This window comes from Tiliqua scincoides, chromosome 4 (assembly GCF_035046505.1).
Source record: "Tiliqua scincoides isolate rTilSci1 chromosome 4, rTilSci1.hap2, whole genome shotgun sequence".
In the NCBI taxonomy this organism is placed as follows: Eukaryota; Metazoa; Chordata; class Lepidosauria; order Squamata; family Scincidae; genus Tiliqua; species Tiliqua scincoides.
Window position 1 is genome coordinate 32,006,143 of NC_089824.1, and position 143,484 is coordinate 32,149,626.

At 43.8% G+C, this 143,484-nt stretch overlaps 5 protein-coding genes across 8 annotated transcripts in view; 1 reads left to right on the top strand and 4 right to left on the bottom strand.

Moving 5' to 3' along the window:
* Positions 1-45,724: 45,724 nt before the first annotated feature.
* Positions 45,725-61,393, bottom strand: LOC136647530 (carbonic anhydrase 13-like). The gene is made up of 7 exons (XM_066623127.1): positions 61,328-61,393; positions 54,275-54,472; positions 53,116-53,234; positions 50,353-50,448; positions 48,916-48,978; positions 47,865-48,020; positions 45,725-46,353 (listed from the first exon to the last, which is right to left on the bottom strand). Exons 1-7 carry the CDS (start codon positions 61,356-61,358, stop codon positions 46,240-46,242), a joined length of 777 nt encoding a protein of 258 aa, XP_066479224.1. The 5' UTR covers positions 61,359-61,393; the 3' UTR covers positions 45,725-46,239.
* Positions 61,394-66,138: 4,745 nt separating this feature from the next.
* Positions 66,139-99,435, bottom strand: LOC136648830 (DGAT1/2-independent enzyme synthesizing storage lipids-like). Of its 3 annotated transcripts, XM_066625085.1 has the most exons (8): positions 99,332-99,435; positions 96,159-96,275; positions 84,638-84,990; positions 82,066-82,230; positions 79,139-79,332; positions 78,160-78,220; positions 69,040-69,179; positions 66,139-67,423 (listed from the first exon to the last, which is right to left on the bottom strand). In XM_066625085.1, the coding sequence occupies exons 3-8, from the start codon at positions 84,927-84,929 to the stop codon at positions 67,319-67,321; spliced, it is 957 nt and encodes a 318-aa protein (XP_066481182.1). In that variant the 5' UTR covers positions 84,930-84,990; positions 96,159-96,275; positions 99,332-99,435; the 3' UTR covers positions 66,139-67,318. The 3 variants fall into 3 exon arrangements, with proteins under 3 accessions (XP_066481182.1, XP_066481183.1, XP_066481184.1); XM_066625086.1 differs by lacking the exon at positions 96,159-96,275; XM_066625087.1 differs by lacking the exon at positions 96,159-96,275 and having other exon boundaries at positions 99,354-99,423.
* A 51-nt stretch (positions 99,436-99,486) lies between these two features.
* RBIS (ribosomal biogenesis factor) lies at positions 99,487-107,163 on the top strand. Its single transcript, XM_066622787.1, has 5 exons — positions 99,487-99,594; positions 101,927-102,043; positions 103,149-103,262; positions 104,196-104,301; positions 106,776-107,163. Exons 2-4 carry the CDS (start codon positions 101,930-101,932, stop codon positions 104,262-104,264), a joined length of 297 nt encoding a protein of 98 aa, XP_066478884.1. The 5' UTR covers positions 99,487-99,594; positions 101,927-101,929; the 3' UTR covers positions 104,265-104,301; positions 106,776-107,163.
* Positions 104,878-116,519, bottom strand: E2F5 (E2F transcription factor 5). Of its 2 annotated transcripts, XM_066622786.1 has the most exons (10): positions 116,367-116,449; positions 114,857-115,088; positions 113,187-113,296; positions 111,736-111,897; positions 111,092-111,135; positions 110,393-110,457; positions 108,283-108,541; positions 107,687-107,875; positions 107,388-107,432; positions 104,878-105,375 (listed from the first exon to the last, which is right to left on the bottom strand). In XM_066622786.1, the coding sequence occupies exons 2-10, from the start codon at positions 114,857-114,859 to the stop codon at positions 105,266-105,268; spliced, it is 987 nt and encodes a 328-aa protein (XP_066478883.1). In that variant the 5' UTR covers positions 114,860-115,088; positions 116,367-116,449; the 3' UTR covers positions 104,878-105,265. The 2 variants fall into 2 exon arrangements, with proteins under 2 accessions (XP_066478883.1, XP_066478882.1); XM_066622785.1 differs by lacking the exon at positions 114,857-115,088 and having other exon boundaries at positions 116,367-116,519.
* Positions 116,520-122,953: 6,434 nt separating this feature from the next.
* The window catches only part of LRRCC1 (leucine rich repeat and coiled-coil centrosomal protein 1), a 26,497-nt gene continuing 5,966 nt past the window's right edge, over positions 122,954-143,484 (bottom strand). The window contains exons 3-19 of the mRNA XM_066624871.1: positions 143,172-143,237; positions 141,732-141,899; positions 140,094-140,263; positions 139,797-139,997; positions 138,577-138,776; positions 136,818-137,010; positions 135,792-135,940; positions 134,257-134,461; positions 132,595-132,734; positions 131,870-132,071; positions 130,719-130,904; positions 129,295-129,469; positions 128,387-128,550; positions 127,336-127,544; positions 126,544-126,681; positions 124,315-124,450; positions 122,954-123,155 (exon numbers count right to left, since the gene is read on the bottom strand). Of these exons, the coding sequence (XP_066480968.1) occupies positions 123,033-123,155; positions 124,315-124,450; positions 126,544-126,681; positions 127,336-127,544; positions 128,387-128,550; positions 129,295-129,469; positions 130,719-130,904; positions 131,870-132,071; positions 132,595-132,734; positions 134,257-134,461; positions 135,792-135,940; positions 136,818-137,010; positions 138,577-138,776; positions 139,797-139,997; positions 140,094-140,263; positions 141,732-141,899; positions 143,172-143,237 (2,825 nt within the window). The 3' untranslated portion in view covers positions 122,954-123,032. The remainder of the gene's footprint in view (positions 123,156-124,314; positions 124,451-126,543; positions 126,682-127,335; positions 127,545-128,386; positions 128,551-129,294; positions 129,470-130,718; positions 130,905-131,869; positions 132,072-132,594; positions 132,735-134,256; positions 134,462-135,791; positions 135,941-136,817; positions 137,011-138,576; positions 138,777-139,796; positions 139,998-140,093; positions 140,264-141,731; positions 141,900-143,171; positions 143,238-143,484) is intronic.

The following is a 143,484-nucleotide window of genomic DNA, read 5'->3' on the forward strand; positions in this document are numbered from 1 at the left end:
ACACACAGTGGCATCGCTAACGATTGTGTAGCCTGGTGCAGAGCTCAAAATGATGCCCCCAGAAATGATGTTATGACTGGGCTTTTAAAAAAATGAAAATGGGGAAAATCTGCCTCCTGCCCCCAGCAGCTCGCTCCCTACTTGCTCTGTCACCTCCCCCCCATGCACACATTTCCATTGTCTTGTAACTTGGTCCTGCAAACTTCCCATTTTCTGGTATGTGCAGATAAGTCCCAATCCCAAACCAGGAATGAAAGTCTGAGCTGAACTATCTCCTTTTATGAATTCTGGCACAGACAGGTCCAGAATAATCCAGGAATGAGCATCTGACCTAAGCTGTTTGCTTTTATAAACTCGAGGCGTGTCTGCTCTGAAATTCCAGAAGATTGGCAACTCATTCCTGCCATCATACAACCTTCTGCCTCTTCTGACCTTGAACTGTATAGTATAAGGTGAACATCAGAGAACAGAGAGCAGATAAGGCCACAGGAGAAACAAATGGCACGTTCTGTAGCAAAGGCAAGTCATACAAAAATCAGAGATAGCCATAATGATCCATTAGAAAAAAATCCGAACTAGGGTAATTAGGATCAACTAAAATATTACAAAGGAGACCACTTAAGAAAAGGAAGGCATTTCCTTATCAATGCTGCCTTGTGTAGCATATGAGGAAATGATATCAGCCCAATCCTAAATAAGCTTTACAACAGCAGAACAGTGTCTGCTGTCATAAATGGCTATACAGTGACATATGCAGTGTGCTGCTGGCAGTCATTTCAGAACTGCCACAGCAAATAGCGGCAGTGCCAGTAGCCCGCTCTCACAGCTGGCTACCTGTAGGAGCACAAGTAAGCTGGCACAGGGGGGTGTTGGTGGGAGGAATGGGGTGGGAGAGGAGTAGGGGAGCGTCTGGACGGAGGCGGGGAGGGACCAAAGGCAGAACAGGGAAGGGAGGGGTATATCCCAGCTGTACCAGGTTCCTATTCCGATTCCCTTTCCTCTACTCTCTTCAGTTCTGCTCCCAAAAATGGAGACCCATTGGGCAGCAGTCTTGCCCTAGGATAAAAATTATTTTACTATGAGGAGACTTCCATTACTGTGTGCAGAGCATATCCATTACTGTGCACAGAGCATATCCATTACTGTGTGCAGAGCATACCCATAGGATGCGGAGCATATTCCATTGGTGTAGCTGGATCAGCAGCATTGGTTGCCTCAGTGGGTGAGCAGCAGGCAGCCCAGACAGATTTGCAGCTCTCCAATAGCCATGGAGCAGAGGTGCTGAGTTTGAGACTTTTGCAGGAGGCAGTTTGGTTTGTGGGAATGAAGGGCTTCAAGGTGTCGGACAGATTGAAGGTGATGGATCAGGGCTGCTAGTTAATTCTTTTATGAGCATGGCAGAAAAAGATCTCCTTGTGCTCCAAAGTCAGGGTGGCCCAGGATGATTTGATGCCTGAGGTAATGCCAAATTCTACCACCCCATATTAGTGTGTGTATGTTAGCACTCCCTCACTAGCAGCAGCACAGCAGCAGCACCCTACACCTACAGCCTGAGTTCCAGCCAGCACCCATTCACCTAGCCATCCCATCAGCCTGTACCCCCGTTTCTTGTGGGTTGGTGCTGCATACAAGTAATAGCTCAGATGAGGAGGTCCATACATCCGTCAAGTTCACTGGGAACCAGGCGTACATCAACTGCTCGTGTCAATCACCTGTGTTGGATCAGGGCATTTATTTTTGGAAGATTGCATTTCACCTCTTCCACTACGCTTTGCATTAGCAGTTTTGTGTGAGGTTATCCACAGAAATTTACCAAAATCTCCCGTGTTTATGTGATCTAGGCTAGAAAAATGCAATCAATGCAGTAAATACTTTTCAGAAACATTTTAAATGTATTCTTTTCACAGAGGTAAAATAAGACAGTAATTAAGCAATGACCTATTACAATTAGTATTGACAAATGTTCTCTTCTTGGTCACTGAAAGCACTCATGTCGGACATAGAATTTTTTATTATCCTGTTACCAGTGTTACAACTCCCTAGCTATTTAGGGCATACATTAATTTCAGACTACACTGACACCTGAGAGGCATTTAGGAAGAGATTGTACTTCAGTGCAAGACTATCTGCTTTGCATGCAGAAGGTCACAGTTTCAAGCCCTTCTTCTCCCGAATGGGCAGAGAAAAATTCCTGGCAGAAATCCTGGAGAGCCACTACCAGTTGCCATTGACAATATTGAGCTTGATGGGCCAATGGTCTGATTGGGTATAAGGCAGCTTCCTGTATACGTGTTGCAATTAACTCAATTCAACTGAACTTAGCAATCATGTTAAATCTTTCAGAAATGATTTCTTCTTCATGTATGAAATGCAACAACGGCTGAGATCATCTGATTCCATGACAATTAGCTCATACGTAGTTTTTGTGGCATGGATGCAAAGTTTGTACTGACTGTTTGTTCAATAGTGCTCTTCTTCCAGCCGCAGAAGAGCAGTTTTACACATTGAAATAATAATAATAATAATAATAATAATAATAATAATAATAATAATAATAATAATAATAATAAACAAGTTTATTTGTATCCCGCCCTTCTCCCTGAAAGGGACTCAGGGCAGCTTACAACATGTAAAAACAATTTTAAAAAGCATGGTTTAACACAGATAAAAACATATTAAAAGGCATTTGCACAAGAAACATGAAATTAAATTCAGCACTGTTCTTTTGCATGTGCAAGAGTTTGTGAAAGCTCTTGCACAAGCATGGGAAGTGCTATAAGTCAGCCTACTTGTAGCAATGTGTGAACTCTTGTTCAATCGTACAACCATTTCCCTTCTGCACATGATTAATCAGGCCCAGGTGATAGTCTTAACAATACTGTTTCAGCATTTTTTTTGTTTTAAATAAACCAAAACATTGTAGGGCAAATAGTTATTTTGCTCATGACTGTGTGAATGGATGTCTCATTGTTAATGTTGGAGATTTTAAAATCACTGTTTCTAGTTTGGATTTTTTTAAAAAGAAAGGAGGGGTAGCAGCCTTGTAGGCCTCGGTGTGACCGGAATTTGCTTGCAGGAGCTTCTGGAAACTGGCCATTGTTGCACAGCGCTGCAGCAGGCCAGTCACTGGTACACAACACTCTTTTTCATATATTTTTTATGGGGACTTCGGCATCCATGGGCGTTGGGATCCACAAGAGGGGGGTATCTCAAAGGCCAGCAGCTGCTGAGGGAGACAAGGAAAGCCTGCTACTGGAAATTCACTTGGTGGAACAGGACAGTCTCATAGCCTGCCTAATGAATAGATTCATTTAGAGTAGGGTCTCCAAACTTTTTGGCCAGAGGGCCGCACCAAATATCTGGCACAGTGTCAAGGACCAGAAAATTTCTTTTTTCAATATAAAAATGTATTTAAATTTTATACGTTTAAATACAATTTAACTACATCAGGATTTCTCCAAGCACCATCACACACCACAGAAATAAAGCACACACTCAAATGGACCCCATTTCCCCCACCTCCCTGGCCCTCAGAACACACTCTGGACACAACTGGAGCACAACTCCAGTCGTGTTTGGTTGAGTGGGCCAGAGGCTCTCCGTGGACCAGAAGCTGGCTAAGGGCCGAATAGAGGCTTGCTGTGGGCCGCATCTGGCCTCCAGGCTGGAGACTCCTGATTTAGTGGAACTGGCTTTCCCCATCTCCCTGTCCTCTCCGTAGCCTGCCTGCTGAATAAATTCACTTGAAGCTCACGCCTATACATGTCTACTCAGAAGTAAGTTCCATTATAGTGAATAGGGTTTATTCCTAGGTAAGTATGGATAGGTTGTTATAATTTTCATGTAGTGCCATAGTTTGTTTGTTTTTTAAATTATGCATTAAATTATTAACATAATTTGTTAATTAAAAGTTTAATGAGCTTAACTTGTATTTTGAGTTAATATTATGGTAATGTTATCTAAAAGATGGGTGTCAGATGTTTTGACAGGGGCACAATTTCAGTGCTTGCCATGAACATCATGTCCCTAAATATGCCACCTCAAAGAGATATTTCATTACGCTTGAAAAGCATAGTCTAGCAACAGACAAAATTTCATGTTAAATTGCTACAATTGTGTTCAAATTCCTGCATTCAAGAAACACTTTCCACATGGACTTGTATGTTGAGCAAACCTTGACTGCTATAATATATTTTGGAGCATATTCTAGACTGCACAATGACTTCCTGTGGCAGCTGGTCAGGTTTCATCATTCTTTTGTGATAACAGGGCAAGCACTCTAGAACACAAGCCACGCTTACCCCGTGACCACACATTGCTTGGGAACATCAGTGGTGGAAAAGCTGCTTTTCAAAGAAGCCCACTCACTAAGCTTCTCATTGAGGAAATCTGATGGGCTTCCAAGGAACTCCAGACTTCTCTGGAACACAGTTTGAAAGCCACAGAATGAGTGTATTAGAAACAAATTACGAAAGCACCGTGTGACATCTCAATGCCGCCTTCACAGCCCATCCAGCAGGGGATTTTGTACAGCTGTCATTTCAGTGAAAGATGCAAGCAGAAGAGCCAGCAGTAATTATCATTGCATAGAAGCAAAATACTTTGGTGTGAGTTCTAAATCCAGGTGACAGTCTTTCATGGGTGAACTCGAGCAAGGAAAAAGAGAGAATGGCCCGATTTAACTTCACATAACTTTTCACACAGCCATATTTAAGCTTCTGGTGTATTCAGAAAAGTAGAGCAAAAGAACATTCATCACAACCCCTTCTCACTGCTCCTCTCAATTATAACATGGTAATGTACTGGGTCGGTTCCCTAGGGTACGTTAGAGTAGCATGTTTTAATCCAGGAGGAAATAAACACCCATTGTAAAAGGAGTTCCAGAGAGATATGGTAGCAGCTGATACTAAGCAGGATAAAATGTATTGTGCAGCTGGACAGAAAGTGAGGATAGAAGGGCATTCAAGCTAGTGAGTCAACTAATACCCAACTAGCCCAATACTGTCTGTTTAGACCTGCACCAGGTCACAAGCCAAGGTGTTCCCCAGCCTTATGACCCAAAACCTTGTTTTACTGGAAATGCCATGGTCCTTATGCATATAAAGCATCTGCACTTCCCCTGAACTGTAGGCCTGACACTATTGTCTTTCAAGGAGCACGGTTGGCAGGAGCATTTCACAAAGGGAGGCAGGAACCTTTTCATTGGCTTAAGTTGTACACCAATAAAAAATCACCAACTGCAAAGTAAGATTCCCATGGAAAATTTTTTTTCATTTCCATTGAAAAGTATGTTATTTTGGGGCTCTCATCTGACTGAAGATTCATCGAATTCAGGGGTGCCCAAACCGCGGCCCGGGGGCCACTTGCGGCCCTTGGGGATGCCTAATCCAGCCTGTGGGAAGCCCCAAGTCTCCAATGAGCCTCTGGCCCTCCAGAGACTTACTGGAGCCCATGCTGGCCTGACGCAACTACTCTCAGCGTGAATGACCTTCATTCATTCATTCATATAAGTGTCATCTCTAATATGTCCATTTATGTAAATTTATGCAAATTTATGCAAATTTGCATGTGCGGGGTGGGGAGGGGGCGTTCCAGGGAGGGGGGAGGCCAGGGGGGGTGGAGAGAGGGTGGGGAGGAGACACGACGGAGGTGGGGGCAGGGAGGGGGTGGGCAGGAGTCGTGCCAGGGGAGGGAGGAAGGTGGGTCCATGGAGCTCCACTCCACCAGATCCAAGGCATTCCTGCAGGGCTCAGCACCCTACGCAAATGCCTTTACCGCCAACCTTTTGGTCAGCGTTAAAGTGAGTAACCCCATTGCGGGGCTGCTTCCCTTACCCGGGAGAAGGGGACAAAAGTCCCCTTCTCCCAAGGCGCTGCCTGCAGTAGCCTGAGGCGCACAGGATCTGGCGGCAGCCGTTCTTGGTGCCACTGAGGCTAGGCGCCCCGGGCAGCTCAGGAATGGGCTGCCCATCATATGAGTTTTAGTAATTCAATGAATGGATTAAATTTGTATGAATTGCCTAGGAATAAAACATACAATTGAAGAAAACATATTGTTCATGATACACACACATCAGAAACAGCCACCCACAATTAAGTCCTCCTATTAACTAACCACTAAAAATACTTTCCCTGATTAATCAGAGGCACCTTCTTAGTTCATTGAAACATTTTGATCAATTAATCATATACAGGGCCCAATCCTAATCAACTTTCCAGCACTGATAAAGCTGCATTGCAGCTCCTTGGTAAGGGAACAAATATTCCCTTACCTTGAGGAGGCCTCTGTGTTTGCCCCTATCACCACAGGATGCAGCGCATGCCCCATTGGCATGGCTGCATCAGTGCAGGAAAGTTAGATAGGACTCGGCCCTAATTGAGTGAAATGTTGCAGCCCTGGGTATTTTTTGGTCATGGTGCGCAATATTGCTGATCATGACCCCATAGATCATGCATACTATTTACATAACTATACCAGAATTTTGATTTTCATTTGCCTGCAAAATATGAGGTTCATAGCTGAGGAAGCTTATTCTACAAAATCTGAGAGGGAGTCCAGAAGTGTAACATGCCTGTCAGTACCTACTAAGGCATATCACACTGTGTTTTTGATTGAGGGATGCCAAGGTCTTGGTGGTCACAGCCAACAAGCCAGACTGGCATATGCTTTTCACTTCACTGTGATGCATGCCATGACATGGAAAGCATGTTAGGTACGGTTGGAAACCCCACAAGAGCCAGATCACTGTAGAAGAGCTGCCAAAGCTAAAATAGCAAAACGTGGAGGCAAATACTGTTGCCTTTTAATGACTGGTTTGTCTATGTACCTGGACACTTTCTTGTCTTTAGTGTAGCAGAAATCTGTGCCAAAACTTCAGAACTGGGCAGCCTGCAGAAGAGCAACAGATGGGGCCATATATGATGGTGTACTTACATAATCCATTTCCAGTTAGGTTATACCAGTTCATTCCTTTAGTCGTGCATATTGAACAACTTGGTATGAGATATGCTTCTGATGTTCTAATGAAAACTGTATAGAGTTTGTTGAGTGCAGAATGCTAGGAGGCAAAACAAAGGAATTGTTTGCATTGAGATCTTGTAGAAAATGATCATGTAGAACAGAATATCCATCGGTAGTAGGCAGGCGGTTAATACATGTGGAGTTTATACAACACAAATCTTTCATCTATTTAAGGCACAGCTTCCAGATTTGATACACTGAAACTAACTAATCTCTGTAAGTAGGTGACTTGTCATAGGTATTCGTGTGCATGACATGTGAACTGAAATCCAAATCTCAATTCAAGAATGAACATCTGAGATGAGCTATCTGCTTTTATACACTCTGGCAAGGGCGACTTGGAATAATCCAAGAATGAAAATCTGACTTAAGCTGTTTGCTCTTATAAACCCCTCGACGTGCCTGCTTTGAAATTCCAGAAGACTGGCATCTTTTCTCTCCCAAGGTACAGCTTTTTTGTCCCATGTTGACCTTGAAAGATACATTCTGATAGGAATATTTGATCATCTGGGAACATTTGCCACTTTGCAAACAAAACAATCAGGTGAGATCAGCTCAAAAAGAAATGAGTTTCATTTATAAGGGTTTGCTACAATCATCTGATGGTGGTAGCCATACAAAAAATGTTTTATTATTAATTATTAAGAGTATTTATATACCACTTTTAAAGAAAAGAGTCTTTCACAAAGCACTGTACATATCATGCTAGGTCAATAGGTTCCCTGTCCCCTCATAGTAGGATCAACAGTCTAAAAAAAGGTACAGAAAAGACACCAGCAACAACCACTGGAAAAAAATGCAATGCTAGGGTGAAGAGGGATCGTTGCTCTCCCCCTGCTAAATCACCTGCTATGGTGAGGGAAGCAGGAAAAAGCAATCTTTCTCCAAACAGCTCATTTTATTCTGACTGAATCAACCCTGTGGTTGACATGGGCATGAAAACTAATTTGAGTTTTCATTGTGTCCTGCCCACCACCATAGTTGGAGTGGAGATTCCAAGAGGTATTAAGGAGCACCACCATTATGCTGAGATGCTTGGTTATCCCTAAATCTCAGCTTCTGCTCCATTACCATTCTTCAGGTGTTCGTCTTGCTGTGGCCAGGCCTGATGACACTAAAGTAAATCCAACTAGCTGTAAGGTGAACAAGTCAGATCAAATCAAGATTATTGAGGGATTGGTGATCCGTTTTTATAATATAAAGTGAATAGCATGGAAATGTAGCATGTATATGAATTCTAAGAATCCTGCAGCTCTATCCATAAATCAGTTAAATGTAGTACTGATACTTGCATTTAAGGACAATTTAATCAATGTGATGAATAACCAACACTAGGAGTGTTGCATCAGCAAACATTAGCATCAAATGTATAATCTGCAGACTTGTTTTAGAAAAGCAGACAGCTCTCCCATCTGTAGTCCACAAACTCCTTCCCAATAGGGTATTTTTTTTAATTCCAGCATGGCAGAAACAGTAGCAATAGCTGCTTTTTTGTAAATTGATTACTGCAGAGCTTGTGATAAAGTGCAAACAATTATTCTTCTTTTTACAAATCATGTTAGATTTGTAAAAAGAAAAATAGTTGTAGAATTGTTTGTAGAATTTGTTGCACTTAATGAGAACATCAGTAATGGGGGATAAGCCTTCCAGAAAGACAGCTCATATGGCACTACCAATCTTTCCATATCATGCTTAGCCACAGAGAAGGATCAGATACATTCTAGCTTTCATTCTCTGCTCACAACAAACACTGAGGTCCAGCATGACCAACCAACAGCTTCTCCACCCCTGCAAGAAAGGAGGATGCAACTTCAGTAGCGTCACTAGGAAAGTCTGGGAGCATGTGGGCCGCATCACGTGACACGCACAGGAGGACACGCACATGACACTAAACAAAAATTTTTAGATCTTGGTATTTTCAAATGATATCATATTATATAACAATTGATGCATGATTTAATGCAGAATGCAGTGAAACACAACACATTGTAACTAGGTTGGTGCGCCCTTTTTTTTGCCATGTTGCACTGGTGGATGGTTTCAGCAGCAATGCCAAGCCAAGGAGAATTGGCCTAGTTGCACTGGCAACAGAGATGTATTCCTTGTCCCACCAGCAGCTTAATGGTAATCTGAGAACCTTATCTGACCTAATTCTGAATTATCAGAGTTAGTGTATCCCCATTGCTGAGATAACCGGGTCAACGTTCAATGTTCTGCCACAGTACACAAGCAGACTGTGATACAACTGTGAGAAAACAACTGTTTTGGACCTTTCTAGCACCTGAGAGATTTCTGTGAAGCCTCAACATCCTGAAAAGGCTACAGATTCATTCATTCAGTCGCCATGTCTGTTCACTCTTTGAGTATCCTCTTCTTCCTCAACTGTTCAGCAAACAAAGGACCTGGCTTTGAACTGGCTCTTTGGATCATAAAGCCCTCCTGATTTCCAGAAGCAGGAAATTCAGGGACTCAGATGACCCCCTCCCCTAGTACCTGTCTCCATAGGTAAAACGTATTTACCATCCGCAGAATATAGAAAGAGGAGTCATGCAGCTCCCTTTGAGCATTTACCCAGGTCTGGCATCAGTAGCACCTGATATTTCACACGGACTCCCCACCACTAACCACTCCCCAACCCTCTCCTGATACATCCCCATCACCAACCTACCACCAACAACAGAGGTTCTGCAGGCTAATGTTGACTGTGTGCAGCATCCAGGGTTTGGGCAGGCAGCAGCGGCCCATAGAACAGTGGAACACTTGCCACTCCAGGGTCCTGAGCCTTATGGTACTAGATCAAGACATTCACCAGTATACGACTGGAAGAGGACTGGTCCCTAATTCTAGTAATAATTTATTGTTCATCCATATCATAACAAAAAACAGCAGAAAAATAAAAATAGTTAAAACCAACAGGCTTCCCTAAAGCATTTAACCTCAATTTCTGTATAGATGTGTCAGCCTGACTAATATTAAATGTGCTGTGATTTTATTATTTAAGTTAATTTTAATTTAAGGCTGGTTGGAAATAAGTCGATATTGTAATAATTCCTTCATGTTGGTATCACCTCTGATTTTTTGTAGTCCTAGTTTTTACATAGTCTGTGTTTTAATATTCTCTCACTGTACATCAACACGAGCATTTTAATAGAAAGGTGACTGACGGGCAGCCCAATCCTGAGCTGCCCGATGTACGGGACTGCCGTGGCACCAAAATGGCTGCTGTGGTATCCTGAGCATGCCGGGCAGCCACCAGCAGCTCCTCAGAAAAAGGAGGCATTCATCCCCTTCCCCCAGGTAAGGAATATAGCCCTGCAATGGGGCTACTTGACTCTGCAGCAACTATTTAGCTGGCGCAGAATAAGGGAGTCCTGTGTCAGGCCTGGAGGTCCGATGTGGGGCTTTGGATCTGGCTGAACCAAGCTCTTCTGGTCCCGCTCCCTTCCACCCCCCTCTTTCCCTCACCATGCCTTCTCTCCACCCTTCTCTCCTTACCCTGAAACACCTCCTCCTGCCCCGAATTACCTCTCCGCCACCCAGCAGTCGCACAGAGGTCCAGGTGGTGGTTGCCCATCTTCTGCCTAGCATTGGCTCAACATGGGCTCGGGCTAAGCTAGCGCCCATGCTGGCCAGGTGGTATGTGTTGCAGGTATGCCTTGTGGCATGTTTGCATCACTATGTGCCAGTGGTGAGTCAGAGCACCGAGTTCATGATCGGGCCCTTAATTTTATTACCACATAGTACTTTCATTGATGCTCTCTTTTATATCTAACTCCAAGGGCAAGTAGCCCTTTGAGGCCAATTGCAAAACATAGATAGCAATCTCTCTCTCTCTCTCTCTCTCTCTCTCTCTCTCTCTCTCTCTCTCTGCACTCCCTGACTGCCCACCTTACAGCAAACCCAGCACCAATTAACATGCACAGAGTTTAGCCTTTTCTCCAATGCTCAGTAAGAGACAGTGGATGTAAGAGCCCAGCCACAGTCAGCTGTCAAGTGGGAGTCAGCAATGACTATCAATGTCTTAGCTTCAACAGGAAACCGGTATAGTCCTTCCTGTTCTTGGGAGCAGCCAGGCTGGGTGGGCAGAGTCAGTACAATACCGGGAATCTTTTGCAGCTGAAGGAGGTGCTCCTGGAACCATAGTGACTCTCCACAAATCAATGTGTGTTCCAGGGTCTAATGCTGACAGCTCTTGACAGTCTGCACATATTGAACAGCTCTGTGCACGAAACAACCCTAGCATGCATTAAACAACTGGAAAAGAATATTAATTTTACTGGTGGTCACGTTAAAACCATCTTGATGTCCTTTTATTGATCAGTCCCCTTGCTGCCCTTCTTCTCTCCTGTTTTATAAATCAAATATTCTCTGGACATTCTCCTCACCCTCCATTTCTCAAACAGTGCACTAGAGCTCCGTGGATTTTGAATAGCTCTTCAGCAGAAACTGTAGCAGGAATCTAAGACCTCAAGCATGGAAGGCATTCTTTCTGAACGTACACCAGTGTGCCTTTCCCTACAGCTGGGTGAACTCATTGTTTCAATTATAGAACTTATGCACATTGCTGGGCAACATGACAGCAACTTGCATGCCTTCATCCTTGGGCTAATAGCATTTGTTTAGCCATAAATTTCAGAGGTGCTATAGCTGCTGATAGCCACTCACACTGCTCTGCTGTGTAACCAACCAAGATATGCTTTGATGGTGCCCTTTTCTCCAAGACAATCTTTTCCAACAGAATAATTCACTTTCACAGAAGGAAAACTTGCTAAAGTTAATTTGAGTACCCAAAATACTTGGGTTCCAAGATGATAGAAACATGAAGTGTTTAAAAAATACAGCACTTGGACTTCCTCTTTCTCAAAAATGCTTTAACTTTAGTGTGTCCAGTGGAGAATCTCATTTCACTGTTCTCATAGTATGGACCTGGAATGGAAGTCCTGCTAGAGACAGAGTCTCCATAAATGTTTCAAAAAGTATATTAGGATTTACATTCATTCACCTCACAAGCCACAAGGCACATTTTTGAGATGCACGAGCTTGAAACTCAGGAGACTGAAAAAAAATGGAGATGTGGTATCTGAGTTGAAAATAGGAAGCAAAGAAAGAACTTGGAGTTACCCTTTGTCACATTTCCATGATTTGCACCAATTCTCCTGATTGACTGCTCACAGCAGCATCCAACCCCAACTGAACTTCTAGAGCAAGGAAAAGTAGAGGGTAGATCAAAAACTACTGGTAGGTCTCTGGGTGATTTGCAGTAGATAAGCAAGGGCTTCTGAGTCCCACAGTTTGACTATCCCTAATCTACACTAACTCGTAGGTCTATAGGTTTAAAGCAGAGTGGGCCCAAATCCTCCTGCTACCTGAGGCAGCATGGCAAATACTGCCCATTACCCAATGATGTACCGACCTCTGCTCCTTCCACTCTCTAGTGTTCTAGCTCAGCACTCTCCTCCAGTTCGCATTTATTCCTCCACCGCATTCTTTTCCTACAAATAGAGTGGAAGGAGAATGAGGAGCAGTGGGAGGAGATGCCCTCTCCATTAACATCAGGTCACACTTGAACTCACTACAGCATCAGTTACAGCATCTAATATGGTACCTGCTACCTGTAGTTTTGGAAGTACTTGTTTTACAAATTGTGTGTGTGTATTTTAAGTCTGCTGCCCAATTAATTGGGGCACCATTCCAGTTAATCAAGTTATTTTACAGTGCAATCCTATTCATGTTTACTCAGAAGTAAGTCTCACTGTGTTCTATGGGGCTTACTCTCAAGGAACCATGTACACTCACCTTGAGCTCCCTTGGAGGAAAATATGATAAAAAAAATATCATATTTTTATGATATTTTATCATAAAAATATGATAAAAAACAAATAAATTAACGAATTCATGTGCCATTGCAGTATTAATCAATGAAGCTAATCATTTAATCAGTTATTAAATGTTGAAGCTCTATGGGCCCAATCTTATCTTTCCCCATGGCTTTGCTGCATCCTGTGGAGGGGCACTTGCAGAGGTCTCCTCTTTGTAAGGAAACATTTGTTCCCTTACCCAAAGGTAAGCCTCAGAAGCCCACCCAGGCCTACAGTGTTCTGCACCAGCAAAATCACTGGCAGATGTCCACGTGGGCCTGGGTTGGGAAATCAGGTTTGGGAAGGGGGCTTGGATTCAGTGAACATCACCAATTTGGTGGATTCGGATGCTGGTTCCACCAGTGGGGCAGCTTGGGCTGTATATATTTATATCATTTATATCCCACTTTTCCTTTTTATCTAGTTCCACCTCCATTCCTCATCCTCTCCAATCCTCACTCACTCAAGCCATTCAAAATGTCATGAACCCGAGCAAGACGCAAGGAGGCAGAAAGAAGTAGGTCTGGAAACAGCAGATCTTTGAACAAAGTCCATTATACTGGGACAATTAGAGCGCCTTAAAAAAAATGGAAGTTACAAAAGGTAAGAAGGTGGATGTGAAATATAGTCTAGGGTACTTTCTGATGAGGTGGTTAGTCTGCAATGGTCACAGCATTTTATTCACTGAGATGTAGTCATGATGCTTCACTCATGCTGTGGTTATCTGAGCATTCAGGTGGTGTGTTCAATCACTTGCAATTGTCATAATTTGTGGTTTGCATGATGAGGCTGGCATGTTCCACCACAGGTATCCACTTTGATTCATCCATGATTAAAATTCATGAGTTTCATGTGCATGACATTTGTAACATTTAGTATCAGCTCAAGTGGGATGAGGCCATGTTTTTGCCAGAGCAGTGTGTGTGAACACCACGGTTGCCAAGGCTATCTAGGCTTAAAGATCTCAGTGGTTCCTTCCATGAAATATTGGTATTGGTTAAACTAAAAGCAAGTTAGGCCACCATTTTTTCCTCAGTTTTTTATTAAAACTTTGGGCATGTGTATTGAGTCTTCTTTCAACGCATCAGACACAAATGCTTTGCTTGTGACTAATTGAGTATGTTTATTTGGCTGTCCTCAGAATAGCTGAATACAAAATTCCAGCCATTTTATCAGGAGTGCACGAGAAATGTTAATTAGATAGCTTGGGTTACTTACACATTCTAACACTGAAGCTCACAATTGTAGCCACTGGTGTAAATCTCACATGTGTAACAATTCTACATATGTGGGTACTATGGAATTGCTGGGATATGGTGCATTTGGCCAATACTTCCCACTAAATGCAAACTACTTGTGCACGTAACAACGGACACGAAACATTACTACTGCAAATTTTGACATGAAAGTGGCTTCTGTGTAGGAGGGTTGACTTGTGTAAAGGAGAGCTTGTAGATTAAGTTCTTGTTATCTGACAGATAAAAGAACTGCTGATCACAAATACTGCAAAGAATGACTTACCATGCATTTTAATTTATTCACAGACTGTACTGTATCCAGTGCCAGTAAAAGGATGTTTCACTAATAACATGTGAATCCTAATGTTTCTAAGCCCCATTAAATCACGCTATGAAAAACCTAAGAACATGCAGATTGATGTTAATCTTTAACTTTAAAAATATTACTATTGTAACAACATGGCTGGAAATATACAGTGCTATAACTGCAACTGATGGGTTATTTCAAATATATATGTACTCAACCAAATACATACAGTTTGGCACATTTTCAAGTAGTCTTGAGTGGGAATTGAAATTACTCTAATATTTTCTACCTTTTGTTGATTAATTCCATAAATATATAAAGCAGCGGCGAGTGTCTAGTCACTAGTTAGGCTCCTTTTTAAAAAGTCTCATTTAAAAAATTTCTAATATGTTTAATGCTTATAGATAATTTTTTATGAAGGTTTCAAGTTTCCAAGTGGGAAAGCCAGTAAATATTCTCAGATTCCAAACTGGATTATCACTTTAAACACAAGAAGCCAAGGAATATATCTGTGAACTGAAACAATTCATCCTCTAACTATGAGGGAAAACACCTCTGCATTGAGACATAAATCTGCTATAAGGAGCAACATGAAGATCTCACACATTAAAAAAATTCCAGCATGTGTTTTTCTAATCTTGTCATTCCATTTAATTACTGTCTGTAGAGTAACTTGATCTATCATTTTTCCTTATTGTCCTATTAGGCATATAGTACTGGCATCAGGTGGCTGTGGGACTTGGGACAAAGCCTGTCCTGGGTCCACTGCCCCTATGGCCATTGTTGTCACCAGATGTTGGGGTCCACTTTGTAAGTTAGACCAGAAAGTTTGGTCTTACAGTGAAATAACATGGGCAGCCCAATGCTAACCGGTACTGGCACAGCCAGGCTGCATGGCCTGTGCTGTATCCAATGCAAGTTGAGAGCCTGCTGGAAGTCACCTCGGGGTAAGGGGATATTTCCGCCTTACCCCATGTAACACCCCAACCTGCCCTATGGGGCTGCTTGAATCTGTGCCAGCCATTTAGTTGGTGCAAATCTGAGCAGTCCTTGTAAGGCTGTCAGGGTCAGGGCTGGGGGTAGGATATGGCGTGCGCTGCCACTGCCTGTCGATTTCCTCTCCCTTTAAAAGCTCAGAGGGTGGAAGAGGAGAACAAAGGGCAGCAAAATGTGGGGGTAGCTTGGTGGATGTAAAAGGTTTAAATGCAGGGAATTTTTGCATGTAGCTCCTCCAAAAGCTGAGAACTTACATGTGGGAAAATGTATAACAGGGAGATTTATAGCGGGGACATGACTCTGTACATGACTTGGTGGGAAAGTCGTGGCCAATGTACCTGTATAGAGCAGCTTTGTGTAGGGCAGTCTTTTCATTCCAACTTGATTTCATGAACACATTACATTTTTATATGCACATGCGAAGTTAGGATTGTTCGGGATTTAGGATTGGCACTTGAATGTTTCCCTTCCATGTAATTAACTTTTTTTTTTTAAATGAACATAATGGCTGTTCAGCAAACGTGGAATTCTGTGACTACATACAGTCCTATCGGTTTGACAGGAGTCAACTTAGTGCTTGCCAGATGTCTGTAGAGGAAGGACTGAAGGAGATACAAGTGAGGAAAGGATTATTCCTCTTGATCCATCTGATCTTGGCCAAGACAGTAAGGATGGAAAGAATTAAAAAGGCATGCAAACAAGGACAGGCTCATTCTCAATTACAAGTTTACTTTCCTTCCCCTGCACACAGAAGCACAAACAAAAGTTGGATGGTGATGATTATCTTGATCTAGAAGTTATCACTTATTGATAACAGTCAATGGGACAGCTCAAACAAAAACAAGGAAAGATAGTGAGAATTTGATGGGTCCTTGACGAAACTACACTGGAGACCAAGGTTGCTTTTCTGTGAAGCTTGAGATGTTGTGTGGCAGAGGTTGCAGTGGCATGGGGCTGGCCAGAAGAATCTCCTTGAACAGAGTATGCAAATTCTTAGCACCAGTAGCATAGCTAGAGGGGGGACAAAATGGTAAGTACTGCAGGTAACAACGCGCCACGTAAGCATCCTCTCCCACTCGCTGTTGGAGCCATTCCAGGCAATGATGGCTCACCAAATGAAAGGCAATGATGGTTCACCAAACCAAATGGCATCTCCTGTGCTTTCCTGTCAATGCCTGGAATGGCTTCCCTCCCCCGTAAATTGCAAAGTGATGACTTGGTTAGAAGCAAGGGAGTCTCATCCTGAAAGCACAGCTCACAAGACAAGATTTCTTATGGCCTGTGGAGTTGCTGGAGATGTCCAATGCAATGACTCAGGTCAGCAAATATACTGTAAAAGTGGGGGAAGGAGTTTATTATATCCAGGAGATGATAGGTAGGACCTCCTAGACCTTTCCTCGATCTCACCTCCCAGGGAGTGAGAACATACTGTTTGATTTTACCATCCGAAATCCAATCTCCTTGCTAATCTCTGGATTGCCAAGAATGCAATGAAGAAAGCAGATGAAGGATCGTGCTAGGTTTGAGCAACATTCAATGGGCCCTTCAAACATCTATCTGCCTCAGTTTGCTGTTCAGGTTGGGTGCCTGGCATCGGTCATAGAAATTTGTTTCCAGTAAGATAGAATCACTGCCTAAGGGTGCAATCCAAAGTGCTTGTTTGGCCTTGCACCAGTTGAAGAGTGTTGTAAAAGTGCGGTAAAGTACTTTCGTGCCACTCTTTGGAGAGATAGGTCGGCACACACTCCTTTGGGGATATAGACGTGCACTGGCCACCCCACGCCAACACAGACCCTGGGGATGGGTAAGTTTGCGTCAGTTGAGTTCGACCGGTGCAGGGGTTTGGGGAGGGGGCGTGGGGAATGCGGATTAGAGGCTGGAAGGAGGCATTTTGGGGTGGGAGGAGGGCGGGCGGTAGGCATTCCTGGGGGCAGGCAGATGGGGAGTGGGAGACTGGGCCAGGATCTGGCACTTATGCCAGATTCTAGCCCTGTACCCAGGCGGCCCAGGTCCATCCCAGGCTGCTCGGATTTGCACCACCGATTTCAGTGGCACAGATTCAAGTAGACCCATTGGAACTGCTGCGGCTCTCCTCGTGTTAAGGGGAAAAATTTCGCCTTCCCTTGGACCGAGCCTCAGACAACCTGAAACTTGTGCTGAACACAGCACAGGCCAGGATTGCACTCTAAGTCTTATTGAACACAATGGGCTTATTTCTGAGTAAAAAAAATACAGTTTTTAAACACATCTAGGTGGAATATCCCATAATTTATCCTAAAGAGTATTTTAAAATAATATTTTTTAAAAGACATTCACAAAATGATGGGGCATGATAGGGGAGATGTTCAATTGTCACTAATAATATCATATACCAGGGGTGTCCAAACTTCTTGGCAGGAGGGCCACATAATCTCTGTGACACTGTGTCGGGGGCCGGAGGAAAAAAGAATTAATTTACATTTAAAATTCGAATAAATTTACATAAGTTTACATAAATGAATATATTAAAGATGAACTTATATGAATGAATGAAGGTCTTGCAATAGCTCAAGGCCTATAAAAGGCCTTGCACAAAGCAAGGCTGGCCTTTCCTTTGCTGCCACTGCTGCATCACAGATGTGAAACAGCAAGTAATGGAGGGAGCCCTCATCCTACAGCTCATGTGAAAGGTCAAACAGTTGGCCATCATGCTGAGAGCAGTTGCATCGGGCCAGTGTGGGCTCCAACAAATCTCAGGAGGGCCAGAGGCTCATTGGAGACTGGGGGCTCCCTGAGGGCCGCATTGAGAGGCCTCGAGGGCCGCAAGTGGCCCCAGGGCCGGGGTTTGGGCACCCCTGTCATATACAAAATAAGTCAATTTCTGTATTGGAAAAAGTAATCCAAAAGTGCATATACAGGTGGAGCTTGTCTATCCACAGATTTTATATTTGTGGATCTGGGTCAATGCAGGTCCTTTGGACCTGCCTTGAGCCAGCCTTGGCCCAACTTGAACCACCCAAAGGTGAGCAGAACTGTGCTCTGGTCACCTCTGCAGGGCTTTCTGAAGCCTGAAGAGGCCGCACGCATCTGCCCATGGCCTCTGTGGGCTTCAGAATGGTCATTACGGCCCCAAAAAAGTAACTTCTGTTTTCCTGAGGGAAATTGGGAATAGTGGGGTTTCTTTTGTGTTTTGTGTGTGTGTGTGTTTTGATCCTAACAGCCATTCTGAAGCCTGCAGAGGACACGGGCAAACATGCACAGCCTCTGTGGGTTTCAGAAAACCCTCCAGAGGTATCGGAACCCTCCAGAGGTACAGCTCCAGTTGCCTTCAGAGAGTTTAAAGGGGTCAAAGCCACTGGTTTCCTTATCCGCAGTTTTCATATCCACATGGGGGGGGGTCCGAGGATGGATCCCTCATGGATACCAAGATCCCACCTGTATGGTGAAGTCCCTGATTTCTCTCTATTCTTTGCATATTGTTCATCTTTTACAGACCCTTCCAGCACTTCAGAGGTTTCTATGATGCCTGAAGGGAATGTGGAGTTTTGAGAATGGAATCACGTTGGCTCTACTGTGCTGTTGGTTCTTCTTCTTCTTCCTCCTATATTCCTATATTCTAGGTTATTCTATATCTTCTTCTTCCACAACTGAGCAGTAAGCAAAGGACCTGACCCTTCTCCTTGGGCAATTCTCCCCTTCCCCACCCCACCCCCACCCAGTTCTGCCCTTGTCAGGGCAGCAGGGGTAGATAACCCTTGCTTTCCCGATAGCAGAGTGGCACGGGAGCGTAGGGAGACAGCACAAGAAGCAGGCAATCCCGAACAGAGCCAAAGAAGCAGACACAGGCTTGTTTGTTGCAGAAGCAGGTATTGGTAAAAGGAGCAGGCAGAAGAGTAGTCAGTCAAACAGTCCAGAAGTCAGGGATACAGAGAGGCACAGTCACAGTAAGCAACCCAAGTCACAGAACAAATGAGCAGCACAATACACAGAAACTCCACCACAGCAACCCACACATGGAGTCTGTTCTTGCCCCTATATATACCGGGGTCAGCCAATCAGAATAGGGTGACCTCATTGTCACAAGACTGTCTTGTGACCCTTTCTGTCCAGTGGTGGATTACACCACTCCACCACAGCCTACGTGACTCTGCACACATCTCTCTCAGGTCACATGGCTCCCACCTAACACAGGTGCATCTGATTGCTAATCACACACATATACAGTGCTGCTGTTCTTTTAATTTACATTTCATACCCGGCCTGGACATCAAGGTCCCTCCTGCCACATCCTGGCTTACAACAATTCAGGGCCTGGGATGCCAAAGGCCTGACAGCCCTCCCCCACCTACCCTGAAAAGCTGCACTGGCGACCGGTGGTTCAACTTACCACTGGCAACTCCCCGTGTCGTCCTCGTGGCCCAGTGCTGATGCTCTCTCCTCGCCGGATGCTGTGAACCCACTTTACGGCACATTCACAACACTCAGAGCCAGTGGTATGAGAGTACCGCCAGTGCTAAAGAAGATAGGATTGGGCCCTTAGCGTCTATTGCAGTAGTTACAAACTAGTCTTGCAGAAGGGTAGCTGTATTAGTTTGTTGTAGCAAAAATAAAGCCTTTTAGCACCTTAAAGGCTAAGGGTGCAATCCTAACTCACTTTCCAGCACTGGCATAGCAGTGCCAGTGGAGCATGTGCTGCATCCTGCAGTTGGGGGGCAGTCATGGAAGCCTCCTCAAGGTAAGGTAATGTTTATTCCCTTACCTTGGAGCTGCATTGCCCTTACCCTGGTGCTGGAAATTTGGTTAGGATTGCAGCCTAACTGATTTATTTCAGCCATCCATGAAGACTTATGCTGAAAGAAATTAAGGTGTTACAAGACTTTTGTTTTAGGACCCAATCCTGATCTTCGCATGCCAGCTCACTGCCAGTGCACACTGTTGCAAATGTGCCATAAGGCATGTTTGCAAGCCTTACCATGGGCCAAGTGCTGGAGCTAACCCACCACGAGCCCACAGTCTGCTGCCCAGCGCTCTCTATGAAGCACCAGATGGCGGAGAAGTAAGATGGGGCAGGGGAGGCAGGGAGGAGTAGCTCCGGGGCGGGCAGAGGGCAGGGGAAGGCATGGTGGGGGAAGTGGGGCAGGAGACAGGTGGGACCAGCGGAGCTCAATTCCACCAGATCCAGAGCCCTGTGTCAGGCCTCGCAGCCCAACACGAGACATGTTGATTCTGTGCTGGCTAATAGCTGCTGCAGAATCGAGTAGCCCCATTGTGGGGCTACTTTCCTTACCCAGTGGAAGGGGTTAAATGTCCCCTTCCTCTGAGGAGGCAGCAGGAGCCACTGGTTGCTGCCTGGTGCAGTCAGGATAATGTGGTAGCCATTTTTAGTGCCACAGCAGCCCCACACACTGGGCGGATCAGGATGGACTCTTCATAGTTACAGCAATTTATTTTAGTTATCCCACCCATCCTCTAAGGAACTGAGAGTGGTATACCATACATGGTCTCCTTTTTATTTGTGCAACAACAACCCTGTGTGGAAGGTTAGACAGAAATAATGTCTGGCTCAAAATTACCCAGCAAGCTTCATGGCTGATTGGGAATTTGAACTCAGATTTGCCTTGTCCTTGTAAAACTTTCAACTAACTTCTTCAGATTAGCATGGTTCAGCCTTGCCACCCCAACTTACACTAGTGTTCACTAGAGCCTGCACGTCCCTGACTATGTGTGCATGTACAGTTTGTATGCACATGGCAATTGTACAGACAGTTTAGTGAACACACATCAATTGGACATGACCTTGCTATCTCACTCTCTCCCCTCCCTCCACCACATGCACATGTTCCTTGCACATGTTGCTGTATGGACAGTGCTACTGTTCTAACGGGCACCTGCAAAATCTGTTGCATATTTCAGTAATTAACTCTGAGTTGCCAATCTGCCCAAACAACTTTAAAGTTCTCAATACTGCTGTTGTAGTAATGATTTTTACAAATAGCACCAACCATCTGAATACTGAATTCTTAGCTCCACCTTGTGGCAGAACAATGGCAGACAGAAAAGAAAGAGAAAATGAACTAAAAGACTTCTAGAGGAGTAATTATGTTACTCTGTTGCAGCAAAAACAACCAAGAGTCCTGTGCCGCCTTAATGACTAACCTGTTTATTTCAGTTGAACCTTTCATTGACTAGAATCCTCGACATCAGATGACCTTCATCAGAGATCAGACATCAGACATCAGAGACCTTAGTCTCTAAGTAAACTGAGAATCTTTGGTGATGAAAAAGATGATGCGACCCTCACACAACAGCATTCAAGACAGCAACAACAGCCGTGACTGCATATATCTAAGGAGAAGATGATGTCATCCAATCTATCATGCATGGATACATGCATGGATATTCCATGCAGAAACAAAAGTGAGTCACTATACAACTGAACTGTAGGATGCTGCTTGCAGTAGCTCATGCGGGAAGGCATCCCATACTTAACTTATCAGGCAATGTTCCAACATTTGGAAAGGGGCTGTCACATATATTACTCGGGTTTTGAGACAAGTTCCCGGATGACAAATGTAAACTTGTCATCCCAATCTTCTCCTCTCTTCATTTTACCTTTGCTTCTACCCTTGTTGTCTCTATTTTTCTTTCTGTCTTAAATAGCCTGTAACAAGAACCTTTCCTGGAAAGAACTCAGCAAATTTACAGCTAACAGCTGATGAAAGGAGAGGGTGAGGGACAGCTATGAGGGAAATGGTCAGGAAGCAGGAGGAAAATTGGGTCTCCCCAGGGGGAGAAAGGCAGGATAGAAATGTGGTAAATAAATACTGTAAATATATAAAATACTGTATGTTAGTTTTTGTTTTTTCTATTACCTGATGGGGGGATTCACTGGGGGGGTTACTAAGTGTTGAAAAAAAACACCCAGGAAATCACTAATATAACAATTAAAAAACCTTTAAGTCATATGACTGGAAAGTGGGAGGAGGCTCCATGAGGCTCAAAACCAGGTCTGGGCTGGAAATCCTGCTCTCCAGACACATGTCAGTCCTTTGCGTGCGAGTTATTCCTGGTCACGGTGCATGGAGGGACCAAGGGGCCCACTTTGGCATGGTTCCACTACCTGCTGGAAGAAATCCCACAGCTGTCCTCAGTTATTTTGCAGCTCATCATTGAGGGGCTTGTATTTTCTAGGCCTCAAGCAATGGATGGGAGTGTGCATGCAACCCATGCTGGGAGCGAGTCCTTCTCAGTACTGGGACCATGCAGTAGTCACAGGGATCTAAGGATATTCCAGACTCACTTCCTAAATATTTACCTTCCTTTTCTTTATTAAAAAAGCGTATATTTAATTGTTTTGGTTTTATTAGGAAAAGCATGCTGGCTGTATTCTACCCACTTGCACATTTGGAAGTATTATCACTGAGTAACTTTAAAGGTCCAGTCCTATGGGCCGGCCCAGCAATTGCACAACATCATTCCACTGCTGGGCCAGTCAGAGCCTGCTGCCATGCAGCCCAGGTCAGTGGTGTGGGCATGTCATGGGCTGGAAGGGAGAGGTATAGGAGGGGGAGGGCAGGGGGCTGTTTGGGGGAGGGAGGGGGTGGATCCCTGCAGCAGCAACTTGTGCCAAGATCCTATCCTAGCCCCTCTTTCCCAGACCATCCCAGCCTCTTTCTGTCCTTGGACTTAACACTGGCTACACAGAGGTGAGTAAACAGTATTACCTCTGGTTGGCCTTCTGGTTGCCCTCCCCGACATTGGGTGCAGCCCTGGATAGGATTGGGCTGTAAATGTCTTAAGCTACCAGTGCAGATGTTCTGAAACGATTCTCCGCTACCTTATTCTTCAGCCATTGCCGGAACATGTCTCATTTTTGACCTGGCTAAATGCAGGGCTTCCTGAACTCCATCGGCATCTTCTCAGCAACACTGGACTGCAGCCTGGTACAGAGGAGAAAAAGAAGAATCAAGGCAATTAATGCAATTTCTGCCTTGCTGACTGAGAGAAGTCTGGCAGGAGCACGTTAGGTTCACATCAAAGCTCTGGGTTAAAGAAGTTGGAAAGAATGTGTAAAAAAAGTGCTTTTAAAGAACTTTTAAAACCATAATTCACAAACATTCTGCCTAAACAGCAGAAAGGTTGAAACAGGTCAAAACAACTCTAGTTGTTTTTGTATTCCATTAATTCCATCATCATGGTACAATCAGTATTATTCAGGATGTCACTGCCCCCCTTGCAAAAACAGTGATGAGATCACACATCCATTTCAGTTAGATGCAAAGCAGAAGAGGTTTGGGTGTCTGCTGCAAATGGCAGAGGTGATCTAATACTGACATGTTTTCCATGGACTACAAAACAATGCAAGCAGCTATTTCTGCTTCTTGGCCAGTGGGGATTCCTGGATTACTGTTGCCAAGCTGCAAATTATTAGATTTTAAGTGAATCCCAGTGACAAAGAAAAAACACTGACACCAGGCTTGAAATGTTAACCTTGCTCCACTGCTACTAGACTGGAGAAATGTGGTTCTTCTGTTAAATTATTCTGAGTTAGAAATATCAATATTCTGAGTTAGAAATATCAATATTTGAGACAGAGGCAGAAAGTAGCATAGTCAATGATGAACTGAAAAGTACATATGTCATCAGAATTTCCCTCATTTGGAAACACACACATGAGTACACTGGCCACATTCAAGGCAAACCTAAACAGGGAGAATTCCTGCTTTAAATACCCTTTTCTTGCAAATGCCCCCCTAAGTCACAATACGGTGTCCAATTAAAATGTGGCAAAAAGTGCTATGAAATTTGGGCAGGGCATACTAATTGTCACATTGATTTATGTCTTACTTATCTTAAATTCTTCACGTACACATGCTTGACAACCTTCACAAACGTTTCAGGAACTGGAGATTTAAAAAAGAGTATTTCAATTTCAGCTTTCTTTCTTCAACTTCCTTTCTTAGCACCAGGGGGCAGTACTTACTACTGAAATTGTGCCAAGAACCTGATTTGTTCATCTTATGCATAAAACTGGAGCTGCTTTATACTGACCATCTGTCTATACAGATGGACAGCAGTGGGTCTCCTGGATTTCCAAACAGGGACCTTTCCCTTCTCTACCTGGAGATGCCAGAACTGAACCTAGGAATGTTTTGCACGCAAAGCATATGTTCTACCACTGAGCTTCAACCTTCTTCCTCAAAGGTGAAAGCTTATCACCCTGCCTGATCCTGAGTTTTTTGGGAAATTGCTTGCAGATGATTCACTGCCTATGTCATCGTACCCAATATATATTAAGTATTCCTGGATATAAAACTAACAGTCCAATCCTATACAGGGTTTATGACCACAGAGCACTTGATCCAGTGCTGAATGTAATGGGCTGGTAGAACAAAAGCCTCTTCAATGGCTTGTGGGTCAGGGCCAACAGTGCAAATAGCTGGAGGTCATGCACGTGTGCCTCCAGCTCCCAGATACCCTGCTGGAACAGGTAAGGTGGCAGCAGGGGAGGTTCTGGGAAGGATTTGGGCAGTGAGTTGGCCAAACTGGGATGTGGTTTGTGGATGGGGGGAGGATCTGTGCAGCAGTGGTACATGGCAAGATCCTATTCCCCTGTTCCTGACACATACCTAAGACACCTCAGACTTTCTCCCAACTAAATCGCTGGTGTAAGTCCAAGAAGACCCATTGGAGGCCAGGTGACATATGGAGAGATAAGTAAAAAAATATTTTTATTTACCTCTCCTGGGCCATCTGGTCACCCCTCTCACCATGGCAAGAAGGGTGTGCTCTCTTGGCACTGCTGCATCATTCCAGCAGGCAGATAATGGGATTGTGCTACTACCCCCACATATCTTGCATTTGTTGGAATCTAAGTGCAGAAAAACTTGGCTAATGTAATGGATGTAATTTTGACTTGGACAAAGGAGATGGGTTTAAGCCTCTGCTGAACCATGAAGTTCAAGTTTGGGAGTTTGGGCTAGTCATCATCTCTCAGGTTAATCTACCTCACAGGATTGTTGTTTGGTTAAAATGGGATAACCCCAGGTGTGTTGTCCAGAGTCCAAGCAGGATGCAAATGTGGTAAATAATTTAAAAAAATGTTTCTGGAATGTCTGTAAAGAAGCCATTCTTGGTTTTGAAACTGACGATGTATATACTGCCAACTCTCTGACTGAGTGGTTTATTACCATGAACATACTTTGAGGTTGTATCCACCAAGCTGCAGCTTGAGCAAATGTTAGGTGCCTTCCTATTGTCATATGTATAGTCTTTCGAGACTGAAGGTTGCCTACAGAGATGTACTCATGCAAGAGGTTGGCAGACCCTCAGGAGCAGATTTTATTATTTACATGTTTATACCCTGCTTTATCTCCCTAATGGGCATTCAAAGCAGTTGATTTTGTAGGAGTTGGGGGGCGCTGAAGAGGTTATCAGCAAAAATTGTGCCCCCCATATGAGCACTAGATTATACAAGAAGAAAGTGGCTAGTCCTTGTGCAAACTGCCATTTGGATACAATCCATTTCCCTTGTTCAGATGATCTTTTACCCTTGGCATGTTAATGAGAGGGGCATAGTTCTGATACACAATTCCCAACACCCCCACTCCCACTTCCCCCGCCATGGAGAGATGCAACTGAGTACATGAGAAGATCTCAGTGTTAAATTGTATTTATTGACTGGTTACTCAGTTGTAATCAAATGCCCCAAACAGTCTGTGTCGACACATGCTGGCTTAACACATATTCAATTGGAGCAGCAGCTGGAATTCCCTTCCTGTAAGCACTTAATATTTGTTTGTTTATACAGCGCCATCTGTGTGGCTGTTGCTTTACACAGAGTGAGGTGGCGGTTCCCTGTCCCAAAGGGCTCGCCTTGTAAAAAGAGACACAAGGAAGGCAACAGAGGAAGGGCTGGAGGGGACACACACACTATAAGCTGTGGAAAACAAGGAAAGAACATGTGATTTTTTTTATGTACATAGACTGGGATGTAGTGTCATACCTTGCCAGGCCAATGGGAGGAGTCCTTGTGTCTCATCTTTTCAACTGCTGAAGCCTGGTTGCTGAAATGGCTGCAGGGGGACACGATTCTTTGGAGCAAGAGCCAAATGGAACAAGGCAACCTTGGTGCCTTACCTTTCCCTTTGCAGCTCTGATGATGGCCTCCATCATGCTGCATCTTGTACACTGCAGTAATGCTCTGAAGGAGCAGGTCCGCAGCTTGGGGGTCCACCTGGACTCACAGCTGCTCCTGGATTCCCAGGTGGCGGCTGTGGCTAGGGGGGCCTTTGCTCAGCTTCGGCTGGTGCGCCAGCTGCGTCCGTACTTGGATCGTGCAGACCTGGCCACGGTGATCCATGCTACGGTGACATCGAGGTTAGATTATTGTAACGCGCTTTATGTGGGGCTGCCCCTGAAGACGGTTCGGAAACTGCAATTAGTGCAGAATGCGGCGGCCCGTGTGGTCACTGGAGCTAGGCGGTTTGACTCTGTCAGCCCGCTTCTCCGGGGGCTACATTGGCTGCCCATTCGTTTCTGGGCCCAATTCAAGGTGCTGGTTTTGACCTTTAAAGCCCTATACTGCTCTGGGCCAGGTTATCTTAGAGATCACCTACTCCCGTACAATCCGGCTCGTCCTCTCAGGTCATCAGAGAAGGCCTTTTTACAAGTGCCGCCGCCTAAGGAGGTACGTGGGGCGGCGGCAAGAAATAGGGCCTTCTCAGTAGTGGCACCAACGCTGTGGAACTCCCTTCCCCTTGACTTGAGAATGGCTCCCTCCCTCGAGACCTTTCGGCGAGGCCTGAAGACCTTGTTGTTTAACCAAGCCTTCTGACGTTATGGCCTTTTTAACATCTTTTGTATATATTTTAGTTGCTTTTTTACAGGCCCGATTCCTCTAAGAACTGCTGTTTTATGCTCTTTTATTCTGACTCTTCTGACTACTGTTTTTATGGGTTCTGCTAATGTGTTTTTTAATATGTTTTTATCTGTTTGTGAAATTATGTTTTAATCTGTTTTATATGTTAGCCGCCCTGGGTCCCTTTTTGGGAGAAGGGCGGGATAAAAATAAAGTTTTATTATTATTATTATTATTATTATTATTATTATTATTATTATTATTATTATTATTATTATTATTATTATTAATGCCCTAAAGAGGACAAATATGGATTTGTGAGATGTTGGACACACTCCGGAAGTTAGTGGTAGATGGGAGGGGCTGGCGTGCTGTGGTCTATGGAATCACAAAGAGTCAGACACTAACAACTGAACAACAAGTGAGATGCAAGAGCGTTTCCCAGAGCAAGTGATGTCGTGGCTAGGAGACTGCACTGCGAATCAAGACTTTCCTGGTTCAAATCTCACCTCTGCCACCAACTCAGAAGATGGCCTTAAGCAAACCGGTCTTTTTTGCAACTTGCTCCTTAGCTGCAATGCAGGCATAATAATACTCACTTTAATAATTGAGACTGCAATCCTATAATACTTACTTGAGAGATCCATTACATACAGTGGGACTTGCTTCTGAGAAAACATGTATAAGATTGGACTGTGAGTGGCTTTAAGAACAACAAGATACTGTACATGCAGTGCTTTGGACACTCAAAAAATGTCACACCGGTGCTGCTAAGTGTTATTTTTATTGGGTGGGCAAACTGTGTGCTGGTTCACACATGCACACTGGATTGTTACAGAGATTGCAGGTATATAGCAACAAGAACAATGAAACCGACAGCGTTTGTTTGGAGACTACAAAAACCGTTTTGGATATTATGAAATCATGAACACTGGCCATGGTTACGAAACATCCAGGAACACAAAAGCAAGCCCCACCTGTGCTTTGTAGCTCCACACCAACCAACCCCCATCCCAGCAGCATTTATTTCAAGAAGCAAACGCTCTATCTGGAGCAAGCCTATTCCTTTAATTGAGAACACAAGCAGCCCAATCCTGAGCTTCCTGGCATCCACTGTAGCAGTGGCGCCAAAGTGGCTACCTCTGTATCCAGCTGGAGGTCTCCTGGGGGGGAAGAGGACTTTCATGCCCCTCCCCAGGGGAAAGCCCCAAGCCCCATATTGGGGCTTCTCAAGTCTGCACTGACTGTTTTGCCAGTGCAGACCTGAGAGACCCTGTGTCTGGCCTTCTGGCCCGACATGGAGTTCAGGATCTGGCGAAGCAATGCTCTGCTGGTCCCACCTCCCTCCTGCTCTCGTTTCCACCTCCACCCTGCCCCACAATATTGCACAAACTGAATTTGATTGCCTAGACAAAGGCCTTGATCTAGTACATGATGATTTATACAAGGAAGCTGGTTTCCATGCACAGATGGCACCCAATGCAAATGCACAGGCTGTTTCTGGTGCAAAAAAATTCACCACATTTGGAAATTGGAAGTCTTGGTCCCAATCCGCAGTTGTGAGTGTAGAGATTCAATACAGGCAGCCTTTCCTCTGGATGCTGATCCTCTGTCTGTAGGGAAGGATCTGGAAGAGATCCAGAGATGCTACTGTTTTCTCAGATTTCTGGAACAGAATGCAAACCAAAATATCTCGAGTACAAAGCATGTCAGGGAATGTCTCGGCGGAGAACACAAGCAGTTGTTTTGCATCCGAGCAGATGGACCAGTTGTCTTGTCATTCAGCATTAGTTCATGGCATTAAGGGGGTTCTAGGATTACTGAAAAGATTGGCAGGCAAAACTGTGAAAGGTCATTTCTCTTAAAGCCAGTTACCGCACCAAGGAGATCCTTTTACTGAGCTGGTGCCACCCGCGCACCCGATCACACCAAGAGAATATTTTTCATAGCCAAAAAATTGTCATCAATTATATGACCTAATAAAAGATACTGTAACATACTTTTCCAGATTACATCCTCCTCCTTGCACCTGTCAATTAGGATAAGATTTACAGTATGTTTCTCTTGCTTTATATTCCTAAATATTTGGTTTGCTAATCAAAGCATTGCAAATTGAAATCTTTTGCTCTTAATGATGCAATTAGAGCTATGTTGGCCTGAAAAGAAGTCTTTTTGCAAATAAGTCTTTCTTTGTTGATGGGGCTGTCAAAATTGGTCTAATCATTCCAAATTTCCAAAATGAAAGGGCCCTACTTAAATGGTTCTTAAACTGTGGGTCGGGACCAACTAGGTGGGTCACGAGCCAAATTCAGGTGGGTCCCCATTCATGTCAATATTTTCTTTTTGATATATTAGACTTGATGCTACCACAGTATGTGACTGCATTTGGGGAAATATTATAGATCTGTACTTTTAATAGGCTACTCTGTATATGCTTTTAACAATGATAGTCAATGGGGCTTACTCCTGGTTATGTTGCAGCCTAGGATTGTTAAAATTTTCTTGCTTGATGATGTCATTTCCTGTCATTATATCATTTTTGGTGGGTCCTGACAGATTCTGATTCTAAAAAGTGAGTCCCGGTGCTCAATGTTTGAGAACCACTGCCCTACATTAAGAACATAAGAACAGCCCCACTGGATCAGGCCATAGGCCCATCTAGTCCAGCTTCCTGTATCTCACAGCGGCCCACCAAATGCCCCAGGGAGCACACCAGATAACAAGAGACCTCATCCTGGTGCCCTCCCTTGCATCTGGCATTCTGACATAACCCATTTCCAAAATCAGGAGGTTGCGCATACACATCATGGCTTGTACCCCATCATGGATTTTTCCTCCAGAAACTTGTCCAATCCCCTTTTAAAGGCGTCCAGGCTAGACGCCATCACCACATCCTGTGGCAAGGAGTTCCACAGACCGACCACACGCTGAGTAAAGAAATATTTTCTTTTGTCTGTCCTAACCCGCCCAACACTCAATTTTAGTGGATGTCCCCTGGTTCTGGTATTATGTGAGAGTGTAAAGAGCATCTCCGTATCCACTCTGTCCATCCCCTGCATAATTTTGTATGTCTCAATCATGTCCCCCCTCAGGCGTCTCTTTTCTAGGCTGAAGAGGCCCAAACGCCGTAGCCTTTCCTCATAAGGAAGGTGCCCCAGCCCCGTAATCATCTTAGTCGCTCTCTTTTGCACCTTTTCCATTTCCACTATGTCTTTTTTGAGATGCGGCGACCAGAACTGGACACAATACTCCAGGTGTGGCCTTACCATAGATTTGTACAACAGCATTATAATACTAGCCGTTTTGTTCTCAATACCCTTCCTAATGATCCCAAGCATAGAATTGGCCTTCTTCACTGCCGCCGCACATTGGGTCGACACTTTCATCGACCTGTCCACCACCACCCCAAGATCTCTCTCCTGATCTGTCACAGACAGCTCAGAACCCATCAGCTTATATCTAAAGTTTTGATTTTTTGCCCCAATGTGCATGACTTTACACTTACTGACATTGAAGCGCATCTGCCATTTTGCTGCCCATTCTGCCAGTCTGGAGAGATCCTTCTGGAGCTCCTCACAATCACTTCTGGTCTTCACCACTCGGAAAAGTTTGGTGTCGTCTGCAAACTTAGCCACTTCACTGCTCAACCCTGTCTCCAGGTCATTTATGAAGAGGTTGAAAAGCACCAGTCCCAGGACAGATCCTTGGGGCACACCGCTTTTCACCTCTCTCCATTGTGAAAATTGCCCATTGACACCCACTCTCTGCTTCCTGGCCTCCAACCAGTTCTCAATCCATGAGAGGACCTGTCCTCTAATTCCCTGACTGTGGAGTTTTTTCAGTAGTCTTTGGTGAGGGACCGTGTCAAACGCCTTCTGAAAGTCCAGATATATAATGTCCACGGGTTCTCCCGCATCCACATGCCTGTTGACCTTTTCAAAGAATTCTATAAGGTTTGTGAGGCAAGACTTACCCTTACAGAAGCCATGCTGACTCTCCCTCAGCAAGGCCTGTTCGTCTATGTGTTTTGAGATCCTATCTTTGATGAGGCATTCCACCATCTTACCCGGTATGGATGTTAGGCTGACCGGCCTATAGTTTCCCGGGTCCCCCCTCTTTCCCTTTTTAAAAATAGGCGTGACATTTGCTATCCTCCAATCTTCTGGCACCGTGGCCGTTTTGAGGGACAAGTTGCATACCTTAGTCAAGAGGTCTGCAACTTCATTCTTCAATTCCTTAATAACTCTTGGGTGGATGTCATCAGGGCCCGGTGACTTATTGATCTTTAATTTATCAGTGAGGTCTGAAACATCTTCTCTTTTAACCTCTATCTGACTTAACTCCTCGGTCAGGAGGGGCCGTTCGGGCAGCGGTATCTGCCCGAGGTCTTCTGCCGTGAAGACAGATGCAAAGAACTCATTTAATTTCTCTGCCATCTCTAAGTTTCCTTTTATCTCCCCTTTCCCTCCCTCACCATCCAGAGGGCCAACCGCTTCTCTGGCGGGTTTCCTGCTTCTAACATATTTGAAGAAGCTTTTATTATTCCCCTTAATGTTGCTGGCCATGCGTTGCTCATAGTTTCGCTTGGCCTCCCGTATCACTTTCTTACATTTCTTTTGTCACAGTTTATGTTCCTTTTTATTCTCTTCATTAGGGCAAGACTTCCATTTACGGAAGGAAGCTTCCTTGCCCTTCACAGCCTCTCTAACTTGGCTGGTTAGCCATGCGGGCACCCTCCTGGATTTAGTGGAACCCTTCTTTCTTTGCAGTATACACCTCTGCTGGGCCTCTATTACTGTTGTTTTAAGCAGCCTCCATGCACTCTGGAGAGATTGGACTCTTTTTACCCTCCCTTTCAACCTCCTTCTAACCAGCCTCCTCATCTGAGGGAAGTCCACCCGTCGGAAGTCAAGGGTTTTTGTTAGAGATTTGCCTGGTATTCTTCCCCCAACGTGCACGTCAAAACGGATCGCAGCATGATCACTGTTCCCCAATGGCTCAGTAACGTTTACATCTGTAACCAGGTCCTGCGTACCGCACAATATTAAATCCAGAGTCACCTGTCCTCTGGTGGGCTCCGTGACTAGCTGATCTAAGCCACAGTCATTTAGCACGTCAAGAAATCCGGTTTCCTTATCGTGACCAGAACACAAATTGACCCAGTCAATATGAGGATAATTGAAGTCCCCCATGATTACAACCCTGTCCCTCCTTGTCACCTCCCTGATCTGTTTCCTCATTTCAAGGTCCCCATCCGATTTCTGGTCTGGAGGACGATAGCATGCCCCCAGTATTACATCGCTGCACAAGCCTGGTAATTTAACCCACAGAGATTCTATGGTGGAGTCGGACCCACCTTCAATCTCTACTTTGCTGGATTCTATCCCTTCCTTAACATAAACAGCCACCCCACCTCCAACACGCCCCTGCCTGTCCCTCCTGTAGAGTTTATAGCCCGGGATTGCGGTATCCCACTGATTCTCCGCATTCCACCAGGTTTCCGTTATGCCCACTATGTCAATATTTTCCCTTGTCACCAGACATTCCAGTTCTCCCACCTTTGCTCGTAGACTTTGGGCAATCGCATAAAAGCATTTGTACAAGGAATGCCCCAGGATGCGCTGCTTATTTGCTCCTTTGTCCCCGCATCCTCTCATTGTGCCAAATCGTCTATCACATCCCATCATGCTACCTTTCCCAATTTCTTCTCCTACTCTGCCTTTGTCTTGTTGTTCTCTAACCTCCCCATCCTCATCCCATAGGGATGAGGAGGCCCAAACCGGATGCCCCTCGGCTCCTGTCGGCCTTCCCCCAGGGATCAGTTTAAAAGCTGCTCTGCCACCTTTTTAATGTTATGCGCCAGCAGTCTGGTTCCATTCTGGTTCAAGTGGAGCCCGTCCCTCTTGTACAGGCCCCGCTTGTCCCAAAAAGTTCCCCAGTGCCTAACGAATCTAAACCCCTCCTCCCTACACCACCGTCTCATCCACGCATTGAGACCCCTGATCTCCGCCTGCCTAGCTGGCCCTGCGCGTGGAACAGGTAGCACTTCAGAGAACGCTACCTTTGAGGTCCTGGCTTTCAGCTTCCTGCCTAAAAGCCTAAATTTGGCCTCCAGGACCTCCCAGCTACACTTGCCCACGTCGTTGGTGCCAACATGCACCACAGCCGCTACCTCTCCCCCCAGCACTGTCTACTAGCCTGTCTAGACAAGAAGTGATGTCCGCAACCTTCGCACCAGGCAGGCAAGTCACCATGCGGTCCTCACATCCGTCGCAAACCCCCCTCTCTATGTTTCTAATAATTGAATCCCCCACTACAAGAAGCCCCCGACCCCCCTCCCGCCGAGGAGTATCCCAAGTGCGTTCGGATACGGGCCGAGTGTGTTCGGATAGACATTGTCTATCACCAGCTTCTCCATGGACGGGCAAGGTCATCAGGAAGGGGTGGGACCGGCCTCTGGCACTTAGGTCATATCCTACCTCCCTCCTGAGCAGTTTGGTATAACACCGGGTTGCTCGGATTGGCACCAGCTATTTCACAGGTGCAGATTCAAATCACCCCATTGAGATGGTTGTGACACAGGGTAAGGGGAAATAAATCCCTTTATTCCAAGTTGTGTGAGATCCACCTCCTATCAGATCCAGCCAGCCAGCCTGTTCCAGAGCAGGGGAGGATTGGGCTGCCCAGATGTTTTTGTGCCTGAAGTAGAAAATCCAAATGGCTCTCCCCCCACCCCGCAAATGTGCCCGATGTGGTGCGTACAGTACCTTGCCTTATTTGTAGTTAGCAATTATACCTGCCTCATGTTCACACCATATTTATCTTAACTCCTGATTGTACTATGAAGCCAAGATTTCATAAGCCACTCTTCTGTGGTGGAACGTGACTGATGAAAACTGTGTATGTGATGAGAAGACACATGCTTTGACTCTGCTGATGCAACATTAGTGTGAGGATAAGCCTGGCTCTAGCAATGGGTGAGGCAAATGAAATGTCCATGGCTGTATCTCTAGTTGCTGTCGTCATCCAGGGACATCTGTATTAACTGATACCAGCTGTTTACCCCTAGGAACAGCATGTAGTAATAACAAGATAGCATGGCCTGGTTTGTGTTTTTGCCAGTCAAGAGGTCTTAAAAATTGAGGTCACTATTTTGCAATGGTGAGCAGGCCACTTTAGTGGCCTTTTAATTTTACTTTAAGCCCATTGAACAACAAGCCTCTTGGAATCAGGTAACCGCTCAGTGTCTACCACAGTTTAGGATCCTGGCATCTCTAGTTGGAAAAGGATCAGGTACCTCAGCCGGAAACCCAAGACTGCCACTAGACAATACTAGGCTGAGTTGTATATTATTATGAATTATTTTATACAGCACCATCCATATGAATGGTTCTTTGCAGTAGAACAAAAACCGGGCCCTGCCGTAGGGTGCTCACAATCGAAAATTGACACAAGGGAGAAAAGAGAGGAAGGAGAGAGGGAGGATGGTGAACATTATGTGACTCAATTCTGAAACATATACTCTAATAATGAAATATGAAGCTGCCTCAGTTCCTTGCAAGAATGAGTGCAACTTCGTGATAAGCCATGTGCCTCATCTCAAGTCAGGTATCAGGACATAAAAGCTGACCTTATAGATATACATAAAAAGGATGTTTCTTACGCCTTCTGCAAACTATTTTTCTTTTTTTTCCTTTTTAAAGACAAGTATGCATAAATACGGTATAAAATATTATTTAAAAGTGGACTTCTGCAAATTTAGCCTTCTGAGATCTATTTTGACTGTTTTTCAGGAAGTAAAAAAATCACTTTATATACAAATATGCTGTCAAACCCCTGAGTGCCATGCACAGAAACACAGGTTGTCAATGGGTAACGCTTCCAGGCTCATTTTAGAACGCCAACAGCTCCCTCTGAGAACTGCTTGCGGATTACATGAATGTCTTCGGGAATCTGGGTCAGCAGAGAAGCTCCCAAGAGGAGGGCCAGAGTTGGGAAGCCAGAGGGCAATGTTCCTCACATTGCAGGACCAGAGTCAAGTCTGCCTCCTAAAATGTCATTTTTGCAAAGAACATGGTCAGTGAGGCAGCTAATCAGCAGGGGCTCTGGCAAATGAAAGATGTTTTTAAGGATCAATGGCATTTGATTGTCAGTTGAACACCACATTCTCTCAAGCCCTTTGAGCAGGGCAGGAGGTGGAAATATCAAGGAGCACTGGAGAGCTCTGCAGACGTGCTGGTCTAGGAGTACACACTGTATGTACAGTTAAAGTACATAGCTTTATTGCTTATTGCCAAAGGCTACCAAAGTCCAAAAATAAATAAAAGACAGTATGCAGGCTAGTACTTACATAGTGTTCAAATGATGCTTTGCAAAATACTGTGCAGGTTTTGCTGGAGAATAAATAAGGAGACTTCATAAATTCCAATATAAAGAATCTAATGTGTTTGGTCTTAGTTCTTGAACTGGCCATCAAATCACAGATACTGGCATAATGAGAACAGGAGACAGATACTGAAGTTGATGCTGGTGGACGTCTTTTACAAGGACACTCCCAGACATTTAGGAGATTGCACATGCCAGTGAAGCCAGTTGACAATGGATCACCAACCATTTGACAAGCCAAGCATCCATAGCCTTGTTAAGTCACTATCCTCCAAGGGTTCCCTGAAGGGGGAGCAAGACCCCACTTAGTAGCTGTGCCCCCCAATCCTGCCCTAGATATTGATGTGCTCAACAGAACACTTTCCAAAGGGTATCTATTTGAATGCAACAACACCTGCATATGCATTCCATGCAATCTGGAACCCCATGCAAGGTTTCAGACCACATGGAGCACATAAGGGATTGTACTGCACAGGGGCCATGCATAGAGGACCCGGTCCAGATCAGGACCACAGTTTGGAGAAGTGTTAAAGTCTCCTACCTTCTTGCTGTGGTCCCAATCCATGTGCTATTTACATGGGGGGAAAGGCAAACATGCCAGGATCAATGACATGATACAATGCAATCCTATACATATCTACTCAGAGGTAAGTCCCACTATGCTCAGTGGTGTTTACTTCCAGGTAATTGTGTATAACATGGCAGTTATGAACACTTTCAGGGGGCAGAGGGTGCCTTGGATTATCCTCCAACAGGGCAGCCCCCACCCCATTCTGTGGTCGCAGTAGCCCTACAGGCTGCCATGTTAGGAAATGGTTTGAGGTTATAATGTGGTGGGTCCAAATTCTAACACTTTTGACTCTTTAGTTCAGGGATGTCCAAAGTTTTTGGCAGGAGGGCCACATCAGCTCTCTGACACTGTGCTGGGGGCCTGGGAAAAAAGAATTAAATTACATTTAAAATTTGAATAAATTTACATAAGTTTACATAAATGAATATATAAAAGATGAACTTATATGAATGAATGCAGGTCTTGCAATAGCTCAAGGCCTTTCTTGCACAAAGCAAGGTTGGCCTTTCCTTTGCTGCCGCTACTGCATCACAGACATGAAACAACAAGCAGTGGAGGGAGCAGCAGTGGAGGGAGCAGCTCACGCGAGAGGTCAAACAGTCACCCTCATACTGAGAGCAGTTGCGTCGGGCCAGTGTGGGCTCCAACAAATCTTCGGAGGGCCAGAGGCTCGTTGGAGACTGGGGTATCCCTGAGGGATGCATTGAGAGGCTTTGAGGGCCGCAAGTGGCCCCAGGGCCAGGGTTTGGGCACCCCTGCTTTAGTTAGTACCCATTCTGCAAAGCTTTCAAACAAGATGTCATAACACTGCACTGCACTGTGGACTGCAGAGTCTCTGCATCAAACCTATTAAGAGTACATCCATTGGACAAAAGAACTGACATGCTTCAGTAAATGTCAGCATAACATAGTGTGATGGAAGCCTTAAGGGGCTTCTGTTACCACAGTAAAGCTGCCAAATCAACACCCCTGCAATGCTTCACCTTTGCATTAAAGGGGTCACAGTCACTGATAGGGAACTAGTTGGTTGTACAGGATTTTGAGCATTCTCCATTTTGTTTGGTTTCTGTTTTGCAGCTGAACAAGAAGGAAGCTCTCCAACCTGTCAAATATCAATGAAGGTATCTCACATTGCAAGCATGTCCAGACATTGCCGAACCTTGAAAAGACATCGAACACTAATGACATTTGGAGATCGGTGACAGCAGCAGCACCAGTCCTTTCCATTCCTGTAATCTGAAACTACTGTCCCAGTGTCATCCCTAAACTATCTGCACCTGATCTCCTTTTTAGACTTATTAGATTTATTTCCTATTACATCTGTGCAAAGCCCTGCATTTATAGGCATTAATTTTTGAATAAACTCAGATCATCACAATGCCATCCAGCCATTCTATCTGTATATTTACAGCTGGGCAGATCATCTAATTATCTCCCTATTTTGCAAACCTATGTAAACATGCTGCAGAGGAAATCTGAGAGTATTGCAGAGGAAATCTTAGTGACTCCTAGGTACACAGCACAATCCTAGGCATGTCTACCCTGGAGTAAGTTCCATTGTATTCAGTGGGGGCTTACTCCCAGGGACTGTGTCTAGGATTGCATCCAGAGATCTTTTCCTCCTTAATGAGTGATGAGTATTGCTGTCACCAGGTGGTGGGGAAAAATAAATGGAATGTGGTTCAAGACTTTTCTGACTCTGTGACTAACAGAAGCAGTGTAGTGTTGTGGTTAGAGTGTCAGATGCACCTGACAGCATTATTATTATTATTATTATTATTATTATTATTATTATTATTATTATTATTATTAACAGTATTTATATACCGCTTTTCAACAAAAAGTTCACAAAGCGGTTTACAGAGCAAAATTAAATAACTAATGGCTCCCTGTCCCAATAGGGCTCACAATCTAAAAAGATGCAAAAGAACACCAGCAGACAGCCATTAGAAAAGACACTGCTGGGGTGAGGAGGGCCAGTTACTCTTCCCCTGCTAAAAAAAGAGGAGCACCCGCTTGAAAAAGTGCCTCTTACTCAGTTAGCAGAGGTTGAACAAGATAAAAGGTGGTAATTATCTTTGCATATTAAGAGGTGGGAGTTCACCACATGCCCTAGTAAGGATTGTTCTCACTCTAAAAAATGATCTGTGGCCTATAAGCATCATATACTTTTTTCCTCTCCTTTCTGAAACCCAAACTGAGGACATGCGCCACCGCAACAGTTACATGTGGGGACAGAGCAGTAGCATAGCTAGAGGAGGTACAAAGCGCTAAGTTTTTCAGGGAGCCTAACTGCAGCATGCTTGAGGCTCTTCCTTCCCTTTGGAGCCATTCTGGGCAGTGGGAACAAAACAGAGGCCTGTGCAAAACGGAATGCGTCCCAGCAAAACTTAGTGCTTTGCACCCCCTCTAGCTACACCACTGGGACAAAAAGCTCAAGGCCTCCTCTTTGCGACCAACTCTGATGACCAGTACATGGCATTCATTATAAAGTGGTTCAACTTTGACACACAGACAGGGGTGGAGGCCCCGATGGTATCAGGCTCAGCAAGACTGCATGATGTTTACTGTCTGCATGTCTTGGATACTGTGGAAAGGAACACTGGGGCTTCTGTGTTGTTAGCTGACTTCTCAAAACTTGCTATATCATGAAGTTACACACACACCACCATCACTCCTGTTGCTGTGATATCAGCAGTGTGTGACGTTAACCCAGCCCTTTGTGACTGCAAGTTCCTTAGCTCTGACATTCCTACTCAGCTTGGTCACATTTACCAGTTTTATTTCTGACTTGCTTCCACTTCCCTATACAGACATTCCTTCCGTTAGGTTCCGAATTGTCTCTGGGTATAGCAAGTACCTCTTAATGTGGGACTGACATTTGGAGATGTGTTATGTGTGACCTTGAAGGGGAATTTGCCTTATGAGAGCTCAGTCACACATGCAAGGTACAAGACTAAGGGATGGAATCATTGTGGTGTGCCTTTTCAATATAGCTCTGGAACTGGATATGAAGTAACAAGGCCTCACACAGAACATGCTATGTTCAACTTTTGTCCTTTCCTAACAAAGTGTACTCCTCTTTGCTTTGACAGTGGGCAAATGACTTCCAGAAAACCTGTTGCCAAGTAGAAGGACATGCCTTATTTTTGAGGGGAGAGGTGGTTTCAACATTGCTGGTCTCTTACTGTCTCTGGGAATGGTGCTCCTCTCATTCCAGCCATTCTAGTACATTGGTGAACTCTGTAATGGAAAATGCATGAATGTCACAACACTCTTTTCTGGCATGAGTCTCACTAAAATGAACACAAGACATGCAACTCCAGTTCGTTTCAATGATGCATTTAGAAGCATGTCAGAAGAGGCCTGCCAGATCAAGTCAGCATCCTGACTGTCACACAGTGGTCCACCAGTTGCCTCTGAGTGGCCCACAAGAAACAGATGAAGGCTGACCTCTCTCCAGCTGTTGCTTCCCTGCAACTCATGCTCAGAGGAAGGCTGCTGATGAACCAGCAGGTGGCATAGAACCATCAAAGCTTGCTCTGGTTGATCTGTGCATGAACTCATCTATGTGCATGGACTATATCAGTGGTCTTCAACCATTTTGTGCCACAATACAGACAGACAGACAGACAGACAGACAGACAGACTCTTGCACTACTCCCAGGATCCAATCTGCCCCTGCCTGCCCTGCTTCTCCCTACCTCTTGTGCCTTCAGAACAACCCTGTGAAGTAGCAGGCCTGAGCACGCCAGCCTTAGGAGCTGCGGGGTCAGACAGCGAGAAAATACTGTGCAGGATCAGTTTTGATAAGGCAGCACCATTACTGGATTGGATCCAAGCCCTCTCATGCACAGGCTTTGAAAGTTTGATGTGACCCCCTAAATAAGGTTGTGCAAGTCCATTGGGATCATGACCCATAGGTGGAAGAACACCAGACCATATGAATACTTGAGGTGGCTGCCATTGCTTGTGTGATCACCACGTTAGCAGTAGAAGAGTCCAAGCTCCAATGGAGCATGTGCTGCATGCTATGGTTGTGGTGGGGTGGTGGGGTGACCAGAAGTTCAACAAAGAATAAGCAAAAATGTTTTCTACTTAACCCTCAGTAGGCCTTCTGGTGGCCTATGGGTCTCCTTGGACCAACGCCAGCTATGAAGCTGACATAAGTCCAAGAATAAATAGAAAGAGGGAGAGGCAGGCTGGGAAGTCAAGGAGAGGATCCTAGCGCAAGTTACTGCTGTCAAGATCCACCCTTTACCTCCTCCAGACTGCCCAATGCTCTTCCCCCTCTTTGTCCCAAACCTCCCCAATTCTCCTCGTCCTGTCCCATGTCATGCTCTCTCCACCAACTTACCTGGCTCAGCATGGGCTGAGTTCACTGTGGCAGGTGCGCTGCCAACCTGTTCCATTGACAGCTCTGAATCACTGGGCAGCAGCACACAATTTGCAGTGGGGCCTCTGCATTTATGGAATTGGAGAGAGACTTCCACTGCACTGCTATATTCATAGCATAGGATTGGCCTGGCAGCATGATAATTTGAGCCTTTTCTTTTTCTTAGTGGTGCTACACAGAACAATTCCATCTTTTATTAATAGTACCAGTTCCGTGTTTATCCTATACTTCCTTCAAGGAGACCAGGGTAGTATGGTGCTTTTCTCTTTCCCATGATTCTGTTCTCCCAACAACCTTTGAGGTGGAATAGGCTTAAAGGGAGTCATGCAAGGTTCTTTCCTTTGCTTTTGCTTTTTCCTCAGATGACATGAAAGTTGAAGGTTTGAGTGACCACCTGTGCAAAGAGCTCAATAAACCCAGCAGCTTTCAACTGTCACCTCAGGCCACTTTGTAAAGTCTGAGATGTTTCAGAAAGCAAATGTGTAGAGAACACAAGATCTTCTGTTCTCTCTTTCTCATTTTGTATGACCTCGTACAACAATTTTTAGACTTATGCTTATTTCTGTTCTACTTTATTATCACATTTTAATACTGCCCTTTCTCCAAGGAGCTCAGGGTGGTGTACATAGTTCTTCTCTGCCTTTTGCCCTCACAACAACCCTGTGAGGTGGGTTAGGCTGAGAGATCGTGGCTGGCCCAAGATCACCCAGGCAACTTCATGGCTGAGCAGGGATTCAAACCTGGATCTTCCAGGTCTAACCCCGCAACCATGGCTGGCTCTCCATGTTACAGGCAATGTGGTTTAGGCTGCAATCCTAGCCATACTTTCCTAGGAGTAAGCCCCATTGACTAGAATGGGGCTTACTTCTGAGTAGACAGGCGTAGGATTGTGCTCTTAGTGACCAGTATGAGTTGCACTTGGACCATGGAGAAAACAGCAGTTTCATGGGGCAGGGGAAGCATTAAAAAGTAGTTTGCAATTTTAAGAGAGTCAGAGAGAAGCTGGAGAAAACTGGAATGGGCTGGCAGGCGATGTTGCTGCTTTGGAATTTTCTGTTACAAAGAGGCACTTTGTATGCCCTGATGCTCTTAAGCCTTCAATGCTCTCTCAATGATCACACTAAACCAGGCCAGTAGTGTTGCCCCAGCAGTTTCTTGGAATAGTGGGGAGTGTATGACATTGTCAAAAGCCTATCCTTCCACTGGGCAGTCTGTTAGGAAAGGCCCAGCTGACTCTTGTGAAGGGGAGTGTTGATTCTGTCTGGGACCATCACAGCTAAATGTTGCTGCACAAGCATCTGGCACTGAAGCAATTCAACTGTGGTGAAAGGACATGGTTGACTATGGACTTTAGGCTGTCAGCACCTTCCAGGAAGCTGTTTGATTTTCTTGTTGTTACTGCTTTGGTGTTAATGGGTGAACGCTCTTTGCAAAAAACGGCAGACTTGCACCTGCCCTGAGATACAACAGCAACATTGTTTCAATCTGTTGCAGACCCAGGGAGAATTCAGATGACCCAGTGGGACAGGAGGGGAAACTCAATACAGGCAGTACTGACATCTGGACCATAACTGGCTTTGTAGTATACTGTGTCTGAGCGTCCTCCACTCCTATCAATTGACTTGTTCACTTGCTATGAAGACTTATCTCTCCATGCACTGCTGTAGCGCTTTCCCACAACTCCCTGGTATCCTACAACAATATCCCTGGTATCCTATGACAATCCTACAACAATATTTCCTACAACAATATCACAGTTATTCTCAAAATCTTGGTTAGATGCTGTGCAAACTACAACCAGCCCAGCATAGGCTGTGATGAATTGTGATAATTATGATGATTACACATGAAAGTTTATATGCCAAGCTTTGCTATTTATACTGTCCCAGGATGATGTATGTGTTTTATTTTGGGGGTTATCCCTGCCGACAACTGATTAAGACATGACCGTTTCTCCAAAAGCTCCAGGTCTTTTAAAGGTGCTACAAGACTGTTTCTCCCTCTGTCAGGGCACTGATCTCATCTTCACATTAGGACAGAACTGAAGCTGCTGTGAGTTCAACAATTTTGAAAAGGTGGCATGAGTCAGAAACCCAGATGCTACTTAGGGCTTAATATTTGCATTTTAAAAAAATACAAGACTGTACAAAGCAATCAAGCATTTCCACAGATTTTGTCTGTGTGTATTCATAGCAATTCCATGCAACCATTTGCATTCATTCCTTTTTGGGCCTGAGATCTCAATGAAATAAAATAGGATTGGTGACATGATTGGCTTGTTCTGATTTGAACAAGCTTAATGTCGTCATCCATCATAACTGATGGTCATAGCTTCCCTAACATTGTTAAGGCCCACATGCTGAACGTTTGTTTGCTTGTAGAGACACCTACTGTTTGGAAGAGGGATAAAGAAACTCCTTGTTCACACAATCCTATGCCAATCTCCAATTATTGTCTTCATTTTAGAATACATTTTGTGTGTTCAGTTAATCACAGTGGTTTTTCTGTGGCAATGACAGAATAACGCAGGGGAACGTAGCTTGTTTATGGAAACAAGCAAATGTATTTGATTAGTTTGCATAATGTATGTTGTTTATAGAACTTTCAACTATGTGTGTGTTGGCATCCTTCAGTCTCGGAAGACTATGGTGTCACACTCTGAATGGTGGTTCTGGAACAGAGTGTCCTCTCCAGTGTGTGAAGCCTGGGTAAAGTAGGTATGGAGGATAGGCTGTTACCCATGCAGCAAATCCCCCCTCTCCACGTCGCTGAAATGGTCCAATGGAAAGGCAGAGGCCAATACGGTTGGAAAAATATTAACTTTCTGGCACAAGATTAATAAACTTTGTTGAATATGAAGCAAACCATGGTCTCTCAACACGGGAAAAAACAAGTGAACTTACAGCCTAATCCTAGAGCAACAGCGCACCAGGCTCACATTGTATCTAGTGCTGGAATTGAGCAGGCAAGAAGACTCCTGAGGGTAAGGACTAGCACTTACATTCAGTTCTGCGCCAGAAAGTATTAGCCCTATTGAGTAGCCCCATTGAGCAGGCTGAACCAAGGAGCAAATGTTCCCTTACCCTGCTATAGGAGCATAGTGCTAGTTTCTGATGTTTGGCCCTAATCTCAATGCTTCCATCCACTTTGTTTTAATGACTTTAACCAAAAACCAAGTTCTTGAACCAGGCCAAGCTTGCCTGCCTGCGCTGATGTGAATTCTGTTTTTCAATTTTCTACATAGAAACAAAATGCATTTGTATCACTTTCTTTTATTTTGTTCTATAACATTCATAAATATAGCCTTACACAATAAACTCAGTTAATTACTAATAAATTAGAACAGCTTTTGCTTATTTTTTGCAGTTCTAACGCAAGCACATGCACATTACTAAAACCTACTGCATTCTGTCCTGAGGAAAACAAGTGATTTAGAATACTTTAAACATTTTGTCTGTGACGTCACACAGTTACTCAAGCACACAAAAAGTATTAGGGACACATCTGGGTTTAAAAAATTGGGTATTCCATATCCAAATTGTAATTCACATCCTCACACAAACCCCTGAGCATTCATTCCATCTAACATAACACACACACACACACACACACACACACACACACACACACACACACACACACACACACACACCAGGTCTATTTGCAACCTGAGGCTAGTCCTGGTATGAGACATTCAGGAGCTACAAATCCCTGTTTCTCCCAAGAAAGTGAAGTTGAAGAAAATACAAACCTAATTATCTCATTTCTGTGCTTCTCCTCACTTTATTGGCTGTTGCTTATAGAGGATGGGGAAAGTGAATGTGACTTGCATATCATCTTCATATCATCTCCCGCCCATATTACCAGTGAAATGCAGAACTGTAACATTCACATAAATCCTCATAATGTGTTGTTTGAGCTTCAGTTCATTTTTTTTTTTTTTGAAATCTGAGATCCAGATTTATTTCCAGAGCAAGTGAACAATTCCAGCTTGAGAGAGAAGCTACAGCCACCAGAGGCTGCAGTTCCTTCATGATTCTTTTCCAACATTTCTGATTGCAAGCAATTGTTCAGGAGAAATGGCAGGCTTTGAGGAATGTGAGCACTGGTGTTTGAGGGGGAGCAAAATCCTAAGTTTTGCAGGCCCCCAAACTCCATTGTAAAGTCCCCCTCCTCTTCAGAGCAAAAGCAACTCTGACTGGATCTGAAGGGGAGGGGCGCTTTACACATGCAACCCCCCCCCCAAACACTAGTGAATACAAGAATTCTTCTTACCTACCTCACCTTCTAAATCACACTTGAAAGCATGCTTCCTTATCTAGATACAGCTGTTGATAAGGAGGTAAGGAAACTACTTGGCCACCCTCTTTCTAGACAAAAACAGCCTGGCCACTCACTTTCCAATTTGTACTTTTGATGGGGAAGGATTCAAGGACCTGTGGAGAATTTTTGGCTAGATGGGCTTAAAAGAAACCTGAGGTTCTCAGTTGTCAGAACTTCATAACAAAGCTACACAACCCAGCAATACAACAAACCTAAATGGGTTTACCTGGTTTACTTTCCATGGTTTTCTCTAAAGAATTTTGGGAATCACAATTGTTGTGATTTGTTCATTCATAACTAAAATACTACTGTGCCTTCAGGGAGGGTGTGAAGCAATTCTAATCAGTACAGCCCTGAACAATTCTATTTTGCTATGCATGACTGTATCTTACATTGCAATCCTAAACACATTTCCTAGGGAGTAAACACCACTGAACATGGCGAGACGGGCTGCTTAATACTACCCCCGCCACAGGTGCCAATGCAGCTGTGCAGCCAATGCAGCCAATGGAGCATGAGTTGCATTCAAAAGTGGGTGGCCAATCAAGAGGCCTGCCAGATGTAAGTAAAATATTTTTTACTTATCTCTGCACCTGCTGGCCTAAGGGTCTCCTCAGACCCGTGCCAGCTATATAGCAGGCATCAGTCCAAGGAGAGAAGGGGGGTGGGGCAGGCCAAAAAATGGGGGATAGGTTTCTGTGATCCTTCCCCTCTTGCCTGCTCCACACTCCCTGCCCTTCTCCCTTTTTGCTTGAACACCCCCCAACCCCCCCTCCCCACTGCCAACTTACTGTCACCTGTGGAGCCTCCTGGAGCCACTACTGCATGTGCCAAGCCTCTTGCCATTTGCAGCGGCAGCCTGGCAGCGTGCAACAACTGGAACACTAGTTCTGGCAGTGCAGGGCTGGGCTGCAATAGGATTGGGGCATTCATTTTGAGGAAACATCTTTAGGATTGGACTGCTAACCACAAAGCAAGCCTTCTTTAATATGCTATCGATTTATGTTCTCTGTAACAAGTAATGCATGTCTATCATAGTCGAACAGCAACAAGATAGTACCTACTACTTAAAAGATCTGAGCAAGAACATTAAAAATTAGAGACACGGTACAGTTAATCCCCAAATGTTAAAACATTACAGGCTTCACTGGGAAAGTTAAATCTCCCCATTAAAATCTATAGGACTTAAAAGAACTTAACAGTGGCTGGACTTTGCTCTAATTATTCTATGCTTTCAAATAATTCACAAAGCAACATAAGATAGCCTATTAAAATGCTTTTGAAATAGTGTCATCTTTGTTTTCCTTCAATTTCTTCTCACTTCCCGTCCCTTTAAAGGCTGTGGTGGTCTGTAGTTTTTCAGCATATGGAAGGCAACCTCTCCCTCACCAGTGCAGAGGAGGTTGCGAAATTTGGCCAGCTGTGGATGAAAATGGTTTAAAAAATAATTAGTGGCAAAATGACATAATGCCAAAGCCTAATTCTCTGTTCAGCTATTTTTCCCCTACTTGTGTGCCCTACCATGTACATAAGGAGTTTCACTGCATGGGATATTCTCCATTAACACTGATGGAAAGAGAGCTTTGTGATGCCATCTATTTGGGGAGATCGCCTTTTCACATGAAATTAGCAAAAGAGCTACTGCAGGTATGACAATTCTGTGTATTGTGCATGTACTGGGCAATTCTGTCATTTTAGATGTCATTTCACTTAAAGGTTTTTCCTCAACTGCACTCCATAAATGTTCCTGCAAAAGAGATTGTGAGGGCTACACATTTGCTATCTCCAACCATACACAGAATTCATACAAGATAATTTGTACACATGCCCAGGAACTGAATGGATAACACTGACAGTGTCAGTGTTTTAATACTGTCATCATGAATGAATACTCTGTGACTCCTAAATACATTAAGGAACCTTATGATTTTTGTTTTATTTATTTGTTTTAAACAGCGTCTGGGTGGGTAGAGGATGAAAAAGGCTAGATCCTTGGCAGGATGTGGGGGATGCTTTAGTACTGCTGGGGGGGGGAGTACTAAAGCTGTCAAAGCCCTGCAATTTTATTCTCCTCCAACACACACACACACACACACACACACACACACACACACACACACACAGATGCACCGTTTACTTCAATAAAATAAAAACTGGAAGGTTTATTTGCCTGATTTGTATCGTATCTAGTTTGATCCTTCAAGAGAACAAGACAGAACTCAGGAAGGTGGTGGGATGGGACCTTGGGTTTTGGGGAGGAAAGGCAGGATAACAATGCAGTAAGTCAAAGATGGGGCTATACAGTTTGATTTTCATTTACTGGGGTCACCATGGGCAGGGATCAGGTTCAGGCCTCACAATGACACTACCACCAAGTGCACCCCTTCACAATTTTGGCCACAAGTAGAAAGATGGACCAAAGCAGACACTCTTAACAGCCTGCTCCTAAGCACATTTACCCAGAAATAAGTTCCACTCGGTGCAGTTGGACGCATTTCTAGTAACTGTAGTAAGAATTGCAGTCTTAATATTCCTGAACTTGTAAAACTGCTAGCAGGGGTGTTCTCCTAATCCAGGTATCAACCACTGTGCCACGGCACATTGGTGTGTCATGAATGGTCTGCAGATCTGCCATGGGATGGGGTGAATGGTCTGCAGATCAGCCATGGGAACCTGGGGAAGGGTAATTATTGGTAGGGCCTTTGGAGATGTGGGCCTGTCACCAGAAGCATGGTGTCAAAAAACCGATGGTGTGCCCTGAAAATTTTAACGCCTTGTTAATTGCCATGAGATTAAAAAGGTTGAAAGTCACTGTCCTAATCAGTCTCCTATATATAATAGACTGAACACACTTCTGAGCCCTTCTAAACCTTCACAGTTTCAACCTTGAAAAGTGTGATTGCTTGAGAAGGCAGAGGTGTTAAAACGTACCTGTTCGGAACAAACATTTATAGGCTCTCTCAAAATGATCCAGATGACACTTTCGAGAAGAGGAGGAGAAGTGAGGGAGCCAAGGTAAGTCCAGTAGTCCAGAGAATGAGGGAGCAGACAGGAAGGTTCGAAGTTGGTGAACCTGTGCTGTTTACCCTAAAGAAGGATGGGGGGGGGGGAATTAGAAAATGCCATGGCCATCTCTACCTCTACCTCCATCTCTACCTTATTGCTAGAAGATGCATGCAATTGTTTTCTGTCAATGATTCAGTCTTCTTTGATCCTCCTTACTTCCATCAGAGTGAAGAAGGGAATCTGCATCTGGTAACATTGCCTCCTGCCAGGAGAATGGCACAGGGAGGCTGCTGCTTCACACAGTGTTGCTCCAAGACCTCTGCTTGCATCTGCACAGCCAATGGCTGTCCAGGATGATCAGTCACCTGTGTGGGGGGATGAACTGTGCAAAAGCTCCCCCATCATATGCATTCTTGTGACATTCTTATGCAGGGTGACATTCTTATAGCTGCCAAATATACAAGGTTATGTATATAACAGTGCACATCTTCTCCAGACTCTGTTTCTGATGGGTCTATTATCCCCAGCAAGATGCTACTCCAGTGTTCTGACTTCTTTCTGGAATGCTTCAGTTTGGTTCAATCACAGCACTCAGAAGCATAGCTAGAATGAAGGGTGGTGCAGTAAGTATAGCAGGTGCCGCAATGTGCCGTGTAAGCGGCCCCTCCCCCTTGCCACTGGAGCCGTTTGAGGCAGCAGTGGCAACGTGGCAGATCACTGCGTTCCACTTTAGCATGGGGGGGAATACTCTACATGAATCTTTAGCATCCTGAGCCAGTATTCCATATTCTTGCATTTGCAGGCTGTTAAAACGGAAGAAGCAGATCTTTGCAGGGAATAGGCACACAAATCTACTTCCTGTGTTGGAAGAAGCCAGGAGGCAGTTGGAGGCAGCAGGCCTTCTATGCGCACACCAGAACTCTAATAATTTACCAAGGCATTCTGGAAACAGTACCAAAGTTTGGGGTGACTATACCTTGACTTTAATGATATCCAGAGAGTCTGTGATTTTCTTCAGTTGTGAGTTGCAATCACCCACCTGCAAATACAAATGACAAATAATTGGTTTTGCTCAGGGAAATCCTGAGCCCAATCCTATGCATGTCTACTCAGAAGTAAGTCTCATTGAATTCAATGGGACTTGCTCCCAGGTATGCATGCATTGGATTGTATTCTTAGAGAATTGGATCCTAGAAAACATGCATGGAAGGAATTTCCCCCCAAAGAATTCCTCTCCACAGTGGTCCTCTGAGCACTGCTGCAAGACCTATGGGGCCATCTGGAATGGAATGGGAGGGGCAAAGGAATGCCCAGAAATTTGGCCAGAGGGGGCATTAAGCCACTCATGGAAGAAGCCTCCCCCTGATTTTTAGAAATTCCCCCATTTTCTACAGTTCTCCATGCCTCACATCTCAGGCCTGAGGGCCTCCTGACCCCTCAGAAGTTTATGGGTGGCTGTGTGGGGAGATGGGCCAGAGACATTGCCCTGCAAAAATATCATTCTATGTGCACTGCTTAGGATCCAATTCACAAAATTTAACATTTATTTATTCTTGAAATGTTTAATGACTTCCTCAAAGTAATGTACTCAAAAGTAATATATGAAATTAAAAAAGAAAAGCACATAAAACCATTACATAAAAATAAGAAATCCAAGCAACCCAAAAGAAACAGCTTTATTAAAAGCCATTAGTTAATGTTTCAGCGGTCTTTTAATGTAACTTTGAATACAATATAGTGTTGTATAGTGGATTATACACTTTGTATAATGTGGATGTATACACTTTGTGTACACACAAATGTATACACAAAAGTGTATACACACAAATGTATACACAAAAGTGTGTACATTTGTGTACACACAAATGTATACACTTTGAATACAATATAGTGTTAACATGTGGATTATAAATGAAATAAATTTCCATCACCCCACCAAAGGTGAGCCCCCAAACACCAAAGGTTAAACATTTTAGAAAGCCAAAGAAAATTTTAAAAAGTTCCTAAAAATTAGACAGCTAGAAGCTTCTTGTGGGGTCGGAGATCTAATCTGTAATTCTGGTACTTCTATCGAGAGAGTCTTCCTTTGCTCCTGCCAATTTTACTTCAAAATGTAGAATCCCCAAAAACAAAACTGCTCAGAAATTATTACAGAATGACGAGGAACGCATTGGAGAAGACACTTCCTGGGGTGTTTGGAGGTCCAGTTTTTCCTCATCAGGTACTGGAAAAGTCAATTCCACTTTTTCTCCCAGGTGCAATCTAACTAAACAAGCGAATAAAGAAATATTCTTGGTGTATTAATATTTCTCTAAGCCAAATGGTTTGATTACTGAGCCTGTGATATGGAGCTAGTCACAGCTTCCCACATTAGTTTAAATGTTCAGAAAGGGAAAGAGCATTCTTTTCTCACCTTTAAGAAAACAGCCATGACTGCTAAGCCATCAGGCTGGCAAGCCGCCTCAACAAAGCTGTCATATTTGTCGGCATTCCAATGCACCACATGAAGCTGAAAAGCAAGATCACAGATGCTATCAATCACCATGTGACAGAAGACAGGCACTTCTCTTTAACAACTAAGGAGGAGTGCTTGGGTAGGGCTAGTTTAATAGTTTACAACAAGCAGCCCAAAGCCATCTTGATGTATGAAGTCCTTTGGAAGCGCCATGAATGTTGGTCCAAAGCTCTGAAGGTCCGTTCTAGCCAGTCCTAGTATTGCATATTTATAAAAGCAATGAAACTGTCCTTGACCCATTCATATGCCCTTCCCTTCCACTAGGCCATACTGCCACCCTCCCCCCCCCCCATTTCCCCGCTTAGCAGGAATCCTCAGGTATGCTGGCTTGAGGGCTTAAAGATCCTCACAGGAAAGCTGCTATGTAAGTGGAAAGTATTAGTAAGAGTCCATTTCACTTAATCATTTGGTATTCTGGAATTTAAGGTGTCCGCACTCACAGTTTTAGGTTCATTTAAAAAGCTAGACTGCATAACTTCTGAAATAATATTACGACTGTTACAAAAAGGAAACAAATGCTTTCAGTAGGAATGGCTTTTATTGCAGATTAATGAAAAACAACAAGACAAGAAAGGACACAAGCAAAATCGCCAGAACTAAATTAGCCATACTCCTCCTCCCTTGTCATCCTGCTAAGTAGGCAAGAAGCAAGAGCTCTGAAACACAGTGGGGTGCAGGCCCATTCCCAATGGCTTGTGACTTCTCTTTTAAAGGATGTATGTATCTGGTCTTACCACCACCGCTTGTTGGAGAAATCTTTTAAGGAGTGCTTCTTATGTGCATCATCATCATCATCATCATCATCATCATCACCGGCATTCCTGTACTGCAGTCTGTTGGAGAGACCTCGGTCCAGGGGAGAGGGTCTCCCAGCTTAACAGGCCCGGGGATTAATTGACCTGTTGAGAGCATCTGCCAGGGGATCCATGTCGTCTTCTTGGACTGCAGAGTAGCTCTTTCTTCTTGCATGTGCCATTTTGGCAGAGGTGCATTCTTGAATCAAGGAGCCTTTTCTGTTGTGTGGGTGTGTGGGTGGAACTAAATACTGAAAATGGCCACCTGATCACTGACCCATCAGAAGTCTTTCTAGCATCTGCAGAAACCCTGATTCTCTCTCAATTCTAGAGTCCTTTTTCCAAAATCAGAAGGGTTCCTAGTGGGTTCTTCAAAATGATTATAACAAGCAGAGGAAAATCTTTTTAGACTGACTAAAAAAATCCTAGATATTGTCTCCTTCCATTGGGTTTCTTACATGGAACTTATTTGTTTCAGCTATACACTGGTTTTGGAACCTACTGTTTTCTAAGCACCTCTTATTAATTCGTTATATTCCATCTCACCTGGTTCCTGTGGAAAACATAAGTCTTTAAACACTAGAAATGTCATCTTCCCCAAAACTGATAGTTTTTCCCACTGATGTTATGCAACATACTTTTTCACTTCTCTCTGTTTGGCTTCTTTGTACAAAACACTTCCTTTTTTGTGCAGAAGAAAACGTCTTCTTTGTCAGTCTCCAACACTTGCACACATTTTGACATTTCACTTTGTAAATTACGTTTGTTGCAAACCAGGTTAGAATTTTGACATTTCATTTTGATACTGAAACAAACTGTCAAAAAGAAAGTCAAAATAGTGGGGGGGAAATATCCTGGTCCAAAGGACATAACTATCTAATTTTTCAGGGAATAGACAACAGCAGACTTTAAAACCAACTTATGCTACAATTGCAAGCACATTTAATTGGAAGTAAGTTGCACTGAAATTGACAGGATTTACCACCAAGTAACAGCCCAATCCTGAGCTGCCCGGAGCGCCCAGGCTCGGCAGCGCTGAAAAGGGCTGCCGCCGAATCCTGCACCTCCTGCACTACCGTGGGAGGCTCCTCGGGAGAAGGGGACATTGGTCCCCTTCCCCCGAGTAAGGTAAGCAGCCCCGCAATGGGGCTACTCACTTTACCACCGGCCAAAAGGTCAGTGGTAGAGTAAAGGCGCTCATGTAGGGCACGCAGCCTTGCACGAGTGCCCTGGATCCTGTGGAGCTCAGCTCCGCAGATCCTCCTCCCGTCCGCTCCCCAGCACACCTCCCGCTTGCCCCCGCTGTCCTCCCCCGTCCCTGGAACGCCTCCCCCACGCCCCCACCTCCTGTTCCGCAGCCCAGCGGTCCGGGAGACCGCCAAGCCGCGGAACTTGGGCTACCACCCAGCACTAGCCCAGCACCAGCCGGTGGGAGCCCGGCGGCACTGAGTCGTGCCGCCGACCACAGGATTGGGCTCTAAGTGTGCCTATTTTACGATGCAAAACAAACAAAATGGGAAATTTTTAGGACAAGCTGGTTTTGAATTCTAAACAACCAAATTAAAAAACAAATTTAAACCACATTCTGTATCTCTGAATATACAAGTTCATCATCCACCAATAGATTTCTGTCTGACCTTGCTCAGATAAATTCTGATTTGGAACCTGATCAGCAAGTTAATCCAACCAGCACACTTTCTGTGGTGTAAAGTGAATCATGCAATTTACAGTCGCAAGTCAATAATAATTCTGTGGCTAAGCATCATTTCAACAGTTTTGAAACAGGACTGGTTATCAAAGGGTGGCTTTGGGCATGCAGTCAAAATAAATCACAACTACTTTTATATAGTTTAGCAGAGTGCTTTACCTCTCCTGCGAATGTTGTTCCATCCACAGCATGCTCAGAGCCAAGGTCATCACTGGCTCCCCAGTGAAAGTGAATTTGCCGCAGTCTATAATTGCCAATGAGAGGACCCCCACTCAGCACTAAAAAATATAAAGCAAAACACAGCATTGTTTGAATGTTGAAAACTCTTCAAAAATTTAACATGTGTTTGAGCATTGCTGATAAATTCATTTAATTTTAAGAAAATGTGCATAGACCTGAGACATAAATCATTCAGTTATGACAGGCAAAAAAGAAACAAGAAATACGAACTGTTCACATGAAATCAGACCTACAGTGAGAAACAAAGGCTCCAACTATGCTGCAGGGAGAGAGCAAGAGTGAGAGAGAGAGAGAGAGAGAGAGAGAGAGAGAGAGAGAGAGAGAGAGAGAGAGAGAGAGAGAGCTGTGTTGGAAAAAAAGATTTCATTTCATTTAAACATGCTTTCGGACAACTATTCAGCTATTTTGCAGTGGATGAGACTGAACACTTCCGTGCAGAATGCAGGCAGAACACTCAAGCCTATTTTTCAACAGCAATGAATCTGAATATTATAAATTATAAAGAAGAAAATCTCCAATGGTGGCGAACTTAAGACAAAAGGACCTTCTCCGGAGAATGGAAGTGTTGCAATTCATTGAGAATGTAAGGTCACCTCAGGTAAGACCTGAACACTCTTCCAAAGGCAATGGTATAGCTAGTGAGGGGGTGGGCCGTCCTGGGTACCACGCCAGAATGGGATGCCATATGAGACCCAGCCAAGACGGCAGCTGCTATGGTCTCCCTTCTGGCAGCTTCGTAATCTACCCGCAGCCCCCTTCTTCCTCCTTTGGAGGGCTTAGTTGAGCCTCCAAATGGAAAGAAATGGGGGGTAGCAGCAACATTGCAAAGCTGTGCCCACCGCCTCTAAGCTACCACCACCTCTACAACACAAAGAAGGTACTTGGCCCAGCTAGGAACATTGGCTTTTTAACCTCTCTCCATTCTCGAAGAGAGCCGAACTGATTGGCTTCTTTAGCAGCTCACAACTCGGAAGTAATTGGTGGTGACATCATCACCACCCCTGGATGCCGAAGAGTTAGTTATGATGCTGCCCAAAGCCTGGAATAAAAACAGAATTAAATCTGCCCCCAAACAAACCTGATTTATTTTCAGAGTCATCAAATTCCACACTAGTAGAGTGTCCATTGTTGAGTATGACCTTAGCAGAAGTGGGGTCATAGTTAGGGTTGAGAGGACGCAGAGTGGGGTCATATTTGGTCTCCTCTGTTTGGATATCAATAGGAGATTGACGGTCTCCATTAGCAAGGGGAAAAACTTCCTTCCAGTGAGAAGGCCCTAAAATGCATGACGGCAGAAAAGTTGTATGTTAGAATCCATTCTACACAGTGAGAGAAACAATGGAAAATGAGGAAAAAATCACAAGGACCTACCTGAATTTTCTTATTTTTTTCTTTAAAAAATATTATTCAGTTTATTTTTAAAAAATGGGTTGGATTTAAAGCAATGAAAAGTATACTCCCCAGTTGTCTTTGGAGAGCTATCAGGCAGCTCTCAACACAAATAAATCTTAATTCTAATGAATTAAATACCCAGAGTTGCGGGCTAGACCACTAGGGTTGGTCATTTTCTGCCTACTTCCAGGCATTCCGGTCATTAGGAATGGAGCAAGCACCTAAAAAATTAACACACATGCAACAGATTCAGAGAACATCAACCCATCAGCTGATCAATGTGCAAAGTACACATCTAAAACATCTCATTCCGATCCAGTGTCCTACTGGGCTGAAATTTGTGCCTCTCAACACTTTGAAAAACCATACAGTGATTCAGAACCAAATGCTGGGATACCCCCCAAAATGCAGATCGACAAGAACCACACTGACTTTGGTTTTATGGGGTCCTCGTTCATAACGGAGCATGCTTCATGTGGTGATCTAATAGGTCCCCATCTTGATGTAGCACTGTGATGATGGGAAGACAAGACAACTGACTCTCACAGAATAAGCCTCAGATCTAGTTGATACATATAGCAGAGTGGGTGGTGAATACTGAGGTGGTATGGAGAGCTGTAGAACCATCTATTCTAGCTTTCTGTAATGCACAGTGGCCCACCAGGTGTCTGAGGGAGCACACAAGACAGCAAGACACCTGCATCCTTGTGCTACTCCCTTGCACCTGGCATTCAGATATAGCCTACTTCTAAAACCAGCATGTCACACATACCCATCATGGCCTGTAAACTGTAATGGATTTTTCATCCAGAAATCTGTCCAATCCCCTTCAAAAGGCATCTAGGCCAGACACCATCATCACATCCTGTGGCAAGGGGTTCCACAGATTTATTTCCCACTGGGTAAAAAGTTATTTTCTTAGGAGAAAGGTTCTTAGCCCAGCTCTCTCCGCGTTGTGCTCATTTTCTATTTATTTTATTTATTTATACAGGTATTTATATACTGCCTTTCTTTGGTCTCAGATTTCTCCTCAGACTTTTAATCCAAGGCGGTTTACATAGGCAGGCTGTTCTAAACCCCCATAGGGATTTTTACAACTGAATAGTTCTAGTCTTTCATAGAACTCCTCGTCCCAGCTGGATTCCTTCCCAATCTGGCCTCTCTGGCCCTTCACCTCCCACTCTCCACTTGAAGGCAACTCCTCTCTGCCACTGAGGGTCAGCTCATCAGTATATCAGCGTGTCGTCAGTTCTCAGGTACTTCGGTTGTTTCGAACTGGCAGCCTCAGATCTTCAGGCATACAAGGTGGCAGCTCTACCAACTGAGCCAGACCTCCTGCCCTAGTCCTAAGGAACTTCTTTGCAGACAGAAGCAATCAAAATTCTGATTCCCTCACTTACAGCCTGAAGTTAGGGTTGCCAACTCTTGAAGCTATTCACGGAGATTTTTAAAAGCAGTCTGGAGATGGATGTTTTTTCTTGGAAACTTCAGGTCAATCCTGAAGGATTGGCAACCATATGTGGTTGGTGTGCCCAGTGCAGGACTGAGGCATAAGCATAGCAAGTTACAGTTTAGGGCTTAACAAAATTTCAGAATTTTTTGGGAGGGGCTTTACAAATGATAAGTAAGGTTAACTCACAAAATATTACTATTTAGATTATTTATATCCTGCCTTCCCCTATGAATAATCAAAGCAGCTTACAGGGTAGTCAAAAACCAGTAACATACAAACATAAAATTAAAATAAAATGGACAAAACTACTGGTTGGGGTGGCTGACAATTCTAGCTTTAGAAAGCACATGGATACATTCTTCCTTCCATGTACATTCTTTTTTACAAGGAGATTGGCTCCAATGTAGTTCCATCTCCTTAAGTTGTTAGAAGTGCTTCTGGTGAAACTCAAGGCTTGCTTCAGGCTGACTCTTCTTCCTCTCATTCTGTTCTTTTCCATTCCTTAAAAAGTTTGCTACTTAACCCCAAAGGGTATCAACAACCTATGGAAGTTCCCTGCCTGCCAGTTTTCCACTGATCAGCCAATGGAGGCTACAAGAGATGCCTATTCCAACCCAAGATCTTTCCACATCAGAGGTTCCCAAACTACAGCCTGCGGGCCAGATCTGACCCACTGATTCTGACAAATCCATTGAGCCCAGTGGCACCATAACTGGATGTGTCCTCCACTCCTTCCTCTTCTCCACTCCCCCATCACCTTCTGCTGGGCTTGGTCACTCTCTGACAGCCCAGCTGAGAGAGAGAGAGAGAGAGAGAGAGAGAGAGAGAGAGAGAGAGAGAGAGAGAACAACCCTGTAGCTGCAAATACTGCCAATATTTTTTTCTCCTTTGTTAAAATTCTTTATGTGCAGAATGAACATATTATTTTATTTAAGTAATAAAATTAATTAATATTTTAATTAATATTATTTATTAATCTTAATTTATTTAATACTCCAGCACACCATAAATACAATGGGATGTGGTCCTGACAGCTGAAGGTTTGCGGCCCTTTCCTCCATATAACTGGAGCTGATTCCCAAAAGAACTTCCCAACCCACAGTTATTACATTAGACAAATTTTCAAATTCTGGGTGACAAGAGAACATCTTGACCTCTCCCATGTCTCTACGTCTGTGGAAACAGCACAACACCATCTCCCAGTGCTATCTGGGATGCACATTTTGTCCTACGTCAATCATGTCTCTGTGTCACCAAGATTATCTTTCAAGCTGTGCTTCATACTAGACATGAAAAGACAGTCCATAATGGCAGCTATACAGGTACATGTTCCAGTTCTAAGAGACAGTCCTATGTCCTCTTTTGTTTGGGGCTATGTCATGTACTATATAGAGAAATAATTTTACAAATTTTTTTACCACTGGCAAACCGACCCAGATTATGGACTGCAATACAAAATCAAAGTGCAGTACAATCCTGCGCATGTCTACTTGCAAATAAGTCTTGGGGCACAATTCTATGCATGTCTACTCAGAAGAAACTCCTATTGTGTTTGATGGGGTTTACCCTCAGGAAAGTGTGGGTAGAATTGCAGCCTTATTAATTCAATGGGAATTATTAGCTCAATGGGACTGACTCCCAGGTAAGCATGCTTAGGAATGGCCTGCACAGGTACATTTAAACTGATTTCTTTTCTCTGCAGCCAAGACACTCTTAAAGATAAGCATGCTGATTTAATTGGTGTTCGCACTGTTGCCTAAACCTTTTTACTTCAGAGAAAGTTTGCTAACTGCTCATCTGCTGTAGCCCTGTATTTTCTTGCTATAGATATAAAAACACACAGCAATTCAGGGAATTGCTTAGACTACAAGGTGCCACAAAACTCTTGTTTGAAACATGTAACAAAATGTGCATTAAAATGGGCACCTACATTAGCTAGTTGTTATCTGTAATACTACTTCCTGCAGTAACTCCAGTTGCATGAATTAATTCATTTCCAGTTACATGGCATTAAAACTCATTTTGAAGTGTCCAGTTGAGTAGTTCAACAGTACTACAACTCCCAACATACCAGAGCCCCCTGACAGTGAAATAAGTGATGCCTTCACTCCTCCTCATGCAACATTATGTATGTACAGTAGAGTTGCATGAGCTCCATGTACAGCACAACACAAAGTTGTACAGCTTTATCTTTGATCCAGGGCTTGCTACACAGACGTCATCCGAACTGCTGTTGCATCAAGATTAGATCATGCCATGCAATGTACAACTTTAAGCTAACGATGAAGCATCTGACTTGCTCAGCAAGTTACACAGAAAACTATCCTATTGACTTCATTTTTAAAAAGACAATGACCCTCTAGGAAAAGAGTTGCCACTTTAAAAAAAAAAAATTGACATTCACTATGTGGAAAAAGTTGTCAACCTTAAATTTAATAGACTGTGGCTGCAATCCTAACCACACTTTCCTGTGAGTAAACCCCATTGAACAAAATAGGACTTACTTCTGAGTAGACCTGGTTAGGATTGTGCCCTGTGTTTGCACATTTTTAAAGCAGTTTACTTTTGACTTTTGTTTTCAGGTGATCTCTGTGAGATTTTTAGAATGACTAACTGCAAAACAATAAAACTGAACAGTGACTGAACTGTTTTGCAGAGCCTGCACGGGTCAAGTGGGGGTGGTTTGAAGAGGCATTGTTCATTACGTTATTAGATCCTGTCTATCACAGTGAAAGTTGTCCATGTGCAAATGTACACACACACAAACTCATCTTCATCCCCAGAAGTGTATGAATTAAATAAACATGCATTTCTTCATGCTTGCTCAGTCTCTGGTTTCTCTCTGGCACAAGATATTTAGCACTGTGATTGATTTTAAACTTGTGCATTTCGGTTCAAAGAATCATGAGGGCAGGAGCATTTTCTTCAGACCTTTCCCTACCTCCCCAATATGTGATCAGCACATAAGGTGGCAATTCCAAGCACTGTTGGGGGTAACAGAACACCAAGACCCCACACCAACTGACACGACAGAAAACCTCTTAGGTTGTGCTTTGCTGGAAGCAGCATTTTCCATTTCCAAAGCACCCTCTCTACCCTTTCTTTCACACATGGATTTTACCAGCAGGACTGGAGCAAGAGGTGCCACTGAAATCCATGGAACGGATATCTGCATCACAGCTGCTGGCTAGCAAGCCCAAATGTGTGTGGATCTGGATTTTATTTTGTCTAAGCAGGCACCCACTTTTATCCCAGGCACTGTAGCCTGTAAAAGATGTGCAGCAAACTTCAGGCAGAACTGCATTTTCAAATCTTTTCATTTTCCCCTCTCTCCCCTGGCCAAAACACCCTGAAGCAACAGTTTCTCTGTTTGCTGCTTCATGCAGTTTTGTGCTTAGAACAATCTATCATGAAATGTCAAACTTACATTGGCTAGAATGGATGTGCGATTTCTCTCTCAACTGAGCAACACTCAGAAGAGACAAAAAGAACGTGTGAGAGGCTCAGATGTGATTTTGAGTGTCACCTGTCAAAACAGTCTTACCAAAAATGTTCTGAACTGCCTTGGAAACAACTGAGAAAGCTATAGAGCAGGGGTGGCCAAACTCACTTAATGTAAGAGCTACACTTCAGATAAACTTCAGATGTGTGAGAGCCTCAATATTTACGAAGCATTTAAGTTTTTATATGTGTTTACTTACCATGAACATTAAACTTATGTTTTAATTCACAGAATTCTCAGTTTATACCCAGTACATAATTATAAAGCTAAAAATTTCTTATTTTATTAATTGTGATGTGAAAAGAAGCTCAGCCAACATATTTCTAAGAGCTGCACATTATGTGTCAAAGAGTCACAGGTGGCTCACGAGCCACAGTTTGGCACCCCTTGCTATAGAGGGAGTGAGGGAAGGAGAGAAGAGTATGCATATTGTAGAATTCCACATTAAAGAAAAAATTATTAATGCAACAATGCAAGGGGAAAAATAAATCGAATTATGTTAAACTGCTACAGCATTGCATTACATTTAGCAACCAGAAAGAGAATATATATTAAAATATATAAAGGAACAGGAACAGGAAAACAAAAAGCAATGGATGCGCCTGGCTTGGACAATCTAGTTATCACTGTAAAGAAGTCCTTTTATCTCCAAGAAGCAGAAATGTGGTCAGACATGGGGGGCTAAAAATCAGCCCGCTTAAGTTCATTTCCAAGTGTATTTGGCAAATTCCGATTCAGTGCCACTAGGAATCCATTCCTCCTCCCCATGAAAAGCATAACACTACAAAACTGAACAGGATCAGACAGTGGCATAGCTAGAAGGGGTGCAAAGCACTAAGTTTTGCAGGTGGCTGAACGCACCGTGCAAGTGGCCTCCCCTTTGAAGCCATTCCAGGCAGTGGGAGCAAAGAGCAAACAGGAGGCATTTGCCTGGCTCCCAAGGGGAGAGGAAGGGGCTGCTTGCACAACACATTCAGGTGCCTGCAAAACTCAGTGCTTTGCACCCACTCTAGCTATGCCACTGGGATCAGAGCTAGCCAGATGTGCAAAAGTGAACTCTTCCAGAGGTTCCTGACTGTAAAGCTGTAAAGTTTTAATCTGCTTTCCAGTCCCCCCTTTTAATTAAAATGGGAAAAACTGCAGAGGTTTCTGGAGACAGAAGTGACAGGTGAAAGTCGCAACCCCCATGCACAAATCTAACACCCACTGAGTCTCACATCTCAGGAAACAGTCAGAGGGTTGTGCTGGCTGCATGTGTGGTGGAAGTGCCCTGGAAGAGCACACTTTCCCTACTTGGAAAAGGAACGCCTTCTGAGCAGTTCTATCCAGGGATGTGCGGTGGGTGGGGAGGCATGTGAGGCAGAGCCTTCCACAGGAGTTCTTCAAAAAGTGCCACTGCCAGGTGAGTTGCCCAAGCACTAACAACTCATGCGCAGCACATGGGTTGTGAGTGCTTGGGCACCTCACACGTCAGTGGTGCTTTTTGAAGGATCCCGGTGGGGAGGCTCTGCCCCAGCTGCCTCACCTGCCTTCTCACCCACCACATATCCCTGATTCCATCACACTGGAGAGGACCACGTCCAATCTGTCTGTCCTCCACCTTGTGGGAAGCCAGAACTTGGCTACACATCACTTCTCACACAGTCACTAGTGCAAGGCAAAGTTGGCACAAGAGCACCCAGTGCCCTCCCAGAGGCTCACTGCTCCTCCTACCCCCCTAGAAGCCCCCCTCCAGCCCTGCTCCTCTTGCCCCAGAGAGCCCCCAAGGAGCTCTCCCCCCTCACCGTTGTGCTCCTCGTATCCCCAGTGCAGCATGGCTAGTCTGCTAGCTGGACGTGGAAGGTGGCTGCTGCGGGCAGGTGCAAGGCCGGCTCCGGACAGAAGAGGCGCTGCAGGAGCTCTGCGACGCTCGCGGACCGATTGCGCCCAGGCGGCGCCCGCGGCGCTACTTATGCGCAGCGCGCATTGCAGTGACCGCGCTTGGCCGCCAGGGGAGCCGAGCGCCAAAGCGCACTGCTGGGGGAGTCGCGGGCGGAGCGCAATTTCTGGGGCAATGCTGCGAGAGCAACAACTGCAACTGCAGTCCTCTTGCGGGCCGAGGCTTTTCTCCCCAGGAAGCAACCCCCTGGGTTCAGTGGGGTCTCCTTCCCACGGAACGAACCCAGAGGGGACAGCGCCCTGCTGGAATACCCACCAGTGGTCCAACTTCAGTGGGCCAAGCCAGAAGCGTGTGGGAAGATGGCAATCAGCGCGTCCCTTGGCACGAGGGGGAGCAAAAGTGGGAAGGGACCCAGGGGTGGGTAGTCCTGTCCTGGCCTCCTGCAGATCCATCCAGACCACAGTGCGCCACGAGCACCCACTTGCCCTCATATACGTTGCATATACGCAACAGAAATCAAATGCATACACCTGTGGGCTGGGCAGAAATGCGTTAGGCCAGTGGTCTCCCTCACATCTTACATAGAGAGAGTTATTCCCCTGAAGAACCCTAAAAAGATCTGCAGTGACCCATAAGAACATAAGAAAATATGTTCTCTGTCATACATACAGTGTATGACTTTGTAGAACTGATACAACTTAGAAACAGTCATCAAACAGTACTTGGCAAATGGATGTGAAACTCCCTTAATTTGTGAAGAGCTCCTGTCTATGATTAGTCTTTTCCAGATGGTGTCAAAGTGTGTATGAGTGAAAGAATTCCTGCCCACTTCCTAGTCCCTACAATTACAAATTTGGCAGCACTAAGGAATGATCCAGGAATTAACTCTGCTTAAACTTTAGAAGCAATCACCTGTTTTTCCTCCTTAGCAGACCCCAACTTCAAAGCACAAAGGAATTGGTAAGGGTTTGAGGACTGCACCATATCCTGACAAATTTTTCAGGTTACCTCAGTGACAGCTTAATCTTATGCATGTCTACTCAGAAGTAAGTCCCATTCTGTTCAGTGGGGCTTGCTCCCAGGGACATATCTATAGGATTGTAGCCTTAATGTGCTAGTAATAAAGGACAAGCTTCCCTGACATTAAGCCTGCCCATCATTACCTAACTTAGACCCCAATCCTTTGCATGTCTACTCAGAAGTAAGTCCCAGTAGAGTCAATGGGGCTTACTCCCAGGAAAATGTGGATAGGATCAAACCCTTAGGGCCCAATCCTATCCAAATTTCCAGTGGTGATGCAGCCACAGTTCAGCTCTGATATAAGGGAACAAAAGTTTTCTTGGCCTCTGTGATAACTACCCCATCAAAGGATGCAGTGCACACCCCACTGGCATGGCTGCATCATAAGAACATAAGAACAGCCCCACTGAATCAGGCCATAGGCCCAACTAGTCCAGCTTCCTATATCTCACAGCAGCCCACCAAATGCCCCAGGGAGCACACCAAGAGCACAAGAGACCTGCATCCTGGTGCCCTCCCTTGTATCTGGCATTCTGACATAGCCCATTTCTAAAATCAGGAGGTCACACATACACATCATGGCTTGTAACCCATAATGGATTTTTCCTCCAGAAACTTGTCCAATCCCCTTTTAAAGGCATCCAGGCCAGATGCTGTCACCACATCCTGTGGTAAGGAGTTCCACAGACCAACCACATGCTGAGTAAAGAAATATTTTCTTTTGTCTGTCCTAACCCTCCCAACACTCAATTTGAGTGGATGTCCCCTGGTTCTGGTGTTATGTGAGAGTGTAAAGAGCATCTCTCTATCTACTTTATCCTTCCCCTACATAATTTTGTATGTCTCAATCATGTCCCCCCTCAGGCATCTCCTTTCTAGACTGAAGAGACCCAAACGCCTTAGCCTTTCCTCATAAGGAAGGTGCCCCAGCCCCGTAATCATCTTAGTCACTCCCTTTTGCACCTTTTCCATTTCCACTATATCCTTTCTGAGATGTGGCGACCAGAACTGGACGCAATACTTCAGGTGTGGCCTTACCATCAATTTGTACAACAGCATTATAATATTAGCCGTTTTGTTCTCAATACCTTTTCTAATGAAGTTGTATAGGATTGGGCCCTCATTCTGCAGGATGCAGTTGCTTACTGTGTAAACACCAGTTTCAACAGCAGGCCCCCAAATGGGAACCATTTCATGATCAGTATTCTTCACTTAACCATTCTTCACTTAACTTAAACATGCACATTATTTGCAAGTGACAGGACCATGGCATCCAGGACAAAGGTGGCCTGGTATTGGACGTTTGTGTTCATTCTTTTGGTATCCCAACAAACATATGTTTATATTACATTTTTAAATTTATAAAATGCAATGGTAGCGTTCGAGTTAGGAGATAGAGTTAGAATAATAGGCTTTTTGAACTGCATGGGTTTTGTTGTCCAGTAATAGTTTGCTTGTTGACCAGTTATAGACCAGCAAATGACCAGGATGAAGAAAAGAAAAAAAAAGTATGTCTTGGCAATGCCAATGACCAGGATGCATTTCACAAGGATGCAATCATCAAGGACACAAATACCCTGGTACCCATTTGCTTCATCACTAGTTGTGTTGTGCCAAAGTTGTCAGAATGTTAGGGAGAAGTTGAACAATGAATGAATCTGCTGAATGAATCTAAAGCCTCCATAACTGGGACAATATTCACCTGTCCACTGTGTGTGTTCCTGAATTAAAATCCCACAGTGTCAGGAGGGGGCCAGTCACACGCTGGAGATGTCCTGCTAGCTTGCTGGGTGTTGCTTGGAGAGCCAGAGGTGAAAAGCAGGTGTAATGGAAATATGAAAGATCCCTCAAGGAGATAGGGTGTGATGTCAACAGTGGCCCCTTGCTCTGGCAGGCAACCATGGGGTTACTTTAGTTTGTAGTGAGTGTGCTGCACAGCTGCAGCCACTTGAAGGCAACAGAGTCCACAGGCATAAAAGTAGCACCTGATGAAGGAAGAGTTTGGTGGGTAGGAGGAGGAGGAAAGCTTGAAGGAAGAGGAACTAATGGCTGAACTACTGATGGACTAACTGACTAAAGGACAGATGGGTGAATGGACTTTGGAGACTGGTGTGTGGCTGTTACTCCCAAAACCTGTTGAGGACTAAGGTGCTGCTGGTAGGAGAGGGGAGGAAGGAGGATGACTGCAGGTTGAACAGGTGAGCTACCCTGGTGGTGGGGTCCAGCTGTGCTGCAGGGTCATTGTTGCAGAGCCATTTTTGGGGAACACGGGGAGCTAATTAGTTTAAAGTGGGCATAGGTTTTCTAGGTGGAACTTGGCCTTGGAATCTAGCAAAACAGAAGGATAGAAATGTAAGATGGTGTCTTGGCATGTTGTGGAAGATCTGTGGAATGTCCAGGAGAGAGTGGTCTGCACAGGTTCTTTCTGGTGGTAGCCTTTTCCTCCATGATTAGGTTCATTTTTGGGAGCAGGGCTGATGGACAGTTTATTAGTTTTCACCTGTTTGCTAGTAAAGTTGCAACTGTACCTATCCCCTGCCCTATCACTACAGGAGACATTCTGGGCACCAAGCCAAAGTCGCATGCCTGGCTTAACCAACATCTCTGGGAATTTCTCTGGATACTTCTTCCTCACTAATTTGTATAAAGGGGGGCTCAAGACATCATTCATTATGCAGCAGGCCTGGCATGCGGTCAGCTGTAGATTGGGCCACATGCAAACCTACCCATGAGAAGGATACATCCAACAGAAAGAGGCACCACTTCTATTTGGAGGGTAAGAATGCTGTATTGTGCTTTGCCTGTTTGAAAGAACTGTTGCTCCTCCAAGATCCCAGCTTCAGCCTGTCTCCCTATCTGAAAAGAACCTTTGCCCTTCTGGTAATACAGATCAGTGAGTAAATGAAATCTGTGAAATAGTTTGCTGGATACAGAATGGCTCCCATGGACAAACTCTGATCATTTTGCTCTACATGATAGAACATCAGATTACAATTAAAAAAAACAAAACAGGAATATGACATGTGGAGATAATCTGCATGGGACTGGCCACAGTGCCGGGGATTATAATGAATGGGATTCAGTATCTGACATGGAGGGGAAGAAATTGCATGGTGCATCATTTTAACCCCACATATTTGTTTTGAATCTCTACTCACTCCACACATCGCTACTGCCACATGTCTCTCTGTCAAACCATACTGCTTAAGCCATTTCTGCCCAATGTTGCATATAAACAGAGACCAAATGTGGGCTGGGCAGAAGTGGGTTAACCATCGCCTCCTTTTGCACCTCCTATTAATAGTGAGTGCGTGTTCTCTCTTGGTGGTGCTGGTCAAACACTTTGAAGCCCTTTGCCACATGTGGAAGAACCGTTTCATGCAGTTCCACTGCAATATTCCTTAGGGGGTGGACAGGGAATGCTCTGGGGTACCATGCTCTCTTCCTTAACAGGCTTCATGTGCACCCAGATAGCACCACTCTTCTTCAAAGACTAATCCAGAGACTGTGTGCTGCTGTCTGTCATATCATTCTACCTGTGCGTTTTGTTCTCCACAGGTGACTATCCAATAAGAGAAAAGGGAAGATTAAACATTCAATATTTGTCTTGAAAACTCTTGGCATTGTGTTTGATCTTTTTTAAAATTTCATTTATTTATTATTATAAAGGAAAAAGGAAAGGAAAAACACAGTAAAAAGAGAACATTAAAGATACATTAAAAATACAAAGAATACCTCTAATAAAGTAGCACAGGTGAAGTTAAATGTTTACAGTTTTAAATCTTAATCTAAATTTCCATCCATATATACCTTATATCCCCAAAAGCCCCCTTATCTTCTCATTATAAGTATTCCATTTCAGATTATTCTTTCAGACTAATATTCTCTATTCCTTTCAATCTAATCTTCCAATCCACAACTCATTAGTCTCTCTCTCTCATGGAAAAAGTCAGTAATTCATTTCCTGTTCTTCATAAAATTTTCTGTTGATTTCTCTTTAAGGTCATAAGGCATTGTTTGTGATCTTGATGTTCACATTCAAAAGAAAATGTGGAGATGAGGTGGAGGGTGAAAGAATCTTTGATGCTCTAGCCTGCCACTCCCCCCTACACACTTTGTTCCTTTTCAGTCCCAAGGCCAGGCAGAAAAGCTCCCTGTTACAGGTAAGAGAGACCAACATTTTACATGCCACCTCTGGTATTGAGAAATGGACTTCAGTACACTTTAGTTTGTGGGGAATGCAGAGTTAGACATAGAGCAGTGTTTTTCAACATGTGGGTTGTGACCCCAATGAGTCATGAAGTCTCATTGGTGGGGTCACAACAACTTCCCTGTTGCAGTTACTTTGGACTGAACTAACTCTCCAGAAGCTCCTGAGCAGGTAACTCATCTTAGACTGGAGAGTTAGAGTTCATAAACTGGAAAAACAGGCAAAAAAAGGGGGGGAAACAGGACATTCACCACAGTGAGTGTCGACATCCACACATGGATGCTCAGTCTCAGTTAATTTTGTGACTACCAAAATACAGCAATAGGTACATGTATCAAGACCAAGAAACCATTGAGAGAGGTATGTCTTATTTGTTTGTTGTAGCATGAAAAAGTTTGAAGAACACTAACATAGAGTGTTTAACTGGCTACTTGAATACAGAGGATGAGGCAGAAGTGGGAAAGAATGAATCACAGGAATGAAATGGGATGTTTAGGACAATTCTGCAGAGGCTTTCATAAAAGCAGAGTCTTCTAAATATTCCCACAGCATTCTCTCCAGAACTATTATAAGCATTTATCTCAGATTTCTATAACTGCACAATTCCTTAAAGTTTCCCATGAAGCTCACTTATCAAAGATTATAATCAAATAGTCCACTCTTCCACTATTCTTCTTTGCGATGCACCTCAAAGCGTTCCCAAAGTGCTGAGAGTATGCTACCTGGTATTTTTTGGTGTTTGTCTCGTAAAGCTTCTACTGCAGCTTTGACCTGTTAAGAGAAACAAGCAGGGGAAAGATATTCATTCATTTATTTTAAAACATGAATCCTGCCTTTCTATTTGAGTAATATTCAAGGTGGCATGCAGTAACTTAAAAGATAAGAAGCTCCAAAACGGTACTAAAAATAAGACTATTAGAAGTAAGTAGCAGAACAATAACACACACAGTGTTTACAAATGTCAACTAAAAGCAGGCAACAAAGGGCCAGGTGTCTCTCTCATAAGAACAGCCCCGCTGGATCAGGCCATAGGCCATCTAGTCCAGCTTCCTGTATCTCACAGCGGCCCACCAAATGCCCCAGGGAGCACGCAAGAGACCTGCATCCTGGTGCCCTCCCTTGCCTCTGGCATTCTGACATAACCCATCTCTAAAATCAGGAGGTTGCACACACACATCATGGCTTGTAACCCGTGATGGATTTTTCCTCCAGAAATTTGTCCAATCCCCTTTTAAATGCACCTAGGTCCGATGCCAACACCACATCCTGTAGCAAAGAGTTCCACAGATTAACTACATGCTGAGTAAAGAAATATTTTCTTTTGTCTGTCCTTGTGGGAGACAGTTGCATAGCCCTGGCACCATGCCTGAAAGGCAACCATCCCCATCTCCCCATTGAGCAGCAGCAAGCTAGAGACTAGGGGCTCAATCCTATCCAGTACTGGTGCAGCTGTGCCAATGGGGCATTCACTGCATCCTGTGGTGGGGATGCAGTCATACAGGTCTCCTTAAGGTATGGGAACATTTGCTTCCTTCAGGGCTGCATTGCAACTGCACCACTGCTGGAAAATTGGATAGGATTGGGCCCTAAGACCTCAGATATAAAGTTTTCAGGCAAGCTCACATAGGAAAAGTCCAGGGCTAAAGCAAAATCTCCCACTGAACTGTGAAGTGACACCTTGGCAGAAGCAGCTCTGCTGAAAGGACTGCCTCTGTGATAATTGGGCTCTGCTATATCTTGAAAATATGATCAAGATTTGCATTTTTGTTTTCTATCCTTTGCAGCTAATAAGTTCCTCAGTGCTTGCTTCTCTTTGATGGCGCCACTACTGGCCCTTGGGAGGTATCATGAGTGCAGGCCCACGTGAGTGTGACAACCCCGCTCTAAATCATATTGATTTTGATGGTGTGTAGTGGTTTGGGAGCTGGACTTAAGAGCTGGAAAATCCAGCTCAGCGTGTATGAGCTCATCATGATGGCTCAGCCTCTCCTACCTCACAGGACTGTTGAGAGGAACTACGTACACCACTCTGAACTGCTTGTAGGAAGGATGGTATACAAATGTAGAAAATAAATGTAGAAAAGCCTTATGTATATACCACTGTAGACATGTTGAGATCCTTCATGCTAATGGCAAGTGTGTGGCTACCAACAGGCATGACCAATGGCATTGGGTTATTTGGTCTGCGCACATGATCTCACTTCTCCAAATGCATTCATGAAATGCACAAAGGGGAATAAATTGAGTCCTCCTTAACACTGCAATGCTATCCATGTCTACTTAGAAGAAAGCTCCACTGATTTCAATAGGACTTACTCTTTTGTAAGCATGTATAGGATTGCAGCCTAAAATCTTTTCCCTCAAGTGTAAATAAGTAAAACACTTACTTTTTCAAACAGTTCTTCAGTGGTTACATTTGGGTCATACGGAATGGGTTCTCCAACATAGGTTCGCAATTTTACTGGAAAATGTCCCAACATTGGAAAGATGAGTAACCGGGTTCGTTCATAAAGCCATCTCATTGGCCCTGTGTGCAAAGATAAGATCAGGCTTGGATAACACTGAGCGACTGCAGATCATCTTGGGGAGTTGCGTTTCAATATTTGGGACAACAAAAATCACCAGCTGAAGTCACGAGTGCTCAAGGGGAAAGAAGACAAGCAAGTAGCCATCTGCACACCTTGCAATGTTCAATAGTTCAGCTTGTATATGTGTAGCTTAGGCATGTTATCTGTCAACAAGTTCTTAATGGATTTCAGAACAATTTTGATCATTAGCTGGCCTGCGATGCCAGCTTTCATTTAAAACAAAACACAAGGCAGAGCTGAGATTGACATCTGGAACGGTGAAAGTGTACATTCTCATAAACATGACCCACTGAGCTAGAGAAAGAATAGTGGGGCAGAGAGGAAAATTCTGGGTGTCCATCAAATTGAGTCTGCCACCATCCTCCTCCAGCCCACAATGGATAGAGGTGCATTCATCCACACTGATAGCTTCATTCTTGCTAAATGCTATCCTCTACTCACCTCCTTCCTTACCTGCTTCTGTCTTGCGCAGAGTTAAAGTGAGGCAAAAACCCTCTAAACTACACATGAGGAAGGACTTCCTTGCCCTTCACCTTGCTGCTTCCTCATGTGGTCTTTTTAAATAGTTTGGCACCTTTGTTTTTGGAAAAGAAGCACATGAAAAAGTACTGAGGGGAGAAATAAGGGGCAGCCATGGCAACTAAGTGGGCAGCAGACCCCATTAGGGTTTTTTGCCTTTGCTGCAAAAGCCCTGTGGGGTGATTTTTTTTGGCTGGAAATTTAAACCAACCTCAACTCTCTCACCTGCAATGCTAACAATGTACCACATTACAGGGTGGACTACATAAGCCACCACATCTCAAACACAGGCTGCCCAACCTGTAATGTAGGCAAAATGAATCATGTTAAAATGTAATTGCATTGGCATTGCAATTTCAACATTTAGAAATGTTTAAAAATATTAAAGGCGGCTTGAATCGGAAAGAGCATAAACATCTTGATAGGAGCAAAAAGGAGGAGGAGGGCAGGCAGGATCCTGCTGCCCTGACAGAGTTGGGGCAAAACCCTGCATTTCCCAGTTGTGTTCCAGGGGCGCACCTCTTTTCCAGGGAAGCAAAAACCAAAAGCAGGAACTCCTCTCCATTTGCATCAGTGTTACAGGGGAGATTGGAGGCTTCCAATGTGTGCTTGCGATGAGTTCTTATAAGTCTATGATTACACAGGCCAACACACATTTTGCTTCCTTAAACGTTACACCAATTCCTGGGTATATTTGGGGTGCTGATTCCAAAAATGGCGTCCATTTTGCCCTATCATGTCTAGTTTTGGAGATGGAGTATAGCCTCATTAGTGAATGGTTCAAGCAGCTTCCTCATGAGGAAGCTGCTTGAACCATTCACTAATGAGGCTATACTATATCCCCAAAACTAGACATGATAGGGCAAAATGGACACCATTTTTGGAATCGGCACCCCAAATTCTTATCAAGCCACCATAAAGGTTGGGAAAAACTTTTCTGACCCTCAATTTTGTAGGCCTGTGTTATCTGCGCCAACCTGCATTCTTACCCATTAGAGCTCCGCTTTGGTTCTCAATCTCTTTGAAGACAGGAAGCAGTGAATGTAACTTGCTGTGATGCTTCCTAGTCTTTAATTGGTATCCAAAACAAAGGAATTTTCAAGTCCTATCAATGACCTCTTGTGAGTATCCAAGATGATCCAATTTCTCAGCAAGCCTGTACACCCTTTAATTTATGGTCCTGCAGTTGGTGCAATCTAGTGGCCACTGATTCAGGTGAGAAGACTGAGTGTCCTTAGTCATCTTCGGGTGCAATCCTAACTCCTTGTGTCAGTGCTTTTCAGCACTCACATAAGGGCAATTCAGTTCTGAGGTAAGGGAACAAACATTCCCTTACTTTGAGGAGGCCTCCATGAGTGACTCCCAACTGCAGGATGCAGCACACATCCCATTGGCACCAGTATGCCAGTGCTGGAAAGCACTGACATAAGGGGTTAGGATTGCACCCTTCTTTGTCTTTGTGACCCTGACTTTCTCTCCTCCAATTTTGCTATTCACTTCATCTTATCTGGCTTCCCTCCACCTACAACCCCCAGAAGCTGCCCTCATAAGTGATTTCTATCTCCTCCTTCACAAACCAAAAGGATTCAATTTGGTCCTGATACTTTTTCTTTGCTTCACTCCTTTATGACTTGCAGCAGGTCTATGCAGAAGTAAGTTGAATTGTGTCAATGGGGCTTATTCTCAGGAAAGTGTGCATTGGATTGCAGCACTGGTTTCCATGATTCCATCCTCAACAGTTCACTTCCTACCTGTATAATCATTTCCCCAGTGAATTATTTCCCTCATGGCTCTGTTCTGGGCCTCTTCCCATTTTCTCACTACCCACTGTCCCTAGGTGACCTCATTTAATAACACAACTTTTAGTGCCATTAACACACCAATCAAAACTCTCTATGCCAGATCTTCCTTCTTCCATTCAATCCTGGATCTCTGTCAGACATTCCACCTTGATTGCACCATCATTACTTCAAATGCAATATGTCCAAGACTGAACAGCTCCCCTCTCCACCCAAATCCTCCTTTCTTTGTACTTGTCTGTTAGTCACTGACATTACCCTCACCAGCATCATCACCACCCTTGGTTTTAGGATTGATTCTTCCCCTCTCTCCCTCTTCTTCTCAATTCCCATATTTAGTCCACTCCCTTTACAATATAAGCCTACCCCTTGACCAAAACTAGCTTAGACTTGGTCAACTCACCTTGAATACTGCTTCCTTCCCCTCTCTGTTCTTCTGTTCGGTCACCTCCATCCTGCCTGATTTCCCATACCTCATACTAATTTCCTATAACCAAGCTGCAGTCCCCAAAATTATATTATCCATCAAATTTTCATCACTTCCATGTCTTTGCTTTTACTGTTGTGTCCCTTCTGTCTAGATTGTTAACCCCCTCAGATCACCGACTTGTGCTCTCAACCTTTACAAAACATCATGTACATAGATGGCATCATCATCACAACACCTAGAAGTTCTCTTTCCAGACAATGAGAAACATCTCTCCAGTATGTAATTACTTTTCTGCCCTCAAAATTCCACAAACCCCAGAAGTTCAGGGAAGATGGAATCCATACAGTTCTTGGTCATGTTTAAAAAAATGTTCTTTTTCAAAAATTACGATACTCTTACATAAGAACACAAGAACAGCCCCCCTGGATCAGGCCATGGGCCCATCTAGTCCAGCTTCCTGTATCTCACAGCGGCCCACCAAATGCCCCAGGGAGCACACAAGATAACAAGAGACCTCATCCTGGTGCCCTCCCTTGCATCTGGCATTCTGACATAGCCCATTTCTAAAATCAGGAGGTTGCATATACACATCATGGCTTGTAACCAGTAATGGATTTTTCCTCCAGAAACTTGTCCAATCCCCTTTTAACGGCATCCAGGCCAGATGCTATCACCACATCCTGTGACAAGGAATTCCACAGACCAACCACACGCTAAGTAAACCACATGCTCTTATTCTTGGTGGTCCTGTTTTACTTTCACACTGAGAGTTCTTGACTACCATTAGTCATCATTTCAAGAGAACAATGAAATCACACCAAATTTTTATTTCACAAGCTATATTGAACAATATGTGTAGCCTGAGTGCCCTCAACTGCATTGGGAAGTATGTCTCACTGCTTCCTTTTGTGTGTGTATGTGTGTGAGTGCGCGCGCGCAAAGTTTATTTATTACAGATACAGGTAAGGAAAATGGGTTAAACTTAGGGCTGGGACTACATAGGTTGCACATGAGGATATTGGCTATAGATTACAACATGTCTTAATCCAAAAAAGAAATCAACAACGACTGAAAAGAAAAATAGTCATTGATACAAAAATTTCATATTTGTCATACTAATTAATGATTTAACTAAACAATCAATATTGTTTAACTAAAATTATTTATCAAGTCATAAAAAGGCTTCAAATTTTGTACATACAATATTCATGCTGCTATACTGGGGGCTGAGCCAATACTCAGTGAAGTAGCAGTGAACCTTGGAGGGGCTCCGAGGGGACTGCTAAATAGGTGTGTTTTTCAAGTGCCTCAACAAGTGAGGCACGCTTCGTTGCCAAGAAGATTGTACAAAGAGCTGAGAGCTTGAACGGGGGAGTCTTTTGAAACAGGCAATTTCAAAGATTTCTCCCCGTTTGCTCTGTGCTGAATCACATCGTATCCCGGTCACCATCTTGGAGACGATTCGGAAAGCTGGGAACTCCCCCTCCCATGGCCTAGATACAACAGCATGACAGCTAAAAAAGCTTTAAACTGTGAGTAACCTGGCTCATTAAAAGGCTATAACAAGAACTGCAATCAAGAGGGTGGAAGGAGGAAAAGATTAAGATTATTTACATTGGCTGGTAGCCACCCAGAGGGGAAATGAGCGAATCTGGATTTAAAGAAACCCCTGCTGGAGTAAAGATAAGATTATCCTGCTCAATGGTATGCATGGAAAAGAAATAAATAACTAATCTTCAACTGCTAAAATAACTTTTACTTTCGCTTTCCTAGCAAGAAGCCTCGATTCGGGCCTGGTCATTTAAAGGCATACTAACTTAATTTGACAGTGTTATTGACCTGGATTACTGATCCACCCTTTTTGGAAGAAGGGATGCAAGATAAAGATTTGGATGGCTCTTTAATTGTTTGATTGATTTGACGTTGTTATTGACTGGAACTAGGGCCTGCTTGATACCATCATACATCCCCTTGATGTTGCCCGTGTCAGCTGCTATCTGTATCTCGGAACAGGGCTGGAGCCAGTAGTCATTAGCACATCTCCTGGCAGTCTGTTGGACTTTGCTGCGAGCAGCTTGGAGGACCTGCAGGTTGCGCTCACTGGGACAGGCCTTGTATGCTGCTTGAACTCTCCTCTTTTCCTCAATGACTGGTGTCAACTCAGAGTGGGCTTCAAACCAGTCTGCCACCTTGTTGGTCTTCTTGCCGAATATGGACAAGGCGGTGTTGTAAACTGCATTCTTGAAATGTTCCTATCTGTTGGATGCATTTGCGTCGGCCGGGCCTGGAAGAGATTCCTCAAGCACTCGTACAAATTCCTCCACTTTTCTCTGATCCCGGGTCTTGCTGGTATCAGTGTGAGGTCTTCCTTCCTTTTTCGTGTGATACAGTTGCTTTGTTTGCAGTTTCACTCTGCTGCACACCAGGGAGTGGTCAGTGTCGCAGGCAGCACCCTGATAACTGCATGTGATCTTGATGCTGGGAAGGCTGGAGCGTCTGGTGAGGATCAGGTCGAGCTGGTGCCAGTGCTTTGATCTTGGGTGTCTCCAAGAGACTCTATGTTGGGGCTTCATGTTGAAGAATGTGTTGCTGACACAGAGACCGTGATGACAGCAAAACTCTAGCAGGCGTTGGCCATTTTCGTTCATCCTCCCAGTGCCGAACTGACCTAAGCAAGTGGGCCATGAACTGTTATCAGCACCAACTCTAGCATTGAAATCGCCGAGGATGAACAATGTCTCTTTTACAGGGATCTTCTTGATAGTGGTGGCCAGGTCATCAAAGAATTTGTCTTTGGCTTCTGCTGGAGACGACAGAGTCGGTGCATAAGCACTGATGAGAGTGACAGGTCCTGCTGATGACTGGAGCTGCAGGGACAAAATTCTTTCACTTCCCACTAGCTCCCAGTGTGGAAGGGATTGTCACTCCCGAATCGGCCTTTTCAGCCACACTAGATGCTGTTCCAGAACCACCATTCAGAGCGCGATCCCATAGTCTTTCGAGACTGAAGGTTGCCAACATTGACTGGAAGTGGAATATCGACTTATACTTTTTGGATACAAAAATTGGAAATTAGCCCTACGAGAAGTGGCCTGATTTGATATTGACAAAAATTGCATTTAAAAATTTAAAGGATGTTAGTAAAAGCCAGTCCTTATTAATGGATCTGTTGAGGGATTTTAGAAGTGAAATGGAGCAACAGGTCAGAAAATTATCTGAACAAATGAAGCTAACAAACTCTTCCCTGATAAGCATGCAGGAACAGATTACAAATAACAGACAAGAAAAAAGAATGGATCAAATGTTGGATGAAACTGAAGGAGTATTTTGAAACGAGACAGGAGACGGAAACGGCAACCGTCACTATAAGAATTTTAAGGAAGAAAAAAGAGGGAATGTCCGGAGAGCTCGTTGTCTCAAGAAGAGGAAGAATTTTTGGATTAAACCCAAAAACAGAATGAAGAAGAAAAAAAGAGAGGGGTCAATAAATTTAAGAGATTTAAGAAGAAAAAGAAGTGGGAGGAGCAGTGGAAGGTGCAAGAAGGAAAACACCAAGAAGACAGAGAACAAAGCAAGTACTAAGGCACAAAGTTAAAATGGCTGAACAAGTAGAACTTTTTTCTTTTTGTAGATATTAATGGACCAAATTCTTTTTAGAAATGAAGAGTATTTTATTAATCATATTAAATCAAAGTAGATGTAAATGAAAACTTGGAACACAAATATTGCAAAAATTAAAGTGGTATTAAGATAAATAAAAGAGAAATTATATAAAATAATTTACAGATGGTATTTAATTCCAGAGAAAATAGTAAAAGTGTACCCTGGGTCATCAAACAAATGTTGGATGAGTAAAGAAATGAGGGAATTTTTTATTATATGTGGTGGATATGCAAAAAAAGCTGTGTATTACCATTTAAATTGGAGACATTCCTCTTAAATGCGACATCAGAAACGAAGAATCAGACAAGAAATTTTATTTTAAATATTAGCTTAGTGGCAAGAAGAGTGTATAAGTAAAAATTTGAAGCCTTTTTATGATTGGATAGATAATTTTAGAGAAAAATATTGATTGTTTAGTTAAATTATTAATTAGTAGATTAACAAATATGATAATTTTTGTACTGATGAATAATTTTGTTTGGACCAATATATGTTGTAATTGATGGCCAATACCCTCATGTGTAACCTGTGGAGTCCCAGCCCTAAGTCTATCCAATGTTCCTTACCTATATCTGTAATAAATAAAGTATTGCAAATATTATATATGTATATATATTCTTGCTGCTATACTGATATGCACAATAAAATGTTTCTCATATTGGTCTTCAATTTCTGATATCACATTTAAGAGGAATATTTCCGGTTTGAATGGCACTACACAATTCAATATCTCTTGTAACAATATATATCATTTTCCAATATTTCTTTACTTTCCACATATCCACCACATATAATAAAGAATTCCCTCAATCTCTTCGCATATCTAACAGTTATTTGATGACCCAGGGTACATTTTTGCTACTTCCTCTGGAATTAAATATCATCTATAAAACAATTTATATAAATTATCTTTAGAAGATACCGCTTTAATTATCTTAATACCACTTTCATTATCTTAATATTTGTGTTCCAACTTTGTTTTCATTTACATCTGCTTTGATTTGACATAATTAATTGAATACTCCTCACTTCTGAGGAGAATTCAATCCATTAATATCTACAAAAAATTTTCCACTTGCTATTCAGCCATTTTCACTTCCTGTCTTAGTATTTTCTTCTGTCTTGTTATTTTCCTACTTGCTCCTCCCACTGCTCCTTCCACTCCTTCTTCTTCCTCTTAACTCCTTTATATTTCTTGATCCATCTCTTTTCTTCTTTCGTTTTCTCCATTTTATTCTTTTTGAATTTAATCCAAAGATTCTTCTTCTTGTTGAAAGGTAGCGCTCTTTCTCTGAGAGTTCCCTCTTTTTTTCTTCCTGAAAATTCTGAGTTCTAATAATAAAGGCTGCTTTTTCCATCTCCTGTCTCATTACAAAAATCTCCAATTCTTTAGTTTCATCTGACATTTGGTCCATTCTTTTTTCCATCCCCTCCATACTTTTCTTTGTTTGTCTGTTTGTCAGGGAGGAGTTTGCCTCATTTGTTCAGATAGTTTTCCAACCTCTTGCTTCACTTCATTTCTGAATTCTCGCAATATAACCATTAATGAGGTCTGGCTTTCGCTAACAGCCTTTAAATTTTTTGATGTCATTCTTATCAGTATCAAATCAAGCCGATATAACTCTGGCTATTAAAAAAAACAAAAATGGTCCAACAATTAAAGAATCAACCAAGTCTCATTATCTTGCTTCACTTGTAAGGCTAATTCCCAAATTTTATATTTAAAAGAAATAAGTCAATAATCCACTTCAAGTCAATGTCAGTGTCCAAACATTCCAAATTAAGTTAGTATACCTTTAATTGTTCAGGCCTGAGTCAAGCCTTTTGCGGCAAAAACAAAAGTGAAAGTTATTCCATCCTTTAAAGATTAATTGTTAATTTCTTTTCCATGCATACCATTCCAACAGGGTGATCCTTTAATCTTCCCTTATTTACTTTTCTTCCAATCATCCTTGTTACAAAAAAGAAAAAAAACTGCTCCAGCAGGGGCTTCTTTAAATCCCCATTCTCTCTTTTTCCCCTCTGGGTGGCTGCAAGCCAACGTAAATAATCTTAAAGTTGTCTTTCCCTCCTTCCAACCTCTTGATTGCAATTCTTTTTATAGCCTTTTAATGAACTGCTTACTCACAGTTAAAGGCTTTGTTCGCTTTCATGCTTTATCTAGGCTGTGGGTGGGGGGAGTCCTCAACTGCCCGAATTGTCTCCGAAGATGGTGTCTGGGATACGATGTGATTCAGCACAGAGCAATTGGGGAAAACCTCTGAAACCGCCGTCTCAAGAGACTGCCTCGTTCCTTCTTCTTGGCAAGAGTACCTCATTGTTGAAGTCCTTGGAAAACACATCTATTTCGCAGTTCCCCCCCGGAGCCCTCCAAGGTTCCCTGCTACTTCACTGAGTGTTAACTCCGCCCCCGTCTCACTGCTACCAATTGGACTTCTTTCTGGAAAAGGCCTCATAGGATTGCAATCTAAATAAGACATTCTTAAGAAATTTTTTAAGGAATCTTACCTATGTTTCCATATACTCTACATGCCTCCCGACTATTTTGCGTGAAGATAGGAATGACTGGCTAAAACATGAAAGGAAAGATTATGAAATTTAATGTTTTTAATGCAAAGACAACATATCTTGTCCATAAAATTGACTAGAATACTTCAGTGGGTGACTTCAGAAAAATGTGACACATAGTTCTGCATTTCAAAAATCATGGCAGGATTTTTAAAACTTGTGTAATTACTTGCTCTTTCATACCCAATGTGAGGGCATTCCAAGCTATTGAACACTTAGAAAAATGGGAATTAGTAACATATGGCCAGGTAACTACTTGTTACATGCCCTTTTGTGGGCTTTCAATAGCTAACATGCGACAAATGCTTGTCTCTGAAGAAATCTATAGATAAATCCAATTGAGCAGTAGACAGAAAACTCCATTTTTTTATAGTGCAGTTGTATAGCTCAGCATAATATATGGGGTGCCCTGGGACACTTGTGCCCCAATTGCTGTGCTATTGCAAGAAAAGTTCTGCTTTCGTAGCTCCAGTTCCACCAATGGAGATGCCACAGATGCTCATGCAGCTACCATCAATATAAAATATGTCCCAAACAGCAAAATGACACCAATGACAGAGTAGACATAGGAACAGAAAAACCCACAGAATCCCCAGAAAATGGCAACTCTCACTATCCCTGTAATGGAGCACAGGATACAGACTAAACCCAGCAGCCAATTATAGAGCACTAGCCCCAGTACTAAAGCCCCCACCAGGGAGTCCAGAACTCAGATGAAGGGATGTGTGTCATGGAGCTTTACTTCTCTGGTCTCTTGATGTCCACCCTCAGAGAGCTCCATTCCCCTTGACGGTGCTTCTTTGGACACTGGTTTTGGGCCTGGGTGGATGTGGCAATTGGCTCCTTGGACCCCACATTGACTATCCACAGATGTAAACAGCACAGCATGCAAATACCAAACAACATCATGCTTACTCACCACTTTTGCCTCATTGGCTATTTGAGCAAATCCTTGACGTTTTCTCCAGGTGAGTCTGTAATTGTTATCACCATAATTTTGCTCTCGAAGTCCCCCTGGTGCAATGCCCAGCAGATGTCCTTGCTTCAGAAGAGCCACACACTCTTCTCTGTTCCAGTGACCACAGCCTATTGTGGCAAGACTTGTTTTTAGTCCTGGAAGAAGTGGGAAAAGTTAGATATTAATAGTAAGAACATAACATAAGAAGAGCCCTGCTGGAAAAGGCCATAGGCCCATCTAGTCCAGCTTCCTGTATCTCACAGTGGCCCACCAAATGCCCCAGGGAGCACACAAGACAACAGACACAATCTGCGTCCTGGTGCTCTCCCCTGCACCCGGCAATCAGAGGCAGCCTGCCTCTAAAACCAAGAGCTTGCACATGACTTGTAACCCGTAATGAACTTTTCCTCCAGAAATTTGTCCAATTCCCTCTTAAAGGCATCCAGGCAAGACGCCATCACTACTTCCTGTGGCAAGGAGTTCCACAAACTAATTACATGCTGGGTAAAGAAATATTTTCTTCTGTCTGTCCTAACTCTCCCAATACTCAACGTTTGTGGATGTCCCCTGGTTCTGGTGTTATGTGAGACGGAAAAGAGCGTCTCTATCTACTCTACCATTAAGAAAATGACTCCGTTTATCTATTAGTTAGAACAATGTGTCCCAAACTGTGGGTTTTGACCCACCAGTTGTTTGCAAGTGGTGGGCCACAAAAAGTTTTTGAAACATTTTTTTTAAAAACTTTTGCAAGCACCCTTGCTTGATTTGCAGAAGAAAATTGTTAGCTGAAATGCTAACCTGTGCTATGAAGTAATCTTCACACCCCCAAGTTAAAATGCCAGATTTTCCTATTTTCTCTAGCAATTGGCATGCTGTAGATCATGTGTAAACCCAGTTTCAGCCTTCTGTCTGGCCTGCAAGGCCTTAACTGCACTTCTTGCTCTCCAATTCAGCCTTCTGGGTACCCTGAAATGACTGTAAAGGTTTGGGCGAGCAGTCCTTGAACATTCCTAAGGATAGTCTAGCACAGGGGTGTCAAACATAAGGCCCGGGGGCCTTTTTATTCAGCCCTCAGGCTCTCAGCTGCTGAGCAGTGCTGCTGAAAGGGCAGTACTGAGGTGTTACTGCTAAAAGGGCAGCCCGCACAAAAATTGGGCTCTCCCATATCTTGAAATATGATCAAGATTTATGTGTTTTCTCTTCTGTCATTTGCAGCTAATGAATTCCTAAGTGAGAAAAAGTGTTTATTTTTTGTTATGCCCTGTTTAATGACAATACTTTCTGCCTAATGACATCGCTTCCGGCCCTCAGCAAGCATCATGAATGCCATTCGGCCCTCGGTATGAAACGAGTTTGACAGCCCTGGTCTAGCAAATGCCTACAGACACATACTACATATAAGCTCTCTAGCAAACTTGGGAGCACATGACCCTGATTATTATTAATAATCAATAATATTCTTATTAATAAAAAAATATTACTACTTTCTAGCTCTTTTAGTCTAGTGGTTCACAATAGACTGCTGTTTTAAAAAGTGGGTCCTGGTGCTAAAACGTTTGGGAAAGCACTGAGCTAGACAAAACACATCATACAAGGAGATAACCTCACCTTCCCAAAATTGAGTGTATGGAGTAACATTATTGAGGTACTTGCAAGAGAAAAATCAGTAGGTAAAATGCTGACCTTTAAACCTTTCTTCTACTTGTCCTCTGAGATCCCTTTTCTATCAGTTTCCTTCCTTCCTTCTTCCCTAACTTCTCCCTCCAAAAAGGGGGGGGAACTACCCTTTGGTCCTGAGCCAAAGAAGACTGCATGGAGAGAAGGCGCTTGTGCCCTTTCTTCCTACTCTTTTCCACGCTTCCCCAAACTGCTCTTTCACCTGGTGGGATGGAATAGTTTCTGCTTTGCTTTCCGCATGGCATCCCCAAAGCAGGCGAAATAAGAGCTTGGGGAAGTGATTATTGACCTGGAAGAAAGATATAGACAAAGGGGATAAGCAGCCCTTCATCTTCCCCTCCTCCATCCTGACTTACACCTAGCCTTGACTGAGATGGTTTTATACAACAGGAAAAAAGGAAGGGAGAAAAAATGCCAAGCTGCTTGAAATCTGCACCTATACTGCAGCTTGTGTATTTTGAGGACAGGAATTTCACTTGGCCACCCAGTTGCAGTGCCATTTGCATGCAGCAGCAGGAAACCACTTCAGGGAGTGGTGCTACCATCCCACAAACACTGTGGATGACTGGGGGTTGCGACAAGTCAGACACTCTAGCACAGAGCTGAAGGCCAGGTGAAGCAAGAGGGAGTTGGGTGGGATTTAAAGGAGGAGGAGAGTCACCAGTGAGGAAGATGCAGAGAAGGAGAAGGAGAGATCAAGATACGGGAAGGTGAAAGAGCATAGGAGGAGGACAGGGTTAGATACAGCAGAAAGGAGACAACAACAGGAAAGAGGAGATACTAAAAAGGCAGCAAAAAGGAACCACAGAAGGAAGAAAGAAGAATGGTGATGATAAGCAGATAAATAGAAGAGGAAGGAGGTGCCAGCTGCAGTCGGCAGGGAAGAGGTGGGCATCCATTTAAGGACGCTGCAGAGAAAAGGACCCTGAGCGTAGGGTGGAGAGTGCAAACAAGGCATAGAAACTAATCTATGTATGGAAACCCAGCTGGAATAAAGAAGTAGAGAATCATACAAAGTGACTACAGACTCTTTATTTAGATTTATGTGAACACAATGTCATTCCCCAACCCATAAAATGTGGTGAGGAAGAGAGGTGCATGGAGGCAATGAAAAACCTCTAGTTGGCATCTGAAATCCTAGATCTAAACATCTCATAATACTACCAATTTAAAATACTTCTAGTGAAGAGTCACAGGATTTTTCTTTTTACCTGGCAGATGAGAAAATAAACGCTCTACCACTGAACGGATCAGTCTTCCTCTCGTGCTGAGAAACGTTGATACAAAAAAGAAATAATCACTAGCCAGGGCTCCGTGGTAATACACAAGGACTGCAGGTCCTTTAGGAATATTGTCCATGCCGAAAACCTCATAACCTGTCCATAGAAAGGTAAGTTCTTCAGTAGTGTTTAATGGAGCTGCAGTAGATCAAACATTTATTCACACAGACCAGGAAGAAAGAGCAAGCAAGAAAAAGCATGGCCTTTGAGATGTGAAACCTACAGGCCAATCCTGACAGTATATAATGCCACCGAACAAGCTTTCCAGAGGTATAATACATCTTATGGCCATCACGAAAGGTGACATTCACAAGTGTGCAGGCTGGTCCATGCTGAAATGGTGAGCAGCCAGCTCTACAAGCCAGCTGCAAATGAACACCCGCCACCAACAGTAAGATCCTACAAGGGGCAGGAGTGAGGTGGGGAGGGGGAGGAACATGGCAGGTGATGGGCAGAATAGGGAGGCAAATGGGGCAGGAAGGAGGGCAGATTGGGCCCAGGAGGGGAGGGTTTGGAGGTTGCGGTGTCCACCTAATCCTCACCCCCTTCCCAGACCCAATGGGTCTTCGTGGGCCCACCCAGACTTGCACCAGCAATATTGTTGGTACATGTCTGAGTGGATGCACTGTGCCGGCAGGGGCCTTCCCCAGAGCAAGGGAACAAATGTTCCCTTGCCCTGCAGAGACCTACAGAATATTAAACTCCCCTGCAGGATACAGCAGATGCTACAACTGGCCTATACAAATGACAAAAGTTCACATACATGTTGCCTTAAAAATGTGAAATCCATTAGAACTAGTTTCAGCTAGTAAAAATGCAAAGCTCCCAATTGTCTCATTAGTTTCCTGTTCCAACTAGTCTGAACACAAAGCTCTGGAGCGTCTTCAGACATTCTTGTTCTCACTAGTACTAATAAGAATGCGCTGTACCAAAACACTCCAGAGCTTCACATTTTGGGTGAACAGAATACAAATCTCAGAAGACATTTGGAACTTTTGCAGTTTTACTAGTTAGAATGCACATAGAACTTGGATTTTGGCCTAACATATACCTAAAAATTCTGGAATAAAAGTGTAATAAAATAGGCAGATTAACAGGAGTACATAACAGCATGTCCAGAAGATAGACAAATTTAGAAATCCCACTAAAGATGGGAGAGATCACTCATTGTAGGCTAGCAAAGCCCTGTTGATACAGAAACCTCTTCAGGAGGGGCAGAAAAAACTGGCAGAGGGCCCTGGTCTCCTCTCTCAAGGCAAGGAATGCCACAGAAATGGGGGCCACCACCAAATGAATCTTGACAATGGTGTAACAAGGCCTTACCAGATATACAGGCAGGTATTTACTGACACAATAACTAGTTGCCTAATTGTGCACATAATCAGAATTAAATATCATCAGCCAGGCCCTGAGTCCATCAAAATATCCTTCAGCCTTCTGCCTCCCCCCCCCCAAGTCCAGAGGAATATGCCTGGAACAGAGTCTTTATCATCAGCTTAAGACCAGAAGAAATCACCAGGGACCAGAAGAAATGGTCATAAATATCACCTCATATTCAAGATATTGAATATTGGCCTTTTTTTGTGCCTTTTTGTAAGATATTGGCCCTTTTTGTGAATTTTTATATTGTGGGATTGGCTCCATTTCTAAAACTTAGATAAAAAGGGAGTATAGATTTAATCCATTAATTTATTAAAATGGAAAAGTCAATTATAATCAACAGACAGTCTGATTGTATAGAAACAATTTTCTGCAGCAGAAAAAAAAATAGTAGATGGGTTTTTCAACATACTATGCTACTGATTTTATTTTATTTTTTCGAAAGACATTTAGGTCCCCGCCCTCCTATTCCCCACCTCCAGCCCCAATGCAACTGTGCTAAAAAAAGGTGTGTTTCATCCTGTGCTGGATGGGGCAAATGGGAGGGAAGTAAAAATATTTTTAGTGTACCTTAGCTCTGGGGCCACCTCTAGTTCCCCTCAGATATGTCACCTATTTCAGTGGTGTATGCCCATGGAGGGAAAAGAGGCAGGGAAGTCTTAAAAAAGAGGGTTTTAAAAAGCGGACAGACAAAAGAAGAAATTTCTTTACCCAGCATATAGTTAGTCTGTGGAGCTCCTTGCCGCAGGAGGTAGTTATGGCATCTTACCTAGATGCCTTTAAGAGGGGATTGGATAAATTTCTGGAGGAAAAATTCATCATGGGTTACAAGTCATGGTAGTTATGTGGAAGCTCCTGGTTTTAGAGGTAAACTGCCTCAGATTGCTAGATGCAGGGGAGGGCACCAGGACGCAGGTTGTGTCTTGTGTCCTGAAGCATTTGGTGGGCCACTGTGAGATATAGGATGCAGGACTAGATGGTCCTTTGGCCTGATCCAGTGGGGCTCTTCTTATGTTCTTATGGGATAAGATTTGGCATGCACCATTGCTGTTGAATCCATCCACTCACTCTACTTCCCCACTCCCTGGTTCCTCTGACTGAATTTCCCAATCCTCATACCTACCATGCCACACCTTTCCGAGCATATTTATCACAGATGTAAGTATTTGGGATGGTATCCTCCATGATTCAATATCGGGGTCGTCTGGCAGTTTATAAATTTTTTTACAAGTGTATACGACGACGGCTACAGCATAAATTACGAATAATACAGCTATTACTGGAAAATATAGTATTATCAGAGTCACTAACAAGCCCAGCTGGTATGGCATAAAGGCTAGGTAATTTTCCAAAGTATATGCCAGCCAGGTTGTTGATTCTTCTCCAAAAGTATAGTTTGCGTCTTTCGCCGTCATCTTTGGTATAAAAGACAAGCCAAGGAATGTTCTGTTCACAACCAAACAGTTTCTTCACTTCCTGGAGTGGGGGAAAGAAGAATGATCAGAATCACAGTGTTAGATGCAAATTAGATCTAGGCAATACCTGTGCCCTTGGGAAAACTGCATTTTGCTTTAGCTGGGGGGGGGGGGAATCCACACATCCTTCTCCAATCCAGATTTTCTCCAAATGAGACAAACCTTCATGTAGTCATAAAACTCACCTCTCATTTGAAGTGAGCATTTATGGATTCCTGAAGCTTGTCAGGAGAATACTGGAAGTGGAACAAGCAGATTATAAACATCGGATTATAAAGGGAGCAGCACTTGGCGTGCTGCCACCGGTAGCAGAACGTTTTGTACCTTCCCTGGGCGTGATACAATGTATGGATAAAGTCTGGTGTCCCCAAGAATTTGGACAAGATTATTGACCAACACTGGGATCCAAAGAGCTACCTGAGGCTTTTCTGTGAGCAATGACATCGTACAGCAGGGGGTGAAGACTGTACCGGGAGACACCCTCGGAGGGGGATATCACCACTAGTGGCCAAAATTTTGGAAAATTTGTATTTATGAAAAATGCCATCAAGTTCCATATCACTGGAAAGGTAATTTCATGCAGAATGTAATGAAGCAAACAATGTTGAATTATCTATATTCTGTCAAAGGTTATGGCCAATTAACCAGAAAAGAAGACATAAAACTGCCTTATGTAACCAAAAATGGATTTCCTTGATTCAAAACTGACCAATGAGATTGATAGTTCTAAGAGTCAACAAGGTGTTATTATGACTCAGCAGGGACCAATAAGGTGTTAATATGAGTCAGCTCTTATTTCCATGTATTGGAGATAATATTAGAACATTCCATTTCTGTGAGTGTCATCAAGTTGGCCATTGGTTTTTTGCTGGTTACTGATTTGCTGGGTGATTGGTACTGTTATACATTAAAATAAAGTTAATGGGGTGACTCCAACCCTTGTGATGCCATTGCATTAAGACTTTGCGTGTGATATTGTTACTGAAAATATTGCTTGAAATGCATCTTATCACACAGGTGCACAGATAATTGGTCAGGTTGATACAAGCAAGAGATAAGTAGAGGCCTTAAGTTTCTGGAGAAACCACTATGTAATGTGCCTTCAACTCATCCCACCCCGACACCACTGGGTGATATGAGCAGCTGCAGCTGAGGTCATTTGCTTTGCTTTGAGTCCATCTTCGTGGCTTGTTATGGGAACAGTCCAGTGGGAAAGCAGACAGTTCCCAGGGGCTGGGAGTTTTACCAGTTAGAATGAAGGCATAGAATGAAGGTTGCCAATGACTGAAAGGAGGCTGATGCCATGGTAGTTGTTGCATTCTCGGCTAACCTTAAACCAGACATCAACAAATTAGATGTATCTGCGTTGCTTGAGGCAGATACTTGGGATCTCCTGCCACAATTGCCATAGAAATGAAATAATTTGGACATGGTGTGACCATCAACCACCAGTCATGGAACAGATTCAGAAATGCAGGCTCCGTTGGTTTCGCCATGTTTGCAGAATGGATACCATCCGGATTCCAAACAAACTTCTTTGGCGACAGCAACCTGACAGCTGGAAAATTCGGCAGAAGGCACCAAAGAAAACATGGCTAGAACAACTAAACAGCCTAAAAATCAATGTGCAAAGATATGACCACAGAAGGATCACAGACTAATGTTCACCTCAATGGAATCAAAATCAAGCACGTTCAAGGATTCAAATATCTGGGTTTGCTGGTACAGGAGAAAAAAGTGGCCTCCATCACTGAAGTCAACCTTCATTCTATAACTTCATTCTAACTGGTAAAACTGCTGGGTCAAGTTGCAAATTGATGGGGGGACCCATATAACAACCAAGGGATTCCTCAAAAACTGAAGCAAACTCCTTACAAATAGCCTCATAATCTTGTTGGCTCATACTATGGATCCCAGTAATTTGAATGCCCAATGGATCAAACCATGCCAAACCTAAAAGGCTAGTTCGATGACCCTCTGCAATTATCAGATCCAGAAAGCCATCAAAGCCTCTATACTGAACTCTAAACTTACCAGTGCCCTGAACAGGGACATGGTTTCCTTGAAAATCTGTAACCACTAATCCAATGGGCTCCAAACAGGGGGCATTTCTAAGGTCTCTACAGAAATAATAGAAAGTGTCAACTTCCCAGAGTCAACTTCCATCACACAAGGGGACCCTTGAATTTCTACAGTTACATGTATTTTCTCTCGAGTAGTCAGCTCTGGACAGGATATATAGATGTAGTATATGCCTCCTCCTGCCACACTGATTCCTGATGGACTTTCCCATTACGAACTCCCCATCTTCCTCACGTCCTCTAAAACTCTTACTACCACATATGCGAGCAATATGACCCCTCTTGCCACAAGTTCTGCAGTTCACCTCCCTGAATCGGCAATCACCTCCCCCAGAGCTTGCACACAGTCCCTGGTTGTTAACATCAAGAATTCTCTGAGCCTTAGAACTAGGCACTGATGGATCCCAACGGTTGCTCCACTTTAGTCTCTCTTGCCAGATTCGCAGTATCTCCTCTCCCTCTGACCATTCCGACACGGCCTCTTCATGGCAGGCGCTTCCCAACTTCTGAGCAGCCCTTGGGCTATGAGAGGGATGGATATCTCTGGCAGTGCCTCTGCTTTTGCAAGAGCCAGAGCTTCCTTAACTGCTGCCTGAAATGTCAATTGCTCCTTAATAGAAAGATTCCTTTGTAATCTTTCATCACAAACAAACTGGTTAAATAGTGTTTCCTCCAGGTCTGTAATTAACAGCTTTAGCTAATTGACGAAGTGCTGCCAAACAAGCAGCAACAGTCTCACCTTCCAGCTTGTCACATTTATAAAAAGCATGTCGGCATACAATACGAGATGGTTGAGGCAAAAAATGATTTTTTAGCAATGTCATAATGTCCTTATAAGCAATATTCCTCAGTTCCGTTGGAGCTGCCAAATTCTGGGCAATTTCAAAAGTAGCAGAGCCACACACATGCTGAACAAGACGGCCCGCTTCAAAGCAACGTTCATCACTCCATTTGCTACTAAAAAGAATTCAAGGCGTTCTGCATAAGTATCCCACCAAAGGCCTCAAGCTGGCCCTCAGTAGCCATTCTTCTCCCAACCTAAGAGGCAAGCTCTCCCAGAACAGATCACTTCCATGCCTTACCAAATAACGCCAACCCAAGAGTGACCAGGAAATCCATTTATTACATTAGTTACAGAAGAGATAAAACACATAGGCACAGCCTTACTTAAATATCCCCAATGCTCCACCCCCCATTACCCTCTAATCCTACACACCTGTTCCAGACTCCTGAGCACAAGATCATTCCAACTACATTCAGCTGTTCTGCAGACTCCCCCAAATAATTAACCCTTCATACACAACACAGAGGGACTCCTAAAAGCTCTTTGCACATTTAAAAAATATGGTTGCAATGCTAAGCATGTTTAGTTGAAAGCTAATTCTGTAAAAATCAATGAGACTTATTCAAAAATAAATGTAGGATAGGAGGACAGGCCATCCTATCACATAACACCAGTGCTGATGCAACCCTGCCATGAAGGCATGCATTACATCCTATGGTGTTGGGATGAACAGGGAGCCTCCTCAGGATAAGGGAACTTTTGTTCTCTTACACCCAAGTAAGCTCCCTGTCACCCTATGAGTCTACCTGGATCTGTGCCAGCTCATGGCACAAGTTCAAATGGACCCAAGGGGATGTGGCATATTAGCAGTGCCGTTGTGGCCTTTGACCACCACCATGCTTCTTGGTGGTTCCCAACAGATTGTTGTTTTAAAAAGTAGGTCCTGATACTGTGAAAGGTTTGGGAACCACTGACCTAAGTCACAACTAGATAGCAGGAATCAGCCACATCCTGCCCCTTTACTGTGAGGGGGGGGGGGGGAGAAGAAAAAGAGAAATTTAAACTAGCACAGCTTCACTGTCAGGAGAAGGCAACCATTTCTTTCAATTACATCACACCCTGCCCCAACAGAAACACAACACCAAAGCATTAAATAATGTATTGCAAGCATATACAAAGTTAAGTTGTTTTTTTAAATCCATCATTCTCAAGAAAGAAATGCACAGAAAATCTCCTCCATTTCCAAGAAGAGGCAAAGAGGTCCATCTCTACCCACCTCCAATATCCAATCCAGCTTCCTGTCTCCTGCAGCAGCTATTCTAGAGGATTTGACTTCAACCTCTGAGTTTGACTCTAACCTTGTCTCTTTCGGAATCATAAATAATATTAAGGGTGCAATTCTAACTCACTTTCCAACACTGACATCAGGGCAATGCAGCTTCTAGGTAAGGAAACAAACATTCCCTTACTTTGAGGAGGTCTCCGTGAATGCCACCAACTGCAGGATGCAGCACATGTCCCATTGGCACTGCTATGTAATTGCCTGTGGAACATACCGTTGCACTAATGCAACCCCAGTAGGAACAGGGGTCTCATTCAGCCCACTTTTGATAATTTTCTATTGTTTCTTGGGTGAATTGGGCTAGTTAAAACCCACAGTTACATGTGGGGAACACAATGTAAGCTCCCCCTCACAGTTTCAGGTGTTGCCTTGTCTCTGGTCTAAGTGAAAGGGTATTTATCACCTCTGTTGTTAGGTGATGACAATAGCAAAATGTCTGAGCCATTTGAAAGCCATTTGAAAGCCAACAGGCTTTTTTTACTGCTGGATCCTAGCAACACTTAATGTGTTTATTAGGAAAAATGTTGATGAGTCAGGTTTGATTTGTAGCTGACTGTTTAGCAGAAATCAAACCTCAGTCATTTGGAAATTCTCGCCCTCCCCGCTATGCTTTTTGTTGCTTATAACCAAAAAGTCTGTGCAAAAACTGCATAATCCTTCACTGCTTGACTTCACAGCACAAAGAAATAAACTTTTTCAGTTTTTCTCTCCCAAAGCCTTCTTTTTCAAAGATCTATGGGAAAGAGCTATTTCCAACACTGTAAAAACATAGTGACTGAGCTGTTGCAGATCCAGCTCAATGTTAAAGGGGTGGGTGGGTTTCAAGCTATTTACATGTCAGCCAAAGATCATGTAGCACCCCCTCTTTGAGAGGTTTTGTTTTTTAGTGAAGACCTCTGTCTCTAGGTCCTGAGAGTATTTTTTTTTTTTTGGGGGGGGGGGGGGAGGTAGCTATCCGGCTCTGTTGTAAGCCTGCAAAACACCTCAGCTGCTGTTTTAGCAGCTAGCTCACCTTGTAATAAAGGGGTTTTCTTTTCTCCAGAGCATTCAAGGGTCACAGGGATTCACCTCCTCCTTGAAGCTTGTGCTTCTGAAAAATTAGTGGGGGTGAAAGATACATAGACTATCGTTATTTGCTTTACCCAGGCTTCGTGCACTGGAGAGGACACTCTGTTCCAGAACCACCATTCAGAGCGCGATACCATAGCCTTCCGAGACTGAAGGATGCCAACAGCTATTGCTTTTGGTTGCCATTATTTCATTATGGATTCTAATGAAGATTCATATCTTGATCATAGTATCTCCTCTTCAAAACTAACACTAAAGTCAGGTCAATGCTTAAACTATATATTGAAGACTTAGGTTTGATTGACCCATGGCAAGCTTTGCATCCTTCAGATAGTTCCTTGCATCTCCTTACAAGGAAGCCGCGTCGGCGCAAGGAGATTCCCGGCCAAGTCTTGCGTTGGTCCAGCTGGGCTGACGCAAGAATAAAAGGTAGGCGTGGGGGAGGCGGAGACGAGGAGGAAGGGAGGCGTTCTTGGGCAGGGGAGGGTGGGCAGTGAGTGGCCCTGGAGGCGGGCGGGCAGGAAGAGGGAGGTGGGGCTGGGATCCGGCAGTTATGTGGATCCCAATCCCCATTCCCGGATTCAAGCAGCCGCCCCGCTCTTCTCGAACTTGTGCCACCTCCAGAGGTGGCACAAGTCTGAGAAGACCCATTGGGGCCAGCAGCACTTACCCAGGGGTAAGGGGAAAAATTTCCCTTTGCCTCTGGGTAAGACGCTTTTGGTCACAATCCTGTGCTGGATACAGCACAAGCCTCTTGGCTTGCTTGTTCCAGCGCAGGATAGGATTGTGTCCATAGTCTGGAATTCAACTCTCTAGATATGCTTCATCAGTGCTTGAGTTACTTGGTAAATATATCTTAAGACTATTTGGGGATTGATGGAGATTTTAATGATACACCAGATCCTAATTTAGACTGAAGTACCCCTTTATGCGGAACCCACTCTTTGATGATGGAAACATTTAGAGCCTATTAAGGAGAATTGGGTTTCATTGATCTGTGCCATGCACTATGATTAAAGGAAATGGAGTGCCTACTTATTTCTTCAGTTCACCATAATTGTTTTTGATTAGATTATTTTCTCATATCAGTCTCTTTTTTAGTAAACATTAGAGCATGTGAAATAGATGTGATCATGCTCCTATTGCATTAACTTGTCAACTTTTAGGTGATTACAACACAGCAGCCATGGCATTTTCACATTTCCCTTTTAAGTGCTAAAGATTTCAAAATTTGAATGGAACACTATAGACCTATCCCTTTAATGAATATTGCTACAGAGATAGTGATTAATATGTTAATTAAAGTTTACATAAGAACATAACAACATAAGAACATAACAACAGCCCCACTGGATCAGGCCATAGGCCCATCTAGTCCAGCTTCCTGTATCTCACAGCAGCCCACCAAATGCCCCAGGGAGCACACCAGATAACAAGAGACCTCATCCTGGTGCCTTCCCTTGCATCTGGCATTCTGACATAGCCCATTTCTAAAATCAGGAAGTTGCACATACGCATCATGGCTTGTAACCCGTAATGGAGTTTTCCTCCAGAAACTTTTACAATTCTCTTTTAAAGGCGTCCAGGCTTGATGCCATCACCACATCCTGTGGCAAGGAGCTCCACAGACCAACCACACGCTTAGTAAAGAAATATTTTTCTTTTATCTGTTCTAACTCTCCCAACATTCAATTTTAGTGAATGTCCCCTGGTTCTGGTGTTATGGGAGAGTGCAAAGAGCATCTCCCTATCCACTCTGTCCATCCCCTGCATAATTTTGTATGTCTCAATCATGACCCCCTCAGGCGTCTCTTTTCTAGGCTGAAGAGGCCCAAACGCTGTAGCCTTTCCTCATAAGGAAGGTACCCCAGCCCAGTAATCATCTTAGTCGCTCTCTTTTGCACCTTTTCCATTTCCACTATGTCTTTTTTGAGATGCAGCGACCAGAACTGGACACAATACTCCAGGTGTGGCCTTACCATAGATTTGTACAACGGCATTATAATATTAGCCGTTTTGTTCTCAATACCTTTTCTAATGATCCCAAGCATAGAATTGGCCTTCCTCACTGCCGCAGCACATTGGGTCGACACTTTCATCGACCTGTCCACCACCACCCCAAGATCTCTCTCCTGATCTGTCACAGATAGCTCAGAACCCAACAGCCTATATGTTTTGATTTTTTGCCCCAATGTGCATGACTTTACACTTACTGACATTGAAGCGCATCTGCCATTTTGCTGCCCATTCTGCCAGTCTGGAGAGATCCTTCTGGAGCTCCTCACAATCACTTCTGGTCTTCACCACTCGGAAAAGTTTGGTGTCATCTGCAAACTTAGCCACCTCACTGCTCAACCCTGTCTCCAGGTCATTTATGAAGAGGTTGAAAAGCACTGGTCCCAGGACAGATCCTTGGGGCACACCGCTTTTCACCTCTCTCCATTGTGAAAATTGCCCATTGACACCCACTCTCTGCTTCCTGGCCTCCAACCAGTTCTCAATCCATGAGAGGACCTGTCCTCTAATTCCCTGACTGTGGAGTTTTTTCAGTAGCCTTTGGTGAGGGACCGTGTCAAACGCCTTCTGAAAGTCCAGATATATAATGTCCACGGGTTCTCCCGCATCCACATGCCTGTTGACCTTTTCAAAGAATTCTATAAGGTTCGTGAGGCAAGACTTACCCTTACAGAAGCCATGCTGATTCTCCCTCAGCAAGGCCTGTTCGTCTATGTGTTTTGAAATTCTATCTTTGATGAGGCATTCCACCATCTTACCCGATATAGAAGTTAGGCTGACCGGCCTATAGTTTCCTGGGTCCCCCCTCTTTCCCTTTTTAAAGATCGGTGTGACATTTGCTATCCTCCAATCTTCTGGCACCATGGCTGTTTTGAGGGACAAGTTGCATATTTTAGTCAAGAGATCAGCAACTTCATTCTTCAATTCCTTAATCACTCTTGGGTGGATGCCATCAGGGCCCGGTGAGTTATTGATCTTTAATTTAACAATGAGGTCTGAAACATCTTCTCCTTTAACCTCTATCTGACTTAATTCCTTGGTCAGGAGGGGCCGTTCAGGCAGCGGTATCTGCCCGAGGTCTTCTGCCGTGAAGACAGATGCAAAGAACTCATTTAATTTCTCTGCCATCTCTAAGTCTCCTTTTATCTCCCCTTTCCCTCCCTCACCATCCAGAGGGCCAACCGCTTCTCTGGCGGGTTTCCTGCTTCTAACATATTTGAAGAAGCTTTTATTATTCCCCTTAATGTTGCTGGCCATGCGTTCCTCATAGTCTCGCTTGGCCTCCCCTATCACCTTCTTACATTTCTTTTGCCACAGTTTATGATCCTTTTTATTCTCCTCATTAGGGCAAGACTTCCATTTATGCTTCCTTGCCCTTTACAGCCTTCTGGATTTAGTGGAACTCTTCTTTCTTTGCGGTATACACTTCTGCTGGGCCTCTATTACTGTTGTTTTAAGCAGTCTCCATGCACTCTGGAGAGATTGGACTCTTTTTACCTTCCCTTTCAACCTCCTTCTAACCAGCCTCCTCATTTGAGGGAAGTCCGCCCGTCAGAAGTCAAGGGTTTTTGTGAGAGATTTGCCTGCTATTCTTTCCCCGACGTGCATGTCGAAACGGATCGCAGCATGATCACTGTTCCCCAACAGCTCCGTAACATTGACATCTCTAACCAAGTCCTGTGTACCGCACAATATTAAATCCAGAGTCACCTGTCCTCTGGTGGGCTCCATGACTAGCTGCTCTAAGGCACAGTCATTTAGCATGTCAAGGAATCCGGTCTCCTTTTTGTGACCAGAACACAAATTGACCCAGTCTATATGAGGATAATTGAAGTCCCCCATGATTACAACCCTGTCCCTCCTTGTCACCTCCCTGATCTGTTTCCTCATTTCAAGGTCCCCTTCCGATTTCTGGTCTAAAGGACGATAGTACGCCCCCAGTATTACATCGCTCCACAGGCCTGGTAATTTAACCCACAGAGATTCTACGGTGGAGTCGGACCCTCCTTCAATCTCTACTTGGATTCGATCCCTTCCTTAACATAAACGGCCAACCCACCTCCAACATGCCCCTGCCTGTCCCTCCTGTAGAGTTTACAGCCCGGGATTGCGGCATCCCACTGATTCTCCGCATTCCACCAGGTTTCTGTTATGCCCACTATGTCAATGTTTTCCTTTGTCACCAGACATTCCAGTTCTCCCATCTTTGCTCGGAGACTTCGGGCATTCGCATAAAAGCATTTGTACACGGAATGCCCCAGGATGGGCTGCTTATTCGCTCCTTTGTCCCCGCATCCTCTCACTGTGCCAAACCATCTATCACATCCCATCACACTACCATTCCCAATTTCTTCTCCTACTCTGCCTTTGTCTTGTTGTTCTCTAACTTCCCCATCCTCGTCCCAAGGAGATGAGGAGTCCCCAACCGGATGCCCCTCGGCTCCTGTCGGCCTTCCCCCAGGGATCAGTTTAAAAGCTGCTCTGCCACCTTTTTAATGTTATGCGCCATCAGTCTGGTTCCATTCTGGTTCAAGTGAAGCCCGTCCCTCTTGTACAGGCCCCATTTGTCCCAAAACGTTTCCCAGTGCCTAACGAATCTAAACCCCTCCTCCCTATACCACTGTCTCATCCACGCATTGAGACCCCTGATCTCCGCCTGCCTAGCTGGCCCTGTACGTGGAACAGGTAGCACTTCAGAGAACGCTACCCTTGAGGTCCTGGCTTTCAGCTTCCTACCTAATAGCCTAAATTTGGCCTCCAGGACCTCCCAGCTACACTTGCCCACGTCGTTGGTGCCGACATGCACCACAACCGCTACCTCCTCCCCAGCACTGTCTACCAGCCTGTCTAGATGAGAAGTGATGTCCGCAACCTTTGCACCAGGCAGGCAAGTCGCCATGCGGTCCTCACATCCGTCGCAAACCCCCCTCTCTATGTTTCTAATAATCAAATCACCCACTACAAGAAGCCCCCGACCCCCCCTCCTGCTGAGGAGTATCCTGAGTGCATTCAGATACAGGCCTGTCACCTGGAGAAGGGGTCCCCCCTAGGGGATTGTTTCCCTCCTCTCCAGGATGGAATCCTCCAGCCCCAAGGCTCACAGGATGGCAGGCACTAGCTTTATACCCCTAGCTAGCTCCTCCTCCCTCCCTCCTTGCTGATTGAAAGGGGGGCTGGTCTTCCCAGGTGAGATTACAAAAGCTCAGGAAGACAAAAGGCTGTTGATGGGCTTAATCCACTCTGCAGGCCCCTGAATGGGTTGCTTGGATTAGCCTAATGGGGCTCTTATCACCTCCTAAAGGTCAATGACTATGCTAAATTGCCCTGTCTGGTTGGGAACTGGCCCTTCCTAGGTTCTTACCCTCCTAGTTCAGTTCTCTTAGGCTGGACTGTTCTTTAACCTCAAGCTAGTTTTTATTTGAGTTTGTTTATTTATTTATTTATTTATTTCTCGCTCTCACCTAGATCCTGTGTCCCAATTTACTGAAATGTTTAGATTATGTTCTAACTTAGATTAAGTTTAACTTGGGTTAAGTATAGGGTTAATTTAAAACAAAGTAGAAAAACTTGCTTTCCACTTTATCCTCCTCTGTTTTATTTATTTTCTCAAGTGCCTGACCCTTGAGCTCTTACTCATGAGTAGGACTCTGCTCCTGCTCAGAGCAGACCTATGTACACACCTATGTATTTATTTTTATTGCCCTCACCTAGCTCCTGTGTCCCAACTAGCTGGACCTTAGATTCCCTCCCTTAGGTTAGATTAGGTGCTAACTTAGGTAAAGTTTAGGTAAAGCTAAATTTCAATGTTGATTTAAGGTTGATTTAAAGTTAGAAGACAAGGAGTTGGAAAGACAAAGAGTTAGAAAGAGTACACTTACCTTCTCATCGTCGTCCTCTCCTTCTCCAAAACTCAGAGGTCTACTTGCCTTTTCCTCGCCCAGATACCAAACCCCTTACCTGGCACTTTGTTCCCAGAGGCACTTGGTGTCCCAGTTCTGTAGAGAGGGTATTAGAGACTTGGTAAATGTTAATCAAGTAGGGATTATAGAAGGCAGGCAATAATCTTAGTTGAGTTGTTGGCTTGATCACAACTGTTTGGGTGAGCCCAACATCAAGCAGTCCACCTTTTCAACAGCACTACTTCTGCTGAGGTGTCACTTTGAAGTTCAGCAACTGGTGGTGGTGCTGGAAGAACCCAATTATCATGCAGGCTGGATAAAGAGCTTCCTTTGCTAAAGGGCCTTGTTTATGTTTGACACCCCAGGAGCTTGCATTTAAGTGGCACCAGGATGCCACTCACCAAACAACTGAGCAGAATACTGGAATGGATTAATTCTAATGTTTTGGGTACTACAGAGCAGATCTCCCAGCAAAGTGAAATTCATTTATAATTATCTGCACTTCACTTCTCTCAATGTTACTATAGCATTGCCTGTACTTTTAAGGCAAGGTGGCTATTGTGTAAGGCAGTGGTTCCCAAACTTTTTCCGACTGGCAGCTCCCTTGAACTACAGGGCCACTGGCAGTGGCTCACCATTAGGGCTACAATTCTATCAGTTCTTCATGAGGATTCCACAGTTCCCCTGCCTGGTGTCCACAGCTCCTTGGGGAGCCACAGCTCAGTTTGGGAACCACAGGCATAAGGATATATCCAGATGGCAGTCATAAGAACATATGAAGAGCCCCACATGCCCTCCTCCTCCACTTTAAAAAAAATAGTGGAGAAGCAGGCAGCCCCCAGTGTGGCATGGAAAGACTCATGGCCACCCTTGGAGCTTTTTTGTGTTTCCCTGAGGGCCGCCTGTCCTCCTCCACTATTTTTTTTAAAGGAGAGGAGGGCGGGCAGTGGCACTTGCAGTGGGGGCACAACTGGGTGGGGGGAGCAATTTTGCTGGCCCTCCCATGTGGCACCCTGGGGCTTTTGCCTCTCCTGTCCCCTAGGAACACCACTGATCTGCCATTTTGCTGCCCATTCTTCCAATCTGAAGGGGGGGGGTGCGTGCGTGTATGTCTGTGCAGGTGCATGCATGCAACATTACAAGTTCACATACTACCAGAAAGCCAGTATGCTGGTCTTCTTGCGGCCCCTGCCAATCCCCTGCAGGTGGTGGCAATTGCAGGACCACTATGTACCCTTTTAAAAAGCACTCTTCCTTAAGACCCATCAATAACAGGCTATTTTCTTTTGCAGAAGGCCTCCATGGGCCCCCAATTTGGACTAAGGGTCATGGTGCATAGGAGTCATGGGACTAAGGGTCATGGAGATAGGCAGCTCTGCCTTTCCATCACTGCCACAGCTTGATCTAAACTGCCTTCCCAAAGCTGCTACTAACCACAGAGGAGAAAACTTGCAGACACAAAATTTTGCCCTTCTGCAATTAATAGCAAATCTGTGGGAAAGGATTTACACTGGAGAATTGGTGTGGAGGGCCAAAAGTTAATCTCCCCTTCCATCATGCTGTGGCTTCAGTCCAGATTGCTCTACTCTGTTCAAAAGAGAAAACAGTATCTGAAGTTCTAACCACAGCACTCTTATGTGGCATTTAGTCTGGCCTTGAGTTTATTGCAAAAGAACCAGCCCATACAAGCCATGACCATAGAGACATAATCAGGTGCGCAAATCTGCAGAGAATATAAATGCAGGAAATCTATGCCACATGGCAGTGGTTCCTAAACTATGAGCCATGGGTGCCCAAGGAGTCGTGGACACCAGCCAGGGGAGCCATGCAATCCTTGCAAAAAACTGCCCATCCTATACAATGTATAGGACTGTAGCCCTAATGGGGAGCTGTGGCCAATGGACCAGTAGGTCAAGGGAGCCGCTAGTCAAAAAAGATTGGGAACCACTGCCATGTGGGATTAGGGAGAGAAATGTGACAAACAAAGAATCTTGTTCTTTGGGGGTTACAAAATGAAGGTTGAACCAAATCTCATTCTAACCTGGGGGCAACCACAGAACTCAAATTCACACAAGTCACAACGTCAACAGGGAATCTCCATCTCCTAATGCAGCATCTCACTAAATTCCAGTTGCATCTGCTGGGCAGATTCACCAGGTATCTTCTTCTGCCCTTAAAGATACCTTCGCACTGCCACTTGCAGTTTGGTCCTTGTGCAGCACTTTGGGTTTTGCCCCAAATTGCAGCCAGTTTAAAGTCAGGTATGACTCAAAACATTTTCCGTCCAAATACCATTGCTAGTTTTATTTGTGAAGCCTACTTCTTAAAACACGATAAACAGCCTTATTGACGCTCATATCGAAGTAGATCACAAATTCCTTGGAATGCCACAAAATTGCCACCAATATGAACTCTTGAATGATGCCTGTGCCTGATTCTGAATGCAACACCTTCAGCCAGTGGCATAGTTAGAGGGGGTACAAAGCACGAGGTTTCGCAGATGGAAAGGCTCCGTGCAAAATTTAGTGCTTTGCACCCCCTCTAGCTACACCACTACCTTCAGCTCCTAGGATAGGAGCCCTTCTTTGAACCCCAATGACTGAGGACAAACAGCACAATCTTGTGTGTCTACTCAGAAGTAACCTGTGTTGCATTCAATAGGGCTTACACCCAGGTGAGTGTGCACAGGATTGCAGCCTTACTCAGGGTGTGGTTACTGGTCCCAGAGGAAAAGTTACCAGCACCACAAGGCTGGGTTGCTTGTCATAAGAACATAAGAACATAAGAACAGCCCCACTGGATCAGGCCATAGGCCCATCTAGTCCAGCTTCCTGTATCTCACAGCAGCCCACCAAATGCTCCAGGATTTGTCTACTGTGTGCAGCCAGTTCCATGGTGCAGTCAGTGGAACTCACAGCCCAATCCTATGCATGCCTACTCAGAAGTAAATCCCAGTGTAGTCAATGGGGCTTACTCCCAGGAAAGGGTGCATAGGATTGCACTCTCACTCCCTAAAAAAGAGTTAGAAATGATCTCCTTGTTAGGGCTGCATCTTTTGAACACTGAGAGCCCAATCCTATGCATGTCTACTCAGAAGTAAATCTCACTGTAGTCAATGGGGCTTACTCCCAGGAAAGTGTGGGGATTGTAACCTTAAGCAGGAGAGAATCTCACTGAGCTCTGAGAATGTCAATCAGCTCAGCAAAGGGGCCCAGGATTGCGCTGCGCGCCCCGTGCGCCTCCGTTCAGCCCCGCAGCGCTCCGCCTCTCCAGAGCCGCACACTGGCCGAAGGGGCGGACCTCGCAGGAAGGCCAGGAGGAGCCTGGCAGGTCCACCTCCCGCCTGGGGTGCCCGGACGCCTCCCGATGACGGCAGAGACACAGACACGTGGCGCGCAGGAGCCTGCCGGGCAGAGTGAGTTCGGAGAAGGGGCTTTGCCAGGGGCTGGAGGAGGAGCGGGACTCGCATGCGGGGGGAGGGCGCAGTCTCCTGGAAGGGGGCACGCTGGGACTGCAGTCCCACCCACACTTTCCTGGGAGTAAGCCCCACTGACTGGCATGGGACTGGCTTCTGAGTAGACCTGCATAGGATTGGGCTCTAAGGCTGCAGTCCCACCCACACTTTCCTGGGAGTAAGCCCCACTGACTGGCATGGGACTGGCTTCTGAGTAGACCTGCATAGGATTGGGCTCTAAGGCTGCAGTTCCACCCACACTTTCCTGGGAGTAAGCCCCACTGACTGACATGGGACTCGCTTCTGAGTAGACCTGCATAGGATTGGGCTCTAAGGCTGCAGTCCCACCCACACTTTCCTGGGAGTAAGCCCCACTGACTGGCATGGGACTGGCTTCTGAGTAGACCTGCATAGGATTGGGCTCTAAGGCTGCAGTCCCACCCACACTTTCCTGGGAGTAAGCCCCACTGACTGACATGGGACTCGCTTCTGAGTAGACCTGCATAGGATTGGGCTCTAAGGCTGCAGTCCCACCCACACGTTCCTGGGAGTAAGCCCCACTGACTGGCATGGGAGTCGCTTCTGAGTAGACATGCATAGGATTGGGCTCTGAGATTCTTATCTGTTTCTGCTTCTTTATGCTGCTTTTCCAGGGCCTATGAGAGAGTGGTAAAGGGGGTAATTTGACTTGAGCTCAGGGTCAAAAAGGGCGCTCAGGAGCCAAAGGAGTGGCCCAGAAATTTCCTGGGATCTCACATTTTCTGGTCTCACCTGGACTCACAAGCCTGCATGGGATGCTGGAGGCACTACCATGGGTGCAGAAGCCCTATGCACTGGGCCCAGAAATGTATGCATGACACTCCTTAACACAGGGCGCAATCCTAACCAACTTTCCAGCACCAAGGTAAGGGCAATGCAGCCCCAAGATAGGGGAACAAACATTCCCTTACTTTGAGGAGGCCTCCTCGACTGCCGCCCAACTGCAGGATGCAGCACATGCCCCTCTGGCACAGCTGTGTCAGTGCAGGGAAGTCAGTTAGGATTTGGGCTAGTGTCAAATCTGGGAAGAATCTAGCCTGCTACAATAGCTCTTTGGCTTGTGGATCTGCTTACTATGAAGGAGTGTACAGGAGCTCAGGGACACAGCTAAGGAAGTAAGTTTTCTTACTTTTCACACTGGGCACTTTCCATTCTAGTGCCAACCTAAATATGATGATGTGAATTTTCTGCAATGATTTTCTATATTTAAATTATTTTAGAGAGACTTAGGAGTGCGTTCAGTTTTCCCTATTACTGTATCTAGTTGCCAATGCCGCACAGGCAGGTAGATTTGGGCTCTGCATTGGGAAGTCCAGCAGAGCTGGACTCCACAGAGGATTCTGGCTGTTACTATCCCCACCACCCTGTTTTCACTCTCTCCCATCCATTTTGCCCCCCCCCCTTGGGAGGGACCCAACAGAAACTTTGTACCCCCTGATAAAATTCCTCTCAGTGATCCTGGCATTCTAAGCCTTGTTCGCACAAGTGTGGGGGAGAGGGGTGATCTGGACCACTGACCCCTCTTCCCTACCAACACCCTCTAACTGCATGCTTTTTTTCCTGGACAACTGAAGCAAGCCTAGGAGCATACAGCTTCGTGTGTGATCAGGGATGATCTGAGATTTGAACCAAAGGAATCCTAATTTGCAGTTTGGTCTCTTAGAGCTCAATCCAGTTTTCCAGTGCCAGTGCAGCCATGCCAATGGGGCGTGCACTGCATCCTGTGGTGGGGAGGCAATCACAGAGGCCTCCTCAAGGTATGGGAACACTTGTTCCCATATCTCAGAGCTGCATTATGGCTGGACCAGTGCTAGAAAGTTGGATAGGATTGGGCCCTTAGGCACTATTTACATCAGCAAATGTAAGACCTGTATTGTTTAAGCCCAGGAGACATAGGACCCAAATAAGTAAGTTTTTCCTGCTCCAAAATAAGTGTGCCTAGGATTTCAGGGTGACTTGTGTAAAAGACTGAGGGCACAATCCTATCCAGTTTTGCAGTGCTGGTGCAGTCATGCCAGTGGAGTGTCTGCTGCATCCTGTGATGGAGGGGCAGTCACTGGGGTCTACTCAAGGCGTAGGAACATATGTCCCCTTACCACAGAGCTGCATTGTGGCTACATTGGAGCTGGAAAGTTGGATAGGATTGGGCCCTTAAGCACTTCCTTGTTGTAGCCACAAAACCCTATTATTCAACTGTTGAAAAGGAATCATACAGATGGGCAAAACAAAGTAGAGATTTTTTTTTAAATTCTAGACAATGGGCAAGAACAAGGCTAAAGGTCAAAAGCAGAGGAATGTCTTCCAAGTGGCTAACAAAAAAATCACAAAACCCAAAAGTAAAACCAAGCCGGTGATGACAAGCCTAAAAAAGGTTGGTACAGTATTAACTATTGTTTTCAGTGTGTCTGAAGAATTGCTTTGAATTCTTTGCTGTAAGAAACATCTTGAAATCTCATGAGACTGTGTTGTGCAGGCTCCTGCCATCAAACCTAGCTGTGGCATGGTAACAGAAGCTACAAGGCTATGGAACACCTAATTTGTTGCTCATTCACCCGACTTCTCTCTCAAATTTATGATTGATAGTCAAAATTGATTATAAAAATAATTGCTTTTCTCTTAAAAAATAACTCTGGGGCACAAAACTATTCTTGGTTATTCTCAAATGTGTGTTTCTTACCTTGCCCATCACACATTTTCCTTTCCTTCTCCAAAGATGACTGGTCATGTAATCCTATGTTCTAGTTAATACTATTGTTTGTGCTACACCAGTCCAGTACACATCAATATCTTAAGCCTGTCCAGCACAAAGCAAACAACTCTTTGGTGGCCAGCATTGATGGTAACCCTGACAGCACCCATCATTCATGGGACAGTGGCTCAACAACAGCCCCACACTATGATGATTGACTCCTTGTACGTCTAGTGAATCTACCCACCCACAGTTGTGACCTTGTTTGAGATAGAATGCAGAATAGCAGTTTCAAAATATAGGATTTGACTGCGGTACTTTCAGAGCTTATCCACTGTTGTAGATGCACAGTGGGTGTTGGGTTTTCCTTCTTGCATATCCTTTTGGTGTGTAGGGTAAGGAAGATCTGGAAAGCTTTATGCTTAAATCTCTGATTTAGAGACATGGTTTTCAAGAAAAAAGCAATGGACTGACTACATTGCTTCTCCACACTGAGTGCTTTGCTAATCTTGCATATTTCTGGAAGTTTCCCTTCCTTAGCAAAAGTAATGGGCCAAGGTACTGCATAAGACTGCTTCTTTTGCTGTCCTACAGTTAGCTGCTCTGTCAAATTCTTTACCAAACTTCTGAAATGTTTGTGTGTAATTCAGTGAAGCCCAAATGAAAGAGGTTCTGCCTTACTTTAGAACTTGTTCTATTCAGTGTGTATCTTTATAGCTGTTAACATGCTAATAACTTCAGGTTCACCTAGAATATGTATCATACCTTATTTTCTTTATTTCCCAAGATTAATATTTTGAACGATGAAAAGGTTAATATGGTGAATAAGGTATTTATAGAAGTGCAGAAAGAAGGCAAGCCATTCTCCAAAGCCCCTGCATCAGACTCTCCAAAGGAGCAGGTAATCACCTGGTAATTCTCTGTTTATGTGCTAAAAATGTGCTATCTTGCATTCTTGATTTGGGCTGCAATTACTTATCTACGAGTATGTCCCATTGATGGGCCCAATCCTATCCAACTTTCCAGCACCGGTGCAACCTCAATGCATCCCTAGGGAAGGGAACAAATGTTCCCATACTTTGAGGAGGCCTCTGTGAGTGCTTGCCCATCACAGGATGCAGTGTATGCCCCACTGGCACAGCTGCTTCAGCACTGGAAGATTGGATAGGGTTGGGCCCTAACTTAGTAGGGCTTACTTCTGAGTAGACATGCATAGGCTTGATATGCGTATATTAAAATAGGCAATGTGAATCCTGTCTGCTCCTTAATTACCTGACAATGAGAAAACATTGATAGCACTGCTGATCATTAAAGGTATCTGTTTTCATTTTGGAAAGAAGAAAATGTTTCTCCATATTGTTTTGCTAATGAATTCAGGTCTCTGAACTGAAAACTTCCTATTTAGGTGTTTTGTCCCAGAACAAAAGTGTCATAGCACTTGATCCTTGAAGGGACTGCTGCAGATCCTTGAAATGGGGAGCACTGAATCTCTCAGGATTGTATTTAAAATCAGAATAACTATTCTGTTGTAGTCATTTGCTAGTAAGGCTCTTCCATTCTCCGTCAATATTGTGCTTGACTTGGGTGATAAGCTATTTTTTTTCTGCAGTTGTTGAGTCTTCTCAGTTCTGACAAAGTAATTCAGTCAGAAATAGGATTGCTTAAACACATGCCTTTTAGGCTTCAGTTCTCCTGAAGTCTGTAATGATAGCTGTACAGTCGTATTTTGAGAAGCAGGATTGTATTCCTGCAAGTGTGTACATAAGACAAATAGCTGAAGAAGAAATCTCTACTGCCAAGTACATGAGTGTGCGTGTGTTTATTTTCCCTTCAGATTCCAAAGCCCCTAACTGTTGAACCAGCTAATGTGGATGCTGCTGTTAACTTGCTGTCACAGTTGTAGCAGGAAAGACGTCTACAGGCTAACAACGCATTTCCTGGTATATCAACACACAGAAACTCTTTGTATATTTTTTTATTTTAAAAATCTTGTTAATGTACAAGCATTGGCAATCTTTAATACAAACTACAAATAGTGCTTTCCCAAAAGCTAGGAATATGGAATGTCAGAAGTAAAAAATAAGGAGGGGGTAAGAAAGAAACTTAAAGTGCTAATAAAGAAGGCACTCACCAAAACAATTAGCATAATTTAGATAATGCCCTTCATGTTTACAATTGGCAGTGACATTTTTAGACATAGGGCCAAAAGCTTTAGAATCACCAGAGTCAGGTGGTGAAACTTGAATAAAATGCATTAAGTCTATTGGCACTGTGAAATTTTGGTTTCTGAAGAACAAATAATAGCACAGGCCAACACACAGTTTGCTTCCTTAAACTTTACACCTATTCCTGGGTATATTTGGGGGGCTGATTCCAAAAATGACATCCATTTTGCCCTATCACATCTAGTTTTGGAGACATGTCATAGCCTCTTTAGTGAATGGTTCAAGCATCTTCCTCATGAGGAAGCCTACACCATGGCTTCCTCATGAGGAAGCTGCCTGAACCATTCACTAATGAGGCTATACTATATCTCCAAAACTAGATGTGATAGGGCAAAACGGATGCCATTTTTGGAATTGGCACCCAAATTCATATCAAACCACCATAAAGTTTGGGAAAAACTTTTCTGACCTTCAATTTTGAAAGCCAGTTCATTATTTGTTCTACAGAAACCAAACTGCATTGTGATGGTTTGAGGGTACCAACCCCTGCACTGATTAAAAAGCCACTTCTATTTGAGCTTAGAAAGTATTCATAGTAATGAAGTCAAAGAGAAATGCACGCCCAGTGCTGGTGAACTACAAAAATGTTTACATTCATTTTTTAAAATATTCGTGATATGAAATGAAATCTACAATATTATATCGTTAGAGGTAGATGAGGCAATCTGGCTGATCAAATCTAGTAGTTCAGTATCTGCACATCAAAAAGATCACAGACTCCTTCATTATCATCCAGGTTGAAGCTGTAGTCATCTCCAGGAGTAGGGGAGAGTCGTAGGAGAGGAAAAACTGTAGAACAAAAAGTATCTTAATTTAAGCACAATTGGTGCCCCACAGCTGTAGGATAAGGTCACCTGCAGCAGACACAAAGTTTACAGGCTCTCCTGTAAGTACTCTTATGTACTCAGGTGGGTAGTTCTCAGTGTACCTGGACATTATGTAACCAGCTGAACCTTTGTTGCTGTATTTCTTTATTCTTTCCAAAGTTCCTCATTTTTGCTGTATAAAGGTCTTTTGGGGCTGGGAATGGGGTTGTAAAAGATCTTCTACTGTATACTACCTTCTATATAGAAGTTGTGTATTATATTACATACTCAAGAGTATTATATATTCACTGTGGCTTTTTTTGTTGTTGGACTGAGCAATATCCCTTCAATAGATATTATGCAAAAACAGCTGTTTTAGTTTCCTGAAAAAAGAACCTATAAAAGCTACTGTGACTGTGTTGATGCAGTGGTAATATTTATTAAGGGATGTTTTAATTGGTTCTGTATTTTTTAAACCTCTATTTTTAAAAACAAATTTTGAATGAATTCAAGACAAAATACAGGCAGCCCTTGATCTCTGAGGTATCTATTTGAAGCTGTGTGCCAGTTGGGTGTGGATGGCCTGGAGCTTTTTTGGCCGAAAACTGGAAGTTTTGCTTTTCAGCCCTCAGAAGGCCCTCTGAATCTAACCAGGGCACAGCATCAGTCATGTGTGGAGGCTTTGAGGTTCCCAAAACCATGACTTTGAATATCCATGGATGCTCTGGGAACAGAACCCCCACAGATAACAAGGGATGCCCTTTACATGCCTTGCAATAGTTCATTCCCCTCTGGTAAAGTGAACTGAGAAGGAGCATGTAGAATTACTACCTACTTTATCTTGTGATGGAATTTAATGAACAAGAGAAATCAAAGGGAAAAAACATAAGGTTGAAGTTATGTTCAACCTGAAGTTTCCTGGCTCTTGTTTCTCTTCAGCCTAGTTATATGAGCAGCCTGAATGAGGCTGCTAGGCTGCAATCCTACCCACACTTACTCAATAAGCTTACTTCTGAGTAGACATCCCTAGGATTTCTGTGTGTGTGTTCATATATGAACTTGACACACCTCTGCGCACCCACGCCCTCAGAGATGCCTCATTATCATCTCTGGTCTAAAGTGTTGTCCTGCATAGCATGCTTTGCCAGTGCAGAATATGATGGGCTCAACTATGGAGCTGAAATGTAGGACAGAAGCACATTTACAGCACAAACCTCACAGGTTTATTTGGAATGAAGTCACACTGTATTCAATGGAATGCAGTCTCAGGTATCTGTGTAGGATTGTAGCCTTTAAAAATGAGAAGGAACTGGGGCTTTTTATGCTGAAATAAGCTTTGGGCCACATCCTGCCACACAAACATGAGATGTAATTGTTTTTCAGGTACATGCGAGAAGAGAGCTTGCTACATGGGTAGTCAGTTTGTGCTACGCTACGAATGGAAACAGATCGTTGAGTTTTCTATGATGAATCAGGATACATGCAACAGAGGATATGCTCCAAGAATGTGTTAAACCATTAATGCTTCCAACCATATTGTGGTTTTGCAGTTATAAAAGGAACAAGTTTCCACTCTAAACAAATGAACTAAAATTTCAGAATGTTATACTGGAGCAGTAAAAGCAGCTGTGCTAAGTGAAGCCACAATTAAAGAACTCTGTATCCTGCAGTTCACAATGTAAGAGTACGTGATTTTAATAATGTTCATTGTGAGTTTGTTAAGGAATGTAAAGACATGTAGAGATTTAGCAAATAAAGCAGTTTAATTCTGCTTAGGACTCGTTTGGGCAAGATTCTGTTCTATCAGGGTGACTTTAAAAAAAAATGGGACTTTTTCTTCTTTTCACTATTTATATTCCATCTTTCTAATGCCAACCTCAGAGAAAAAAATACAAAATGTAAAACAATGGTTTCATGGACCATTCTGAGCTTAACTAATAGACAGTTGCATGTCTGTAATTGTAAAGAAAAGTAACAGGAATAGGAAAAGCTTACCGTCAGAGGACATCAATTCATCAATTATATCGCCGTTAATTATACCTATCAACACAAAAACAATTTTGTTTCTATTTGCATAGGTAAGGCCATTCAATTATCTACCAAATAAGACAGAATTATATGGCTTATAGCACCATGTGGTAGAACTCCAGAACAAGGTTTTCCCCCTTCTAGGACAGCATCAAAAGGAGGCAGCAGCTAAATAGCTGTGCTAGGTTACTTTCCTATTTTACAATTTCAGCTACTGACAACCCTCCCCCCACCCCAGCAAGCACCAACAGAATGATTTTCTTTACCGCCAGGCTCGTCCATCTTTGCTATGTCAAATGTGTTTGGCTTGAGAATACTATTAACATCCAGTGATAGGAAGGGCTGACAGGTATTTGAGCTAGGTGTGGTTTCTGGTACAAGGTTGCCATACAGGTCAGAGTCTGGAATGCTGGCACAGAGAGTTTCAGGAGATGGGCTCCTTTCCAAACTGCTGCCTGTTAACATGGGGAAATTCATGTTAGAAAACCAACATAGTGCAACTGACAGAAACTTGAACACACTTTTTGCTGAACTCTCCTGTTTCCTGTCATAGGTGTAAATATTAGCAGGCATCTGATAGTATGATTAGACAACAGAGACATGTTCAACATTTCTGTAAGCCTTCAAATTCAGATTACCATGCGAAGAGTGTCTTATTCCCTTGAGAAATCTGATTCTTATCAATGCTGCAGTGGTTCTCATGCCCTTACCACCACCACTCCTGCTATGACGGTCAGCTTGGAATCAGAATTCCCAAAAACCTAGCAGGCACTACCAAGTCTCAGACTAGGGGGGTTATTGTATCTAAGTACTGAATATTGATGTCCATCATTGCTTGATGGAATGGATTATTTGCACCTACCTGTTGGCATTTCTGTCACCAGTGCCTGCGAAAGAGATTGTCCCTGAATAATGTCTTTAGACTCCTGTAAATTCTGAGGATCTGTATTCGGTTTGGGAGAAGTTAGTGAAGCTGCAGCTTGAGATGGAGGTTGCACAAGATCATCTGGTGGGGGAACTGGAAAAACAACTGGCTTGGAAGAACTGGGTTCTTTATTGATGAGCAGCACATGGATAGGTCCCAAATGACTCTTTAGGTTGATCTGATATTTCTTCTGCCCCTTTAAAAAGATGGTGCTTTTAAAGGCAAAGTTACAATCGTTCACAAAAGCAGAATAATCATTAACTATGTCAATCAACCTTTACATGATCAAGATCATAAGACAAGGATAAGAAGTGAATTTTCCTAAAGTGGCTGCATATGCTGAATTCACATCTTCCTAGAAACAGCAGGGTAATTAACAGTGAAGAGTCGTTGGCAATAATTCATCTCACAGACACAAACACCCCCCAAAATTGTCTTTTTAGCTAGGATGTCACAGTTGAATCCTTCTTTATACTCACTGCTTCCCAAATCTGTTTCAATTAACACTTAGCTTGACTCAAGGTACAGGCAACTCTTCAGCACAGAACACAAAGCTTATGCTTCCTCAGAACAAGAGTGAGTATACATTGTACTCTAATGAACATTGCGCTACAATCATTTTATGGAATTAAGCTATTTTTTTCTTCCTAGAGTTAAAAAAAATTAATCAAAACTACCTGTGCTGGGATGGATGTATTTAATAGAAACAGAAGTTAAAAATAAATATTTTGCAACAGATGCTGGCAACTGTTTGGCTGAATCTTGCCCATCTCTCCCCCCCCCCCCCATTTTTCTTCTATTGGTGATTCTTGGGAGGATAAAGGGGAGTGGAAGAAAGAGTGCATTAAAAAAGAAAACCTTCTATCCCCTCTCTGGAGCTAGGAAATGGCTCAGAGAGAAGGTAGGGAAAGAGAAGAGGAAGGTGGTTTAGGAAAGAAAAAAATCTGTTCCACACCATCAGTTTGGGTACTTCCAGGTGTCACACTCCTGAGGGAGTTTACAGAATGCAAGAGCAACAAGAGAACCACTCTTGTTCATGAACTCTGCATGCCCCATCTCCTGAGTGCATGTGGCCAGGCACTGATAGATCATAGGGAGGACAGCTTGGTTTGCCAGCACCTGTTCAAGTAATCTACTGATAAAATGTGTTGATGACTAAAATGTTAAGATGGGGATAGTGCAGTAGATCAGCTTTCGGTTCTAATTAAGATCATAAGAAGAGCCCTGTTGCATCAGGCCAAAGGCGTACCTAGTCCAGCTTCCTGTATCTCAGTGGCCCATCAGATGCCTCTAGGAGAGCTCAAGATAACAAGATATCTGTATCCTGTTTCCATTCTGTTGCATCTGGCATTCAGAGACAGGTTACATTTAAAACCCAGAGGCTACATACAGCCTTGTAACCTGCGATGACTTGTAACTTGCGATAGGACTTTTCCTCCATAAGTCTGTCCAATTCCCTTTGAAAGGGATCTAGGCAAGGTGCCATCACTACATCCTGCAGCAAGGAGTTCCCCAGATTAATTGCATGCAGGGTAAAGTAATATTTCCTTTTTTCTGTTTTGACTCTCCTGCCAGGCAATTTTAGTGGATGTTCCTTGGTTCTGGTTTTGGGTAGCAATTTAGATGTTATTCAGTAATTCCCACTCGGATGAAGATATGAACAATTCTTCCTAAAGTATACATAGGGGTTATCACCTGTAATCATTGTCAATTTCTCCTTCGAAAGACAACAAAACCAAAAGTGTACTATGATTTTTCAAAATTGTGTAAGAAACTAAACTGAAAGTGTTAAGTCGTAAAGAACAACTTATGATCGTCCAACTTAATTTCTGGAAAAAAGAAAACAACCACAACTCTTCTAGATTTCTTTTAAATTTGCCCTTCAGGCAAAATAAATATCCACATCATGTAAATTAAAAAATAAGTATATTCGTCCAAGCTGTTAATTAAGCAAACTAATTCCCAGACACTGCCCTGAACCAACACAATCATTTTGTTTTTTTGCTAATAATCAAACAGGCAGATTAAAACAGCTGTTTATACATACCACATGGGGTACAGGAACTTCCAGCTGTGTGCCAGAAGGTGCCTGGATTGCGAGCAGTGTATCGCCTGACATGGAGTAATTAGCAAGTGTGAAGTAAAGGCATTTAGTTACACACATTGTGGGATAATACACAATAAACTCAACATAGTACATGCATAGCCTTTTATAATCAGCTTGGAAGCCACACATTTTCATGCAACAAACTAACAAAATCTACTGTTATCTCCCTTCCTCCCCACATAAAGTATGGCTTTATTTATGGACAGTACAGTGATACTTAGCTCTGTACAATCCTAATATCACTTCTCTACATTATGCCACTTTGACCTTCTTAACTCAATCTGGTGCTTCCTCTTCCTCCTTTTGTCCAGTGCAATAGCTAGGGAAATGCATCTAATACTTATTTTTGAGTGATAGCCAGATTTAAAATAACATACAGCATGTTGTATTGTGAGTGGGAGAATTCTACCTCCTGCTGATGATATCCTGAAGATTCTTAGGGCAAGACAGGTCTCCTCCTGTCTTTTCATATTAGAATCAATTCTGAAAACTAGCCAACAAGGTTCTATTTCAACCAACAGTTTAGTGATTAAACTAGCAACGCTGACTGTATAGCCTTCAGGTCACATAAGATACACCACTGGGTTCCCTTTGTTCCCACACCAGGTATGAGTGGACTGAATATCCCAACAAACGTACCATTGAAGCAGTCACAAATATCTTCATGAGTGATATATGAAAAAGTGGTTTGTATCAAGGAAATAGAGTAAATCAGAAAGATGACAGTGTGAAACTAGTGATATTTTCAGTGTTTAGATGTTCATGAGAAGTTTGGAGTATTTCATCTGGCATGCAATGCAACAATGATTGAAACTTAAATGGGTTTACAATAATGGCTACTACCTATTTTAAAGCAGACTCCACAAAAAGGAAAAAAATAGGACTGCCTCCTCCCTTCTTTTATTAGGCTTTGATGAAAACCTACTAACAGCACAACCCAAGAACATTTACTCAGAAGAAAGTCCCATCACGTAGAATGAGATCCTCCCAAGTAAACATGTATAGAATTACAGCTTAAATCAATGGTAAGCTACTAAGATAATGTCCTTTATTGGACTGCCATCAAGCCTTCAGAACTTCACTTCCCTCATATTCTACAGAGAAATTCTGCCCCCAACACTCACTGCCAGCAGCCTACCAGTCACCCCTATGAGCTGTTGGCAAAATCTACAATACCATTTGAGAAACTGCCAATTGCTTTCCATCATGCATTCTAGCTTCCTTTTTTTGTGTGTCCTGTTGCAATATTTCAAGAATTATACAGTACATGTTTTAAAGGATATCTCTTATTTGCGGAGTCTTCCTTGACATTTTTGATGCTTTGCTGTAGCCACAGTTTCTGTTGATCCAGCTCCTTTTCTTTCAGTTCCAGATCTTCAATTTCAGCTTCAAGGTATTTCAGTCTATCTACAACCTCCTTTGTATTGCAACCGGCACCAACACCTCTTAAAAATGAGTGAAAGTGTATTATTACTGAAAAACACAACTTATGAAGAGAAAGTAGGGAAAAAATAGCATTGCAGAAGGTGGGGTGACAAACTTTACAGAAATTTTATGATATTTGTTAATATGTTAATGTTTTTATCTGGTTTTTAATATTATGTTTTAATCTGCTTTTAACCTGTTGTAAGCTGCCCTGGGTTCCTTTGGGGAGAAGGGCGGGGTATAAATAAAGTTTATTATTATTATTATTATAAGTGTTAGTTCCATACATGATCTGAACAGGATGCCCAAATCTAAACTAAATCTAGTAACACTTTTTTCCCCTCACAAGGAAAACAGAATGATCTTTACTATAATGGTGGGTTGGATATTTAAATCTAATTTTTTTGGTTCCCCCTAAACAAAGTGTGTGATTAGACAAGGTAGAATGATATGCTAACTTTTATCCAGAACACTACCTATTCACTTTTTGCTTCTGCTATTTTGATAAAACACTAGAGAAGGGGGTGGGGGAGGGAGGGAGGGAGGGAGAGAGAGAGACTCTTATTTCACAGTTTGTAGCCTCATCTCATTATTCCTTTAATAGTAACATCAGCTTGGAAAAATACTGTTTTCAGGATTCAGTTAGTGCTGAATAGATGGGACACAACATTATCTGTCTGTTTGTCTCCCTGGGTTTAAAACATGCATAAAGCCCTATACTGTTTGACAAGTCACCAAATATTGGCTGCCTTTATGTCTAGTTCTGAAGATCTGGGTCAACAAGAGCTTCACTGTCCATCACTGTATGGCTTTGCTGAAGAAAATAAAAGATGAGGATACTGAACTGAAAACAGACTAGATATGCCCGGAACAGCCAGCATCGTACTACAATTTTAACCAGGGTGTGATATGAAGTTCAGTGGAAATGGTGCTTATAGGGAGAACAACAGGCTTTCAAAAGTTGTGAGAGAGAACAAGAGTGAGAGAGAATCAACTCTTGCATGTTATAGCTCTTTGAATTTTCTGGGGTGGCTGGACATGCCTCACAGCCAACAAGTCAATTTCCTGGCCACCAGAGAATGCATTCATTTTTGTGGCATAATATACTTCCATCCCCTCTCAGACCCTTGCCTGAAGAATTAAAGTGGCCCCACGGAATAGAGAATTTAGCTTTTCCTGAAATAAATTACTATTAATTCCAAAATGCTTAATTGCATTCCGTGAAAGGAAGGTGTATCAGCCCCTTTTATTTATTTGTTTATTTGTCTGTTAAAAAAAAAACAGAAGTACAGAAAATTGGTTCTCTTACTTCCATTGAATGCTGTTCTTTGACTTTTTTTCAATGAGATCTATACCTTCCAAAACGTTGGTGATGTCATAGATCCGTCTTTTTTGTCTTACTGCGAGTGTGTCAGCAGCCTGGTGAGAAAAGAGAGATAAAGAACAATTAATGCAAATGAAGTGCAAAAGGGAAGGCTCATTAGACAGCTCCAGTGAAGCTGGACAAGCCTCTTGGGGAATATTAATCACCACTCTCAAAAGATAGCTCTTCAAACTGACAAAGCCACAGATGTGCAGTTAGATGTCTTGGACCACCCTCCCTGTCTCTGGAGTAAGACAAGGACAGTCACCTTCATACAAAATGCCTGTAAGAATGACCCCCTCAAACATGCCTGGAGAATTCCTTGCATGAGAACAAGTTCTTTCAGAGTTACCCATGCATGTGTCAACTTGGGGAAAAGAAAGCAGGGGAATAGTTGAAAAGATGGTATGCCATTCCTGAACAGGATCCAAAAGGAATAATCTGCCATTTTCTTTTAAATATGCAACACAGACTATCAAGAGTGGAAACAATATGGCAATTCACTGTGGCAAACGAAGGTATGCTTATTTACATTTTTTGTGGAAGTGAAATGTTACACCAGACTTGCTTAAGGTCCAAAAGGCAATGGGCAAATTGGACAATAAAAGACAATGATGGATCTCATGAATCGAAGCAGAAAATGAAATAAGAGAGACAAAAATCAGATTAAAATCATGAGGATTCAGAGGCATGCTCTAGTACAGATTATTTTATTGCACCCACAGTGGTGCAAAACGACAGCAGAAGGGAAAGTAAAGTTCAGTCTGCAAGTAACAGCCTCAGTGATTAGCAGTCTAAGCTCTGAGCCTCAAATTTTTGTGTTGGCATGGTCCCAGGCTTCTTGCCTTCAGAGGATCAGGCCACCTGTAATTGTTTTTCTTTCATCGGGTCAAAATACATTTGGTTTCTAACACTGGTTAAAATGGGCAATAAAATTACAATATTTTAATACTGATCCAGGAGAACAGAGGACTGAACTTAGTTGCAAAAATACTCTGACTCTAAACATGTTTGTCTGGACCTCTCTCTCACTGAAATCAGTGGCGCTTATTTCTGAATAAACCTGCCAATGTTCAGATTACAAGTTTGCTGGCAGTGAATCTCTAATTGCAAGCTTTCTTTGGAACAAACATACAATTTCAGATCATGTGGAGATTATTAACAGCTTTATCACATTTTTAATTGTTTTACAATATTTACTCTGTACGTCCACATAACAGCTTTGGGAAGCAGGCTGTTATCTTAATTCTATAGATAAAATCAAGATGTTGATGGATGGCAGTGCACCCTTGGCCACTAGGAGACTGGAGGTCTACAATAGTAGTGATTTGAATCCATCCTTGCCCAGTTCCAGCACTGTAGATCCTCAATCATAACTCATATCACAGACTTCCCTTTAAATGAACACTTGTCCATCTAGCTCAGTATTTTGTCTACACTGACAAAGTGAAGCAGCTCTTCAGAGTTTCGGATGGGCTTTTCCAGACTGGTTTAGAGCTGCCAGGGATTGAACTTGGGACCTTCTGCATGGGACCCATGTGCTCTGGGAACCATGTGCTTGTCACTGAGCCACACTCCCCATCAGATCTGATGGTTTCATATCCACCATTGCTTACCATCGCCACCCCTTCCTGGAATAGGTTTCATATGATCTTTAGAGCGTCATTCTTCATTGCATACTATAGTTAGCAACTTGTTCAGGACAGGGCACAATTCCTTCTGGGTTAACAGTTTACCATGCCCTCATGACACAGCGGCACATGTTTTCTCTCTTCTTGGGCATTCAGAAGTAAGGTTCCTCCAGTAGGTAGGCAGCGAAACTTGGAAGGCTTGATTCAAATCACACTTCTGCAAGGAATTCACATTACAGTCTTGGGCATGCCAGTTTTAGCCATCATATCAGTCTATCTGGAATAGCAGCTACTTACTTTGATTTTCCACAGTGTTACGCAAGACCAAAAGTGCTATATAAACAGAGGTAGCATGGTGCCACTCAAGCCACTTAAAAATACAGTGATGTCACTTTGCAATCTTGAGTGGCCCCACAATGCCTATTGATTCTCAATGTGCTTATTTCCTTGCTGCAAAGCTACACAGGAGATGGCCTTTTATTAGATTCGGTTAGTAGCGCATCTGCTTCAGTACCTACACTACAGTGACAGTCACTACAGTGACTAGGAATGCCAGGGACTGAAACTGGGCCATTCTGCATGTAGAGCATGTGCTCTACTACTGAGGCCTCTCTCTAGTTGTTGTTATTTATAATACTTGCTTGTTTAAGTAGTGCCATCACCGAGCATGGCACTTCACACAGAGGTGAAAATATAGTTTCCTGTCCCAAGGAGCCTACAATCTACATACTGATTCAAGGGAAAAGACGGGGGGGGGGTGTGTGGAGGGATGGGAAAACAGGAGAAGCTAAGAAGTTGATTCAGTGACATGTACTTAGTATGGCCACAGGAGTCAATGGGGTCTAATGCACTGGCGAGCCAGGCAGCTCCAAGCGACCACTGGACCTTCTTGAGGGTGCAGAGCTGGCAGAGTGGTCGGCCTCTTCCTTCCTGAATAGGAACCTCCTCGGGTCCCAATCCAGAAGATGAAGGCCTGAAACCAGAGGTTTAGAGATTATGGTCCCAATCCAGGAAGGAGATTATAACCCCTCTGGCCCCGATCCAGAGGTGGCAGAGAATATGGCCCCGATCCAGGGGGGAGATTCTGGTTCCTCTGGCCCCGATCCAGGGGGAGATTCTGGTTCCTCTGGCCCCGATCCAGGGGGAGATTCTGGTTCCTCTGGCCTCAATCCAGAGATTATGGCCCCGATCCAGGGGGAGATTCTGGTTCCTCTGGCCCCGATCCAGGGGGAGATTCTAGTTCCTCTGGCCCCGATCCAGAGATTATGGCCCCGATTCAGGGGGAGATTCTGGTTCCTCTGGCCCCGATCCAGAGATTATGGCCCCGATCTAGGGGGAGATTCTAGCCCCTCTGCCCCAATGCAGAGGTGGCAGAGATGATGGTCCTGATCCAGAGGTGGCAGAGACTGTGGTCCCACCGGGGGAGGCGACGGTCCCTCTGGCCCCAGTGCGGAGCCGGCCCGCCCCACCGGCCCCCGGACCCCCTCGCACGCACCGCCTTGAGGTCGAGCACGCCGTCCTTGGCCTCCTGCAGGAGGGACACGAACTTGGCGGTGAGCAGCCCCAGGCTCTTCTCGTGCCGGCCGCCGCCGCCCGCGCCCGCGCCGCCCTCCGCCGACTCGGCCAGCAGCGCGGCCATGCTGCATCCCCCCGCCGGCCGCAGCCCCACGTGGCGCCGCCGTCTGCTCCTCCGGCGGCAGCAGCGGGGCCCGCGCCAGGCTTCGCCCACCGGCTGCCCGAGCGGAGGAAGTGACGCGCCGCAGTTGCCGGGAGACCGCTCTTGTGTAGGGAAGAGGGAGAGGAGCGGCCGGGGAGGAGCGCGGCCCCCTGTCCCCGGGGCTGATCCTGCGCGGAGCAGGCGCAGCAGGGAGCCCTCCCGCGGTGGCGGGCCTGCCTCAGCCGCTTTGAGGGCACCAGAGGGGCCCCACCAGCCCAGGCTCCTCTGCCCCACGGTGGCCCCAGACGCCTAGGGGGCCCGCAGGACCCCGCACCCCACTGCCACTGCCCTGCGCCCGCCAGCCCACTTCTAGGGCCACCCGTCAGGGCTTGGAACCTGTGGTGGACCCTGCCCACATCCTGTGGCAAGGAGTTCCACAGGCCAGACCAGCCATTTTCAACCACTGTGCTGTGGCACACTGGTGTGCTGCGAATGGTCCCCAGGAGTGCCGTGGGAATTTGGGGCATTTATTAACAGGGCCGTTGGGGGATGCGAGCCCCCCCCCCATTGACAGCACAGTGTGCCTTGTCAATTGTGAAAAAGCTGATGGTGCGCCTTGACCATTTTAGTGCCTTGCCAGTGTGCCCTGAGATGAAAAGGGTGGAAAATCACTGGGCTAGACACACGCTGGGTAAAGAAGTATTGTCTTCTGTCTGTCCTCAGTGGACGCCCCCTGGCTCTGGTGTTTCGCGAGAGGGAAAGAACATCCCCCTATCTATCCATCCCTTGCATAATTTTGTACATCTCAATCATGCCCTCCCTCCCCAGGTGCCTTTTTTTCTAGACTGAAGAGCCCCAAACACTGTATCATTTCCTCATTGGGTGGCGGTTAACAACACTAACGGCACAATCATAAGAAAATAATAAGAGCCCCACTGGTTCAGGCCAAAGGCCCATCCAGTCCAGGTTCCTGAATCTCACAGTGGCCCACCAGATGCCGCAGAGGCCACAGAATACAAGAGATCTGCCTCCTGGTGCTCTCCCTTGCAGTTGGCATTCTGAGGTAGCCTACTTCTAGAATCAGGTTGCACATACCCATCAGAGCTTGTAATCTGTGATGGATTTTTCCTCCAGATATCTGTCCAATTCCCATTTAAAGTTCAGTATTTCTCAACCAGTGGTACAAGTACAGTGGTACAACCAGCCTGGTGGTACTCGAAGGACCCCTGCTGCCCGGCAGAGAGACTAGGAACGGGACACAACAAACAGCAGCAGGAGGCTCAGCTCAGCAGGCAGAGCTACAAAGTGTGTTTTTCCTGCGCTCGAAAAAGCCTTCCCATCCACCCTGACCATCTTACTGGTGTTTGTCACAGTGCATCTGGCCTCCCAATCCAGAAGTAACCTCCTGTGGTACTCCAGTGGACCATGTGAAGTGGTACAGCAGACGACAAATGCTGAGAAACACTGATCTAGGCCAGATGCCATCACCATATTCTGTGGCAAGGAGTTCCACAGACTAATTACACAATGGGTAAAGAAATATTTAATTTTCTTTTTTCTCCTGAAGATTTCAGCTTCACATAATTTCAAGAGTTCAGCTACAAGATCAGACTTGGTCCAAATCATATTATCAAGCATCAGCAAATTTTTTACAAATCCTTTCATACAGGTGGGAATATCTTTACAAAATCGTGGGTATGCAATGGGGCAGTGAGTGAGCACACACACGTTACATGTCACTGTTCTTTCTTGAGAACTTAGTTTATCTGTGATCTGTTTTTCCCCACTCACTTGAGATTGGTTCCATAATTGTTTTGAACATGCAAAATACCAACACAGAGAATAGAGTTGCAGCTGTAGGAAGTCTTGATCCAGCTCCATCCCCTCTGCCAGTTATTATGTGATGGTACTGTACTCACATCTATTTATGAATGCAAGCACATATGCACACAAATGCATGCATATACAGGTCCAGCCAGGTCGACCTGGTCAGCAGGGACGGCCTCTTCAAGATTCTCCCCAAGATCGGATGCCCACCCAGGCTCCTCAGCATCATCAGATCTTTCCACAAGGACATGAAGGGCACTGTTGACTTCGATGGTTCCACATCAGACCCCTTTGACATCTGAAGCGGAGTGAAGCAGGGCTGTGTTCTTGCACCAACCTTGTTTGGGATTTTAAGAACATAAGAACAGCCCCACTGGATCAGGCCATAGGCCCAGTATCTCACAGCGGCCCACCAAATGCCCCAGAGAGCACACCAGATAACAAGAGACCTCATCCTGGTGCCCTCCCTTGCATCTGGCATTCTGACATAACCCATTTCTAAAATCAGGAGGTTGTGCATACACATCATGGCTTGTACCCCATAATGGATTTTTCCTCCAGAAACTTGTCCAATCCCCTTTTAAAGGCGTCTAGGCTAGATGCCATCACCACATCCTGGAGGTCCACAGACTGACCACACGCTGAGTAAAGAAATATTTTCTTTTGTCTGTCCTAACCCGCCCAACACTCAATTTTAGTGGATGTCCCCTGATTCTGGTATTATGTGAGAGTGTAAAGAGCATCTTCCTATCCACTCTGTCCATCCCCTGCATAATTTTGTATGTCTCAATCATGTCCCCCCTCAAGTCCCCCCCCCTTTCTAGGCTGAAGAGGCCCAAACACCGCAGCCTTTCCTCATAAGGAAGGTGTCCCAGCCCCGTAATCATCTTAGTCGCTCTCTTTTGCACCTTTTCTTCGCTGTCCTGCTGAAGCATGCCTTTGGAACTGCAACAGAAGGCATCTATCTCTGGACCAGATCAGACGGAAAGCTCTTCAACCTCTCCAGACTGAGAGCAAAGTCCAAAGTCCAGCTGAAATGTCTGCGTGCCTTCCTCGTTGCCGACGATGCAGTTGTCACTACCCACTCTGCCAAAGATCTCCAGCAGCTCATGGATCGTTTTAGCAAGGCCTGCCAAGATTTTGGACGGACAATCAGCCTTAAGAAAATGCAGGTCATGGTTCAGGATGTGGACTCGCCTCCCTGCATTACAATCTCTGAGCATGAACTGGAGGTTGTCCATGACTTTGTGTATCTTGGCTCAACGATCTCCGACACTCTTGCTCTTGATACTAAGCTAAACAGACGCATTGGCAAAGCAGCTACCATGTTTTCCAGACTCGCAAAGAGAGTCTGGTCCAACAAGAAGCTGACGGAACATACCAAGATCCAGGTCTACAGAGCTTTCGTCCTGAGTACACTTCTGTACTGCAGCAAGTCATGGACTCTTCGCTCACAACAGGAGAGGAAACTGAACGCTTTCCACATGCACTGCCTTCGACGCATCCTTGGCATCACCTGGCAGGACAAAGTTCCTGGAACGTGCTGGAATCCCTAGCATGTATGCACTGCTGAAACAGAGACGCCTGTGTTGGCTCGGTCATGTTATGAGAATGGATGATGGCCAAATCCCAAAGGATCTCCTCTATGGAGAACTCGTGCAAGGAAAGCGCCTTACAGGTAGACCATAGCTGCGATACAAGGACATCTGCAAGAGGGATCTGAAGGCCTTAGGAGTGGACCTCAACAGGTGGGAAACCCTGGCCTCTGAGCGGCCCGCTTGGAGGCAGGCTGTGCAGCATGGCCTTTCCCAGTTTGAAGAGACACTTGGCCAACAGACGGAGGCAAAGAGGCAAAGAAGGAAGGCCCATAGCCAGGGAGACACAGCAGGGACAGACTGCACTTGCTCCCAGTGTGGAAGGGATTGTCACTCCCGAATCGGCCTTTTCAGCCACACTAGACGCTGTTCCAGAACAGAGTGCGATACCATAGTCTTTCGAGACTGAAGGTTGCCAACTACTACAGGTGCAGCCTTGTTATACAGATTTTTTATACACGGATTTGACTCAACATGAATTGCCCCTGCAAATGAGAAGAACATAAGAACATAAGAACATAAGAACAGCCCCACTGGATCAGGCCATAGGCCCATCTAGTCCAGCTTCCTGTATCTCACAGCGGCCCACCAAATGCCCCAGGGAGCACACCAGATAACAAGAGACCTCATCCTGGTGCTCTCCCCTACATCTGGCATTCTGACTTAACCCATTCCTAAAATCAGGAGGTTGCACATACACATCATGGCTTGTACCCCATAATGGATTTTTCCTCCAGAAACTCGTCCAATCCCCTTTTAAAGGCGTCTAGGCTAGACGCCAGCACCACATCCTGTGGCAAGGAGTTCCACAGACCGACCACACGCTGAGTAAAGAAATATTTTCTTTTGTCTGTCCTAACCCGCCCAACACTCAATTTTAGTGGATGTCCCCTGGTTCTGGTATTATGTGAGAGTGTAAAGAGCATCTCCCTATCCACTCTGTCCATCCCCTGCATAATTTTGTATGTCTCAATCATGTCCCCCCTCAAGCGTCTCTTTTCTAGGCTGAAGAGGCCCAAACGCCGTAGCCTTTCCTCATAAGGAAGATGCCCCAGCCCCGTAATCATCTTAGTCGCTCTCTTTTGCACCTTTTCCATTTCCACTATGTCTTTTTTGAGATGCGGCGACCAGAACTGGACACAATACTCTAGGTGTGGCCTTACCATCGATTTGTACAACGGCATTATAATACTAACCGTTTTGTTCTCAATACCCTTCCTAATGATCCCAAGCATAGAATTGGCCTTCTTCACTGCCACCGCACATTGGGTCGACACTTTCATCGACCTGTCCACCACCACCCCAAGATCTCTCTCCTGATCTGTCACAGACAGCTCAGAACCCATCAGCCTATATCTAAAGTTTTGATTTTTTGCCCCAATGTGCATGACTTTACACTTACTGACATTGAAGCGCATCTGCCATTTTGCTGCCCATTCTGCCAGTCTGGAGAGATCCTTCTGGAGCTCCTCACAATCACTTCTGGTCTTTACCACTCGGAAAAGTTTGGTGTCGTCTGCAAACTTAGCCACTTCACTGCTCAACCCTGTCTCCAGGTCATTTATGAAGAGGTTGAAAAGCACCGGTCCCAGGACAGATCCTTGGGGCACACCGCTTTTCACCTCTCTCCATTGTGAAAATTGCCCATTGACACCCACTCTCTGCTTCCTGGCCTCCAACCAGTTCTCAATCCAGGAGAGGACCTGTCCTCTAATTCCCTGACTGTGGAGTTTTTTCAGTAGCCTTTGGTGAGGGACCGTGTCAAACGCCTTCTGAAAGTCCAGATATATAATGTCCACGGGTTTTCCCGCATCCACATGCCTGTTGACCTTTTCAAAGAATTCTATAAGGTTTGTGAGGCAAGACTTACCCTTACAGAAGCCATGCTGACTCTCCCTCAGCAAGGCCTGTTCGTCTATGTGTTTTGAGATCCTATCTTTGATGAGGCATTCCACCATCTTACCCGGTATGGATGTTAGGCTGACCGGCCTATAGTTTCCCGGGTCCCCCCTCTTTCCCTTTTTAAAAATAGGCGTGACATTTGCTATCCTCCAATCTTCTGGCACTGTGGCCGTTTTGAGGGACAAGTTGCATACCTTAGTCAAGAGATCTGCAACTTCATTCTTCAAGGAATGTGCTGATCCCTGGAGAAGGGAAAAATGCATCCCTTTAAAATCAGTTTAAAAAACTGAACAGTCCTTTAACAATAGCCTCCTTAATGAGAGAGAGGCAGCTGGCTCCATCAATCCTTTTCTCTCCAGCGGACCCCTCCCTTCCCCCTGAGCAAGTGAAAGAAAGGTGATAGCTTTGCATTGGTGAAGGGAGAGGCTGAGTGAAATGCCTTACTAAGCTTGGAAGACAACTGATTGATGGATTGTCTTCTTAATGACTTATCATACATCACAAAGGTCAGCAAGGCTGTTTTTAAATCACCTGAGCAAAGAAACTTTGTTTTTTAAATTGATTTGCTATAGTGCATTTTTCGCCATCCACTTGAGTGCTTGGAATGGAACCCACAGGAATAATACCTGTAGGTTCCATTCCACCCTGTACTTTCCCCTAACAAATGCTACATGAATCATGGGAAAAATGAAGGGGGGGGGCAGAATACAAACCATACAAAAATATTCACATGGAACTGTATTCAGATAACCATAACACCAAGGGAGAACAGCAAAACCACATAAGAGTAATTTTTGTTCTGGGCCAAAGATCTGCCACATAAAGTGAAGAAGGAAAAGAATTGAAATAGGATTGTCAATAAATGAAAGTGATGGTGATATCCCATTTTTACATGACAGAAGACCATGATTTTCTTAAATGAAAAAGCTTATTCAAGAGTCAGGGAATTCTTCATTCATGCCATCTCCATCAATCACAGCTCTTCCCTTTTTTGTTTCTGAACTGAATGTTTGACTTTTTGTTACACAAATATCACTATTGCTAGACAGCTTGAAAAGACAACTATTTATTTTGAAAATATATACATTAAAGTGCAAATGTAAGTCATGCCAGTTTCCCAATGGCTACAGCCATCAATTTGCATTATCAGTGATATGACTGAATGGTCAGTTTCTCTGTTTCAGAGGTCTTGCTGAATGTCATTCAATGCAGCTGTAAGCCGTTTTACTTTCTCTTCTGTGGCCTTTTTATTGTTTGCAGTTTCCTGCAATAGCTGACGCATTTCTTCTTCTACCTGGTGAATCTGAAATGAAACGTAGCGATAAGTTTTACAAATCTGCTTCTGAATTCTGCCAATAACAATGTGCTTATACTATATTGCAAGTTTACAATATCATTTTCTTCCAAAGTGTTACAGAAAAGTAGAGGTTTCAAATCAGCTGAAGGTGCATCTGTGAAGCTGCAAAGATATGGCAAGTTTTTAACATTAAAAAAATGTGCAACAAGGCCTTAAATACAATGAAAAAATTACTCCTCAAACATCAACAATTTCACTACGGAACACTCACTAATACAGGTTGAGTATCCTGTACTAGCTGCCTTGAGTCCCTTCGGGGAGAAAGGCGGGGTAAAATAAAGTTATTATTTATTATTATTATCCTTTATCCAGCTTGGGACAGCAAGGTGTCTGGATTTCAGATTTGTCTGGATTTTGCAATAATTGCATAAATATAATGAGAAGTGCTTTCTCTTGCTCTTTTGATTGATACCCATAAGGGTGTCTGTTAGTCTTTTTGAAATTTTTCAACAATGTCTGTAGAGGTATACACCACACAGCAGAGAATAGAACTTACAGCCTGTCTTGTGGGAATGAGCACAAGACCTTCTATTGTTCACATTACAGAAAACAAGTCTTGGACAAAAATGTCTGGATTTTGGAATAGTCTAGATTTTGGATATCTGGATAAGGGATAATAACCTATTTTCTCCAAAGCTTTCCTAATGAGAAAAGATCTGTAAACAAGCTTCATAGGCATAAAGATCACTGATGCCTTGGGATAATTTCACAGAATTTTTACATTGTGCTTTTCCAGATCTTATCTAGTGCAAAGATGGCTGTGTGAAGACATGATCAATCAACCATCTGGCTTCTGTGGGTACTCCTCAAGGGAGGATAGGTGCCAGACCAGAGAAGTAACTGTATACTAATGTCATCTTAAATGGAACATGCAGGTGAATGATAGCTAGTTCAATGACCAAGGCAGGATGTTTTCTCCTCTCCCCTCTAGAGGTGAGTCCTGCGCACGCAGTGAAACTTTTGAACCATCTTCTCAGACAGACCCAATTAATGACCAATGCTGAAGTTATCAACAAGATGCCAGCAATCAAAACTGAAGCAGATTGTTCTGCTTAACATATAATAAGTAGAAATGCAGTTGAACACTGTTGGTATTCTCCATCACCTTTTCATTTGCTGCCACAATTTGTTGCTGCTTTTCATTTGCTAGCTGCAGCAATTCTGCTTGATGAGCTGCTAGTGTGGATTCCAGTTGTCTTCTGAAAGCATCATCCATAGAATGGAGCTTTTCCATCATAGTCCTAAACACAGAAAATGAACCCTTAATCTCTTAACACCTCTTCAGTGTTCTGTCACATACAACCCATGCTTGCAGTCAATAATAATAATCTTCCGTGAGTTAAGTACTCCACACATCATACTAGCATTTTGTTAGCAACGCTTATGACTGCATTTTCTTTAATTCTCACTTAAAAGTACTATTAACAGAACACATTAGATGAGACAGTATACTTGCTCCTCACAGGAAATTAGGAGAAATATATAAGGAAGAAAAACATGGATTTGTTGCAAGTCTAGTTTTTCTTTAAAAAAAAATGTGTTTACGCTAAAGGAGTTTATGCATTTGACATAAAATAGTTCAAGATGTGGCTGGGTCCATAAAACCTCCCAATCCTACCTACTCTTTCAAACTTAAAACTTTTAGCAGAAATCTCTCTATATACACAACTCTAAAGTAGTCTTTGCCAAAGTGTGGTCATGAGCCCATATGATGTGGGCTGTGGGTGGGTCCAAATTGGAGCCATTCCAGAAGCAATGAGTCACCCCAGAGGCTTCTTCTGGGTTTTGCTAGGCCGGTGACCCACTCTACTAACCTCCATAGGCCTCAGAATGGTGCCCAGAAGCCTCTGAAAGCCACTTTCTGTTTCTAGAAGCAACTTCTGGTTTGCCACAGAAAACCGGAAGTGGCTTTTGGAAGCTTCTGTGGGCCATTTTGAGGCCCACGGAGGCCAGTAGATTGGGTCACCAATGCAGCGACACCCAGAAGTCTCCCCACCAGGAACATTGCAATCCACCATGGAGGATGAGATGGGTTGTGGTGCCATTAAGATCAGGAACCGCTGCACTAAAGAATATTTATGCAGAGAATTATATTCCAGGGTTGCACTTCCCTTGCAGGAAAGAGTGTGCAGCTTAGGAGTTATCTTGGACTCTCAGCTCTCCCTGGAGAACCAAGTGGTAGCAGTGGCTAGAAGTGTGTTCACCCAGCTTTGGCTGGTGTGCCTATACTTAAGCTGATTGGACCTGGCCATGGCGATTCATGCTTTAGTGACTTCAAGACTGAACTACTGTAATGCACTATACATGGGGTCTACATTTAACACGATTCAAAAACTGCAATTTGTGCAAAATGTGGCAGCCTGGGTGGTTACAGGAGCTAGATGACTCTGCTGGACCACTGCTTCAGCAGCTATACTGGCTGTTCATTAACTTCCGGTACCAATTTAAGGTGCTGGTATTAACTTTTAATGCCCTTCATGGTTTGAGTCCAGGCTATTTGAGAGACCGCCTTCTTCCATACATGCTGGCTTGACCTCTTAGGTCATCTGAGGTGGTTCTTCTACAAGTGCTGCCTCTGTGCCAAGGGGGTGGCAGCTCAGGGGCAAGCCTTCTCTGCAGTGGTGCCACAACTATGGAATTCCCTTCCAGGGAAATTAAGAACTACTCCTTCTCTCATGGCTTTTTGGAGGGTCTCAAAACATATCTGTTCTGTGGCATTTGGTTTGATGGGTGGATAGTTGCCCTCTGCACTTTTGCAAACTGCTGTGGCTTGACTGCTTCCCTGGACTAATCTGTTCGCCTCAATGACTCAATGATATGTGTTGAGTTTTGCTTTGTTTTAATGTTTAAGTTAGTGTTTGATGTTTGAAGTAAGGTTTTAATGCTGTGTAGGCCATTTTTCTTTTAACTTGTTTTGATACGCTACATTTATTATGGAGCTTTGTAAGCTGCCTTGGGCATTTGCTTTGGTATGAGAAAGGTGGAATATACAATTTTCAAATGAAAAAATAAATTTCCTAGAGTTCATGAAAAGTGTTTTGTTAAAGAATCAGAGCCCAGTTACAGTGAGGAAGCAGATGGCCCTTCTAAACTTTTTCGCTTAGCATTTTCATAAATACACACTCAAGTTTAAGCCATGCTTTAAGCTGAAGAACCCTCCAAAGTTGCAGGCTTCCTTCTGTAAAGGTCATTCCTTTCTCTAATTCCCCTAAACCACACACTACTCAGCAAAAGCTATCATACAGCATATAATAACCCCCCATACCATCTGTCTTGAATGGGGGGTGTGCATGTGTGTGCCAGGAAAACCACAAACAATATCTTTTGTATTTACTTCTGAGCTTGAAGACTTTTGTCCCTCTCCTCAATCAGCTGCTTCTCCTTTATATCAAAATTTTCTTTCATTTGTTTAACTTGTGTTTCCAGCCTGCTCAACAATCCTCCTTTATCTTGCCACTTCTTATTCATTGCACTGAAAATTAAATGGACACATTTCAGAATGGCTTCAGAGACTACTCACATTATACAAAGAAAACAATTGTCCTATTTTTAAAGCATCAGAAATGGGGAAGGGGGACAATAACTTGGGGCCCAATCCTAAGCTTTGTGTGTCAGATCACCGCCAGCATGCCATAAAGCATGTTTGCAGGCCCTATCACTGATGCTCTGCTGGTGCTAGCCCAGTGTGGACCAACAAGCAGTGAAGAGGTAGTTAGAGGCATGGGGGAAGGTGGGGAGAAGGCATTCTGGGGAGTGGGGAGGCAAAGGGAGGGAGGGGAGGAGGCGTTCTGGGGAAGGGAGCTTAGCTCCACCAGATTCAGAGCCCCCGTGTTGGGCTGGCCACCCGATACAGAAGCTCTTGATTCTACACCCATCTTTGGGTCACCGTAGAATTGAGTAGCCCCATTGCAGGGCTATTCACTTTACCTGGGACAAGGGGACAAAAGTTCCCTTTTCCTGAGGAGCCGTCAGCGGCTGCCTGGAGCACAGAGGATGCGGCGGCAGCCATTTTCAGCGCCGCTGCATCTCCGCGCACTGGGCAGCTCAGGATTGGGCTGCCCATCATCACACCTCAGTATGGTACAACATTCTCACATATGCATAACTTGTTATTATTTTTAAGTACCTATAAGCTTTCTTGATATCTTCAAGCTCTTTATCTTTTTCTTGCAACTGTTGTTTTAGTTCCTCTTTCTTGTCATTTTGTCTTCTTAACTTTTCCATTAACTCATCCAATTGTATATCTCTTTCCTCTAATTGTTCCTCAAGCCTCTTCTGAATTTTAGTGTTTTCTTCACAATGCTTTCTTATGCGCTCATCTCGTTCCTGTAAGGCCTAAAAAAATAATCACTGTCAGTATACACCCCATTTGCACTAATGAAAAAGTACTTCAGCTAAGAATTCTTATTACTTAGTTCCAATAAAGACCATTTAGTTGCTTCAAAAGAATAGTGCGTGTTTCATCACAAAATTGACTGGATTTAGGGCAAAGCTTTAACCGCTTATACCAGAAGAACATAGGAGACATCCAGCCGTTTATTATTAAACTCTGAAAGCAGAAGCAAGAAAGTGTTATTTGGGCCATATAATTTGTGCTGGAATATTATTCAAGAAGCCAACATGGGCATGGGGCTCATCCAATGGCTGGGGGCACAAAAGGCAATGTCCCACTAGAGCAGCCATTTTCAACCGGTGTGCCATGGCACTTTGGTGTGCCGTGAAAGGTCTGCAGGTACGTTGTGGGAGTTTGGAGCACAGCGGCTAAAAATCTCTTCCAGGTTCTGTGGCTCTGTTTCTAGGGCAACTGCCTATACAGGGTGACCCAAAAGTAGGTGGAATAAATGTTATCATTTACTGTCCTCCTACTTTTGGGTCACCCTGGACAGTAACAAATTGCCTGTCCCTTCCTCTGCTATGTGATGAGTAAAAATTTAGCAGCTGTAGCATAAAGCATTAGAGAAAACTTACTCTATTGCAGTTCGGTATCAGAGAACTGATTCAGCATAAAACTTTGGTTAGAAATTAAAAATGTGACCACTTTACTTCTAATATTGATGGACTGCACGCGTTATGACGGATGTCCACACACAGTAATAATGCTGTTACCATATTTTTGTCAGATCACTATAAACATTTTTAGTCAATATTAATATTCAGGAGAGTTATAAAGAACTTACTTCTTTCAACTTCCGAATGGTTTCCGTCTGATCTTCTACTATTTTAGATTTAATCTTCAGTGCATCACTGCTACGTTCATTTTGTTTTTTCAGAGCCTCAGTTTCACTAGTTAGAACTTCTATTTTGGCTTCCAATTTTCCTCTATCTTGTGCAAGAGAAGCTCCTGGGGGGGAAGCAAACACAAATTTGCTGCACATCTCCTCTGCAGATACGGAAGGTACTTGCCAGATTGTCAAGCAAGCAAATCCACTATCATTTCCTCTCTCCTTTCTATCTCCCAAACAAATATTTATGTCTGTTATATTTCTATCCCACATTTCCTCCATGGAGCTCAGAGCAATGCACAAAGTTCATCTCCCATTTTGGTCTTAACAATCTGGGTAAGTAGGTTACGCTTAGTGATTTGAACTAAGGATTTGAACTTGGGTCCCCACTCCTAGATCAAACATTCAAACCACAATGGCATTCCTCCTCCTGAAATAAGGTTATCGGACTTGCTATCTATATTGGCCATTGAGCCACCATTATAAGAGAGATACTTTGCACTCTTACAGGAGTTTAATATTCAGGCATAAATGTCAGTGTTGTTTTTCATCTACATCATCTACATCATTTCTCAACATTTGCCCTCTGCCATACATCTCTGCATGGTCCACCTATTGGAAATACAACCAGAAGTAACTGCTTCTGGACTGGAAGGCACCGAACACCAGTAGTGGCTCAGGGTGAACAAGAGAGCTTTTCTGAATGCTGGAGCTCTGCCTGTTGAGCCTCTTACCACTGCTTATTGCATTGTGTTGCTGGTCTTACTGCCAGGCAGCAGGGATCTTGAGCATACCATTGGGCACCACCTTGAGTACTACTGGTTGAAAAACACTGATCTACAAAACAGAGACTGAACATTCACCCTGTTCTGCCAGCTCCTGTCCCCATATTTTTCTTTCTGCTTTTAATCCATCAATCACAGACTCTTGGGCTGTTATCTGTGAAATCAGGTTGAATTTTTCCTGTTTAAGCAGCTCAAGTTGAATAGTCTGTTGCTTGCGTTCCTCCAGCATGTTTTCAAGCTCTTGGACCCGATTCTACAGAAACACAATGAAAATCAAACAAGTATTGAGAGTTACTCCATAGACATTTCTATTACAGTATCTTTCAAAATTGTGTGGCTGTTGGTGAAGCCTCTAGGAGTGAAGCAAACACACTGCCCTCATATTTTAAATTGTGAGCTGCTTGGGGGGACAGAAACTAACTTCATGCAGAAAAAGTGCTGGAAGCCTTCTGGTGGGAAAAAAAGAGCAGGATATGAATAAATAAATGTCACCGGGGCGCACGGCCTCCCCTTACTGTTGCTGAGCTTATTTGGTCTTGAGAACAATGCAGCCAGAAGGGCCTAGATCAGTGGTGCCCAAACTTTCCAGGAATTCGGGACCCGCTTTAAGTTTTTGCGGGAGGGGGAATGCAGCTATACAATTGATACAATCGCACCACTGCCGGGGCTTTCAAGGGCATCCTTACACTTACTTGAGCTCGTAGTTTGCCTTGGAGGGAAGGCAGGGAGCCCCGTGGACACCTCCACGGGGGTCACTAAGCCTTGTAAAGTATAAAAATAAAGATTGTGACCTACTTCCAGTTTGCGATCACAAAAGCAGAAATGGATGGCAATCTTTATTTTTAGATTTTACAAGGCTTGGGGAGCCCTGTGGAGGTGTCCATGAGGATCCCTGCCCCCCTCCCCAGAGGCCAGTGTGAGCTCTGGTAAGTGTAAAAACACCCCTAAAAACCCCGGCAGTGGTGCGATCATCCTGATCGTGGTGCTGCATTTCCCCCCTCCCCGCCCCTTAAAAGGGCATAGACAAGGCTTCTTGGGCTGGGCATCATGATGCCTCAGTTTGAGGATCTCTGGCCTAGACAAAGACAAGAAAGGGAGAAAGCAACAGACCAAAGAAAGCAAAGGGTGAATGCATATGGTTGCGTTGTTATCAAGGGAAGATGAATTCCAGAAAAATTAGGGAGAAAAAGTGGAGAAAGACACTAATCTGGAAAAGGAAACAGGGAGATGGAGAAGAGGAGAGGTAAATGAAGTTCACATATATTGACTCAAAATAGCCAACCAAATCTTTGGCTGCGGATCTCTAATATCCAATAAATGCAATTTATTGAATTTGGTTATACTAGATTGGAACAAAAAGAATAACCATTAAAACAATGGTATCATGAAGTGATTGTAGACTACAATTGTACTACAAAGTATTTCCTTTAGGTAGCAATAAAGTCAGGGTTCCATGTACAGAAAACAGAAGACATTAAAAAGTATACTGTAGAAAGTCATACTTTCAACTTGTGTGTCGTTTCTTGCTTTGATCTGACTACTTCTGCAATCTTGGCTTTTTGTTCTTTCACCATGGATGTCAGCTCTTGAATTAGAGTACTTGATTGCTTTTCCTTTTGCTGAGACTGAACAAGAATATGCTTTTGTTCTGCCAGTTCAGAAGCAACATTGTCAAAAGCCTCTTTAACCTATTTTGGCAAGAAAAACAACAACAGGTTATTGCAAAGATCACCTCCACTTCTAGAACAAACTACTATGTAACAATTCTGATGAAAGGAAGGTTAGTCTTACATCCTAAGAAAACAACCACATGCAGGTCATCTCAAAGTAGATATAGATGTTCTGGCTTCTACAATTTCAGTCTGCAACCTTGTCCGGTTGAGTGGGCTCGCCCCCTCTGGCAAGGATGGTGAACCAGCTTTGGCTGTTCTCAACAAGATGCCTAGGACACCTCTGCTGAACACAGATGTCTCCTGCACTTTCCCCTCTTTTGCTTCAGAGCAGAAGTGAAAAGTGCAAGGACAGGGTCACAACCAAAGTTTATTTCAGTATTTATACCCCCTTTCTCATAGATTCAAGGTGGTTTACATAGGGAGACTGACCATAAACCCCATTTTTCAATGGGGTTTTTTAAAGTATTATTCCATGCAACACTCATAGAACCCTCAATTTCCCCACAGTACAGTTGTCATCCTGGCTTGCCAGCTCTTGTGCCTCCAAGCTTTAGCAGGCAGCCCTAAATCAAGCCTCAGACCAGTGCTCAAGATGTTATCGGTTTCTCCTCTGCATTCCCTCACACCCCTCCTCAGAGATCCGCCAAGGGTTTTGGTCTCCAATCCAAAGCAGCTAATCCTGTTTAGCTTTTTCAGGCATAGTGACAGCTCAACCTCCAGACCACGACTCCATTGAGCTCCACACCTTCATCTCCTGCTTCAGATGACAGTAGGTGAGGAAACAAATACCAAAAAATGGGGTTTGCTTTGGGACTTGAAAGAAGCACCAGCCAGCAGTTGGCAAATGTTATAGATATCTAACCTACGTAGCAGCAACCAATCATTAACAATTTAGCCTTCTAAAAACAAATGATTTGAACTTTTGTAGCAGAAACAAGAGAGTTCCCGAGTTCTCTCTCTACATAGTCTCCATCTCCTACCTCTGTAAATCTTTTGGCTTCTATAGTTAATGCAGTACGAAACTCGTCTTCCAGAGCCTTATAATTCTGGTTTAACAGATTGATTTTTTCCTGCAGTTCCTTAACATGGTGTTCATGCCTCTGTTGCTCCTTAGTGATTTCTTTTGACACAGCTTCTTGGAATTCTGATCCATTTAAAGCAACTCTTGTGTCAAGTTCTTTTCTGAAATACAAGCCATATGGGTAAGAAATTACCAAAAAACACACACCCTGATAAATGACTGTTGCTTGCCTGTAAGGGGGAATACTTTTGGCCATCTAAGATACATGCACATGAATTTCAGAGTGCTCAAGAAAAATCTCCCACTTAAAATGCATACTGTTACTAAAATTTTTAAGAAATACATTTCGTAATACAAAATAATGTACATTCCATTATACCAAATATAGACGACTTTTTAAAAAGCAGCAGTATCTTGCTTTTTTGGGAAAACAAAAGAAATGCCTCCTATGCAATGTACAAAACACAAGGTTTACAAAAGATTGTATGTAGTCATTTCAGTAGTCTAATGACAGAATGGCTAGCCCTGCCCAACCAAACAGTGTCATGTTTAAAAACTCACAAATGCTTTCAGCAGCAGAAGGTGGGTCAAGCAAAATAGTATTTTTTGTTTTAATTTGCCCAACCAAAGCTACACAACTTTCCATGCTGATATTCACTCTCTGGATTGGCAGAAGGGATATACCTGTGCTCCTGCTCTCTTAACATAAAAAGTTCATGGACTTGTTCCATCTTCTCTTTCTGCTGCCGAAGAGAAATTCGAAGCAGTTGCACTTCTCTTTCAGCTGCTGATGCTTTAAGTTCTGCAGCTTGTATTTGTTTCATCTGTGCGATGTACAAAATGATAAAAGAAATTTAATATTAGCAGCTGTTACTATATTTTGTCTGAAACAGCAAATCCTTGCCGGAGCTCTTTCTGTCATGGTTTATCAAGCCGGAGCTTTGGAAAAACCCTGAGGTTAATTGTTCTGGCCTGCTGTATAAAGATACAGGGTGCACCCTTTATCTGTGGATCCCGTAACTGCAGCTTCACTTATCCATGAATGTGGGAGCCACCTCCCCCCACCCCCATACATGATTTAAACCTACTTACCAAGTCTTACTTAAGCTAGATCGCTACATGCTTAGAAGCATATAGTGACCTTCAGGCTGCCTCCTGGCAGCCCAGTGTAAATAACTAGATTGAGGTTAACAGGAAGCAGAACTTAATCACTTCCTGTTAACCTTTGTCTAGTTTTGGTTTTTTTTTAATGTCCAGGCTGCCAGGAGACGGGGGATGCAAAGCCTAATGGATGGTTGGTAGCCCACTCTCCTGTACACAGAAGCAATCAAATGTTCCTGAAAACATGGGGAATGTAACACAATTGTGGCAACACTTTTTCAAGCTGCCAAGATTAAAAGAAAACTACCACGTGTGCAGCCAGTCTATTTATTATATTTTTACCTCACCTTTCCCCCATTACCTTGGGCCCCCAAGACAGCTTGCAGTGTCAAAACAGCACAGCAATAAAACAGCAAAAAGGCCAGAAGCAGCAGCTCAAAAAGAAAAGCATCAGCAATACTTAAAAATAGAGCAGCATGAAAAGAACATAGCAGCAAAGAAAATAAAAGCAGCAATAAATGATAATAAAACAGTAAAAGACAGCCATAAAAGATGGCAAGAAAACCAGATATAAAATGCTAAAAAAATCACAATATGTTACAAAAATCTTCACCACCAACTAGCACTACACAGATGCCAACCGAAATAAAAATGTTTTTAGCCCTGTCAGAATGCTTTAAGGGAGGGAGCAGTTTGTAACCCATAAGGGAAGTTATTTCTGTTGGCGTGACACATGTGAGAGGGCCTCATCTGATGATCTCAAAGAGCAGGCCAGAATGTATGATAGAAGGAGGTCCCTCTGGTCCTAAGCCATAGAGGGTTTAAAGGTCAAAATCAGCACCTTGAATTGGACCCAGAAGCAAACTGGCAGCCAGTATAGCCACCAGAGCTTGTCTGATGATCAAAATGCCAAGCCCTAGTAACCATACGGACCGCTGAGTTCTGTGCCAGTTGAAGTTTCTGGACTGTCTATCACACACACACACACACACTTGCAGGCTCTTAACCATATTAATATAGCTTCTTTCCATACTTCGGTTCTAAGAATTATTGCTTTATTATTTATTTTCAATTAGGTTGACCAAGGGTCAGCTTGTCAATTATTCTACTTGTCAAATGCAACTTTGATCAATGCTGTGTGATAAGATGAATCTCACAAAATTCCCTCTTCTGTGTTGGCCCTGGGGTCCATAGGATCAGGCTGCCTGCCTCACATTATTCTACAATCAGAACCAAAAACTGTACCTCTGAAGCTTGCTGTTGTATCCTTTGTGTCTCCATCTTAGACAGTGTTTCTTCCAATGTCCGCAGTGCCTTTTGTTGATCCATCTCTTTGTGTTTTGACTGATTTAATTCCTTGCCAAGTCTTTCAGCTTCCTCTTTCAGCTGCTGAAAGTCAACCTGCAGTTTTGTCTTTGCATTTCGCTCTCTCAAAACCAGCTCTTTTAGTCTGAAAAGCAACACAAGAACTTACTGTATTCACAAATGTTATTCCTTTTCAGTGGAAAAGCTATTAAGGCAGCTGAAATTTGATGTACTAAGAGATGCCAAAACAGCACTTCACAGCTTTAGAAACTCTATGGTTCAATCTAGTTGTCAGGGGCTAAACATATCTTATTTTTTTAACATTTTATGTCTGGTTTTCTTGCCATCTTTGATGGCTGTCTTTTACTGTTTTATTATCATTTATTGCTGCTTTTATTTTCTTTGCTGCTATGTTCTTTTCATGCAGCAATACTATTTTTAAGTATTGCTGATGCAACTATGATGGTTGCATCAAGTTTGTGCAGCATTAGCACTGCTGCTAAGAGGTTATGGTGGAATTTATGCCTCTTCACAACTGTAAATACACTTCTCATCAGACCCTTCTGCAAAGTTCAAAAGTCTGTCAGGGCTGTAAATATCCCACTGTTCCAGGCGAGTGCAGCATATACAATGTTTGGTATCAGGTGCAAACTTTAGCATTTCAGTTTTGCTTTTCCTTAAGAGAAAAGCAGCTCTCCTAACAGATGCAATACCTGACTTGTAGCCCAATCCTATCCTGGATTGGGCTGTCAGGAGCAGGGCCATACAACAGCAGAAGAGCCTTTTGCTGCCAACAGAGCACACAGTACCTTGCCGATGGCAATTTTGGGAGCACTGCTGCAAGAAACAGCAGAACTCCGCATGCAATGTCAGACCTTTCCACGACTGTCAGAGAAGGTTAGGCAGCAGTGCAGGTTAGTGGGATGGGGGTAAAACTGAGTGGGAAGGGGAGAGGAATAAGGTGGGAAGGCTGCAGCTGGCGGGTGGATACCATAGCTAAAGTGTACACCAGATCCTATCCTCTTTTTGCAGCTTTTCTGTCCCTATTTCCTCCTTAGACTTGCACCAACTACAGAGCTGGCACAGGTCCAAGGAAACCCACTGTGGATTGGGAAGCTTATGGAGGGGTAAAGGGAAATAATTCCTTTGAAGCCTCCTGATCCACCCTCCCAATACAGCGCACTCCTTTTGCAACCATTTGTTATACAACTGAAACAACAGTGAAATTGTAGAAGGCATTACTTTGAAGAACTTCCCTTGAAGAATGGCTAAAGCCTGAAACTTGTTTAGACACTGACGCTGAAATAAACCTATGTTCATCTGCTGTAAGTTTGTTGAGTTTTACTGCTCTGTTAAATGAAAACATGCAAGTGAAATACCTAAGAAACTCAAAGAATAGCATCCACTGTCTGGAAAAAGGGAAACTGAAGACTACCCAAGATTTCGCCTTTCATTTTAACATGATTGCTCCTCACCTGTCTGTAGTATAGACAGCCATACTTTGAATATCCTTTTCTTCTTTTGCCTGGCTCTGCAGCTCTTTGATACTCTCTATCAGTTTCTTTTCGGCCTGTTCAGCTTTCCATCTCTTCTCTCTCTCCTGATCTAGTTCTTGAATTAGTGCCTGAAAAGAGAAATATCACATTCCAAGACCTAAAAGGTCAAAGCTACAAATGCCACTTGTTTGCCTAGATTGCTGACACAGAAGCAAACAGGGTGCGTGTGCTAGATTTCCTTCAACTGATTGAATTAATGAGAACATTTCAGGATAACTTCTGCAAGCTTTGCTTACAGCCATCTCGGATGGGAAAGGCAAACACTAACAAATGCAACCAAAAAAAAATCTTGCTATAAATGGCAAGATTTGAATATATAATCTTAAGGGAATTAAAGAACTGAGATATTTATTCCAGAATGTTCAATAACTTATTCTGTAAAGCAATGGTATCAACCTCAAAGCACTAATTTAGCACAAAAAATTAGGGCAGCTACTTTCAACCAGTGTGCCACAACACATTGGTATGCCACAGGTGTTTGGGAAAGGGTCATTTATTAGTAAGATCATTGGGGGATGGGAGCCCTACACCAACAGTGCAATGTGCCTTGTCAACTGTAAATGATGGTGTGCCCCTTGACAATTTTAGAACCTTGTCAGTGTGCTGTTAGATGAAAAAGGTTGAAAATTGCTGGACTAGGGACTATGGCTGAAATCCTAACCACACTTTCCTGAGGGCAAGCCCCACTGAACAGATAGGACTTACTTCTGAGTAGACCTGGTTAGGATTGTGCCCTACATCTCTCCGAAGGCATCAATGTGTTTGAGCTGAGACTTCGGTTCCCTTGATGGAATGCTCTTCCATACAGAATAATTTCCTCCATGTATATAATACTAGCATGTCAAGGAGAACCTTAACCTAGCCTTTTCACCCCTCATATGCTACGTAGTTTTATATGTGAAAATATTTTTTTATTTTGTTCTTAATATTTTTAAAGTTTCATACCCTATAAGTGGACTCTTGTGGTGTACCAGAATGTAAGGCTTCTAATGTTTTCTTTTGACATTTCTGTTTATTTATCAATGTCTTTGATGATTTCCCTACTATTTCCAAGCTTGGTACTTCCAAAGGACTTGAATTTTCTTCTTCTAATTGAGATCCTTGATTTCCTGACTGCACAGAAATCTGTTCTTCTCCCCTAAAATAACAAAGTTAACACAACTGAATATTGGAACACATCAACGTCTTACAGTAAGACTTGCTTCCAAAAGACAAAATATATCTTGCTTTCAAATGTTCCCAGCTTGGTGAAACTATGATAAATTTTTAGTCTAGTGAGAATCTAGAGATTGCAACTGAAAACCCCATTTTGAATGTTTTGAAGAAAGAGTATTTTGTTACTGTAATTTTAAATGCATTCGTAATATTAGTCCACAAGGAATTATCTAAAGTAGCAGCAGACTATTCAAGTGCCCTTATTAGGAACATATTTATATCCTCCCTTTCCCTCTGAATAAAAAAAGGTGCTCAAGGCTGTACACAATATAGAGGAAAATAAAACTGTCAAATGCAAAAATAGGAACAAAACATGAAGTGCAAAAATAATAAACATAAGAACAGCCCCACTGGATCAGGCCATAGGCCCATCTAGTCCAGCTTCCTGTATCTCACAGAGGCCCACCAAATGCCCCAGGGAGCACACCAGATAACAAGAGACCTCATCCTGGTGCCCTCCTTTGCATCTGGCATTCTGACATAGCCCATTTCTAAAATCAGGAGGTTGCACATACCCATCATGGCTTGTAACCCATAATGGATTTTTCCTCCAGAAACTTGTCCAATCCTCTTTTAAAGAATAATTATAAAGAATAGTCTAATAAAAAACATTAACACAAAATACAGAATATAGTCCCAAAAACAAAAAACTAGGCAATTTTCAACTGGTATGTTCTGCGAAAGGTCTACAAATGTACCCTGGAAGCTTGGAGCACAGTGATTGAAAACCTCTCCTGAGTTCTGTGGCTGTTTCTAGAGTAACTAAGGGTGCAATCCTAACCCTTTATTGTCAGTGCTTTCCAGTAGTGACATAAGGGCAATGCAGCTCTGAGGTAAGGGAACAAACATTCCCTTACTTTGAGGAGCCTTCATGAGTGACACCCAACTGCAGGATGCAGCACATGTCCCATTGGCACTGCTATGCCAGTGCTGGAAATCACTGACATAAAGGGTTAGGATTGCGCCCTAACTGTAGTAACACTGTCCCAGAGCCAGTGGAGTAAGAAAGACAGACCATTTGTTACTACAGATACTTGTCCCAGAAACAGAGCTGCAGAACCTGGAAGACTCTCCTGGAAGCCAGAAGTGACATCACAAGAAGTGAAGACCAGAGAGGTCAGTGTGCCATGAGAAGAAAAACGTTGTAAATCTCTGAACTAGGAGGAGGAGGTCAGGCAGAAAAGGAAAGCCCTCGCTGTTTTCGTTTTTATACTTTATCAAGTTTTGAACAAAGGCAGAATTATTTATACAGAGGGCCATCAAGAAACAGACCGTCTATATTTGAAACTGTTTACTTGAAAATATGACTTGGAGTGGGTTGTAAAGTCCCACAAATTCAATGAAACTTGTTTTCAATATATTCAGGACTGTCTGCCAAGCTGCTCAGGTACCAAACTCCTTATAAGAAGACATAAGGAAAGATGTTTGATTAGGAACACAAGTTTTCTACATGAATTTGGGCATTAATTCATCCCTCCACTGAGGATACCTGTCTAAGACCTTGCCCCTCTGAGAACGGTACTTGGTAGATACAGTTGACTTTCGAAAATTAGGAATCTTGCTTCTTTTAGGCACCTTTTTGCTGTTCTCTTTTCCACTCCCACCGTCGCTCTCTGATGTGAGATCTGTATCTCTTTTGGCTTTGAGAACATTTGGAGCAGTGCCAGTTTTTGAAGAAGAATTTGCCACCTAAAAATAAATATAAGTATATTCATCTCATCTCAAGTATGATGAGATCAAGCTTCTCATCATACTTGATTTTCAGCTGTTGGCTTTAGAAAGAAGGGCAGCCAGTTAGAAAGACTGACTACATTAGAAGTCACTTAAAACACTATCATCTTTGCAAATGAATTAACTTCAAAATAAGAACTGCCATTATGAACTCAAGCAGCCACCAGATGAGATATGCCTTCCCCTCCAGCTCCCAACTTACATCAACCAAGCTCCTGACCTGTTAGCTTCACTGCTTTTGACTCAGATGAGTGCTCTCTTATGTGATCAAACAGTATTGCAGACGCTAATTTGTATTAAATAAATAGAACTATGCTAGCTCAGGTGGCCTGTAAATCATACTGACCAGCTCAAGAACACAGGTCTGCTTCAATTCAGAGTAATTGAACCAGAAGCACAGATTACTGGTGATTTTCAAACATTCCATATCATCCTATCTGCAAGAAACTCCTCAGTGCCTATGACAGAAACCCCAGTCAGGGGTGAAGTCAGGCAATGCAGAACTTTCCAAGGGGATACTGTAGAGTGCATGTGCATTTTGCGCTCTTGAGCCTCACCAATGCCCAGTGTGAATGAACAGATTCTGTGGCTCCACATGGCACACTAATGGAGAAGCAAGCTGTTTTTCAGAGAAGCTTATCCACCACTGCTTATCCTCCAACAGAGAAACTGCTGGTACTAATAAAGCCCAGGGCTCCTAGAACACAGCTTAAAGATCGAGCCCACAGGCTCCTAGAGAGGGTATCTTGAAATTTTGCAAGAAGTAGAGGGAACTATGGGAAAGGGGCTGAAAAAGTGCACGTCACCTCTACTAAGAAATACCGGAAGGATAATGACCATGTTAATACCACCTCTGCTTGGTTCTGATTGTGTTCTACAAGCTCTGGCTTTACGGTCAGTTGGGGCAAATGTGTCAGAGATAAATACAATCAACATTTCGCAAGCTCAGCTGACAAACAAAAGATCAGAACTTACTACCTTTTCCAGTAGAAGAGATATTTGATTCTCTAGTTTTTTAATTCTCATGTCATTGTCAAAATTAATTCTTTCTGGCTCGGAAGAGGAGATAGCGTCCGTGGAAGAACTAGTGGCAGGCCAGTTTGGTATACTCTGACGTTGGCGAAACTTAGCTAGCACCTGATCAATATGGGGTGTTATCACCGGCAAATTAACACAAGTCTGTTTGGAAGAATAGACAAACCATAAGTAGCACAGGGGAAAACATACACAGATTTTAAGTTTCAGAAAATAAAAATGAAATAAAAATCACAGCACCTCTTCATCATACTTTGGAGAGCTAGATGAAGTCAAGCAATCCAAGAGGCCCTCTAGGCATTTCAGATCGGATGCATTTGTTTCCATCAAGTTTACTGGTTCACCAAATATATTCCTTCCATCCAGGATGGTTAGCTGGGGTAAAGCTTGAAGTAGGATCTCTCTGTAGCCTTAAACAACAGACAATACATTTTATTTCCCATTCATTATATTGGAAGTCTAACAAATTCATTTCAGTATACCATATTCAGTATACCACATTCTATTCTCTGAAAAGTATGCTCAGTGAAATATTAAATGTTAATCTTATATGATACTGGAAGCGCTGCCCTTAAAGACAAATACACAAAGCCACACACTAGGGAGACATCTGTTCATTCACAAACGGGAATGGGTGAGGCTCAGGGTTCCAAGATTCTGCTTGAGGTGTTTGCCATGGTGAGGATGGCTAGCACCACTGCCTTCAGGTTAGAGGCCATTCTCGTTGGGGAGGGAAACAGCACCATTCCCATGCAGCTATGGGGAAGATCTACACCCTCCCTCTAGCTTAAAGGTGAAGACAAAATCTGGGATTAGCTGATTTGATGTGGCAGCAGTAGTGCTTGGCAGACAGTTACCCATCACTGACAACACCAGGCCCCATTCCCAGCACCAAGAAGTTTGGCATTGACCATTTTACTGGTAGATACCACTACAGCCCACCATCCAGTCTTTCCATCTGGCTCCTAATTTGAAAGGGGAAGGGACTGTCCCCCCAATTATACTTGGTTTCCAATGCCATCTGCAGCGCAGCAGGAAGAATCTCTGCTGACTGCATTCTATGGATGTTTACCTAAGACTAAACCCCATTGAATATAGTAGGGCTTACTTCCAAGTAACCATGCACTGAATGGGAAGAAATACAAGACGCTGTCTTATACATAAGAGCAGGGGTGTCCAAACGTTTTGGCAGGAGGGCCACATCATCTCTCTGACACTGTGTTGGGGGCCCAGGGAAAAAAAGAATTTACATTGCAAATTTGAATACATTTACCTGAATGAATATATTAGAGATGAAACTTACATGAATGAATGAAGGTCTTGCAATAGCTTATGGCCTATAAAAGGTCTTGCACAAAGCAAGGCTGGTCTTTCCTTCACTGCCGCTGCTGTATCACAGACATGAAACAGCAAGCAGTGGAGGGAGCCCTTGTCCCACAGCTCACGTGAGAGGTTGAACAGTCACCCTCACGCTGAGAGCAGTTGTATCGGGCCACCGTAGGCTCAAGCAAGTCTCTGGAGGGCCAGAGGCTCATTGGAGACCGGAGGCTCCCTGCGGGCCGGATTGGGAGTCCCCCTAGGCCACAAGTGGCCCCTGGGCTGGAGTTTGGGCACCCCTGCATAAGAGGTTCAACTAGCTCATTATTGTCTATTCTGAACAGGCAGTGGCACCCCAAGGTTTCAAACAAAGGTCTTCCCCAGTCCTACCTGGAGATGCTGGGTATCAAAACTGGGACCTTCTGCATGTAATGCATGGTCTTTACCACTGAACTTTGTCCCATTCCCTTGGGAGGAACAAAGTGCTAGCAAAAACAGAATATGGCTTGGTTACCAAGGTCAAATTTGGGGAACACCCATTATCTAGTGTACAATTCTTACCCGTTTTGGCACACACTGGATTACTTTTTCCACTCTTCTCTAAAGAGAGATTGGTCAGGTACTGTAATCCAGTCAGGCACTGGAGTAAATGGTTGACATTACTTATACAATTGCTGTGAAGCTCAATGTGACTGATTTTACATTTAGCTCCACGGAGATCTAAAAGTCCTGCAATAAATTCAGACACAAGTTGTCAAGCAAACATCACTTGAAAAGAAGAACCAACATCACACTCTGAAATACAATTTTGTCTGACCCATAGCAATATTAAGAAAAAAGGAAACTCCTGCAGTCCCTTTGGAAAATTTCCCAGATCCATTTGGGGGAGGGGGTAAAACTGGACATTTACGGTTCTCGCAAAGCAGGGAGTTTTAATATCAGGCAGGGAAAGAAAATCACCTCAAACATTACTTTGAAGATATAACTAAAATATAGCAGGCTATCATTATTTAATTCATTACTAGATCTTTTCTGCCATGTGTGTGAGATGGGTTAGGAACAGAAAAGAACTATTTATTTTTCTCCCAAGACACCAAAACTTCTTGGACCAGGTCCAATGCAAAATGCCCACTCAACACTAGAATCATTTTCTATTCTATTTTCAAGCTACCCTGTTCTCAAGCACCTTTGGTGAAATTATTACAGAACTTATTACAATGGAACATATGCATGGGGGGGGAGAGACACCCATCTGCACCGGACTACATGCAGTATAACTCTTGATGAATTAAGTAATACAAACGTTTAAATCAGCCTCATCATTACCTTCATTTAAAATATTTAACATATTTTGAATATTGCAGGGTACAACCAGCAACTAAGAGCCCAATCCTGTGCTCGGCGGCACGGCTCCGTGCCACCGAGTACTGTCGCAAACATGCCATAAGGCACGTTTGCCAGCCTCACCGCTGGGCTAACACGGGGCACTTGCCCAGCTTCTGCGGCTCGGCGGTCTCCCGGACCACCAAGCAGCGGCATAGCAAGCGGGGGCAGGGAGGAGGCGTTCTGGGGAGGGGGAAGGCCAGAGGGGGCGGGCAGGGAGGAGGTGTTCCGGGGAGGTGTGACGCGGGTAGGGGGGCGGGCTGGAGGCATGCCTGGGGGAGGGATGGGAGGTGGATCTGCGGAGCCCCACTCTGCAGGATCCAAGGCGCTCATGTAGGGCTGCGCGCCCTACAAAAGTGCCTTTACCTTACCACCGACCTTTTGGTTGGCAGTAAAGTGAGTGGCCCCCATTGCAGGGCCGCTTACCTTACTCGGGGGAAGGGGATGAAAGTCCCCTTCTCCCGAGACGCCTCCTGCAGTAGCCTGGGAGGCGCTGGATCTGGCGGCAGACCTTCTCAGTGCCACCGAGTCTGGGCGCCCCGGGCAGCTCAGGATTGGGCTGTAAGCTTTCCAGTATGACAGCAAGTTTGTTAAGAGTTCTCTGTCAGTTTCTCTTACCCATAAGATCACATATACGGTTATAAGACAAATTCAGTTTAGTCAAGTTAAATAGCTTTCCCAGTCCTAGAAAAAAAGGAAAAATGGTAAGATTTACCTATTGCACAGAACACGTTACAACAATTAGAAATACATAAGACACAGGAATTTTTTTAAGTTGCATATACAAATAGATAGATAGATAGATAGATAGATAGATAGATAGATAGATAGATAGATAGATAGATAGATAGATATTATATATAAAGATAAAAGTTTTAAGTTGGATTCAAGTGATGGATATATGAAATGGAGTTTTCTTAAAAGTTGTGTT

Bases quoted from the DNA above. Each gene is read 5' to 3' on its own strand.
- LOC136647530 (XM_066623127.1), bottom strand. From the start codon at position 61,358: ATGCTGCACTGGGGATACGAGGAGCACAACG. The intron at 54,473-61,327 runs GTGAGGGGGGAG...CATGCATTTTAG, and splicing joins GGGATACGAGGAGCACAACG to GGCCTTCTCACTGGAAGGAA. The intron at 53,235-54,274 runs GTTTGTTTGGGG...TATATTTTTTAG, and splicing joins TGACTCTGAAAATAAATCAG to TGCTGAGTGGGGGTCCTCTC.
- LOC136648830 (XM_066625086.1), bottom strand. From the start codon at position 84,929: ATGACGGCGAAAGACGCAAACTATACTTTTGGAGAAGAATCAACAACC. The intron at 79,333-82,065 runs GTAAAAAGAAAA...CACTTCTTCCAG, and splicing joins TTTATTTTCTCATCTGCCAG to GACTAAAAACAAGTCTTGCC. The intron at 78,221-79,138 runs GTGAGTAAGCAT...TTCATGTTTTAG, and splicing joins TAGCCAATGAGGCAAAAGTG to CCAGTCATTCCTATCTTCAC.
- RBIS (XM_066622787.1), top strand. From the start codon at position 101,930: ATGGGCAAGAACAAGGCTAAAGGTCAAAAGCAGAGGAATGTCTTCCAA. The intron at 102,044-103,148 runs GTTGGTACAGTA...TTATTTCCCAAG, and splicing joins TGATGACAAGCCTAAAAAAG to ATTAATATTTTGAACGATGA. The intron at 103,263-104,195 runs GTAATCACCTGG...TTTTCCCTTCAG, and splicing joins CAGACTCTCCAAAGGAGCAG to ATTCCAAAGCCCCTAACTGT.
- E2F5 (XM_066622785.1), bottom strand. From the start codon at position 116,510: ATGGCCGCGCTGCTGGCCGAGTCGGCGGAGGGCGGCGCGGGCGCGGGC. The intron at 110,458-111,091 runs GTACGTTTGTTG...ACTCCATGTCAG, and splicing joins TATTTGTGACTGCTTCAATG to GCGATACACTGCTCGCAATC. The intron at 105,376-107,387 runs GTAAGCTTTTCC...TTTGTTCTACAG, and splicing joins TGAATTGATGTCCTCTGACG to TTTTTCCTCTCCTACGACTC.